Here is a 134,957-nt window from a genome sequence, read left to right on the forward strand (position 1 = left end):
AGCACCTGGGCCGCCCCGTCTGGGGCATGTAGGAATAAAGTGCTTTAAACCTTGGCGTCGTGAACACAGCGCCGCGGTGCCCCGGGGGGGGGGGGCAGGTAGCGGTGGACGCGGCCCCTAGCCACAGCACCCATGCGCAGAGCGGCCTCCCCCCTGCACCGCGCCGGCGGGGTCCTCCACAGCAGCCCTCACGGCAGGGGTCTCGCCGTGGCTTTAATGTGCCTTTCCCTGGGGACGGAGCCCGGCGCACACGTCCACGTCCCCTGCCGCGGTAAGCGCTGGCCTGGGGGACACGTAACTTGAGGCAGCTGTCAAAACCCCAGGGCTGGGGCGCTTTTCCGGCGGTTCCAGTCTGGAGAGTCCCAGACGGGGTCCTGCACCCTAGACGGGATCCTGCACCTGAGACGGGAACCCCACCCTGCACCCGAGACGGAGAACCCGTCCTGCTCCCCAGCCGGGGCCCTGCCCTGCCCACCCCGACCCATCGCCAGGACACCGTCTTCCTGCGCGGGGCTGAGGGAGGAGGAGCCTCGCAGTCGCCACCTGCTGGGAAGAAGGAGCAAGTGCAGGCAGCTCTCCCTAGGTATTTTTTTTTTTTCTTAATATTCTTTTGTTCTTTCCTCTTTTTAAAAAATCTATTCTTCCCGTACATTTTTATTAGTAGTATAATTGTTTTTTCATTATTTTTTATTTTTATAGGTATTTTATTGATACCTTATTTTCTATTTCTTATTTCACATATTATTCTTTATTATTCCATTCCATTTATTTTTATTATTTTTTTCCCTTCAATTTTCTCTCCCTTTGTGGGCACCAGTCTGACTTCATTCCCAGGACATTCTGGGGTGTCGCCTTTTGATTTAGGGGCCTACGAATGTTGAGGTACATTTTGTTGTCGTTCTTGTTTTTCTGTTTCATTTATTTATTACATTCTTATTTTATTTTATCATTATCTCCTTTTTTCTTCTTTTTTTCATTTCTTTTCTTTCTTCCTTTTTTTTTGGTGCAAGGGCTGGGAGTTGAGCTTGGGTCTCCCACATGGCAGCCAGTCACTTTGCAACTGGAATACTTGTGCATCGCAGCCCAGCTTCTAATACACACTCAAGTTGAATTGTATCCCCTACATGAGATCCAGAGGATAACTGACAAACCAAGTGCAAAAGGAAACCTTCAGTAAAAACAAAACTTTAAAAGAGTGAAGGAAACCAACTTGCAAAATAACCATATCAAGAAAATCAAATATCCTGAACACAACAGAAAATCACAAAGCACATGAAGATCCAAGCAGAAGTGGCCCAGCCAAATGACCAAATCAAAATTCCAAAGAGGACACAGAATATGGAACATCTACCCAAGAATCTTTATAAAGAAATAAAGTCTATCAGGAAGACATTAGAAGAGCGTAAAGAAGAATTTGGAAGGTTAAATAGAAAAAATGGCAGCTCTCAAATGAATGAAAGCTACAGTAGACCAAATTAGAGTTATACTTGAGACACACATAGCAGATTCAAAGAAACAGAGGGAAAAATAATTGAGCTAGAAGACAGAACAATTGAACTACGGTGCACGGAAGAACAAATGGCAAGAAAGATGGAGAAAATGCAACTGGATCTTAGGGAAACGAAGGACAACAAGAGGTGCACAAATATAAGAATCATTGGTGTCCCAGAAGGAGAAGAGAAGAGAAAAGGGTTGGGAAAGTTAGTTGAAGATATAATTGGGGGAAACTTCCCAACCCTTATAAAAGACAAAAATATGCAAGTCAAAGCGTCCCAATGAACACCAAAAAGAATAAATCCAAACAGGCCGACTCCAAGACATACTATTCAAACTTTCAGTGTTGAAGAGAAACAGAAAGTCCTGAAAGCAGCAAGAGAAGCGCGATCTAGTACATGCAAGGAAAATACATAGGACTGACTTTAAACTACTCAACAGGCACCATGGAAGCAAGAGGCAGTGGGAGGATGTATTTATGATCCTGTACAAGAAAGGCTTTCAGCCAAGAATTCTTTATCCAGCTAAGTTATCCTTCCAAATTGAGGGAGAGGTTAAAATCTTCAAAGACAAGGAAAGGTTGAGAGCACTAGTCAACATGATGCAAGCCCTACAGGAAATACTAAAGGGAGTCTTGTCAGCTGGGAAAAAAAAAAAAAGGAGAGGGAGGTCTGGAGGAGGGCACAGAATTGAAAAATATGAGTAACGGTGATTTAGGAAAAAAGAGAGAGAAGGTAAATAATATATATTTCTGACAAAAACTAAAGGACAAGATGGTACAGACAAAAATTGCTTTTATGGTCATTACTTTGAATGTTAACGGACTAAACTACCAATTAAAAGATGCAGATTGGTAGAATGGATTAAAAAACATAATCCATCATATGCTGTTTCCAAGAGATGTGGCTTAGACTCACAGACACAGTTAGATTGAAAGTGAAAAGGAGGGAAAAAGATCCTCTGTACCGTAACCAAAAGAAAGCAGGAGTAGCTATACTAATACCAGACAAAACAGACATTAAATGTAGAGACAAAGAAGGACACTACATATTACAAAAGGGACAATTCACCAAGAAGAAATAACCATGCACGTGCACGCTCCCAATCAAGGAGCTCCAAAGTACGTGAGGTACACATTGGAAAAACTGAAGGGAGCTACAGACATAGCAACAGTAATAGCGGGAGATGTCAATACACCACTCTCAGCTACAGATAGAACAACACACAGAGGATCAACAAGGAAATAGAAAACCTAAACAACAGGATAAATGAATTAGATTTGATAGACACATATAGATCATTACACCTTGTGGTAGTTAGATTCAGGTGTCAACTTGGCCAGGTGAAGGCACCTAGTTCTGTTGCTGTGGACATGAGTCAATGGTACGTGAACCTCATCTGTTGCTAATTACATCTGCAGTCGGCTAGAAGGCATGCCTGCTGCAATGACTGACGTTTGATTTAATTGGCTGGTGCTTAAATGAGAGAGCTCAACGTAGCACAGCCCAAGCAGCTCAGCACAGCTCATCTCAGCTCAGGTCTTTGGAGATGCAGAAAGGAATCACCCTGGGGAAAGTTGTTGGAACCCAGAGGTCTGGAGAGAAGACCGGCAGAGACCATCCTGTGCCTTCCCACGTATGAAAGAACCTCAGTTGAAAGTTAGCTGCCTTTCCTCTGAAGAACTAACGAAATAAATCCCCTTTTATTAAAATCCAATCCATCTCTGGTGTGTGGCATTCCGGCAGCTAGCAAACTAGAACACACCCCAAAACACCAGCATATACATTCTTCTCTAGCACACATGGAATGTTCTCCAAGATAGATCGTATACTGGGACACAAACTGAGTCTTCATAGATTTAATAAGATCGAAATTATCCGAAGCACTTTCTCTTATCTCTGATCACAACAAAATAAAGTTGGAAATTAATAATCACCAAAGAGCCAGAGCTTTCACAAATATATGGAAATTAAACAACACACTCTTAAATAATCACTGGATCAAGGAAGAAATTGCTAGAGAATTTGGTAAATATCTGGAGACAAATGATAATAAGAATACAATATATCAAAACTTATGGGATGGGCGGGCCAAGGTGGCTCAGTAGGCAGAGTTCTCGCCTGGGTTTCATTCCCAGTGCCTGCCCATGCAAAAAAAAAAAAAAAAAAAAATTATGTGATGTGGCAAAGGCAGTGCTGAGCAAGAAATTTAATACCCTAAATACCTATATTAAAAAACAAGAATGAGCAAAACTAAAGGATTTAACTGCTCACCTGGAGAATTTAGAGAAAGAACAGCAAACTAGCCCAAAGCAAATAAAAGAAGAGAAGTAATAGACTAAAGCAGAAATAAACAACTGGAGAACAACAAAGTAATAGAAAGAATCAACAAAACTAACAGTTGGTTCTTTGAGAAAATCAATAAAATTGATGGTCCCCTAGCCAGACTAATGACGATAAAAAGAGAGAGGACAAAAACAAAATCAGAAATGATAGGGAGATCGTTATCACAGATCATAAAGAAATTTTTAAAATCATAAGAGAATATTATTAACAACATAGGCCAACAAACTAGACAACTTAGAAGAAATGGACAAATTCCTAGAAACACAGAAATTACTGATTCGAGAAGAAATAGGAAATCTCAACAAACCAATTACAAGTAAAGACATTCAGTCTGTCATTAAAAATCTTCCCACAAAGAAAAGCCCAGGATCAGATGGCTTCACAAGGGAATTTTATCAAAAATTCCAAAAATAACGAACACCAATCATGCTTAAACTCTTCCAAAAATTTTGAGGAAAAAGGAACGCTACCTAGATTATTTTATTAGGCTAACATCACTCTAATATCAAAATCAGATAAAGATGATACAAGAAAAGAAAGCTACAGACCAATCTCTGTGATGAACCATAGATGCAAAAATTCTTAACGAAATAGTAGCAGATCAAATCCAATGCTACATTAAAAGAATTATACATCATGGCCAAGTGGGATTCATACCAGGAATGCATGGGTGGTGCAACATAAGAAAATGAATCAACATAATACAGCACTTTAACAAATTGAAAGGGAAAAACCACATGATCAAATCAATCGATGCTGAAAAAGTATTCGACAAAATCCAGTGTTTTTTCCTGATAAAAACACTTCAGAAGTTAGGAATGAAAGGAAATTTTCTCAATATCATAAAGGGCATATATGCAAAACCCATAGCCAGCATCATACTTAATGGTGAGAAATTGAAAGCATTCCTCTTGAGAGTGGGGACGAGACAAGGATGCCATTTTCACCACAATTATTGAACATTGTATTAGAAGTACTAGCTGGAGTGATTAGACAGGAGAAAGAAATAAAAGGCATCCAAATAAAAAAGGAAGATGTAAAAATCAGTAATGTTTCTATACACAAGCAATGACCTATCTGAGGTGACAACTAAGGAAAAAATTCCATTCAGAATAGTAACCAGAAGAATTCGGTATCTAGGAATAATCCTGATTAGGTATCTAAGAAGGTCAAGGACTTACACACAGAAAGTTACAAAAAATAAATAAAATGCTGAAAGAAATAAAAAATAACCTAAATAGATGGAAAGATATTCCATGCTCATGGATAGGAAAGTTGAATATCGTCAATATGTCAATTCTACCCAAACTGATCTACAGATTCAATGCAATATCAATAAAAATCCCAGCAACCTACTTTGAAGACTTGGGAAAACTGTTTATCAAATTTATGTGGAAGGGAGGGGTGCAAAGATAGTTCAGTGATAGAATTCTCACCTGCCATGAGGGAGACTCAGGTTCAATTCCCAGCCCATGCACTTCAAATAAAAAAAATTCAGCAAATGGTGCTACAATAATGGGAGAGTCACATGGAAAAAGAATGAAATGTGACCACCATCATATAGCATGCAAAAAAAAATTTTATATGGAAGGAAAGGAGACCTCAAATAGCTAAAGATATCCTAAAAAAGAAGAGTGAACTGGGAGGTCTACAACTTCCTGACTTTAAAGCTTACTATAAAGCCACAGTGGTCAGAACAGCATGGTACTGGCACAAAGACAGAAGGACTGACCAGTGGAATAGAATCGAGAATGCAGAGATTGACCACCAAATTTATGGACATTTGGTCTTCAATAAGGCTCCCAAATCCAGTGAACTAGGATAGAATAGTCTTCAATAACTGGGCATGGGAGAACTGGATTTCAATAGCCAAAAGAATGAAAGAGGACCCGTACCTTACACCTTATACAAAAATTAATTCAAAGTGGATCAAAGACCTAAATGTAAGACCCAGTACCATAAAACTTCTCAAAACAAATCTTCAAGATCTAGTTATATGAGGCAGCTTCTTAAACTTTACACCTAAAGCACAAGCTATGAAAGAAAAAAACAGAGAAAAAATAGCTTCTTAAGATCAAGAGCGTCTGTGCCTCAAGGGACTTTGTTAAAAAGGTGAAGAGGCGGCCAACTCAATGGGAGAAAATATTTAGAAACCACATATCAGATAAAAGCTTGATATCCTATTTACATAAAAAATTGTACAGCTCAGCAACAAAAGAACAAACAACCCAATTATAAAATGGGCAGAGGAAATGAATACCACCTTTCTGAAGAGCCAATACAGATGGTGAAAAGCACATAGAGCTGCTCATCTTCATTGGCCATAAAGGAGATGCAAATTCAGATGACAATGAGCTATCACCTCACACCTATAAGAACAGTTGCTAATAAACAAACAGGGAACTGTAAATGTTGGAGAAGATGTGGAAAAACTGGAACACTGGTTCACTACTGGTGGGAATGTATAATGGTGCAGCCACTATGGAAATCAGTTTGGTGATTCCTCAGAAAACTGAATATTGAGTTGCCCTATGACCCAGCAATACCAATACTCGGTATATACCCAGAAGAGTTAAGGGCAGTGACACAGACATTTGCACACTGATGTTCACAGCAGCACTATTCACAATTGCCAAGACATGGAAACAATCCAGGTGCCCATCAAAAGACAAGTGGATAAACAAAATGTGGTACATACATACGATGGAATATTTTATGCACCATTTAGACAAAACGATGTCCCGAAACATATGACAACATTGGATGAACGTTGAAGACATAATGCTGAGTGAAATAAGTCAGACACAAAAGGACAGATACTGTATGATCCCGTTATTATGGCTGTGATTAAACCGCCATGTTTTGGAGCAGCTAGAAGGAAAAATCTGCAATGAGGGCATGGGAGCCCATGACAAACCCTGGGACCTGTTCTGTAGCTGCTTGTTGAAGTGTATATATATGTTGTTGTCCTTTTTCTTTTTCTTTGTATATATACATATACGTATATTTTATATTTTACAACTTTTTTCTTCTTTGTATATATATTTTACAACTAAAAATGGTTTAATAAACTATAGGCAGTTACAGTAATATTAGATAAAATAAATTCTTGAAATAAAAAATTTGAAAAATATTTAGTAATATAGCTTACTACTAAAGGAAAGTTGATATTTGTAATAACCTTTTTTTTTTTGGATGGGCAGGCACTGGGAATCGAGTCCAGGTCTCTGGCATGGCAGGCGAGAACTCTGCCACTGTGCCACCCGCCCGCCCTTATAGTAACGTTTTACTTGATATTTTGAGAATGCACAAAGTTTTGCTAGTTAATCAAGTGGCATTTAAGACACTGTTTAATATTTAGAATTCAGGTATCTGATATCTGTATTTATAGATCTTTTTCCTTCCTTGCTTTAATTTTAAATTGGTTTCTGAAACATATTGTACAAACAGGCTTTATGATGATTGCTTGGATTTTTTTTTAAGTTGCCTATGGATAAGCTAAATAAGGTATCCATTTTTTGTGGTTAAGATTTCCATATGCTTATTGTTAAAACATTTGTATCTTCATATTTTCCTGAAATCAGGAAAATATTTAGTAACATAGGTCATTACTATAGCAAAGCATATATTTTTAAGAGCTTTCTACTTGATATTTTGAGAACATTCACAGTTTTGACAGCTGATTGAGTGGAATCTAAGTTAGTGTTTAATATTTAGAATTTAAGAACTTCGCTATTTAAATTAGTAGATTTTTTTCCTTGTTGCCTCAATTTTAAATTGGTTTATGAAACTACAAACACTGGCTTTACAACGATTATATGGATACTTTCTTTAAATATGCCTACGGTTAAGCTAAGATTTAATTTAAGATGTTTTCTTAAATTAAAAAAATATTTATTTTTAAATAAAAAAACAAATTTAGAAAGGGGGTAGCTCCCCCCTCCCCCTCCCCAAGACCTCTGGTTCCTTCCAGAGGTGACAGACGCCCTCGTGCACAAGATGGGACTTGTGACCGGCCGGTCCCCCTACTGAACGCCGGGGCCAGCGGCCATGCTGTGCTGCCTGGGGCAAGGGACGGCTGGCTGCAGGACACACAGTGACGTGCTCAGGGCTGTAAGGAAACTGTCCTAGGGAAGAGGGGACATTTGGACGTGTAAACAGGGGAATTCCTAGGACTGCACACTGGACACATGCGGGGCAGCAGGCAGGGAGGCCTTCGGCTTTGGTGGTCGCTGATCTGGAAACTCACCGCATGGCTATGCCTGAAGGACAGCACATGGGCAGGTCAGCCTACAAAGACGGAAAAGGCATTTTCTTTTTTCCTTCTTCTTTTTTTTAACTCAGCTCCTGATATTCGAGGAGAGCTGTGTCATAACACTCGCTGGATACAAGTTAAGGAGCGAATGCCACAGTCTAAATGTCAGCCACAGCACACACCAAAACATCCAGGTTTCAACAAAAGGTTTCAAAGCACACAAAGACTCAGGAAGTGACGGCACAGGCAAAGGAGAAAGTTAAAGCATTAGAAGCCATGGATGAAGAGGGCCAGGCCTGGGACAGTCCAGACAAAGACCTCAAAAAAATGGTCCTACTGAGAGAGTTCAGATACAGCCGAGAGGCTACTCTGGGGGTTGCTCTTATGAAAGCTTCAGGTAGACCTTGCTACCTGTCATAACCTGCCAACCCCCAACCAGGGCCATTCCAGCCAATCCTAAAGAACACCTAGGGCAATATATAAGATTCCACAAGGGCTCCAGGCACTAGAGTAACTTTCCAGAAACCTACAAACTCCAGATGGGTCCCTGGTCCAGATAAGCCCTGAAACCTAGAGGGCCCAGCCTCTCCAGAACATCAGATAGTCCCATCTTCCTACCCCATATTAGTGGCAGACACTTCCAACATGAAAAAGTTAGAATGGCCATAACCCCTATAACCCTAAAGAGAGGGATGGAAAGATCAAAGGGGAAGGTGGAATTATACAGAGAAGATAGGATTTAACAAATGAATATGAATGCTGAATCATTAAATTGATATCTCTTTTAGTCTCCAGCATTTTAGAGCAGCTAGAAGTAAAAACCTAAAATTGTGGAATTGTAACCCATACCAAACTCTGAAATCTATTCTACAACTAATTGTTGTTCTGTGCTTTGAAGTTTGTTGCTTTTTTGATATATGTTATTTTTCATACACAAAAAAAGAAAAAAAGTTGATTGTGATGATAAAAATATATTTAAGCCCTCTAGCCTCCTATGTTCTGGAGCAGCTAGAAGGAAAAATATGAGAGGATCTAATGGTAGCCCATGACAAACTCTGGAATCTGTCCTGAAACCACTTGCTGAAGAGTGCTTTGAAAACTATTGCTTTGCTATTACTTTGCTTTGTATATATGTTCTATTATACAATAAAAAAAGTTTTTTAAAAAGTTGAAAAAAAATGGTCCTAAATATTCTCAAAGAGCTATAGGAAAACATGAACAAAGAACTAAAGGAATCAGGAAAGTGATGGGTGAACAAGAAGGGAACAGCAGCAAACGGGGAAATTGTGAAACAGAACCAACCAGAGCTGAAGGCCACGGTAACAGAAATGAAACGCAGATTGGAGCTGGTGACAGAATCAGTGCCGAGACGAGACCAGTGAAATCGCAGCCTGAGGAGCAGAAGGCAGGATGAGGAAGGGAACGGAGCCTGCCCACGCCGTCCAGCGCATCGGAACGCACACTGTGGGAGTTCTGGGAGAAGAGAGAAAATCCAGAACACAATGGCAGAACACTTCCCAAAGTTAATGGAAGACGTACATATACACATCCAGGATGCTCAAAGGAACTCCAAACAGGATAAACCCAAACAGACCCACACGGCAGTATATACTCAGATTGTCAAATGCCAAAGATAAATAATATTCTTTATCTCTTTATAGAGAGAGGGTGTTCAATAAAATCAAATGCAGATTTCTCACCAAAAACCATGGAGGCAAGATGGCAGTGGGATGACATACTTCAAGTGCTGAAAGCAAAAAATTGCCAACCAAGAACTCTATATCTGACAAAACCATCTTTCAAAAATGAGGGAAAGATGACGCTATTCCGAGATAAACAAAAGCAGAGGGAGTTTGTCACCACTAGACCTGCCCTACAACAGATGCTAAAGGGAGTGCTGCAGACTGAAGGGAAAGAAAGCTGGACAATAGACTGAAACTGCAGGAAGAAATAAAGAGCTCCAATAACTGTAATGATGTGGGGTACTGTAAATGCTAGTGCAATTGGACCTTTGGTTTCTAACTCTACTTTTTACTTCCTACAGGATCTGGAAGGCAGTTGCAAAGCCAAGCCCTTAACCTTGAGGCTTGCTCTTGTGAAGCTTATGTAGGTAGCGGAGAAGCTTAGCCTACCTATTGGTATGCCTAAGAGCTACTTCTGGAGGACCTCTGCTGTTGCTCAGATGTGGCCTCAGTCTCTCTAAGCCCAACTCTGCAAGTGAAATCACTGCCCTCCCCCCTACATGGGACATGACATCCAGGGGTGAAAGTCTCCCTGGTGACATGGGAGAGGACTTCCAGGGATGAGCCTGGCCCTGGCACCATGGGATCAACAGTGCCATCCTGACCAAAAGGGGGAAAAGAAATATAATAATAAAAAAAAAAGTATCAGTGGCTGAGCGAATTCAATCAGAATCAAGAGGCTACACTGGTGGTCACTCTTACCCATGCTTCAGCTAGACATTGCTACTTATCATGGTTTGCCAAACCCCAACCAAAATCATTCCTGCCAACCCTAAAAAACAGCTAAGGCTTTATCTGAGATGCTGCAAAAGTTCCAGGCACTAAGACTACTTTCCAGAAACCTACAACTTCCGGATAGGTTCCTAGGCCAGATAAGTCCTGAAACCCAGAGGGCCCAGCCTCTCCATAACATCAGCCAGTTCCATCCCCCAACCCTATATTATCGACAGCCCCATCCAACATGGAAAAGTTCGAGTGGGCATAGCCCAAATATCCCTAAAGATTGGGGGAAAGATCAAAGGTGATGGTGGAGTTATACAGAAAAGGTAGGGTTTAACAAATAAGTATGATTGCTGAATTATTATACTGATATTTCTTTTAGTCTCCCGTGTCTTGGAGCAGCTAAAAGTAAGAACCTAAAATTGTGGAACTGTTACCTGTAACAAACTCTGAAATCTGTCCTACAACTAATTGTTGCCGTATGCTTTGAAATTCGTTGCTTTTTTTTTTATGCATGCATGCATGTTATTTTCACAATTAAAAAATAGTGAAAAATATGATGACAAATCCGTGGTTTGGGATTCATAAGGTATAAACTGTAATGTGTGACAGGAACCACACAGAGGTGGGGGTGGGGGCACGGGTCAGTAGCTCATCAATGCGTATTTATGCTACTGAAGTTAAGCTGGTAGCAAAGCAAATGAGACTTTACAGATTTAGGCTGTTAAATTTAAGCCCCACAGCAACTAAGACCAAAGCGTCAGAGACCATGCAAGCTCTTAGAGCCAGAAATTAGAGGACAGGGTCCAGGGGCAGGGGGAATGAGGGTTAATGCAAAATGGGTGTGGGGCTTCTGGATGGGAGATGGGAAGGTTCTAGAACTGGACGGTGGGGAGGGCACCACCAGGTCGCGGACAGGGTTAGTTAGTCCCACTGGACAGAACGCGCAGGAGTGGCTGAGGTGGGACGGTGTCTACTATATATGTGTTCCCACAATTAAAAAAAGAACTAAAGAGCCAGCACCACTAAATGCAACCCGTGGTCTGGGATGGCATCCAGCAAAGGAGGAGAAAAGGCTCGCAAGGACAGCACTGGGACCGTATGAAACAACTGGAATATAGACCGTAAACTTCACACCAATGTTGAATTGCTTTAACTTGATAACTGCAGTTAGGTGTTAAATGAGCTAGCGCCTTGTTCTCAGGAAACATGGAAGCATCCAGTGTTCAAGGAGTGACGCATACAACCTACCACAACCATTCAGAAATCAAATGCCAGACGGAGGGTGGATAAAGGGAATGAGAGGGCAAACGTGGCAAAAACTTAAAATTGGCGGATCTGGTGGGGGAACCGTGGGTATGTTGGTGTTCTCTGCGGGGGGTAGGGGTTGTATTATTTTTGTAACTGTCCTGAAAGTTTGAAAATCAAAAAAACACAAGCAACCCATTTTTAAATAGCAAAGATTTATGAAGCACTTCACAAAAAAAAAGCTATTCCAAAGGTCCTGAAGGACATGGAAACTCGCCCTGTGACATCATTCTTCAGGAAAATGAAAACCAAAACCACAGTGAAACACCGCCACAGTCACAGCAGGGGTAACGTTAAGAACAGGCAATACCAAGTGTCGTCGGGAACACGGCACACGTGGACCTCCTGGGGCACTGAGCAGGCGGAGCAAAACGGTAGCACCAGCTGGAAAACTGTGTGGTCAAATCTCCCGAAGCCACACCCATCCCTTCCGCATCCACAGCTCTTCCGCTTCTAAGGACAGACCGGGAGAATCCAAACAGAAGCTCAGCGCAAGCAAGGCTTGAACTAGAGGGTTCCATCAGTTTCGCTCAAAGGGGCCCCTAACTGGAAGCAACCCGAGGCCCGTGGGCGGTGAAGGGGACTTGTGCGGCGGGACGTGCGTGTCCATCTGACCAGGCGGCCAAAGGGAATAAGTCTGGAGGTGCAACCCCGCGGGGCCGGCAGGACTTCACCCGCGGGGCAGGAGGCAGGCGGGCGCGTTCCGCGCCGGGCCATTCCACGTGGGAAGTTCTAGAATAGGCTGACGTGACCGGCCAGCGGGGGGAGGCCGAACCCCGAACCCCAGCCCCTGGCGAGGAAGGCCGCGCCCTCCGCACCCCCAAAACGTTCCGCAGTTCCGTCCGGGCGGCGGTCAAAGGGCGCGGCACAGGCGTAAACCTTGAGGACCCCGCGCGCCCCGTGCGCCGACTGGGCTGCCCTCCGCGGTCCCCTAAAGCGCCGTCACCGCGGCCCTGCAGGTTCCTTCCCCGCAGGAGGGAGCACGCAGCCGAGGCGCCCAGGGGCAGGGCGCGGACCGCCGGGGCAGGAGGCCGGGGCGCGGCAGGCGGAGAGGTGGGGCGGACGGGGGCGGGCCTGGCGGGTGGGAGGGACGCGTAGACCCCGCCGCTCCGGGGTGGGCCGGCGGCCGCGCAGGGTCATCAGAGCGCGTGTGGGCGACACGGCCGGCGCCCGCTTGCAGTTCCCCAACCCCGCGAGCCCCCGAACCCCCAGCTCCGGCAGCGACATGCTGCTCCGGCCCCGGCGGCCGCCCCCTCTAGCGGCCCCCGCCCTGCGGTCCCCGGCCAGCCCGGAGCCGGAGCCGGAGCTGCGGCCCGCGGGAGGCGCCCCGGGAACTCCCCCTGGAGGGCCCAATGGGCCTGCCTCGCCAGGCGCGTTGGCGGCGCCCGTGTCCCCCGGCTCGGCGCAGCGCGCGCCCTGGAGCGCCCGGGAGACGGAGCTGCTGCTGGACACGTTGCTGCAGCCGGCCGTGTGGCGCGCGCTTCTGCTCGACCGCCGCCAGGCCCTGCCCACCTACCGCCGCGTGTCGGCCGCGCTGGCCCGCCAGCAGGTGCGGCGCACGCCCGCGCAGTGCCGTCGCCGCTACAAGTTTCTCAAGGACAAGCTGCGCGACGCGCACGGACAGCCCCCGGGGCCCTTCGACGCGCAAATCCGGGAGCTCATGCGGCTGCTGGGCGACCACGGGCGCCGGCGGGGCCGCCGCCGCTCCCCGGGACCCGGCCGCCCCCAGCGCGGCCGCCGCCCGGCCCCCCAGCCCAACCCCATCCCGGACGAGCCAGGTAGGCGAGGCGGGGAGGACGGTGAGGCGGGGGGACAAGGGGCGGGCTGTCGCGACCCGACCGGACCACCGTGCCCGCCATCCCCAGGCGCTTCGCCGCTGCAGACCGACCACGACCCCGACGCGGAACCCACCTGGACGCTCCGGTTCAGCCCGTCGCCGCCGAGGCCTGCGGGCACCGCCCACGCCCCTGGCTCCCCGCCGCCGCCGGCCCCCGCCGCGGCCGCCGGGCCCACCGGCACTGCCGCTTGGGGAGACGCGGAGCCGCCGCCAGGCCGCCCCGAGGCGCCCACGCCCCCGCAGGTCGCGCCCTCGTCGCTGAGCGACTCCCTTCTGGAAGCCCTGGGACACCTAGGCGACGTCACGGCCATCCTGGGTCCACTGCGCGACCAGCTGCTGACGCTGAACCAGCACATAGAGCAGCTGCGCGGCTCCTTCGACCAGACCGTGACCCTGGCGGTCGGCTTCCTTGTGGGCAGCGCGGCCAGCGAGCGAGGCCTGCTGGGCCCCCGGCAGTGAGGCCCAGAGCCCGAGCCCCCACCCCGCCACCCCCGCCTTGCCCCTGCTCCCTGTTTTCTGCAGCTCTTTCCTATCCAAAATAGGGTTCAATAAAAAAGGTAGTTTTTCCCCACTTTGGCTGAATGCTTCTAAGTCCTGTGGCTGGGTGAGACCCACCCGCTGGAGGTGGTCTTGAGCCTGGGTTTCCTGTTGCTATCAGGTCAAGGCTAAAAAGCTTCCACGACCCAGGGAAGGCAGGAGGGGTCCCTGGCTGCACGTGCCTGGAGCAGGCTGGGCTCTGCTGACTGCGCCCCTGGGGTGCACACACATGGAGCCTCAGTGCTGAGATCCACTGGGGGATGCTGGCCAACCTCCAAGGGGTGGGGCTGTGGTGTCTGGGGCCTGAAGTTGGGGGTTCTTACTAGGTGCTAGCGTCCCCAGGCCCTGCACGCTGTAGCCCGGTCAGCCCCAGACCAGCATGGGCAGACAAGTGTCGCCGGCGCTATGGGAACCATGCTGAACAGCTGTGGCCGTGGCAGAGCCAGCTTCGGGCTGGGACCACCGCCCCACCCCCACCCCGGCCTGGCCTGCCCAGTCTGCCCAGAGGAGGGCAGCACCTCTGATGCCGTCCAGGGCAGAGGCTCCCAGAGACGTACCTGAACCTCGTTCAGACTAGAGGCGCTTGGCTGAGCTCGGCCTGGACCGGCCTGGCTCTTCGGGGTGCCTGGACACGCCAGGGGACGAGCTAGCAGCACAACACCGTGAGCCCCTGCCCGGGTTCCCAGGGAGAGGCCAGGGGAGATGCGGCCAGGCCCAGGCTCACAGAACCCAGCAGCACTAGGGGTGCCCAGGGGTGGGGTGGGAGGGGCATTTCTGGTAACTGTGGCCTCCGGGTGGAGATAAAGCTGCCGCCTGCGAATCTCCATGACAATGCAGGCTTGCGCAGCGCTGGAGGTCCTATTTTACAAATTAGAGGGGCCATTCAGAGGCGAAAGAGAAGTGCCCCAGGCCTAGCAGCTCATTGCTGGCCGAGTGGCCCAGCCCACCTCCTGCTGCTGCCCGGAAGCGCCCAGCCCCCGAGGCTGCGCGAGTGGGGGTGGAACCGCAGCCCCCTCCCCACACCCCCCTCCCCACACCCTCCTGTGAAGGAATGGTGCTCTTGGGACTCACGACCAGCCGGGGCCCACAGGCGGGACCAGGGGTGTGGCCTACAGCAGGTTCTGGGGGGTTGGGTCTGAGTCAGCACAATGGCCCTGTGGTAGCAGGTCAGTGGGTCAGATTGGCCCGGGGACCGGGGGTCCCAGGCAGACTGGCTCCCACCATGCCCTTGTCCCCGCAGGGGTCTGTGCAGCAAGCCCAGGCTCCCATGTCCACACTCAGGCAGATGCCAGCACCCCAAGGTGGGGACGATGTCCAGGGTGTACACCTGCAGGCCGCCCCGGCCCTGGACCCCAGTCCTGGCTGGATTGTCCCACCCCCCGTTGCCAGCTGCATGGGCCCAGGCTCAGGGCTGGTGTCTGCAGCCTCTGTAGGGCTCACTGGGCTCCAGTCACCAGCTCCTCACCCTGGCCCTGGCCTGCCCTGGTCTACCGGCCATGCCCCTGTGCCCGTGGCCTGGCCCCTGGGTGCGCCCGGCAGGAGATGCCCGGGCAAGCTTTCTGAGAGCTGCAGGGCTGCGTGTTTCGAGGCTGACGATTTGGGCCCACCAAGGACACCTCACCTGCCGTGACTGCCCGTGTCACGTCTGGACTCTCTCCGGCCACCTTGAAGCCCCTTTTTCTTTGGGAGTGGGTGGTTCAGTCACTCCCGGGGGTTGGCCAGTGACCTTTCTGTTATTTAATTTCGCCATTGTGTGTCAGAACCAAGCACTTGTATCTCAGCTCTAGGGCTCGTTTTTTAATGGTCATTAAACTGCTGGGCAGCTCCTGAGGCCCAATCCCTGCCTCTGACCCTGCTGCAACCTCTGTGGGGTGGCAGTTTCCTGCCTGTATCTCTGGGGTGGAGGGGTCCTGAGCTGGCCCTGGGTGGCTTTTGGGTCGAGGACTGTCCCTGGAATTTTGGGACCCTGCTCTCCCTGGGGCTTGGCCACGGGCCAGTGGTTTGTCCTTGAGGCCTCCTGGGCCCTCTGCTCGGGCAGGTGTCCCTGCCACGCTCCCAGGAGCCCCTGGAACAAAGGGAGGTTTGGAAGCGCCTTTTCCTGACCCCGTGTGGGCGAGGTGCCTGACGGTCCCCAGGTTTGGGAACCCGTCTTGCTGGGTTTCATCGGGTGACTCTCCTGGTGATGGAACTTGATAGTCTCTATACTTCTCCGTGTGGTTCTGGGGTGTGCTGGGGTCCTACTGGGACGTGGATCTGCCCTGATGTGGGCTTTACACGTGGGCCACATTTGGTAGCCGTGTGTCCACTCAGGGCTGCACGGTCGGGCCACTGACAGCCTGCCACTGCGGGGCCCTTTCTGTAAGTGACGGTCCTTAGGCTCGTCTTGCCCACATGTCCCCTGCCGACGTTGCCCCCTGCTCCTCTGTGCTGTGAGCAGGGAGCGGTGCCTACCCCTGCCAGCTCAGACCCCAGAGGCTCATCCCGCCATGGGCAGGGTCCTTGTTCAGAACTGAGCCAGGCCGCCCCCAGGCTCACAAGTGGATGCTCATAATCAGGGGACTGGGGGTGATTGTGGGTGCGTGAGCCCCTCCCGGCACCTTGGCCTGGACCTGGGTCTGAGTCCTGGCCGTGGGGGCTAGGAGGGAGGGAGACCCCACCCAGGCTGAGCTGATGCAGGGCTGGGGGCAGGGTCAGTGCTGGGTCCCTGGAGGGAGTTTGGGTGTTGTGTGTGACGAGGACGGGGCAGGGTGGACATGTCCAGCTGGTCTACTCAGGGACCAAGGTGATCTAGTCATGCCGTCCCCCACACAGCCCGCCAGGAGGCGCACTGGGCAGTCTCTGGGGCTGCCCACCCCCAAATCCACACAGTGCCCCGGCGAGGAAATGGTGAAGCAAGTGGGCAAAGGGCTGCAGAGCCCCCGGAGAGGAGCCGTGAAGCAGCCCAGTGAAGCAGCCCTGGGGTCGGAGCACTTAGAGATCAGCTGATGGCGCTGGGGTGGGCTGGGCGCCCACAGCAGAGGCAGGGTGGGGGTCGGGCTATAGGGGAGGGGCCGAAGCCGGAGGCACCTCACAGAGCGGGGTGGGGGCTGGGGGTGCAGAGGGCAAGCGCTGAGGGGCTGTGGGCCGGGGCAGAAACAGAAAACGAACCGGATTAGAAATGAAGAAAACTAGAGCTGGGTTTCAGGAACATGGTATGTGCTGATTGCTTACACTTTACACGTTAATGGTTTTGAACCCCAAATGCATTCATTTCCAACAGCTATTTAGCTTTCCTGCGCCCGTTTGCCAGTCGCTGGGCTGGGTGGTGTGGCTTACCTCTGCCCCGTCGGTGTCCGGCTCTGAGCGGGGTCCCAGGGCCGGCTGAGGCCGCTCTCCTCACGGGAGCAGCCCCGGACTTGCTCCGAGTGAGCCCGACCCCCTTTCCCGAGGCGCCAGGAGGGGCTCACCGTGAGTCTCTCACCAGGTCAGGAGAGGCAGGGCCAGCCCCTCCCCCGGAGCCCCCGGCCCTTTCTCGCGGAGGCCCGTCGGAAGTCCTCCCCAGCCTCCCTCCTGCAGGCCCCGCGGGCGGGGGACCCGGTCGGCCGAGGGACGCCCCCATCCCCGTCCTGCCCCGCCCCGAGGGACGGTCCCGGGAGGGCGCCCGCCCGGGCCCCTCCCCGCCCAGGCCCCCGGGTTGGAAGGCGGGGTCAGTCCTGTTCCTCCCGGGCGCCCCCGCCGGGCGGGGGGAGGGGCGCAGAGGCGGCGGGTTGGGGGCGGGGGGCGGGGGGCGGGGAGGAAATTGGCGCCGGCGCCCCCGGGACGCCCGGGCTACAGAGCCCGAACCGGACTGCGGACACCCGCGGGGAGCGGGGTGGGGGCCGGGAGCAAGTTTGCGTCCGCAGGTGGGCCGGGCCCCGAAGGTCAGGGGAGCCCCGAAGGTCAGGGGAGCCCCGAAGGTCAGGGGAGCCCCGAAGGTCAGGGAAGCCCCGCAGCATGTGTCCATTCCCGGCCGGGGCCGTCTCAAGGAGAGACCGGCGCGGCCTGGCCAATGTGGTAGGGGGAGAGGTCGCTGCGGGGGGCAGGAACCGAGCTCACCTGGCCGCCTGCGCCACCGCCACCTCGCCGTCACGGCCCCAGCCCAGAGTGCGCGCGTGAAGCGGTTGGGGTCGTGTGCTCCGGAGGCCCCTTAGAGAGGCTCGGACCCCAGCCACGGCCCGCACCCTCCTCGGCGCCTCGGGAGCGCCCCCCCACCCCTTGTCCGAGGAAACGCCCATCTCCCGCTGACGGTTGGAGTACAGCCGCGGGACCCCGGGCGCTTGTCGGCCCGAAACTGAAGCCCCTAGCCCTCAGGCGTGCCGGACGCTGTCCCCCGCGGCTCCACCTGACCCTGGCGCCCCAGCGGAACCGGGAGGCCAGCTTCAGCTCCCAGCGGCCGGGCGAGGGGGAGGGGATGAAAGGATACCACCGCGGGCGTGGAGTCCCGATTAGCCCCTGCCCCGCCCTGCCCCAGACATCTTGGAGCCTTGGGAGGTGTGAGCGGCCCCCTTTGTGCCTCTGAATTGAAGGCAATTAGGTGCTACTTATCTGGGGGATTCGCAGCCTTCCCTGCAAGCCTGCACTCCCACCTGCCCCCACCCCCACCCATCCTCCGGAGCTTATAAGTGCCCCAGTCGGCCCGGCTCCCTCCGTCCACCCCAACCTGGCCGTCTGGTCATGCCGCCTTCCTCCCTCATGCCCGGGAGCCGCAGGCTGCCCTCCAGCTTCTGCTCGGTGGACTGGCTCTCTCGGAGCAGCTGCTTGGGACCCACCCACCCCTCCAAGCCCCCTGAGGTCTCCTGGGGGGGTCTTGCTGCCCCTGCTCGGGGGCCTAACACTGAGGAGGCCCTGCAGACTGCGGGCAGCGCCGGGCTCAAGGCCCTGGATCCGCGTGGGATGCCTGCAGCTGGTGGGTCTCGCTGGCGGGGCCGCGTGGGTGGGGCGGGCAAGGGTGGGCGGCGGCCGGGACAGCCGAGTCTTGCACGGCCTTAGAGCTGACTTCCCGCATGCTTGCCCTGGACTAGAGCCCGGGGGCCCTCGCCTGCCATCCCCGCAGGCCGCCCTTTCCCCCCCACTGCCTCGACGGTGCTGGGCCCCGTTTCCAGAGGGTCATCTGATGAGTTTCCACCCCGTGCGCGTGATGGGGGATAACCGGAGGGCGGGACCCGCCGCAGCAGTCGTTTCAGAGCTCAGAGAAACTCCCAGGCCCCTGGTGACCTGGCGGGGCAGGCTCCTTCCGCCACCCTGGAGCCTTGCTGAGTCTTTGTTAAAGCCTTGCCAGGCCGCCGGACAAGCCTGGAAATGCAGGTTCTTTGCATTTCCGTCCTGTGCCTTCCTCCTGCCGGTTCAGCCACTGGGAGGTAGATGGCAGCTTCACCTTTATCTGAGCCTTTGTCAACTGCCGACGGGACTTTCTCACTGTTTGCCTTTTTGGCCCTTTGTGCACTTAATCTACTGCTTTTAAGTGTAAAGTCCTACTTGGTGATGAGAGCACCTGTAAATTTTCACTAAAAAGAATCTTACAATTCACCCAAATTAATGTCATACTTCAATGAGGTGAAATTCTAAACTTATTGTCCCCAACTACTAACACCCCCCCCACCAGAAAAAAACCCAGCAATTATCGGCATCAGAACCCTTCAGGAAGGCTGGTACTTCTCCCTGTCTCTCACCACCCCCCCACTCTGAAAACCGTATCTGTTCTGCTTGTCTGCTTTAAGCTTCCAAATTGCCCTTAAGACTTCCCAAAACAACCTGTTTTCATTTTGATCAGATTTACATTAAACGCTGGCCACGTGCAAATCCTCGCCATGTCGTCTCCCTCCCTGGGAATTGCGGTGGCTGCAAGGTTTAGTGCCCTGCCCCATCTCCTAGTTTCAGAAATTAGAAAACAGGCTTGCCGAATGCATGCCGGGGCAGGACAGTGACTCACGGGGACCTTGGCGGCGGCTTCCTGGCTTGACTCAGGCTGCTTACCTCTACGGACGAGTCCTCCCCACCTGGACTCTCTGGGTCCTCCAGGCCCTGGACAGCCGCCGCCCCACACCCCACTGCCACCGGAGTTGCAGCTTCTTGAAGGGGCCCAGTGAGCTGGGGAGGCACAGGCTCTGCTTCGTGGCCAGTGCAGTGCTGACCACTGCTGCCCCCCACTGTCCCCTCTCCCCCAGTGCTCTACCTGGAGCGCCCCGCCATCCTTGAGTGGGGGGGTGTGCAGCAGGCTCTGGGATAACAGGATGTGGCCGGCAAAAGGGAGGATGCAAAGCTGCCTCTGCTCTGTGCGCCAGGGCCACCCTGAAAACCTTTCCTCGGCATGTCAACTCTGCAGCCAAGGGCGTGTCCCAGGTGGGTGGGGGGCGTTTTTAGCCGAGTGGACTGGTCCCCCTCCTCCAGGCCTGGGCAAGGAGCCGGACCCTGGGCGGGCGCCCCGCATCCGCACAGCCTTCACGGCGGCACAGGTCAGCACCTTGGAGAGTTCCTTCCAGCACCGCCAGTACCTGGGCCCCCAAGAGCGGAAGAAGCTGGCAAAGGAGATGCACCTTTCCGAGGTGCAGGTGAGTCAGACCCCTTGGCGCCATGTGGGGCGCGGTGGGAGGCTGTTCTTACCCCTGGTTTGAACTTGCTTTCCCTGCAGATAAAAACTTGGTTTCAGAATCGCAGAATGAAACACAAACGCCAAATGCAGGACTCGCAGCTGAATGTCCCCTTCTCTGGACCCCTCTACGCACGCCTGGCTCTTGGCCCACCACTGTCTGCCCTGGACAGTGGCATGCAGCTGCTGTACCCCGGGGGATCCCCGCCGGGGCCCCAGCCTCTGGTGCTGCCTCCTGGCCTCTGGGGTTCCTGCCATGTGGACCAGGCCTCCCTGGCCCCCAGCTGGGTCTCCTGCAGCCGGCAGCCTCCAGGACCCTGCTTCCCAGGGCCCAAGGTGCACACGCTGGCGCCTTCCTTTCCCAGGGCTCCCTGGCGCCCGGCCACCCTCTGGGAGCCCAGCAATGCCTTCTGAGGAATTGTGGCAGCCCCTGAGCTGCAGTTGGATGGGTGGGCAGGCGCCCACCATTCCCATGTGGCCCCATCGCCACATCCTGCCTTGTGGGTGCGTTTTGTGACAACCCACAGGTGTGACCTCTAACCCAACCTGCCTGGAGAGTCCAGAGAGTATTTCAGCTGAAGAGGTTTTCGAGCTGTCCCTTCACTGAAATCCCTGAAAGGGTTGACTTAAGGACTAATTGGGGGTCGGTAACCGGAGTCAAAGGCCAGAAATGGACTTGATAAAAGGCAGTTTATTCAGTAGAAAGTATGGAAAGAAAGCAATTTTCCAACTGAAAAAAATAAAGGCGGATCCTTTCTTGCACTGTATGCTTGCAGGCTGTATGTGTGCAAATGAAAACCAGGAAAGTATGACAAGGAAACAAGGTGTTCTGTTGTCCCTCCCCACTGGAGACCAAGGAGGGACACAGCACGGAGAGGGGCGGCGCCCCTACGTTGAGGAATTGAGCCTGTGTAGCCCCTTCCCCTGACCAGGAGAGGGCCTGGCAGTCCTGGGCAATAAGAGCACCACCACCACCCCCAGTCACCCTGCAGCAGGCCCACCTGACAGAGGGGAGCTCGCCGCAGGACGGCCAGAAGGGCTGTGAGGATGGTGGCAGTGCCCAGAGGCACGGCCAGTGCGCAGCGCACGGCGGTGTGGCTGCTCAGGCCTGGTGCAGACTTCCTGGAGGGACCCCGAAAGTGAGCTCAGCCTGGTCCACATGCTTCCCCCAGGGAAGCCGGCTAAGGAGCACGGGTGAGTGTCCAAAAAACCAAATGTGCACAGTGTCCACGTCAGTGGAAGTAGCACACAGCAGGCCCCTTCCCGGCGTGCAAGGCTGCGGACCCTCTGTGTACAACCCCCAGGTACCCCCATGAGAGTAAAAGCGATGCTTTAAGAAGCATCGGGGAAACCCAGCCGCATGGCTGCCAAGATGCATCTGCTGGTTGCTTGTGTCTGGATGGTTGGAAGTGTGTCCAGTGAGCGTGGGTTTTGTAATAAAGTTTAATGCCCCTTGCTCTTGCTGGTATGTCAGCAGGTGATTTAAGTAGGGCCTCTGGGATGCCCGGTTGACCGTGGGGTCTTTGCATATTTGGTGAGGACAGAGTGGGGTGGGGGCTCGCCTGTGAGCTCCGCCCACCCGAGGGTGGCAGGTTGGATCTGCCTTCTGTCGCGGACTTCAGTTCCCGCCTGGTCCCCGGCGACAGGAGAGCCACAGAACCTTTGCCCCTCCACTGCTCCTCCCCTGGATTGTGGTGTTTTAAGGTCCAGTGCAACTCAGGCAGGGGCCCTGGGCCTGGGCAGCTGGCAGTCCCCAGAGGCAGGAGCTGGGTCTAGATGTGAAATGAGGCCAGCCTGAGCCTGGGGTCCTGGGTGGGCTGGGCAGGTCGGGGAGGGCCCCTTCAGGCCCTCTGCCCAGGTGAGCCTCAGCTTGGGAGGCTCAAGGGGGGATTGGGTTCCTGCACACAGGCCCCTCCTCCCCGGGGGTCGCCTGTTTAAATGTCTTCTGCACTGTTCCTTGTCCCCTGTGATTTCAAGAGCCAGTTCACTCCCAGCCGGCCCACGACCCTCAGGCCCCAGGGAGGGAGCAGCCTTGTAGGCTTCTGAACTGTTTGCTCAGGCCATGTCTGGCCACACTGCCTGGGACTCACCTGCTGCAGTTGGCCAGAGGACAAGGCCTGGGGATGCCCCCAGGGTGGCCCTGCAGTCCAGGGCTGATGGAGGGACCCCAAGCTGCAGGTGAGAGCTCAGGGCAGAACACAGAAAAATGCACCTTGTCCCGCAGAGGCCTGGGCCAGGAGCTGGCTGCAGGTGGCCAGTTCCCGGGCGGACGCCACCCCTGTGGGTCCCAGCCTCACCCTGCTTGCACCCCTGGTCCCCGCAGCTTGCCCTCAAGGGCTGTTCTGAGTCAGCTTCAGCTCTGGGGGCTTTCTAGAGCATTGAGGGGCTTGTCCACTTGTCAATGGGTGGGACCTTCAAGGCCTCTGAAGGCCACATGCCCCTTTACTCCTCCACCCCAGGGGCCTCCCAGACCCCGTGGGGCCCGCCCCACTTCCCCTGTTTCCTTGGCCGGCTCCCCCAGCTGAAGCTCCGCATTGGTGGCCTCAGGCCTGAGTCCTCTGCCCCCCAGGTAACGTCCACACCGTCAGCGCCCAGAGGCAGAGCAGGCTGCTCCCAAGAGCCCTCCCCCGAGCCTCCCCCTCTGTGGGCCCAGCCACCTTGCCCTTCTCCAGCCAGGGGGACTTGAAGAAGGAAGGGCCTGGGGGAGCAGAGGCCAGGAGACGGGGGCAGGCGCTACACTGGGAATGCAGAGAGGCCAGCCGAGGGGCCAGTGAGGCTGCAGCGGGGTGGGGGGCACGGGCCGGCCGAGGGGCCAGCACCCCAAGGGCTCCAGCTTTCCCTCTGCCTCTGAGCCGGATGTGACACGGCCGCTGTCATGCTGGCTGCTGGGTTGTGGAGGGGGAAGGGGCAGGAGGGGAAGAGGCAAGGCAGCAGCTGAGGACTGTTCGAGGCTCCATATTTTTGACCCAATTCCCCAGCGTGGCCAAGGAGGGATTTTGTTATTTGCATCCGTGGGTTACTTTACAGAAGACGGCTGCTTTTATGATGACGTGAAGCCATTTACTCAGGATGTCTTGTGGGAACCGGATTTGTTTCAGCACACCCTGTTTGGGTTTCGGGGCTCCCCATGTTTCACGTCCCATCCGTGGCGCTGCTACCCAGGACCCTGAGCAGATCCCGGGGCTGCTGTGTCCCCTTTCCCCGTTGATGATGAAGCCGAGCGACTCACAGCACGTGTGTGTGTGTCAGGTCGGTGTGTTGTGTGCATGTGTGGGGTTCTGCATGTTACTGCATGCGTGTGTCAGGTGGCTTGTGTGCCGGGGGGGGGGGGTTGGGGTTTGTGTTGTGTCCCCCTTCCAGCTCTGGGCCCATCTGTCTTGGGCCCCCCGCTCACCCCGGCCCCCATGTCCCTCTACGATGTCCATCCGTAGCCAGCCCCAGGCCAGCAAGGACCCCCACCGGGCTCCAGGGTGCACCTCAGGGCCCCTGTTCCCTCTGCTGTCCAACCCTGCTTGACCCAGTCCTGGGCTTTGACCCTCCTGGTGACCACTTGCCCAGTACGTGTGTCAGGGTCTGGTTGAGCCTTGAGACCTCAGTATGAATTTACAGAAATGGGGGCTTCCACAGGCCACCACGGGGTCTCCCCAAACGCGGGTCTGCCCTGGACCTGAGTGCGCACCTAGGGGGCCGGTCCGTCTGCGCGTCCCCAGCTCAGGCAGGAGCGAGCGCAGCGGGGCCGGACATGGGTGGGGTGTGCGGCGGGGAAGGAGGCGGGCTCTCGGCCCCCCAGCGCTCCGCCTGCCCCTCCCGGCAGCCTCTGGAGGTGACTCTGAGAAGCCGCGGGATGGGGGCAGGCTGGAGGCCGACGCGGGGAAAGGGGGCGGGAGCAGGGGGGCGGGGCCCGGGGTGGGTCCGACGGGCCTTCCCGGTTCCAGCCTCGCTTCCGGGTCGGGAGCTCCGGACGTCCCCACCCGCTCATCAGCAAGCCAGAAGGTGGGGAGGTGGGCTTCCCGAGGACCGCCCCCAGACCCCATCTGTGACCGCCAACCCTTGGGGGAGCGACTAGGGCTGCACTCTAGGCTTGCGCTTACCGTCAGGATTTCACCGCATTGGAAAAGCTTAAAAGACATGAGCTTTATTGACATTTCTGATCACAAAGTCGGCATAATTGCAGAATGTAATGAAGGTGCTGAGAATAAACACCGCCACGACCGGCCCCAGACCGCCGTTCGAGGTCTCCATGTGTGCACGCTGCCCAGCGCGCGCGCAAGACGCCACGTTCTGTGCACACTCGGCTTTGTGGCCTGTGAAGGTTCCCGAAGAAAGTCAGGACAGCCGCGCCTGCGCCCACGCCCCACCCCACCACACCCACCCACCCCACCACACCCACCCACCCCACCACACCCACCCACCCCACCACACCCACCCACCCCACCACACCCACCCACCCCACCACACCCACCCACCCCACCCCCCTCCCCCCCCCCCCGTGCCTAGCCTCCACACAACCTCCACCCCCAGACTCCTTCCCCGCCTGCAGCCCCTCCCCCGCCCACACCCGGTCCCTGCCCGTATCCCCCGCCCCGCTCGCAGCCCCTCCCCACCCGCACATCTCTCCCCACCTGCAGCCCCTCCCCCGCCCACACCCCCGTCCCCGTCCGCACTCCCACACCTGCGACCCTCCCCACCCGCAGCCCCTCCCCCGCCCGCACTCCGAGCCCCACCCACACCCCCTCTGCCCCGTGGGTCCACCAGAGTGGACCTCAGACCCAAGAGTCAGGAGACTTCTCAGCCCCCGGTCCGCCCCCTCCATCACCCATCAGCCCCTCCCCCTCCCCGTTAAACCCGTCACGGACCCGTGGTGTCAGCCAGCCCCACCCCCGCGGGTGCAAAGGTCAGGGCCGGGAGGGCCCCGGGGCCCCTTGTCCGCAGACGCGCAGACGGGTGGCCACTCGCTTGTCCGCAGGGTGCGGCCCATTCGGGCAGCGAGGCCCACCGACGGGAGGCGGTCAGCGCGGGACGGAGCCCCCGCCGCCCCATCTTCCCATGCCCTATACCTCTTCAGGCCAGACCCTCAAAGAAGTATATGCATAGGAAAAAGGAACGACGGGCCGGGTCGGCGCCATCCTGGCTTGCCTGGCGAGGCTGCGGGTTCCGGGCCGTTCTCCGGTCGGAGGGGAGCGCGGCGGCCCCGGCCCTGCCCGGTTCTGCTCACCCTGCCGGGAGGCCCCGTGGCCAGGCAGCCCGAGCTCTGCCGGCTGCCACCCGCGCGCCGCTTTTATGCGCCGCCGAGACCTTGGCAGGGCCCGGGCGCAGCTGCTGTCCGAGTGCCGCGGGTCTGCCAGTGCCAAGGCCCGCGCCACCCCCGCACCTGCGAGGTCGTAGCACAAAGGCCCGCTCAGAGCCGGGTGGGGGCGGCGGGCCGGGCCGGGCTCGGGACCCTGGACGCGGCCACCCTGGCCCGCTGCCCTCCGCAGCACTTATCTCCCCGCGGCTGCTGCTTGCGTCAGGCCCGGGAAGGGTTGGCTCCCCCCCACCCCCACCTTCCCAGCCCGGGCCGCGGACCGCCGCTCTCTCAGCGCCCTGCGGGTGCCAGGGTCCTCCACTGCCCTGGACCCAGGGGTGGGGGCATGTCAGGGTGTACTGGGGCCCAGGAGGCCCCGGGGTGTCAGGGAGAAAGTGGAGGACTCAGTGTTGGGGTGCGGGAGGGGAAGAGGGTGCCTGAGGGCCTCTCGAACCTCATGCACACGTACACACCAGCACATGCACGCACACACAGCACATGCACACACACGGCACACACGCACACGCACGCACACATGGCACATACACACCACACATGGCACATGCACACACACCACAATGCATGCACACACACCGCACATGCACGCACACATGGCACATGCACACACGGCACATGCACACACACAGTACATGCACACACACAGCACATGCACACACACGGCACATGCACATAGACACCACTCATCTGAGCTCGGGTGCCAGCTGCCCGCACAGGGGCTGTGTGACCAAGGCCCAGAGACCCCTGCCCATGGGGAGGCCACGAGGAGGGGCTCTGCACCTGCAGGGGTGCCGTCCGGAGGAGGGGGCTGTGGCCTCAAGCAGCCCCAGCACCCCGTGCCCTCTGCCTGTGGGGCCCTCTTCGCCCGCCCCTGTACACCAGATCCTGGGCGGCCCCTGCCATCTCCTCCCCACCCGCAGGGGGTGCGTAGGGCCGAGGGGGCTCTCAGCCAGGGTCACCTCTGTCCACTGAGGAGGCCACACGCCAAGTGCACAGAAATTCCACTCCCCTGGGCAGGGCAGGGAGGCAGAGGCTAGAGGCTGACCCAGGACCCCCTTGAGGGAGATCCCCCAGCGCCTAGCACTGCTGCCCCTCCTGGGGTCTGAGCTGGTTAAAGCCACACAATCCCCACGGCGCACCCCTGCCCTCCCTTGGCCCTGGAGCCTCTCTTTCCTGAGAGACCCCATGGAGCAGCATTGTCCTTCTGTCTGTCCCTCGTAGCAGTCCTGGGGAAGCCCTCACCCCGCCTTTGTGGGAGAGCTGCTGAGGGCTCAGGGCTGGGCACCCCACAACCTGCGGAGCTGCAGGCACTGGGCGGGTGCTGGTGGGCCCTCAGGAGGTGAGGAGGGCCCCCACCGCGGGCGCACCCTGAGCTCTGCCGGCCTGGCCTTGGACCTCAGAACCTCTGGCAGCCTGCATAGGCCCAGAGGCGGTCAGTCCTGGGGGCTGCAGGGCAGTGGGGGCATCGCGCGGCTAGGAGCTGACCTGCATGCCCTGGCCATCCAGCTCGCACAGGCTCCCTGGCCTCACGTGGGGATTAGCAGGTCAGTGGGGGGTTCCGGGGCCCATCGGCTCCCCTGGTGGGGTGGGGTACCACACACAGCTTGGGCCACCCCCCACCCCCTGAGGCCTTTGGATCTGAGAATCTGGAACAGTCCAGGGAAGGGTCCATGGGGACACAGGGTGGGGGGAGGGAGCTTGCTCTGGGTCAAAGCCCCAGTTTTCCAGGTCCCCAGAACCCAGAAGCAGAGAGAGCCCCAGACTCTGCCGCCCAGGAGCTGGGCCCTGAGACCCATGCAGACCCTCACCCACCCCACCCCTGGCAGCTCTGACCTGCCAGCTCCCAAACGTCCTTCCCTGGGGGACCCCTAGGGGCAGAGCTGGGGACCCTCACCCCATGTGCGGCGGCAGCAGGACCCCTACCTTGTGAAGTCCCTGGCCTCACCCGGCCTGTCCGAGACCCCTGCGGGCGGAGAGCTGGCCAGGCAGCCTCTGCTGGGCAGGGCTGTGGGGTCAGAGGCCGGGACACCCCTAGCAGGCCCTCTGTCCATGGGGAAGGCAGGGTGTATGCAAGGGGGAAACTGAGGTCCGAGACGGAAGGAGAACCTCTTGTCTGCCCTCCTGCTCTCAGGGGGCCCTGGGCACCCCCAGAAGTGCCCGTGTTCACCCTTCCGGGCACCGTCCTCCGGGAGCACCGCCTTGAGATCGTGCTCAGAGCCCCGGGCCCCTTCCCATCTGGAGCCCCGACTCAAGTCGGGATCCCCCCACCCCGCAACCTTGGGCCCAGCAGGAAGGAGGCGGAGGAGGGGCCGAAAGACAGGGAAGGGAAGGGTGCCTGGGCTGTCCCTCTGGGTGTTTTGCTCCGTTTTCTGGAACTTTCTGGCATCGCCAGCACTTTTGAAATTCACCACTGCTCCTGGTGCCTCCTGGAGCGCCCCCCCCCCGGGGCCCAGCCCCCCATTCTAACCCCTGTAGACCCCTCCTCAAAGCCTCCCACCTACATCTGCAGCCAGCAGAGGGTCTTGCCCCCCCAGGGCCATGGGCAGTGGGGCCCTGCTCGGGGGTGGGGGTCACCCAGCCTAGCTCTTCACTTGCCCTTGGGGTCACTGCCCTTCATGGGTTGGGATTTGTGAGGGAAGGGCAGGATGAGCACAGGGGAGGGGGCTGTCAGACTCCCTGCGGCCACCCCAATGCCACCTGTGCGGGACCTTGCACACAGCCTGGTCCCTTCTGCCCAGGGGACCCCCAGCCGGACCATCCCCGCAACCAGGCAGCCAGGTGCCTGCAGAAGGGGTGTGGGGTGAGGGGGCGTGAGCTGAGAGGAGCCTGCAGGGCACAGACCCTGCCTGAGGGTGCCCCATTTTCACACAGGGGGGCCAGGGGTGGGGCCACGGGGTCCCCACTACCCGCTGTCCCTATATGTCCCAGGGCCACTGGGTGGCCTTGCCCAGGGACCTTCCAGGCTGCCCAGCACTTAGGAACAGGGACCCTGCCCTCCTGCCAGTGCTGGGCCGGACACTGTCCAGTCCCCTCTCACCTCAGCAGGGGCCCAAGGCGTGGTCAAGCCGAACCTGGGCACCGTGGGCCCGAGGCAGCCCCAGAGCTGCTGACACGCCAGGCCCTGCCTGCCCTGCGCCCACAGGACCGTGAGTGACCTTGTCGGCCTGGACGTGCTTGGCACCCGGCCGTGGGGAGATAAGAGTGGCCTTCGGGCTCTCGCTCACTCTGTTCCTGGGGGGGCTTCTCCCTCCTCTCCACCCCTGGGGGGCCCGCAGTTGTCTGCTCGGGCGCCGATCTTGCTAAGGAAAGCGGCCCCTCCTCTGCGGGTGCACGGGGGCCTCCACGGGGCCCAGCCTGGGCTGCAGCCTGCAAACGCCTGGACCCCAGGCGGGTCGTTCCGGCTCATGAGTGGGTCGTGGCCACATTGGCCAAAACCCCGTGAGACCTGTGCAGTCCACAGACTGAACTTCACCTGTAAAAGTAAAATAGAAATAAAACGAGGCACAGCATACGGGCCCTGCTCCCCACAAGGGGCTGAAGGTCAAACGGCAAGATTTGAACTGTGGAGGAATAGCCGATAATTTCCCAGGATGGCCCATACCCGCTCAGGACACACTTGAGCTGGAAAGTCAGTCTCTGGGACTGCACTTCCTGGTCAGGTGGCGTCCCCTCAGCTGACCCTGGTGGCTGCGGCGTGGGGCAGGCGAGTGGCCGGGCCCAGCGGGACTGGGGACGGAGGGGCGGCCAGTGCCACACTCGCAGCAGCTCCTCCAGTCCTGCTGCCCTGCGGGTCACCCTGCGGCCCGACCCTGGTGATAGCCACGCCATGGCCTGTGGCAAAATGGACCTGCCGGGGTCCGGGGCTGGAGGACTGTGATGAGGGGTGGGCAGCCATGGGGTCCGCCTGGGCAGTCCCCACCCGGGCAGGGGGAGGGAGGTGAAGGGTTAACCATGGGCCTAGGAGGCCTCGCGCCCCCCTCTCTGCGGCCCCCTCCCTCCCACCCCTCCTGCACCTGCTTCCTGCACCCCCCTCCCTGCGTCAGGCCTTTCAAGGCTGGTCTGCACAGCCCCCCCACCGAGATAACCGTCTCCTCGATACTTTCTTTCACTCCCGCCCATGTCCTCCCTGCCCTGGGAATCTCAGCTTCCCAAGGCCGCTGGCCACATGCTTCCCTGCCTGCTCCCTTGGCATTTCCAGGCCCCTCTGGCCCTGCCCGTGGTCTGAGGGGAGCCTCCAAACAGCGTCCCCCAGGCCAGGCCCCCACCTCTCACACCCACATACACATATGCAAACACATGTGTGTGCACACACGCAGCCGGCCCCTCCCAGCCCCTCCCGGCCGTCCGGACACGGGCTGAGCCGGACGCAGCACTGCCATCCCTGAGCCACGGGCCAGGGTCTCCCTGCGGGCAGCGGGCAGGACCCTCCCCTTCAGGCCACGGCCTGTGGCCCCCGTCCTGCGTGGGAGGGGTGTGTGGACTTGGTGCCCACGGCCCGGAGGTCGGTTAGGGGGTGGGGGGCAGAAAGGAGCCTCCTGAGACCAGCCACCCCGTGTCCATCAGCACCGGCCTGGACTGCAGCCCCTGGGTCCACCCGGCGTTTCTCTGCAGGGGAAACTGAAGCCCAGGGGAGAGTGAGCCAAGGCACAGGGACAAGGGTGGCCAGAGTCAGAGGTGGCGTCCCCCCTCCCCAGGCCCACCCAAGGCAGACTCTCTCCCAGCTGGGCGCACACCTGGGACGTGGGGTGATAGAGGCCCTAGGGGGCAGCGGGGTCCTGAGACCTGTGGGGCCCTCCAAGCCCAGCCGCTCTGAGTGCCCATGCTGACCGCCCCCTACCACCGAGGCCCCATGTGGTTGGGACGCCCGAGCCGTCGCTGGGGCTGATGCCCAGCGGGGATGTCTCTGGCCATGTCCTTGCTGCCGGCTGAGGCTGAGTCAGCAGCACTGCCCGAGGAGAAGCAGGGGTGGCCTGGGGAGCACGGCTAGAGGAAGGAGCGCCTGGAACTCCCATCCTGCTTCCCGGGCACGGCGGGCCCAGGTGGTCTGAGGGGCTCCACAAGAAGAGGGAGCACGCCCCCACCACGTACTGAGTCTGAAGACCCCGAGCTGAGCCAGTCTTGGGGCCTGGGAGTGAGCCCCGGGGGGCCTCCAGGTCAGGGGGAAGCTGGACAAGAGGCCAGAGAGGAGGCCATGGTGGGGGCACGTCCAGGACAAACTGCCCACGAGTGGCGGCCACCAGGCATGACCAAGGGGTGGGAGCAAAGCCTTAGGGCCCCCTGACCACCAGAGGACGGCCCTCCCATTGGCCTCACACCCCGGGGATGGGGGAGGGGTGGGGCTGGACATGGCGCCGGGGGGACCAGCTGCCATGGAGGGAAGTGTGGAGGATGGAGAGGACGAGGAAGGGAGGACGGCTGCCAGGCACTGGTCTCCAAGCTCCTCCGATGCCCCGTTTCTCCTGGACAGAGCCCGGGGCCGAGAGAGGCCACCTGTCCCCAGGGTTCCCAGCTCCTGCAGGGCACTTCTCAGTGTCCATGGCGCAGTCTTATGGCTGAAAGCAGGTTTCAGAAACAAGCCGGAAAAGCAATGTGATTCTGTGCCCACAGATACATACAGAGCCGTAAAGAATGATTTTCATTTTTTTCTCAATTCTAAAACGTTATTACAGAAAACTTTGAACAAGAGAGAAAAGAAATCCGCCACCGCTGACCAAGCCGCAGTGCGGCCCCTGGCAGCCCCACCCGTTCTCTCAGCGCATCGGGGGACAGCAGTGCCGTCCTTGGCGCCCCTCAGTGTTTGGGGTGCGTGCCACGAGCACCCACAGACCTGGGGTCTGGGCTGGAGTTTCCTGTCCACAGCCGTGAGGACAGCCCTCAGCCCCCGTCCAGCTGCCAGGCACCTGAGCCCCAGAGCAGCTGGGGACCCCTGCCCTTCCCTGCCCTCAGGAGGACGCCTCCCATGCTTTCCAAGAGTGGCCTAAAGGTGCGGACTCAGACACCCCAAAATTCTGTGTCCCCCATTGCAGCCCACACTGGGCCTTAGAGGGTGCCCCAACTCCCCATGTGGCCCCCACTGTCCTTTCTCAGCTGACCTCCACAATGGCATGGCACAGTCACCCGCCAGAGGCCACCATTCAAGGTCCCTGGAGGGGAGGTGTGACCCCGCTGCTTAAAGCTGTGCCCCCCAAGGCAAAATGGGCGGTGCCCAGCTGGACGGCTGGAGGTGGCAGGGTCGGTGGCATCCCCAGGCCACTGGGCAAGGACTGCTCTGCCTCACCAAGTGTGGGGCAGGGCCCAGCTGGGAGATGTTGCAGGGGGCAGGTCTGTGTCGGGGCCGGCAGCAGAGCCGGGGGTGCAGGGGCCCAGCTCTGAGGGGAAGCGGCTGCTCTGAGCTGGGCCCCCACCCCTGGGTGCTCCCCGGACCTCTCACCCCAGCCCCCCCGGCTGGGACCCCTCCTTGTGCAGCATCTGTGGTTTGATGAATGACTGGTTTGTCACTTAAACCTTTCTTTGATTTGAAGAAACATTTTTTAAGTGAAATGCTAAAGTAATTTTTATGAAAGCACAGGACAATGAGTTTCTAATCTCCAGATCACACATTATTACACCTTTTGAACCTCCTAGGTATTTTCCTCCTTAAAAGTGTTTTTAAAAATCACAAATAGTCAACACCACGTGGGAGGAGAAATGCCCACGAGCGCTCTGCCCCCTCCCCAGGAAAGCAGCAGCACCTGAGTGGGCAGTTGGCGGGTCCCCCCAGGGCCTTTGCATCTGCTTCTCCAGCTGACACCAGCCCCTCCTGTCTGGCTGACTTCACTCATCGGTCACCTCTCGGGGCTTTCCTGGCCCTCCCAAAACGGCTCTCTTCCCAGGTCCATCTAACCCCTCGTACCCCCTGCTCCCCCTCCTCCCTCCCCTCGTACTCCCCATCTCCCTTCCCTCTCTCGCCCACTGGAGGCGCAGCAGCTCGGCAGCTGCGGGCCTTGGGCGCCCAGGGTGGGGCGGGGCGGGGCGGAATTGTGGGCGGCTGAGGGACCCTGGCGGGCTCGCTCCAACCGTCTGCGTCTGAAGGATTTTGGCGTTGGGAGCCTGGGCAGCCCCGCGGACAGCCAGGGACCTCGGCCTGGAGTCAGGGACAAGACGTGGGTGATGCCCCAGGCCGCCTGGCCCGCGCGCGTTGGGAACACGCGGCCGCCAGGAGGGGCAGCCCTAGCGACGCGCTCCCTCCTTCCACTCGGGGCACCCCTGCGCCCTGGGCTGTGGTGTTCATGGGTGCGCCACGAGCCCTTTTGGGGTGCAGGGAGGGAAAGGAGCGGGGGACCGGGCTGGAGGACGGGAGCGACCTGAGTGGGCTGAGGCAGGGCTACAGGCGCCGGGCGGGGAAGGAGCCCGCGGAGGGGCCGGGTGGGGGCAGCCCTTTGCTTTTCCTTCCTGACGCCGTCTCGGTTGCTTCTTCCTACCCTGCAGGGCTCAGACGGGAGGCGGCGCAGCCGCCGCAAAGCCTAATGCGAGGAGTGGCGCAAGCCGACGGGCGGCCGTGGAAGGAGCGGCGCAGGGGCGGACAGACGGGGGGGCCCCGAGCTCAGAGGGCTGCAGAAGCTGCCCCCGCCGCCTACTATTTTGTTCTTTGGCGGGGCGGAGGGTCCTTGATAATGTAGGGAAAATAATTTAGTCAAGAAAGAAGAAACACCTTTTTCCTGCATTTTGGTGGAGAGCGCCTGCTCTGCTTCCAATCTCAGCTTGCTTCTTACGGTAGGGACAGGTCATCTGCGTTAGCGTCCCTATGATGCATGCATCACAGAGAAGGGTGAGTGTGGAAATGCTTGGGGAGTTTCAGAGAACAGAGAAACAGGGAAAATGGGGAAACAGCCACCCACAGCGTGCAGTGCAGTCCCCACACCAGACGGTCGCCTGACCAATGCGTGCGGCCCTGACCGTGTGACAGGACACCTTTCTGCGTCAATAAAAATGTAAAACACCTGGAATTTTTATTTTAGAATAAATTTCTTTTTAATCGTGGAACGGCACAACAGTGATCCCTAAGCTAAACCATGGACTACACATTTTTTGAAAAAACAAAAACCCACAAAGTGGCTGGTGGACACCAAGGGGACCCCGACTGCAAAGCAGCCCCCTCCGTGGCAAAATCCCCAGGTGAGGTGGGAGGCAGGCCTGGCCCTGCACTCTCTTAAAGGCGACCCCTGGCCAGGGCGAGGTTCAGAAAGGGGGCGATAGACAGGGCGCCCCGTGGCCTCTGCTCCCAGGCTGGCTGGAGGAGAGAGGTGGCCCCCAAGAGCTGGTCCCGAGAACCCAAGAGCCCCGGGGGGCCGGTCCACAGGTCCCTGGCAAGTCCCCGTCCCTGGGCGTCCCCTGGGCTGGCTGAGGTTGGGGCGCAGAGCTGAGACCCTCCTCCACTGCCCCTGGCTGCAGGACATGAGGCCCCACAGGGAGTCTGGCCGTGCCCTCTCGCATCTCCCTGCACCACCGACCCTAACCCTTAGGTGTGAGGAGGGACCCAGGAGGGTGGGCAGCCAGCTCGGGGCTCTTCCTGCCCCCGAGCCCCAGTGTATCCTCACCCCCATTGTCTACAGACACTGCCCTCACCCCTGTGCCTGTACAGGTGGCCCCACCCCCCAGGCCTGGCAAACTTTGCCCCCATGCCTGGTGCCAGCTTAGCTGCACTGCTGCCTCCTCTGAGGCTGTCTCCCTGGAGTGGGGGCGAGGGGGAGGCCCTCAAGCCCACCCTATCCTGGTGCCCTGCCTGTCCTGCTGCTGCCCCACTGACCCCTTCAGTCCCTCTGGCCCAACATGGACCTCGCTGCAGGCCAGACACTGGGGGGCGGGAGGGGTGGCCCAACCTCAGGACAGGAAGTCTGCAACCGGGGCTCCAGCACCTCCAGAGGCATGAACCCAGAGGTTCCCCAACCCAGAGGCTCCCTCTGCTGCTCTCCAAACCGCAGCGGCCACTTCCCCATGCGGAGGGGGGACATGAGTCAGCCTCGGAGCAGTTTCTTAGAACTGTTGCTTCAGCAGGGTATTTCCTTGAACAATCGTGTTTGCGGCCACTGAAATGACCGCTTCCCTCCTGATTCTTGGAGGGGGTGGGACCCAGACCCGTGGTGCAAACACGTCAGCCTTGGCATGGTGGGAGTGGCAGCTCCTGCACGGGTCACTGGACTCGCAGCCCCCCAAGACCCGTTCAGTGGGACCCAGCTCTGCCGATGCTCTGGTGACCCCCAGGGGCCGGGGCCGGGTCAGGGGCTCTGCACTGAGAGGCCGGGCACCCCCGTCAGGGGCTCTGCACTGGCTGCACCCATCCAACCAGGGCAGGGCGAGGGGGGTTATGGGGAGCCCACGACCCTGTGCTGCCCAGCCCCCTGGCCACCTCTCCACAGAAAAGGAGCTGGAAGCCTGAGATTTGCCCCCACCACGTGATTCATATGTCATCAGGCTTGTCAGCAAGGAGGCCCCCCCAGCTGTGCAGCCACTCAGCCCCCACTGCCCATTCCTGTCCCTGCACTGATGCCCCCCGCCCCACCCCTCCACCAGGGATGGCGGCGTCCACGTCGTGTGCCCCACAGCGCTGGCTCAGGATGTGGAATCGGCCGAAAGGCCACGGTGAGGGATCACTGCGCTGCACTCAGGGGCAGGGGGCTCCAGCCTCGTCTGGTCTGCCTGGCCCAGCGCTGCGGTCTGGGGGTGAAGATCAAGGTGGGGGGAGACAAGCAGCCCCTCACCCCCCAGCACATGCACTGAGCTGGGGAGGGGCTTGCCAGGCACGGCACCCAGGGTCTCAGCCTCCCCAGGGGGTGGTATGGAGCATGCGGGAATGGCCTTGCTGGGGAGGTCAGGGCCGTCCAGGCCCCGTCACAGCCCTGCAGGCTGGTCCCCACCCCATGCCAGCATCTACCACGGACAGCAGCGCCTGGCAGGGGCGGGGGGTCTTCCCCCCAGGGTGAGGCTGAGCCGAGGGCACCTTCGGCTGGCACCTGCCCTGAATGGACCCATGGGACTGTCCCTCCTGCAGAGCACCTCCTGTTTCACCTGCGCAGGTGACACCCCGAGCTGTGGCTGCCCCAGCCTCCTTCCCGTCCCCCAGCGGCAGGTCCATGCCCATTCTTGAGGTCACCCTGTGGGAACTCACCACTGGCCTGTGCCGCCCCCTCCCCCAAGACTCCTGCCAGCCTCCCACCCTCCCCACGTCCCCCACCCCGAGCTGGGCCCCAGCAGGGAGAGGGCTCTGGCCTGGGTCGGGAGGTGGGTCCCTGCAGTCCAGGGAGAGCTCAGTCCCAGCGTCAACCTCACCCTGCTCCAGCCCAGCTCCTTCACTGTCCACCACACTGGACCCTCACTGAGTCCAAAGGTGGGGACTGCAGCCCTCTGTCCATCCTCCCACAGCCTCTTCCTCCACACCCCGCAGCCTCCCAGCATTGCCACCTCCACTGGACACAGATCCGAGGGCCGGTGCCTCTGAGCCCCAGCCCAGCGGCCACGGCCTAGTCCAACAAGGAACTGGCACGTGGCATGTGTGTGTGAGCGCGTGGCACGTGTGAGTGCGTGGCAAGTGTGCATGTGTGTGGCTGGGCCCCTGGAGCCTGCGGAGCCTGCAGCGGGGCCGGCCCTGCCCCAGGTGCTGCACAGCTGGGAAGTTAGGGAGGAGGGAGGCCCCACTCCTCACACCAGCCTCGGCTGCCTGCAGCTGAGCTCCCCACCACCCCAGCTGTCTAAGGCAGGCCTGGGCAAACCGCAGATGGCCGCTGGGAAGGGTGTGGCAGGGGTGCCCTCTGACATCAGGAAGGAAGCTTAGGGTGCAGCTCCCCCACTTTTCTTCTCTCGTGGTCACAGCCACACCCCCTGCCCATTCCTCAGTCCATCCCAGCCTTCTGGACAAGGCCCTGGGAATGGGGCCTCAGGCCAGTCCTTGGAAAGTCACTGCCCAGCCCCGAAGGGCTGAGGTGGGGAAGGAGCTGGGCTTCCTGAGATCCTAAGGAAGTGGGGCTCAGGGTCCCCCTAACCTGGGCTGCGGGGCGGGGATGGTGGGGGCGGGGTCTGAGCCAGGGGCCCGGCTGCTTGTTCAGCAGCTGCCATGACCGATCTGTGACTCAGCGGGGGACGTGGGACTGAGCAATGCTCCGGGGGCGGCCTAGTCACCCTGCCCGAGGTCTGCAGCGCTTCCAGCCACCCCCCACCCCCCACCCCCGCTGAGGCCACACAATGGTGCCGGCCCGCTCCCAGCGTCCCCACTCTGGAAGGAGGGGGTGGCCGTCAGGCCGCAGAGGGGAGGGGGAAGCCGCTGCCCGCAGCCTGGCACCTCCCCTCCAGCATCAGAGGCCACAACCTCCCGGCGCGTTCCCGCAGAATTTCCCGCCCCCCCCCCACCCCCGCGCTGCAGCACGACAGACCCAGAGCGCAGGACCAGGCCCTTTACTGGTCCCCGGGAGTCCAGGAGGAGCTGGGAAGGGGCAGCCGTCTCCTGAGGGCCCTTCGCTGTCACCGGGGCGTGGCCCCCTGCCGCTTCAGCGCCGAGATCCTCACGTCCTTGAGCCTCACCAGGTGCTCCAGCCTCGCCAGAACCTTCAGAAACACGGCCAGCAGCACCCAGAGCACCGGGGCACCCCCAACCCCTGCACTGCCAGGGACGCCCCGGATGGGCCACCCCGCCTGGACTCATCTGCCAAGAGAAAGCCTTGCCCCGCCCCTGGCCGGCCACTCGCGGCACACGCTGTGCCCAGCTCTGCCCCAAAGTCTCAGGACGTGGCCCCCAGCACTTCTGGGCACTGACAGCTTGCACGAGGACGGGAGTGTGGCTGCACAAACGGCCCTCGGCTGTCACCACCGCAATGGATCGCTGGTTCCCTCTGATGCCACGTGCTCACCCGTGGACGAGGGCCATGCGTGAGCACTGGGAGGCGGCCTCTCAGACGCGGCAGCACCCTTCTCCTTACTGCTTCCTGCGCCGCCCCCATCCCCGTGCACTGCTGTGGGGTCTAAGGGCACAGCCTGTGTTCCTGCAAGGGGTGGAGACACCCAGGACCACGCGGTGGTCAAACCAGGCCGGCGTGGGGGAGGGGCCTGGGGTCTGGAGCACCAGAACCCCTGGCAGGCGCACCAAGGGCAGGGCCTGGGGGGTGGCAGAGGCCCGAGAACCAGGCAGCTCAAAGGACCCCCACATTGAATGGGACAAGGTGCCCAGGGCCTGCAGGTGCCCCCACTTCCCACCTGTAACCCCAATTCCTGGCAGCCCCCATGGGCACGGGGCCCTGATTGGGGCTGGGGAGCCCTGGGGCCACAAGCAAAGCTGTTCTCTCTGCTTCTGGGTGTGGCTGGAAGTTTCCATAATTAAACGATATTTCAAATAACTGAACGTGGCCACGGCGCCACAGGAGCCACCTGAGCTCAACGAGCGCAGCCACCCTTCCCTGAGCCTGCACCTGCTCAGGGCTTCGGGCTGGGTGGTGAGGGGTGCCCCGCTGGCCTACCTTGACAGTCTCCTGCAGCACAGCCAGCACCTGCTCCTGGCCCCCCAGCCGCTGGTCCAGGTGCTCCGAGGGCCCCCCGGTCATGTCCTGGCTGAAAGCCAAACGCGCGGCCTTCAACCCAGCTGCCCTCCGGCCGGGGGACAAGGAGCCGGCACGGGGACGGGTGGCAGGAGGACGGGTTCGCAGGGCGGACTGACCCACCGCAAGGGCAGCTGCCCGTCTCCTCCGGGGCCCCCTGGTGTGGAAAGGTCTTCCTGCTGTCGCGTCCTAAGGGGCTCAGTGGGTCTACAGGACAGACGGACGCTGTCAGCGCATGAGCAGACTTGCTTGGCATCAGCGTGGAGAGGGGCTCGGGGCAGGGTGGGGGGCCTCGGGCTCCTGACCTCCCTGCAGGGCAACACAGCCTGCTCGGCCACCGCACAGCCCGACCCCCACCCACCTCGGGGCCCCTTGGAGGCTCAGGCCCTACCCACGTAGTGGGTCCAGGCCACCCATGGCCCAGCGGCACCTGAGGGTCCTGGGTCCTGTGGGTGGTAGAGTTGAGCCCTGAGACGCCAGTGGCTGGAGCGGGGCGCCCCGGCTAATAGGTGTGCAGGTGTGGCTGTGTCGGGCTGCATCACCACTGGTTTCCGCTCCAGTCCGATGTGCACGCACCCGTGCGGCTGTGGTGAGCGGGTTCCTGCCGGGGACCCGGTCCTGTACCTTCTCTCTCAGCGCCCACAGGATGGGCTCCACGGCCCCAGGCACGCTGGCCACCACCCTGCCGATATCTGCCTCGGAGATGCCAAGACGCAACTTGTGAAGGACCTTCCTGTGAGGGCCGGGGGCAGGGGTGTAAGCCTTAGCAGGAGCCTTGCAACCCTGGGGCCGGCGAGTGGGGGGCAGGGCCCGGTCACTCTTCACGGATGCCCCTGGCTCCCAGCACAGTATCCAGGTTTCCTGCTGGGGCCGGGTCCTTCTCCCCGCAGTGGCCGGAGCAGCACTGACCATGCAGAGACCCTGCAGCAGGCCAGGGGTCACAACGTGCTGGATGCACTGTGCCTCCGGGAAGACGTGTCCTTACTGGACCTGAGCCCTTCTCCTCCAGCCCTGCCCCAAGAGCCGACCCCACTCACTGCCCTCTGAGCTGCATGTCCCAGGGACATGCCTCTAAGGGCCTGTAAGCCGCAGGAGGACAGGGGCAGAGCCTCAACACCGCCCCCTGCAGCTCAGCCCCTCCGGCTCCACCTCCTCCCCTCAGACCTCACAGGCTGGTTGGCCACCCCTGCCTGCCCACTGCAGGTCTCAGGGCACCATGGGGTCTCCACTGCCGCAAGTCCAGGCCGCCCGCCCCTTCGGGCTTCCCCACCTCAGGGCCTGCCTTGGCCCCCCGACAGGCATCCACCGGCCCAAGCCCTGCCATGGTGCTCAGCCCAGCACACATCACACCCAGACGCTTGGGTTATGCATTGTTATTTCTGTCTTCCCGCCGGACTCAGTTTGGAAGCAGGGACTTACTCACGCCAAGTCTGCCCAGAGTATGGCCTGGCACCCAAATCGTTACCTGTCGACGGAGGGAGGTGAGAAGGTGTAAGGCTCCCAGTGGGGGCACCAGGTGTGGCCAGCATAGACTGGACAATGGTCAGCAGGTTTCCCAAGGATGAGGCTTTCCTCCTGGTGGGGAGCCCCCAGGAGCCCCGAGATGGAGGTGAGAAAGGGTGGCTGGGAACTCCGGAGGCGGGAGTGGCCTGAGCCAGGCCGGGGTGGGGTGCTGCCTGGCCTCGCCTGTTGAGGGTGTTCCAGTTGGCCAGCTTCTGGTCAGTGTTGCTTGAGGAGACATAGTTATGTAGGTCCACGAGCTGGGGGTGGAAATGCTTCACAATCTCTGCTAGCATCACTTTGGGCCACAAGGGGAGGGGACAGGCTAGGTGAGCTTGGCTGCAGGCCAGAATGCAGCTATTTCCCAGAGCCCCTTGAGGCGGACAAGGGCAGAAAAAGAGGAGGCAGGAGAGAGGCCGGGCTAGGCCCAGCCAGGGAACAAACCAAGGCCTCAGGGCGAGAAATCGCAGGTTGCAGTGCAGGGGTGAGGGCGGCCGGGGTCTGGGGAGCTGCTGGAGGGAATCCAGGGTCTGTGACACAACCCCCAGGGCCCCACCAGGGGAGAGTCGCCCTAAGGGCAGGCTACAGCAAGCCGAGTGGGTTCTCCAGCTGCTCTTCCACTAGCTTTTGAACAGAGGCTGGGGGATTCCACAACCGCCCTGAAATCCTTGCCCTCTTACTAATTAGGAGGAAGGCACAAACAAGGAAAGGCCATGAAAAATTAATAAGACACCTGGCAGTAGACATACAGATGCTAACCAGTGGCCTCAGGCAGGAGAGGCCGCTGCAGTAAGGTGGCTGCTGGCCGGGTGTCTGCCTTCCTAACCGCCTCCTGCTGTCATTGACCAGTGAAGACCACGGCTCCTGCTCTGGTGTCCGCACCCTGCACGGAAGCCGGACCCGCCTGGCCTGTTTGTCCCCCATCCCGGGCTGCTCACTCCACCATGCGGTTGCTTGCCGTGGGGGGAGCAGGGCCTGGGCCACCCGGGGCTTCTCGAGCAGAGAGGGCCAGGCTGTGGAGCCGCGCTGCCGGCCTTGACCCTCCCTGGATGGCCACCCCATGTCCCCATCCGTTTGCTCGCCTCCCAGGAGCCCAGCCCCGAGGTCGTCTGCATCTCCCGCGGCGGCCCGGCTAACGCGCCTCACCGCTGTCGCTAAAGTCCCGGGCCAGGTGGCGTTTGGGGCGGCTGAGCGGGAGCCCGTCCAGCCAGGCGTAGAGGCCGCGGGGCTCGGCCGGGCGGCGCCGAGCATGGCCCTCCGGCCCGGTGGACGCATGGGTGCCGGGAGACGGGACCGGAAGGGGCGAGGCTACGGGCTCGTAGTTGACTTGTTGCCGGGAGACAGGACCGGAAGGGGCGGGGCGTCCGCGGTGCGGACCTCCCGCCTGCGCTCGTCCAGTCCCGCCCCAGTCGCGCGGCTCTGCGGCAGCCCTGCCCCGCCCCAGGCCCGAGGCCGTTGGCCCAGCTGGAGGAGGGCCTGGGTGGGCCCCCGGGGAGAAAGGAGGGAACGGACAGGTAGAGGTCACGGATTTACAGTGCACGTTTCTTTCTAACATGCATTGGACCCCTACTCTTTTTTTTTCTTTTTGACGAACAACTTCATTTCGCTCATGATTCTGTGAGTCAGGAATTTGGGAAGGTCTCAGCAGGGCAGTTCTCAATCGGGGTTTCTCACTGGACTCTTCTAAAAACAGCTGAGTTCCACGTTGTCTGTGATGTGCCCTTCCCACTGATTTAATAAAAGTCTCATCATTTGGACCTTGTCAATCATTGAATTATAAAATACAATTTTTCCATTATTCAAACATAAATCTCATGGGGATACAGGCTTCGAAAATTAGGCACTTGGTGTCAGGAGGTAGAAGCCATCCGTTCACTGACATCCTCTTCTGGAGGTTAGATACCGGCGGACCTGGCAGGGGAGAGTGGGGGTGGGCTGGGAGGGTCGCTGGCCCTGGCTGTTTCTGTGGATTTGTACATGCAGGGCAAGCAGCAGCCAGCGGCCTGGCACAGGGCAGGGTTGCCCCCCCCACCCCCAAGCAGGCTGAGGATGGCCGGGGGCCTCTGCTAACCCCCCAAGCAGACGACGGCCCCTCCTGGAGGCCACAGGCACGGTGGGCTGGACGTCACCACACTGCTGAGAGCCGGGCTGCAGTGGGCGCTGCAGGGCCCATGGGGAGTGGCAGGCCAAGCTAGCCGGGCAGCTGGACAGTGCAGCGCCTGGAGGGGGCTCAGCCTGCAGGGCACAGGAGCGGCGGGTGCGGGGGACTCACTGTGGCAGGGCAGGCGCAGCCCCTCCAGCACTAGGCTTCCCAGGGGGCACCGGGGGTGCGAAGGTGGGCTTGATGACCTGGGAGGGGCAGGCACGGCTGAGGACGGAGCCCTTAGCCCAGCCCCCTTGTCCTTCCTGCAGCTGCCTTCTAGAGCCTTCTGGTGGAGCTCCCAAGGTTCCTGTCCCAGACTGGCCTGCAGCCATGGCTGAGCTCCACTACAGAAACACCCATCCCTGGAATAAGGCCCTCCATTGCTGGCCCCCACTGCCCCAACCTGCTTCACAGCTTCTCACCCTCTCACAGCACCTGAGGAAAGCTCTTAAATTGCCAGACTTTGGGTTCTTTTGAAGGTTAAACTACTAAAATTTTCATTTCCTTACCTTTCAGCTTTCCCCCCCAAAAAGGCCGGGACTGGAATGAAGGAAGAAAGCAGACCACAGAAGGTTGGGGGAGGACCCCAAGCCGCAGGGAGGGATGGGGTGAGTGGGAGGCATACAGTTCAGCAGAGACTCCCCAAGACCTAGCTACTCACACTCCTTTCTAAAACCCCTAACCCTCCGAGCCCAAAGGGAAGAGCTGCGACAAGGCTGGCAGCACCTGGGCGGCCTGCAACCCACGTGCCGCCTGGGCATCCCCTACCTGCTTGTGCTTCGACTCCGGGAAAGGCTTGGTGTGCGGCATGGGTGCACACTGATGCTGAGAGGAGAGGGCCATCAGGATGCGAGCCCAGGCCCAGCCCTCCGTGCACAGCCTGGCCCCTCTCCCGGCCTGTGGACCAGCTCCCCAGCTCCCTGGGTGGGGCTGACCCCCTGGCATGGCCCCCTCCCTGGCCCTGGCTCCACTCACCTGCTTCAGCACCTGCTGGGTGTAGACGGGGACCGAGAGGGGCGGGCTGGACATGGAGGCCGGGGGCTGTGGGGGAAGGTGGGGTGAGCCTGCACTCCAAGGGTCAGGGCAGGGCTGCCTCAGGGATGTCCCTTGCCTCCCTAGCACCCCCAGCTCTAGAGTCTGGGGCCCCTGCCCCTTCCACCAAGGAGTCAGAGAGCCCACCTCATGTGTGGGTGGGGTGCCTGCCCCAGCTCACAGCCCCTGGTGCAGCCTGCGCCTCGGAACTCCACACCCACATGTGCCAGACCAGGGGCCACAGCGCCCAAGGCCACACTCCAGCCTAGGACCTCAGTGGCCCAGGGCTGTCCTGGGCTCTCTTCTCATAGCCCCAGCCAGGGCTGGGGAGCAGCTGGTGCTTACAGCAGGGGGTGGCCGCTTAGGGGTCACTGAGGAGGCCGTGGGTCTGGAGGGTCTGCTGGAGGGGGTGGATCCTGGTACGCTGCGCCCCACCTCATGGAACAGGGGGTTGGAGAGCCCCATGTGGGTCTTGGGAGCCACGTTCCTGCGTGAGAGTCACAGACATCGTGAGTGGCACCTCAGGTCCAAGGGGTTGGGGTCCCCTCCCATGTCCTCCTACCCTGCTACATCTGCCCAGGGCCCATCCCAGCTCCTGCCACCCCTGGTGCAGGCCGTGGGGCAGTGCAGGCCTTTGGGTACAGGTGGGTGGATGCAGGCTTTGAGGGTGCGGGCAGAGGGGGCACAGGCTCTCAGGGAGCAGACAGTGGGGCATAGACTCTTAGAGAGCAAGCAGTGGGACTACAGGCAACAGAGGTGCAGGTTCTTAGGGAGCAGGAAATTGGGCTACAGGCGGTGGAGGTGCAAGCTCTTGGGGAGCAGGATATGGGGGTGCAGGCAGTGGAGGTGCAGGCTCTTGGGGAGCAGGCTCTCGGGTGCAGGATATGGGGGTGTGGGCCCCAGGCTGCAGTCAGGCTCTCTGTCTCTCCCTCGAGGACAGCAGAGGGGTGCCTGGCAGGCAGAAGTGCTCGTGGCCCCCAGGCTGCACTGCCTGGCAAGGCGTCCTCACCTCTTGTGCAGGCGGCTCCGGGCCCAGCGATGGGCCACGACACCGACCAGGATGAGCAGCCCGGCCGCCACGAACATCACGGCCACCAACACGCCCACCGGCAGGCGTCCGGGCGCTGTCGGGACACACGGACACACTCAGCAGGGTGAGAGATGCAGCCGGGGGCACCTGGGGTTGTAGTGCCTGCTTGGGGGCCGTGGGGGCTCTCTCCCCCGAGTGCTTGTTCCGGGCGCCTTTGGCTGGGGCAGGCCCCTCCCCAGGCCCCTGCTGGCTGTGCCCCCTGCCGATCCGCCCCCCAACCCCCGCAGCCAGACTGTACCCCTGGCTGAGCGCCGGTCTGGGAATGCCTGGCACATGTACCTGAGAGGCCAGCACCGTGCCCCGGGTGGAAGGGGCCACCCTGGGGCAAGCAGGGCTGGAGGAAGAGGCCCTGGGGTGCCCCGCTGTCCTGGGGCTCCTGGCCCAAGGCCCCCATCGCTAAGGACAGCTTCTGGGCATGGACCCCGCCTGAGCTCCGAGGCTGCCCCCCTCCCCCCACTGAGGACATCTGGCAGGGCCCACCTGTCTGCACGTTGGCTAGCAGCTCGGCACAGCTGGGTGGGGCCCAGCCCTGGTGGCAGTGGCACTGGCTCTTGTGGCTGCACACCTGTGGGGGGGGGACATCAGGGGGGCCCGGGCCCTCAAACCCCTCCTGCCATGGTGCCAAGTGGGTGCTGGCTCTCCCCGCACTGTAGGCCCCCGAGGCCGCGAGGCGACACCTGCCGCAGCTAGCACGGTCACCCTGCCCGGGGCACGAGGGGCTTTGCTGTGACGCAGACAGGATGGGAGGCTCCTGGTCCAGGGCTGTCTGAGAGTACCCTCTGCTCCCCGTCCCTGGGCATGGTCCGCCCAGGACTCCTGGACACAGCTGGCTGGGACGAGGAAGGAGGACTTCCAGGAAGGCCCTTCCTCCTGGGGACTGCTCTCGGGTAATCTGGCTGCCTCTGCCTCTTGCTAGGGCAGGACATGGGCCCAAGGGGAGAGGGGACCCTCGTCTCAGGACAACATGCTCAGAGCTTCTGACCGGCCCCAGGTTCCTGCCAGTCCCCTGGGAACACAGCGGCGTGTGTGTGTGTGTGTGTGTGTGTGTGCACGAGTGGGAGGGGTGTGCCTGTGAGCTGAGAGCTGCCCCGCCCCAACAAGGCAGGTTGGCGGGGGTGCTGGGGGGTTGCTGCCCAAAACCCCCACCAGTTCCAGGACCACCGGGCATGGTCCCCACATGACAGCCAAGCTCCCTGCTGCCTGTGGCCTGAGGTGGCCCACAGGGGTTGGGCCTCCAGCCCCCCTGGCACTAGGGTAGGTGGGCGCCACCTCCGAACCCAACGTACCCCGTGGCCGCTGCACTTGGCCGAGCAGTTCTGGAATCGGTAGACGCTGAGGTCCTCGCAGCGGCCCCTCCAGCAGACCTGGGGCGTGGGGGGTGGGGGTGGGCGCCTTAGGCAGCCTTTGTGGGGCCTGGGGGTGCTGTGCTGAGGGGTGCAAGGCGTGCAGGAAGTGCGCCTGTGGCTGGGCCCCACCCTGGCCCCTCATCTAGGCGCCGCCCCTGGGCCTCACCCAGGTGCACCCCTGGGCCCCATGGGCCCCAGCAGCGGGCACACCTTGTCCTCCCCGCAGCGGGTGCCGTCCAGCACCGACTCGTAGGCAGAGCTGTCCTCGGTGAGAAGGGCGCTGCAGGAGCCCAGGTGCGAGGGGAAGCCGCAGGAGCTCCGGTCCGGAGGCTTATGCCCCCCATCGCAGTACAGGATCCCGCACTTGTTGGGCCTGTGCACAGAGGGACACGGCGGGCTGTGGCGCTGCAGGCGCTGCCCGGGCCGCAGGAGGGGCCCAGCCCCCCACAAGGGCCTAGTGCCCAAGGCGGACAGACCTGAGGGCAGCCCCCGGCAGCTGGCCCATGATGCTGCAGCCCAGGGAGAGGCTGAACGTGAAGCAGGTCTCGGCGGCGCCCTGCGCACCTGGGGGCAGGCGGGGAGCAGGTCAGCGTGCTCGCGGCCGGGTCAGAGTGTGCCCACGGCCAGCTGAGATGGTACTCATGGAGGGGTCAGAGGGTGCCAGGCCAGAGAGTGCCTGGGTTAGTGGGTGCCCAGGCTGGAGGGTGCCAGGAACGGGCCCAGAAGGGAGGGTGCCAAGCAAGAGTGTGCCAGGAGGCTGCCAGGAGCATGCCCAGGCGGGAGAGTGGTGGATGGCACCTCACCTGGACCCCACAGCTCACGGCAGCGCTGGGCCAGCGTGGGGCAGTGCCCGTTGTAGCAGTAGCCCCCGGAGCAGGGCTCGCCGTTCTCGCGGAAGACGTCCTCGGGGCAGGCTGACCCCTGGCCGTCGCAGTACTCCTCCAGGTCACAGGTGTCCTTGGCAGGGCGGCACAGCTCACCGGCCGGCCTCACCTGCCCGGGAGCAAGGGGCTCAGCGCAGCCCCGGCACATGCCCACTGCTGCAGGACCCACCCACTGGTCTTGGGGAACAGGGCTCGTGGCGCAGGAGGCGGGCGCCACTGTGCGGGGTCCAGGGCTCACCTTGCAGCCATGGCAACAGGTGCCGTGGGCACATTCGGCCCCCTCGGCCAAGCGGCAGGAGGTGGCGTTGCAGCAGGGGTTCCGGCATGCCTGGGGGCATGGGGGCAGTAAGGGTCGTGGGCTGTGCTGCCAGGACCCCGCCCCAATGGTTGGCCCAGTCTGCCTGGTGGCCCCACCCCAGGAGGCCTTGGAGCTTCCAGCAACGCTGAGAGAAGGCCATCATCCGCTTGGTAAACTGAGGCTGACCTCTGCGGCTGCTGCAGCCCCTGCGGTGCCCCGTTTAGGTGCCCGGCCGGGTAGGCTGAGTAGTGGGTCATGGAGATGGCTTAGGGGTTCCGACCTGCCTCCTTGACCCCAGATCAGCCCCCAGGGAGCCGGGAGCATGGCTGAAATGGTGGAGGGGAGGGCCAGCGGTTCCGAGAGGGGGTGGGAGGCGCACCTGGGGCAAGCCACAGTCACACTGCTCCCCGCGCTCCAAGAACATGTTCCCGCACACAGGGCCGCCCACCAGGCGTTCGGGGTCGGGCGTGTTCTCCAGGCAGCTGGCCTGGGGCTTCTCCACGAACACCTCCAGATCTGCGGTGCTGCACTGGCTGAACAGCTGGGGAACCTCATGGCTGGGTAAGGGGAGGGGTTGTCCTTAGTGCAGGGATGGGGGGGGTAAGTCAGGGCAGGTGTGTGGGGGGAGCACAGTGGGGTGTATGGGGAGCACGGCGGGGGTGTATGGGGAGCACAGCAGAGGGTGTGGGGAGCATGCTATGGGTGTATGGAGCATGGCGGGGTGTGTGTGTGGAGCATGGCGGGGTGTGTGTGGGAAGCACAGCAGGATGCGTGTGAAACACGGCATGGGTTGTGGAGCACGGGAGGTGTGTGGGGATCATGGTGAGGGGGGGTGTGGGGAGCATGGTGGGGCAGGGAAAGGGTGGACCGGGGCTCACCCGAGGCTGCTGGCCATGACACAGCCACCCTGGTGCCCGGGCACAGAGCAGTAGCAGCCAGGGATGTTGTCGTCGTGGTCCAGGCCCAGGTTGTGGCCCATCTCGTGCGCCAGGGTGGACGCCACGCCCACAGGGCTCTCCCTGTGGTCCTGCAGGAGGGACTGTCACTATGGCCTGTGGCAGGACCCAGGGCCCGCCCCATCCCCCACCACGTTGCGTGCAGCCCTCCCACGCACACAGTGTCCTGGGGGCCCGTCTCTGAGCCCCATGCTGCCCACTCGGTCCGGCACCCACCACCCACCAGGGCCCCCAGCAGCGCCGTCCAACCTGGTTCACGGCCCCCGAGCCGCGGGAGCACATGGAGGCCACCTTGGCCAGCCCCACGGTGCTGCCAGCAAAATCGACGCCCCTAGGGAAGCAACACGGTGTGTAGACCAGGTGGCCCTCAGAGCACCCCCCGCCCCCGCCTCCCTGCAAATGCCCCTCCAGTCCTGCCTCCCACCCCCCAGGGGATCCCCACTCACGTGATGAGCTGTACATTGTCATGGTGCCGGTCGGCCAGGTTCCTTGCCCGCCAGTCCAGGAAGCTGTCCAGCGTGACCTCGGGCTGCTCGCTGATGGTGCACTTGTCGCCGTCATTCCACATCTCCAGGCCCACGAGCACCACGCGGAAGTTCAAGGCCTGGTACAGCTGCGGGACAGCCCCGGGGCCGGCGGGGCATGCGGCCTGAGCACCGAGGGGGCTGCAGGCTCGGGACGCGGCTCCCCACCCACTCCGGGACAGGCCTGGCACCTGCAAGGCCCTGGCTGGCCCCCGGGCACCCCCTCATGTGCACCCCCAGCGCAGGACGCGGCCTACCTTGTCCACGTGGTTCATCACCTCCAACACCCGTCTGCGCATGGCAATGCGGCTCCCCACCCGCTCGCACTGCAGGAGAGACCCTCAGCCTCGGCCACGGCCCCCTGCCCACTCACACGGTGGGAGAGACCCTCAGCCTCGGCCATGGCCCCCAGCCCCCTGTCCCGCTCGCATAGTGGGAGAGACCCTCAGCCTCGGCCACGGCCCCTGCCCGCTCGCATGGTGGAAGAGACGCTCAGCCTTGGCCATGGCCCCCTGCCTCCTGCCCCCTGCCCGCTCGCACAGTGGGAGAGACCCTCAGCCTCGGCCATGGCCCCCGGCCCCCTGTCCCGCTCGCACAGTGGGAGAGACCCTCAGCCTCGCCCACAGCCCCCGGCCCCCTCCCCGCTGGCCCCTGCTGCCCCCTCACCTCTGCCCTGTCTGTGACCACATACACCTCCACGTAGCGGGTCTCTCGCGGCCGGCTCTGGAAGTGGCAACCGTAAGGTGCTAGCCCCAGCTTGCCTAGGCCTGCCTGGCCCTGCTTGGTCACCACCCTCTGGCCAGGTCAGGGAGGTGCCCCTCGGGACCTGCTTGGCCTGGGGCAGATCACTGGGGGACCCGTGCAGGCTAAGGAGGCACGCAGCTGCCGCGCGAGACCCCAGGACACAGGGATGGCTCAGGGTAGCAAGATGGAAGGGGCAGACAGCAGGACAGGGGCCTCACCCGGGGCCGAGGCCTGAAGGCAGCAGCGATCCGAGGCCCCAGGGCACTGTCCAGGCTGGCGATGCTGACCCCACACGTCCCCGCCTCCTGCTGCAAGTGCTCCGCCCGGTAGAGGGCATGCCCAGCCCCTTCTCCACCCCCGGCCAGGGGCTCAATCAGGTGCACGGCCGAGCCGACTTGGAAGAGGCCCCTAAGCAGAGAGGCTACGAGTGAGCCCAACCCCCCTCGCCCGAGAGATGCAGCCGGGCAGGACCGTGGCACCCAGGGCCTGATGGGCAAAGTGGGGACCATGGTGGGTTCTCCCTCCCGGCCATGGCAGGGCTGCTGAGTTCAGACACTAGCCCCCAACAGACTCCTGCCCTCTTGCCCAGCTGCGCCTCGGCCCCTTGGCCTCTGCCTCTGCAGAATGACAGGAGCACTGGAGGCCCCTCACCCTGGGCTCAGCCTGGGCCTGGGCACCCACCTGAGGCCGTTGCAGGTGCTGAGGCTAGCAGCGGAGAGTGGGTGGCCTTCCACGTGGCCCTGGTACAGGCAGTGGTCCTGTGGGAGAGAGGAGGGTCAGGGCCCCGCAGGCCCTCCCTGTTCCCCCACCCTGCATGCCCGTACCTGCTCCTGCAGCTGCTCTGTGACCTCGGAGCCATTGGCAGCTGTGTAGGTCTCGGCATAGCGCGAGCCCAGCAGGTCCCTGGAAGAGAGCTGGCTAGCAGCCTGCAGCCTGACCGCAGCCCGGGCCAAGTCCTCGGCAAGGGGGAGAGGCTGGGCCAGGGCACCAGGACATGATGCGCTGGGATGGGGTGCCAGGTGGGGGTGCTGCTGGAGTGCCAGCAGGTTGTCTGGGGCGCAGGTAGAGTCCTGCGCTGAAGGCTCGGCCAGGTAGACCCAAGGCCCTGCTCACCGGTTTTTCCGCAGGTGCAGAGTCAGGTTGGACCCCTCTACCTCCAGCTGGTAGCTCACACTCTCTGGGTACAGGGCCTGGGCAGGGAGATGGGGGCAGAGCCCGGGGTCAGGGTCACCTGCCTGAGGCTATGTCCACCTCAAGCTACCCGAGGCCAGTGTGTGATGTGCAGGCTGGGCTGGAGGGGAGCAGTGAGACGTGTCCTGGGGCAGGCTCGGGAACCTCACCCAGAGCCACTGGCCTCTTCAGCCTCAGTTTCCCCATCTGTGCAGTGACTATCTATAGTGTGCTCGAGACTGCTGACCACTAGGGCCAGTACTGACCTGCCTACTGAGCATGGCTAGATTTCTGAGCAAGGGCAGCAGGCAGCTCTTCACTGGACACCGAGGTCGGGACAGGGGCATGGCCACCCTTCCTCAAAACACACACATGTGCATACACTGCAGGTGTGCCACACTCGCCCTCTTGCCCACGGGCTCCAGGGTTTGCCCTGGGGCAGCCGCCAGGTCTCTCTTGTTCCCCAGCCCGGGAAATCCCAGTTGGTGTGTCACACCAATGCACACCCGTGGTGAGCCAACCCTGGGGACAAAGAGGAATTCGGCAGATCTCCTGGAGCCAAGAGGAACTGGGGAGGGGCCTTGGGGCCACTGCTCCCCTCCCCCTTCGGTGTCCAGCCTGGACTGGCAGGGTCCTGATGGACAGACAGCCTATGGCCCCAGATCAGGACCCAGGGAGGGCTGCCACCCTGACTAGGGCAGGCCTGTGCCCTCCCTAGGAGCTCAGCAGGAGGAAGGAAGAAGAGGGGGGCAGGGGGAGGGGGAAGGGGGAGGGGCTGAGAGAGGCGGTGGAGCCGCACACAGGGACAGACAGGCTTGAGCAGGCGTGAAGCCCCCCAGGGGTCTGCTGAGTCCTGCCCCTCCCAGAACCACGGGGAGTCACACGGGTGCTTGGCCCAGGCCCCTCAGCCCCCGAGTCTGGACCCCCACAAGGGCCCACAAGCCCAAGGCACAGCTGGACTCACCGAGCTCGAGGGCAGCGCTCTGCGCGGCCTGGGTCCTGGCAGGCGCTGGGGCCACACCACCTCGTACCGCTGCTCGTGGGACAGGGGAGGCCTGAAGGCCAGCGCTGCGGGAACCCAGCGTCAGCCAGGACCTCCCTTCTGCCCAACAGACCCCCAGGGCGCCCCCTCCCTCCAGGCTCCTCTCCACCGGCCATCCCAGCTCCACGACCTGGGACGGGGTGGAGGCCCCCAGTGTGGCCGTGAGCCCCAGACCTGCAGCTCGGGCCAGGAAGACCGAGACCTGGGCCCCGGCTGCCGACCCAGCCTTTCCTGGAGGCCACAGGTTGCCCCACCCCTCGCCCAGGGGCCACTGCCCAACACCACCTTTTTCACCTCCAGGCACAGGGTGGGGGCAGAAAGGATCCCCCAGTGGCCACTGCCCGCCTTATCCAGTCAGGGGGCAGGGTCTGGTCCCCAAGGGGACAGCTCAGAGCTGGGGCCGGTGGCTTTGGGGCTCCCCCCACTGGAGTTCTTTCTTCCTCTTTTAGAGCGTGAGTGACATCTCAGCTCACCACGATGCAAACCCCAGAAACCTGAGGCGGCGGGAGGGGCCGCCAGCCCCAGGTAGTCCCAGTTCCCCCTTCCCACCAACGGCTCGCCCTCCCCAGGACCCGCAGACCTAGGGGATCCTCGGTGAGTGGGCAACCCCCCAGGGTGCAGGCAGATTCGGAAGAGCAGGGCGGCTGCCCCCCACCCCACCCCCAGCCTGAAACCCGTGCCTGGAGGCGCCCAACCCCAGGGCGAGGTGCCCAGAAAACGCCCGGGAACTGGCTTTCTCTTACGCAGTCCTTGTGAGGGTCCATCCACCCCGCCGCCCCAGCCCTGGCCTCGCTGAATTACCCAGGGTGCCTGGGTCCTCGCGAGCCCCCTCCCTGTGCCGCGCCTCGGACAGCGGCTCCCCAGATGGCACTCACCCTGCAGCCAGAGCGCGCCGGGCAGCCAGAACACCAGGGCACGCATGGCAGGCGGCCAGGACTGGGCGGACCAGTCCTGGCAGGGACCAGGATGGAGGGTGGCCGATGTCTTGCAACTGCGGTTCTGACAGGCCACTTCTGGGCCCCGCGTCCACCCCCCCATTGCCACACCCCCTCCCTGGCGCCCCGCCCCGCAGCCAATGAGTCCCATGGCAGCCACAAGGGCGGGGCGATTGGGGCACGGGGTGGGGATGTAGCCTGCATGACTGTGCCCCTCGGCTGCCCCACTGCCCTGTCCCCAACCTCGAGTGCTGCTTGCTGGGCCTACCTGCCCAGCTGACCTGTGCCTCCCTGGAGCCTCCCGCCTGCAGCCCCCTCCCCAGCTGGCCCTAGTCCCAGGCCCAGGCCCAGCACCAGGGGCAGGGGCTCGGGCTCCTGTGGGGAGTGCTCCTCCCCTGCAGGACTGCACGGCCCTGGACCATCACTGTGTCCAGCATGTGGCTGCAGTGTCGCCAACGCAGGCCAAGTGAACGAGGCAGGAATGGGCCAGCCCGGCCTCTAGGACCCTGCAGCAGCTTTTCCCCGTTTGTGCAGGTGAAAAACCGAGGCCCTGAAGTTACCCCCAGAGCACAGCGAGTCCTCGATGGGGCCCCCTCCTACTCATCCCAGCCCTGACCCAGCTGCCCTGGAGGGGCTGTCCCCCAGGTCCCTGGCCCTTCCACAGGCCTCACCAACCCACCTGCTGGGGCACTTTGCAGCCCAGGGAGGCGCCTCATCAGAGCGGGAAAGGCCTGCCAAGTCTGAGCCTTCCAGATGGAGGGTCCAAGCACAGGGAGGGGGCACACCCATCCAGTGGGCTGGTAAACACCCAGAAGGCCACAGGAGGGCCAGGGGTCCAAGAGGGGGTGGAGGGGCTGCAGTGGGCTGGGGGCTGGGGGCTGTGCACTGAGGCTGGCAGGAGCACAGCAGGAAGGGAGGAGGCAGCATGAAGGGCACGGCCTTTTTGAAGTCTCCCCACGGCAAGGTCCTCCCTTTCTCAGATGAAGAGTCAGGGTTCCGAGCACAGTCGTGGGACATGGGAGGCAGACTGGCCTGAGCTCAGGAGACCTTGGTCTGAGCTGGTAGGAAGTGATGGACAGCGTGGATGATGGAGGGGACACCTGAGAAGGGGAAGACGTGGCCCAGGAAGGAAGTTGTGAAAGGCTCCTTCCGGCATGGCCAGAGGAGTGGAGGACAGCCTGCCCAAGTTACGGATGTGTGACTGGGCCTGGCCCTTGGGGTGGGGGTGGGGGTCCAGTGCAGCTGATGGCCAACCCTGTACTGAGGGGGCACAGACCCTGCCCTTCCCAAGGGCTGGTGTGGAGATCACACTGATGGACGCAGTCTCTTCCCACAGAGGGGCTGGCGCCCCCACACCAGGACCAGCTAGAGCCTGCAGCCATGCTGCTTTGACCTTGCCAGCCTGTGGTGCCTGTACCATGTTTGCTGCTGCAGTCCAGACACGTGGGGGCAGTGTCGGCGGGCTGGCAAACAACCCACATCCTCGCCAGACCCAGCCAGACCCAGCCGGGCCCAGGAGCATCAGGCCTCGGCACCTACTGCCAGGACACAGGGAGAGCCCTCCAGCCTGATTCGCCTCCGGTATAAGGACGAAAGACACAGCAGGAAGGACAGCCAACCAGACAGGCTAGCTCCAGAGCAGCTGCCCACCAGCCTGCTGCTGCCTCCACTCAGCACTCCCATGTGCCTGTGTGCCTGTCCAGGAGACAGAGGCAGAGAAAGAGCCAAGCCAGGGTGGGGAGGGGGCAGGTGGCAGGGTATGCTGGGCCCCCAAGCCAGAGATTCAAGTGCATGGCAAGCAGTGAGGCTGGGAGCTTGGACTTCATCCTGGGAGACTGGGTGGCCAAGGGCTGGAGCTGGGGCACCCATGTGCTCTACGAGGACTACTGACCCCTCGTCTCCCTTGAAGGCATCAGAGGGAGGGGAAGGTGGGAGGCACTGGCTGGGATCCCAAGGAGCCTCCACTTCAGCCACAAGCCCCGGCCTGTGCCCCAGCCAGAGGAAGATGTGGGAGCCGGGTCTCAGCAGGCTCAGGCCTCAGGCTGGTGCTAGTGTCTGTAGGTGACTTTGTTCCATGACACCACGTAAACCCAAAACCCTCCCAGTGACTTTGCTCCTCTTCGCTGCGCTGCAGATTATGAGAGCTGAGATGACATATCCTCCAGACGCAGAACCAGAGGGAAAACCCACAGCGGCGAATGCGTCATCCACGGCAAGCTGGGCAGCTGGTGGAAAGGAGCTGCATGGACGGGTGACAGGGCCACCCAGTCAGAAGGCTGTGCACGGAGCCCCACACCAAGCACCTCTACCTGACCCCCACTTCCTTAGCCATGCAGGCCTCCGCCCACTGCCCAGAGCCCTAGACCCAGGGTCACAGGCTTTCTGGGCCTCTGAACAAAGCTGGGGATCCCAAGCTGGGGGCCGACTGGCAAGTGCCCTCCTCCCAGGCACAGGGTTCATACAGGACCGACGGCAACCTGGGTGAGCAGGTAAGTGTTTATGCACAGGTCACAATGCACTTGCCACGGACTAGGAGAGGAGACAGCCTCTGGCTCAGGGCAGAGTGCCCACCCCCCACCTCAGCCCAGGCAGCTTCCTCACCTCCCTGCACCTAGAGCTGGAGTTTAATGCAGACTGTGGAAATGGTGCATGTGGACTTCAGCAGGAAAGGGCAGGCTTAGCTGCCCAGAGCCAGGGACATCAACAGCTTGTCCCCTAGTGAGCTGGGGGTGTGGGTACAGAGGGCAAATGACCGCCTGAGGGAGCAAAGTCCCATGGACCCAGGTCACACCAGGAAATGGCCCAGCCACCATCAGCTCCCATGGGCTGGGTGAGTGTTGCAGGATGGGGCCCAGCCTTGGCCCAAGGGAGGCCAGGTAGGGGGGGCAGTGGGCTACTGGGCCCAGGATGCACCCTGGGACTCCAGAGGCAGAGGGGGAGGAGGCTGGCCAGTCTCCCGAGGTGTGAAGACACCTGTTCACACCTGGCCGAGGAAGGTGGCCTTGAAGGGAAACCCCTGCACCAGGCTGGCCAACCTCACCCCTCTGCCAGGTGTGGCCACTCCCACACTCGCCACCTGCCTCACCACCACCTGGTCCGAACAGCGCTCCCACAGCGCACTACCCCAAGCCATACCAGAACCATCCAGAGGAGGCCACGTGGGCACGGAGCACTATCTGCATGAGCCCCTGGTCTACCTGGGCAGGGCCGAGTATCAGGCTGGGGTGCCAGGAGGACACCTTCACTCTTCTCTTGCTCAGGTCCTCAAACACCACGTGTTTCCACGTGCTTTTTGCTCGAGGCCAAAACCCCAAAATAAAGTTAAGTGCTTAAAGCAGTCCCACGAGCCCCATGGAGACACCCACGAGCCAAAAAGGCGAGCCGGGAGAAGAGGACAGCAGAACTGCATTTAATGGGAGCACTGCACACACTTGCTTTGGGGTCGATGAAACCTGAACTTGTACACTGGGACCCTCCCAGGCGGCCTTCCTATATCGTGGACACCCTGCGTCTGGGCAGAGGACGTGAGGGGCAGTCACGGGCTCACTGTGCAGGGACGGCGATTCTGGGCACTGGCGCTGGTGGGGTGGCCTTCTGGTTCCTCTCTGCCGACAGGCGCTCCAGGCGCTCTGTGTAGAAGCCGTTGAAATCCAGCCTGTGGGGAAAGAGGAAGCCCAGAGCTCTCCCTGGGGAAGGCAGAAGCAGCCTCTGTGGCAGAGGAGGGCACGGTTCAACTGTGCCACCTGCTGTGGCGTGAGCGTGGGGCAGACCCTTCCCGCCCCACGATGGGGGGGTGCAGGCAGCAGGCAGCCCAGGGCCCTCCCTGCAAGGTCAGATGCAGCCCCCACGTGGAGCCTTAGCTACTCTCAGTGACGCTGAGGTAGGAACTTAAACAAGCAACAGGGAACAGAGTTGAAGCCCCAAGCCTGCAAAAACTTGCATGCCGTGCAGCTCGGCACTGTCACTCCTGAGCTGAGCACAGGGGCTGGCAGCTGAGACACCCCAACTCACCAAGGCACTGCCCTCCACAGGACAGCAATGGCCCCACTCAGAGCAAGGCCCACGACCCCAGCCGGCGTGCTGGTGTCTGGGGAGACAGTGCCCTGTCCCCTATGGTCCCTCCAGCCCAGCAGCACACAGAGAAGTGCAGAGGAGAATGCACTGTGGCCCCACCAGCACAGCCTCACTTCCTGGCTATACATACCCCAGCCCCGTTAAGCCCCAGGGACCCTGGCATCAGGGTTCCAACGCCAGTCAGTCAGGGCCCACGCTTCCTGACCCCCCCCCCCCGGCCACTATTTCACCCTGAGGAGCCCCACAATTGTCCCCTCTGTTTCCCACTGCTCAGCTGAGCAGGGCCTCCAGTGGGAGCCCCCCTTCCAAATGAAATGGGGAACACAGGCAGCCCTTCAGGTCCAGCCGTCAGCCTCTGGCTGCCCTGGCAGGGGGTACTGCTGTGCACCACCCTCAATACTAGCTGCCTCCCCTACTGACCCTGACATCCCAGGGATACGCCCCTGGCTGACGTTCACCCAGTCAGACCAGCCGAGCCTGCCACTGGGGTCCCTTCACAGGATGGTCAGGCTCCAGGGCTGGGGCCAACTCTCAATGGGCTTCCTAAGGCTGACGGGGCAGTCAGGGAAGGATGTGGGATTCTTGGAAGTGAGAGTGCCGTGCCATCCAAGGGTGGAGGTGAAAATGGGGGGAGAGCACAGCCCAGGGTTGGGAGGGGCCCTGTGAGGCAGGGCCAGGTGGTGGGACTGCCTGGGCCTGCAGTCACTCAGGCAGTAGGGCAATGCCATGGGGGCAGTCTTGCTTTGGCGCTGGCCCTACCTGGAAATGACACTGGCCACGGCGTGCTCGCAGTCACTGGTGCTGTACATGCTGAGGCGGGCCAGGAGGTCGAGCAGGTGTGCCGAGAAATTCTTATCAAACTTGCTGATGGTCGCCTCGAAGCCCGAGGCCAGCTGGGGGGCATCCATGTGCTCAGCCAGGCACTGAAAAGGAACCCGCCAGCCTTGGAGAACCCCTTGGCCAAGTCCCAGCCCTCCTTACCACACTGTTCTGCACAAGCTTCTGTTTCCTTTCTCGTCCTTTTGTTTTGTTTTGTTAATATAGCCTAATTCCACAACAGGTTCCTGAAATTTTCCGGTGATATAAGGTGAGAAGTTAGGGCATGGTAAAAAATGCATGAGGGTCTGTGCAACGAGGGCCTGCTGCCCACACACAGGGGCCAGAAATTTCTCCAGGTCCCACTTGAAAAAGTAGAGGCGAGAGCTGACCCCACACCTTGGCTGTTTGCCTCTCTGCCACGCTTCCTCCTGGGTGCCTCTCAGCATGGGGATGGCACATGCCCTGAGTCCACATGCTCCTGAGCGCACTCAGTGCCCTACAGTTCCATCCCCACAGCCGGCTCCAGGTGGGAATGAGGGCAGGGCCTGTGCTTAGGCGTGCCTGTCCTCAGGCCAGTCAGAGCCAGAGCCACTGACCATCCCAACCCAGGACAGGCTGTGATGCTGACAGCGCCCGCCTCAGCCCCAGGTGGCTGCAGCCATCCCAGAGGGGACAGGGCTGGGATGGGACCCACGGTCTCACATCCGCCACCGGAAAGGGGACGCCCCCATGGCTTGGATTGGAAATTAAGGTCACAGGGAAGAAGGCTCTCCAGCCACCTCCTGCACACCTTCTTGGCAAGTTTCTTCTTGGCACTCTCCTCAGCCCGCTCGGCCTCCGTGGGCGGCCCTAGCATGGTCCCGTGCTCCAGTGCCAGGCGGCCCAGCTCACCATCCAATTTCATGCTCTGGGTAAATCTCTGCAGTAGGGTGGGTCATGAAAAAATGCTGTTGGAGGCCTGGTCCACACCTCAAGAACTGCAAACCACCTGGCATGGCCCTTACAAAGGAGGACTTCTCAACTCGCGTCTGCCCATGGCCTTGCCCCTGTGGGGGAACCTAGAGCGGCTCTAAGCACCTGGAATCTGGCTCACTTGCCCCACCCTACCCTAACCTGCACCCTGTCACCCCCTTCTGCCTCCAGCCCTCTGCCTGTGAGCACCCCTCCTCCCAGGTCTGCTCCGCTAACCCCAGCTGACCCTACGGGAACCTCTTTTTGGCATCCTTTGACACGTTTTCTATATCACGGTTCTAGAGAACTGTTTATGACAGGTGCCAAATAGATACTTCATTGAATTGAATAATTTACGTTCTGAGAAAAGAAGATCACAAGGCCTTCAGAAAACAATTTGGACACAAACAGGACCAGGCCAGGATGGAAACCCTGGGGGGCAGGAGCTGGCGGCTGACTGGGTTGGCCCCAGCCGCACCCATCAGCGGAGGCAGGGAGACAGAGGTGCCTTGGCCACTTCAACCAGCAGCCCGTCCCACCGCACCTGCATGCAGTTGGTGAACATGACGCACACGGACATGAGCTTGGAGAAGACCTTCAGCAGCTCGGGGTTGGTCAGCATGCAGTCCTTGAGGCAGTTGTCCAGGAAGCTTGTGTGGTGGCCCAGGACGTCGTCAATGTTGGAGGCCTGCAGAGGGACACGCTGAGGCTCGGCCCATGGTGGCCCAGCGGCTTCTCTCGAGACCGCGTCAGCTGGGGCAAACTTTACGCCCACGTGCATTTCTATGGCTTTCTATGCTCCTCTGGTTTCGAGTTCTTTAAATGCCCCTGTGGCCTTTGCGGGGAAACCTCAAAATACCATTAAAAGAAAATAATACTGGACACACCATGAAAGCTCTGAGCTTTTGGTTCTTAAAGAGAAAAAGCAGGAAGGAAATGTGGTTGTGCTTAACACTTTCTGCTTCCAGAATCTGGCCTACAGGGGTCTGAAGGGAGCTGGACTGTACAGCAGACAGTACCAGTATAGGGTGACAGCTTGATTCTGTCGCAGCGTGGCAGGAAGCAGTCTGCCCACTCTCTGCCCACATGCATACAGCTTTGATTTCCAGTCCTCACCAAGATGTGGAGTGACCCCCACCCCCGGGCTGGTCCTGTGAGAGCCCCCACTTGCAGAGCCTCGGGCAGAGCTCGCAGCCCTTGTCTCCCTCACATCGAAGCTGTACTTTGCTCTGAGGAACCCTGTGTTGTCAGACCCGGCCTGGGTGGGGTGGAGTCTTTTGTACACTGAGACATCACACCACCACTCACGGATTTCAGATTCTTCTCCAGAATGTGCCAGGTGGGCTCCATCACCTCAAACATCATGTAGTACTGAATGTTCTGAACAAAATTAAGCATCCGCTGCCGAAGAGTGAAGGCACCAGCAAACCTGACGAGCCACAAAAGACAGTTACAAGGGCGGGCGCCACATTTTGATACCACCTCCTCTCAGCATACCAGATGCTGGCGAGAAAACAAAGTGACGGTTAACACACGGGCACACTCAGGGCTGTGCCGACAAGCAGGGGCTCTGCAGGGCCGAGGAACAGCAACCCCCACTCTCGCCTTCCGCCTCCCCATAGCTCTGCAGGGGAGCGACTGGCTAGACCAACCACAGAGGCCTGACACCAGGAATTACACCACAGCTGTGCAGCCCACGTTTTATGCCTTCTTCCAAATAATTCTTTAAAAATTTAGGCAGTCCACTTCATCTTCAAACAATACTTTATGCCACAGACTGACATGCAAAGTGGTACACCGTGCAAGCACCATACAATCACTGTGCAAGCATCGTGCCACCCTCCCACCCAAGCTCCCAAGGGAAGGCCTGCCTGTGCCTCCCATCCAGGCAGGGTTTGCATCTGTAGACCGGGGCTGGTGGCCAGAGAGCACATGCTGCCCTGTCCAAACAGGGCTGCCAAGAGAGCAGGTGGCAGAGCCGAGTCCCTCATGTACTGTCTGAACCCTGACCAGGGGCAGATTTAAGAGCTACGGATAGGGTACATGGGTGGTTCAATGGAATAATGCTCGCCTGACATGCGAGAGATCCTGGTTTGACTCCTGAACCAAGCACCCCCCCTAAAAAAAACTACAAATGTATGACAGTAACCATTTCTCAATGGGCGAGAAGTAAAACCCCCCTACTTCAAGGAAAACCACATACCACTTTGCAGAGTGCAGAGAGTACTGCTTGGCAGTTTTGTTGCTGATCCAAACATTGCACAGCTGCCGCTCCACATGCTTACAGTAGAACATGTGCCTGAAGAGCATTTGGTAGCGTGTCAAGGCTTTCCTAAGAGAAGGGAACACAATGTTGAACCGGTTCTGGCAGGCCCTGAGTGTGCGGGCTCTGTCAGCTCAGACGAGGCCATGTTGTCCTATGATCAACAAATGTTTCTGTGCCCTGGACACCCAGGTGGTCCACTCAGTACCCACTGTGCTTGCAGAGACATGGAGCGTCCCTGAATTCTCTGTAGGAAGAGGCTCGTGCAATTCCTTTCTTTCTAACAAAGCTGAGAAACACACATGCAGAGTCACGTGCAGCTCTGGCTGAGCCTCACCTGTTGATAATAAGTGACAGGGGCCACTTGACCACGTAGTCAAAGGAGAAGGCCTCCAGGCCACTAAGCGTGAGCTCTGTGGGGTCCGTGTGGACCATCGCCTTTTCCTGCTTGGTCTCGATGGCCAGGACACGCAGGAGCTGAGTGATCAGGTCATGGGGCATCAGGTCAATCTGGGGGATGATGAAATAGAGCAAATTTTGAGAGAAAAGGGCCAAAAAGTCAAGTTCAGGCCCCCATCCTGCCCCAACTAAGGGTCAGAAGATGGAACAAATAGAGTGCTAATATAAGTTTCTCTAAGTACTGATTTCTCAATATTGGAGGCTGGTTTAAAAAAAACAAATATATACTGATAAATTCTAATTGAAAAATCAAACCACTTTCCATTAAAGTATAAAAGAGCATGGATAAACTTTTAAAAAATTCTACTATTGTGAAGACATTTTAAAGAATGGCATAAAGCAAAAATCACAAAGTAAAAGACCAGATAAATTTAAATCTCTAAAAGAGCCTCAACTTTCAGCCACCAAGATGGCGGCATAAGATGCTCCAGGGTGCCGTCCCCACTTAACCCCAGAACACAGAGCAAAAACTGGCAAAGCTGCCCTCCTCCAAACTCTGAAAACAGTTAAAAGATCACAGAAACCGCCAAAGTGCCAAAGCAAGAAAAACATAGCTTGAAAACAGTAGCCCCTGCCCCAAGGCCCTGTGGGGAGGTGAGTGGGACCTCATCAGAAGCACATCCCTGAGCACCGAAGGACACCATCACCAAAGTAGAAAGACAACCTACGGGGTGGGAGGACATACTCAGAATCCACATATCGGATGAGGATTCAATATCCAGCATATATAAAGAAATCCTTCAGCTCAACATCAAAAAGACAAACAACCCAATTAAGAAAATGGACACAAGACTTGAACAGACACTTCTACAGAGAAGACATGCACACACGAACAGATGCTCAACACCACTAGCCACTAGGGAAATACAAATAAATACCAAAGAGAGATACCACCTCACAGGAGTCTAATGACTATTGTTAGCAAAATGGAAAACAGCCAGTGCTGGCAAGGATGTGGAGAAATGGGAGTGCTCGTCCACTGCTGGTGGGAACGAAGGTGAGCTGCTGTGGAGGACAGTCGGGGAGCTCCTTAAGGAGGCCGAGCACAGAACTACCACGTGGCCTGGCCACGCTGCATGAGGTGCACACCCGCAGGAAGGGCCAACAGGGCCTGGAGCAGCCGCTACACCTGCTTGCTGCCCGGCCCACCCCTACACAGGCTCCTGAGAGCCCAGGCCAGCTGGCTCAGAGAACCCCAGGGCCCTGCTCTGGCTCAGCTGCCACAAAGCTCGGGAGTCATGGTGTCCAGCCACTCCTGGAAGCCCCTGCCCTGCCTCCGTGCCGATGGCTCGGCATCTGTCTGGGGCGGGGGGAGCACCTACCTTCAGATCGTCCTTGAAGGGGTCTGTGTTGGCGGTGCTCATCCGCAGGGCCAGTTCCAGCAGGGCCTCCAGGCGGGTGGGCGTGATGTCGTCCACTGGCTTCCTCAGCTCCCCCTCGGTGAGGTCCATGAAGTGCACGAAGAAGTCACCCTGGTCCATCAGGAAGTAGCGCTTGATGGACCTGGGCCCAAGCGGGCAGGGGGAGAGAGCTCAGGGCAGGATCACACATGGCCCGGCGCTCTGGGCTTGCAGGAAGCAGTGACCGCTGCTGGGTGACCAGCTCCTCCAGAATGGCTGAGACACACGGTCACGGCACAAGGCAACGCGGTGTTTACAGGCGAGTAGGGGAGGAAGCTAGCAGCTCACTTAGAAGAGCTGCAAATAAAGGTGCTTAGGCAGGGTATGTCGGGAGGCGCTGCTGCGGGGAAAGAGGGGGAGAGCAGGACGGCGGCTCCGGGCAGAGGGCAGGGCTGGGGGCAGACATGGCCCTCCCAGGCTTCCCTTCAAGTGGCTGCTGCTCCACCAAAGCAGACCCAATAACGGCAATGCACAGGTATGCGAGTTCCAAGTCTGGCTGCTATCTGGCAGCTTTCCCGCGGTTAGAAAGACAAAGCAGAACTGCTACAAGCAATTTCTCAGTCTTGATGGCCCCTTCCATGGATGTATATAGTTATCCCTTTCACATCACGACCACCCTCTGTGGTGTCGACGTGCCACAGGCCGGCCTAAGAAACGAAATGGGACCTGAGGGGAGTTTTGCGGAGCCATGGGCAATGCGTGAAGGCCACAGAGATGCTCCCCAGGGTAAGATGTGCCCGCAGGGGGTCAAAGGGCACTTCTTAGAATGTCTTTTACTACATGTGTAGGATGCTCACTGTTATTCTCCTCAGATTTCCTTCCTTTAAAAAATTTTTCATTTTTTAAAATCTCTTTTTCATACAGTATTTTTACTTAACATTGACCAACATAAAGCCTAGGACCAAATCTTTACCCCAAGTCTTACAGTAAGTTACTGTAAAGTGAAAAAGAAAACATTCAGACTTCTCTGGTACAAGGCTGGGGGACTAAAAATTTCACGTGGACTTTCCAGATCACCAGTTGCCGTGCCCCTAACTGGTGTGGAAGGGATAAGTATACACCGGGTTGGGATTAGTCAGCAGCTCGCCGTTGGTGGACGGGCAGAAGCCCATGTCCTCCAGACGCACCTGAGGTGGGCCAGCAGCTCCTTCTCCCCCAAGAGGAAGTCCAGGAGCACGCGGCTGGCGTAGCTGAAGGCCTGCTCGATCTGCTCCACGTATGCCCGCTCCTGCAGGGTGTAGGTGACCTCCTTGGCCACCGGGCAGGTGACATCATGGCCGCACTCTCGGACTACATTTAGATACTTTCCTAAAAAAAGATGGAGGAGCAGCAGATTAGAAAGTTTATAATATTTTATTATATTAATAAACACCAGGCCTGAAACCTCAGTATCTTAATACTAAAACTAGCTAATGGGTTAGAAACGGAACAGGTTGTCCAGGAACAGTTGTAGAAAGTCACTCCACCCACAGTAGGAAACTACACCTGTCCCTTCTAAGACAGGAGACAGGAGACTGCAGTGACTGGGTGCTGCCTTATTTCCGACTCTTATCAAGAGCACAGACTCCATCTCAGAAAAAAAACCCTTCTGAGAACTGATGACCAAACCATTGCCCAGTGCTTTCCAAAGTGCCACACTCCTGGCAACGCTAACCTGGAGACACACCCAGCCTGTGTGTGGCTCTAAGTCCTGACCATGTAATGGGGACAAAAACAGAAACACCGCTTGTCCAGGAAGGCAGGTGTCCATAACTCTTTTCCTGTAGTAGTAATGAGGGAGAGCAGTACCTGAGAGACAAGCTTCCAGGGCCAGGGAACAAATGGCGACCATTTGAGCTCCCAGGCATCCCATGGAGCCTGCACAGAACCCACGGTCAACGACTCTCGCTGCGGACGCTGGATCCTAAGGCCCACCTGAGACCCCCACGAGCCAAGCTCTGGCAGGAGAGGCAGTCACAGAGCAGGGACAGAATGGGCTCATCTGTACTGGGAAGGCGGGACCAGGCAGGTGAAGTGGCCATGTGGACAAGACTTTCCTGGGCCAGAGGCTGAGGGCAGCCACATGCCTGCAGCCCCTACATGGCCATGCTGTAGCTGCCCACTGATGTGCAGTGGCCAGCACCTGCTCTGGACTCAGTACCTGGACACCAGCCAGAGCAGTCACCATAATCCTGCCTTCTCATCCACTCCTGGCATTTCTGACTCCCAGATGTGTCAACGGGTTGAAATAAAAGAACCTCAGTGTGGCAGAGTCAAAGAAGCACCATCCGGCCAAGGCCAAGCAGGTGCGGGAGCTACCTGTGCTGAGGATCTTGCCCGCCATCTTTTGCAGAAAGGCCGGGATGTGCTGCTGGACGACCGTGTACCGCTGGTCCCAGTACTTGTCGTTGTAATCCTCCTGGATTTTCTCCTTCCGCAGCTCGTGCTCCTCCACCATGAACTCACTGCGCAACCACAAAAAGCGCCTCAGGTCCCAGCCTGCTGGATGTGCCTCCTGATGGTCTGCAGTGCCAGTGCATTTCCAAATGGCTAAGAGTGGAGGCAGGAAGGAGGCCTGCTGCTCATCTCAGCAGAGTGAGTGGAGAGCATAGGAAGCTCGTTCTCACGAGCTCCAGGAAGGGCAAGAGGAGCTGCACTGGCACTCCCCATCAATGGGGAGTGACGGGGGTCTACAGACTTGAGCACAGGGCATCTAACTTGGGCTCCAAGAGAACGCAGGTCCGTACAGCTGGATGGGAAAGTAACTCATTTTTATTTTCATCCATCCACTACTGTATCTGAGCATTTCCTTGACTGTCAATGCAGGCGACAAACCCCCGTCGCCAACAGAGACTGTATTTTTGTACCACATTTCAGGTGCTGCAAAGAGCTCAGACAGCTCTTTGTACCTGTAAAGCAGGTACATGCAGGCATTCCTTATTAGGTCGGTCAGACTAGATGCCGTTGTTCAACTCATTAGTAGAGAGGCATACTTCTATATCACAAATGTGTTTTTTAAGGGTTTTCTTGACAAGGACATCTCAATAGAAAAGAATACCCTGTGATCTGATGTCTCCTACTTACACACTTGGGGGTTAAAAATCCCAACTGGAGCCTTTTTCAACTTCCTTCCCACAGGAGCAGCAGGGACCAGCTGGCTGCGAGGCCTCCCAGTACCTACCTGTAGGGGTCATTGATCACCCCTCGATAGATCCACCGCTCCAGAATCTCAAAGTAGGGTACACTGGCTGCCTGGGTCAGGTAGAGACACAGCTCCTGTGCCTGGCTGTCCCCCGTGAAGTTGAAGCTCCGGTCATGGAGAAGGCTGAGGGTCGAGCCCCCAAGGCACTCCCCTTTATCCACTGACGTGGCTGTAGGGAAGGAGGGACCCACTCAGGCCCAGCCACACTGAACAAACGTGAAGATAAACATCTCAGGTAATCCCAGACTTCCTGCCTGGGGACAAGGTGCTCCTTCCGTGAGAAGGAGAACAACCTGTTAAAACTTGCAGGTGAAAGTCCTCACACCTTTTGAACGTGGACTCTGACCTCCTATGCAAGTTAGCAGGAGCCAGGCCCTTCTCAGCCCCCCAGACTGCTCTCAGGAGGCCTGCCGGGGCGTTACCGAGGGAGGCCAGGATGTCCAAGGTGCGCATGGTGGGCTGGACGTAGAACCACAGCTTCTGCAGGGATAGCAGGCCCTGTCGCTGCAGCTGCTCCAGCTGTGTGATGAGGATGAGGTACTCCTTCACGAGCGTCCTCATGGCGGCCGCCAGGGCGTGGTTGACCTGCCCATACTCGAAGGACGACTTTTCCTCGATGAACCTACAGGGAAGGAAACACACACAAAACCTCCCTTGAAAAGGTGATAGCTTCATTTCAAATGAAAAGTCAAACGTTCTAATTCCAACCCCACACAGGAAGCCTGCGGCTTGCAAGGCCCTCATTCCTAGACGGACTACTGCCCCTAGAGGGCCATGTCGGGATGCCAGGACGCTGACACGCAGGCCCCGTGTGATGCTCCAGTCTCCAAAATCGTGTCCAGACTGAAGCCAGGTCCAGACTCAAAAGAGGGACTTTCTGGGAAAGAGAACATGACTGGCCTTTGTCATTGTCAAGAGGCTGCAGCTGAGTCATCTGAGAAGGGCCCGGTCAGCATGGATTCCCACCTGGTCACTGTGGAGTAGCTGGCAGCCACTGGGAGAATCCGGGTCACCAGCTCCTTGACAGACAGGTCCAGGTTGGGGTCCACAAGGAAGGTCCGGCTCTGCCTTCCGGTGAGGGGCTGGGCGGTGATGTACCTGCCATCCACTCCCACCAGCACATACAGCAGGTCCTCCACGACAGCAGCCTCCTGGGAGGCCAAGGGCAGTGAGCCTGGGTGGGAAGGCACAGCCAGTGAGCCAATAGCCGGATGCATCACTGCCCACAGCTATGGCCCTCCCTGACCTGCCTCCTGATGGGCTCTGTGCTAAATCATGTTCGTACTCGCTTCCCTCAGCTCTGTGCCCCAGCACTGACAGACATACCGCAGGCAGACACCTGCCCTGCTGGCTACCGCAGAGCACTGAGCATCGAGACCAAACTAACCACCCCACCGGGGAAGGCATACAGGGTGCAGAACCACGGCCGACAGTGAGTCATGGGGAACGTGGACAGTCCTCCAGGTTACGCTAAGCAAAGCCTCCTGAGAGAAGGTGAATGTTTGACCCTTACAAGGGTGAAACCGAGACTCGAACCCCACCTTAAGTTATACTTAGTCTCCTTATTTAAAAGGATATCATTTTAAATTAAAAAAACCTCAGCAATTCCCCTCACACTCAAAGGCAGGCAATGGCTGCAGGACATACAGTCAGCTTCCTCTGCCCACCAGGGGACCCCCAGACAGTGTGGGCCACTGAAGGACGCCCCCATCCTGCATGGCGGAAGGGCTGCATTTGGGGCACCACCTAGCCAAGTTTTGCGTAACGCCTCCTGAAAGGAGATTGCAGTTGTGACATCATCCACAATCCAGCACCTGCTATCTCTGCAGCGAGGGGTGCCTGGAGCTCACCACTCCAGCACCAGGCAGCCCAGGGGTGGTGCCACGGCTACTGGAAGATCCCAAAGGCACGCGGCTGGTGCCGGGAGTGTGGTCACCACAGGGTGCAGGCCCTATGCAGAGCTGAGTGATGCCTGGGCACAGCCATTAGGTAAATGCGCGAATCCCAATTTAGATCCCATTTCTGAACGTCAAGTTCCATTTTATTTCCATTACTCCAGGAGCTTTCTTGAAATGGCAAGTGTTCGCTTTGTACGGTCCGACCTGCGGGACGCTTTTCCAGCTGCTGCCTTTGTCTCGACCCCTGCGTCAGTCGGCCTCCACTCTGCCTCCGTCCGTGTTCCCCTGTGCCAGTAGAGCTGCTGGCCTGCTTGCTTCCTGGGAACTCTTCCTGTGTCATGGGAGCAGATGTTGGGGAGCCACTGCCCCTCCTCCAGCCTTGGTATCTTCATCCCGCACAGCTGGCACCGTTCCCCAGCTGCTCCTTGAGTACAGCCTACTGGTCACCATTTCACTCAAACCACCTGTTTGCTGAGCTGCTGCCCTGTGCCAGGTGTGCAGGGACAGACAGGGTGACAGTTACACACTGAAAGGTGTCAGCAGGAGGGGGTGCACTCTCACCTGCCACATGGGACACCCAGATTCGATTTCTGGCCCATGCACTTCCCAAAAAAACAAAAGCAAAGCAAACAAAAATTCAACAAATGCTGCTGCGGTAACAGGATACTCAAATGGAAAAAGAATGAAATGTGACCCTGGCCATACAGCATACCAAAAAAAAAATAAAGAGTGTCAGAAGGAAAAGTGAGGGGATGACGAGGGCTTGTGGGCCTGCCCTCACACTGGGCTCTCATGGCATTGGGAGTTAGGAAATGCTCTAAGAAGAGTGAATACACATGCCAGTGCTGAGGTGGGAGAGGAAGGTCTTGCCCAAGGAAGCAGAAGTCGCTGGCTTCCCACAAGTGGGACTAGAGGTGGTAAGACCTGAGGAGGCTGTCTCACAGATCTGCCGGGTCCCTGCAGCTTGCCCAGGTAAGGGGTAGGTGGGGCTGTTAGTGGAGGAGCCTCTTTAGCCCGTCCTTAAATTGCTCAGGCCACTACACGTGGGAGGAAGGAGACTGGTCGTTTTGTGTCCCCAGCATGGTGCCGCCAGCTGCGATTCAAGTTAAATGGAAATGTGACTGGTGGCACATAAGGAACAGCACAGATCCAGAACCTTCTCTTCCCTGAAGAATGTTCTGTGGGAAGCTTCTGTAAGGCTGGGGCAAGCAGAGATGTATAGACTGGGCAGGGGCCAGAGGGGAAGAATCCAGGGAAGGTCCTGGCCTGTGGCTCAAGAAACCGGGTAGACAGCACCTGATCCCATCAGGGAGACGAGAAGGCCCCTGGAGGAGCACTCAGGAGTCCCCTGTGAATACGGTCAGTGGACAGAGGCATGCTAGAGACAGACCCGGGACCACATGGAGGGTGATCAGACTTTAGAGCAGCATGATCCTCTAGGCAGAGAAAGTGCACTGGAAGGCGGTCCAGGGCTAAACTCTGAGGAGCTTAGGTGGAGGGAGGGGAGAACAATGGCGACAGAAAAGAAACGACCAGAAAGGAACAAAATCGCACAGAACAAACATTACGGAGGCCGGCGGTGGCCAACTGCAAGGAGAGACTGGCGTAGAGTTGCCGCTGTAACTATGCGCCCAACAGGCCTGGGACAGTTGGGTGCCGGCAACCTGGGTAGAAGTTTCTCCAGGAGGCTCCAGAGGAGCAAGGGTGGGTGTTGTGGAGGTACACGAGAGGCAGGCTTGATGCTGACAACAGCTTGGAAGAGTGCCTCAGGCATGCGGGCACCTGTCTCCACTATCCCCAGCCAATCATCTTGTGGTGCCATCACATCTATTCAGTAAATCTTTCTTCTCTTGTACAACCCCTTCCCTACATGAGGAAAAGCAAACTCTCCCTCAGTTGCATCACGGCCTGGGTTCCCGGCGAGAGGGTGGGCTGCAGCCCCTGCTCCAGGCCCGTGGGAACGGAAACATTTTGAGGCTGATCGTGGGTGGCCCAGGGAGTGACTCGGAGAGCTCGGTCACCAGGTCTCACGTGGGTCCAGAATCCTTCTTCTTTATTTATGGCTCCAATTAATGCAATTCTCTGGCCACAGCATATGCAACACTGCAGGCAGTGTCCACACCCAAGGAATTAAACTTTCTCTAGCAACTCTCTGGTTTCTGCCAAATGCTCTGTAGTGTCTCACTCAGCTGCATCCGCTGGTCAGCCAGAGAAGCACCCACACCCAGAAGCCCCTGTACCGTGAATGCCTCAACGCCCAGTGCCCACAAAGGGCCTCCTGCCACTTCACTTCTCAGGCATTCCATGCAGCAGTAGCTCCATTTAGGCTCAATGAGCGTTTTTCACTCCTATAGGAATTTTAAGTGGTTTTACTATGAAAATATACCAGGCAACATTGGTTTTACCCATAGCTTTCCATTAACCTGTAACAGGGTTTTGTGTGTGCAGGGAGAGAATACAGTTGCTCCATTTCACTACACAGTATAAGCACATTTTCCAATGATTTGGGTAAAGGTAAGGACTGACCTATCTGTACTATACATCAAACCAAGTCAGCTTTATGTTAAACTGCATCACTGCTTCCTTCTGAATTTGGGCTACCATGGATGAGGGCAACAGATGGTGAACATACTGTATCCTTAACATAGGAAATATCATTTTTCAATCTAAGAAAACAGTTACGAATTGTGAAAATAGTCCTTGGTTTTTTCCAAATCCCCAAAGGCCTCTCCTACAAGACGCATAAAGCACTGCGCTGTCTTGCTTGCAACTTGTTCACAAGATGCAGCTTCAACAGCTCTGAGAGACAGGGCACACAGGACAAGCTGCTACGCAAGAAGCTGTGCCCCCGGGAACATTGATGATCACAGGTCAGCACAGCCAAGTTTCCGGGCACACACTCTCGTGAAAGGCTCAGGCACGAGCGGTCAGAGAAGGCTGAAGGTCTGGGTGAGCCACTGCTAGCTGATAAATGGGCCATCGTGCCAGGCCTCACAATGCTAGAAAAGGTGGCAGCATGAGCCAAGGATGCTAGATGCCACCAGGTGTCATTCCACGTCTCTGGGATCAGCCCTCGTCTGAGAACGTGAACAAGGCACCGCCCTCCTGTGAGGAAGTGAATTCAGCCAGCTGTGGGAGCCAAACACGGTACCTACCTATAGGCAGGGCTGTGTCTGCAGTTGCACTGGGGCAGATCAGGAAGTCCCCAACCAGGGCAGGCCTCTCGTACACCCATGCTGGGAAAATGGGCAGTTGCTGGCCCAAATGGTTTTTCTTCTGCTTGTCTCTAAGCATCTTTCTTGTAAGTTCTAGAGACTAGTAAGGATGTTTTCAAAACAGAAACAAAAGGCATGCTTTTAGCACAAATACTTAGAATTTGTATATCTTTGGCTTAGAGAGTTGATTGTGCAACACAGAAGAGGGTTCAACAAAAACATGTAGACACAAAATGCGCATGTGCCTATCACAAGGCTAGGTGCTAAGGATGGGGTGGGGGGCTGACAGGAAAACACAAACACTAGCAGCACTGGGGCTGCGGCAGGTCAGCAATGTGGGTGAACAATCTCGCCAAAGAGAGAAGCATTTCATCAAGGCCTGGTTCTCAAAAACATGCTTTGAAAAATCTCAATCATTTTTGAAAAGCAGCAACTAGATCTAGGCATGTCCCATGGCCTGGAGCTAAGAGGAAGCCTTGGTAACAGCTGTGACCCCTCGCCCTGGCCACACCAGCGTGTTCTCGGGGCTGAGGAACAATCTAGAAGGCAACACCAAGGACAGCCTCTCTGGGGCCTGTGGCCGTTCTGGTGTGTGACTGGCTGTCCACTGACTTGGTCGGTGCAAGGGCATAGGGTGCTGCTCAGTCTCTCTCTCAGCCTAGAAAGGAGCCTCAGTTTCCACACCTGTCAAATGGGGGTAGAGACCCTATGGACCCATTGATCAGGCGACGGTGGCACGAGATGATGTACATCGGGGGCTCAGCATGGTGCTTAGCACATGGGAAATGTTGGCAAGTGCCGCTGTTACTGTCGTTACAGGGTCACCACCGTGAGGCCCAGCAAGTAACTCACAAGACAAGACATAAGCACTGAAGGACACAAAGGCAAGCATCTGGCAGCCATGGAAAGTAAGACCTGGAGATGAGTTACCTCCAAGAAGCAGTGCAGAAAAAGTAGTAAATACGGGAGAAAGAAAGAAATCTAGATAAAATTATCCAGAAAGTATACTCTTGAAAAAGAATCGTTTAAAAAACTTGAATGTGGCTAAAATGATTAATTTCAGGTTGTATATCGTACCAGAAAAGACTCTACAACACAAAGCGTGAGCCCGAACCACCTCCTGGAGTGGACAGGCCAATAAACACGTTCCATTGACTGTAACTAGGTACCATGCTAATTCAAAATGCTAATAACAGGGAAGACTGTGTGTGTGTGTGCCCGCATGCACGTGCCGGTTTGAAAGGATTCATGTACCCTAGAAAAGCCATGTTTCAATCCTAAGCAATCTTGTGAAACCAACAGTTTTTTCTAATCCCTATTCAGTACCACAGGTTGGAAACTTGGTTATCTTGATTATCTCCATGGAAATGTGGCTCAGTCAAGTATGGCTGTTAGACGTGATTAGACAGAAATGTGATTCCACCCATTCTATGTGGGTCTTCATCAGTTTACTGGAATTCTATAAAAGAGGAGAATCTGAGAGGGCAGAGAATGATGAGACCCATGAGGAGAACCTGCGCAGCCAAAAACCTTAGGAGACAAAGAAGGAAAATGACCCCGGAGGAGATTCATGAAAGAGAAAGCTGCAGACTTCACTATGTGCCCCTCCAGCCCAGACAGAAACCCTGAATGTCACTGGCCTTCCTGAAACAAGGTATCTTTCCCTGGATGCCTTAGATTGGACATGCTTATAGACTTGCTTTAATTAGATTTTCACAGCCTTAGAACTGTAAACTAGTAACTTGGTAAATTCCACTTTTTAAAACCCATACCACTTCTGGTATATTGCATTCCAGCAGTTAGTAAACTAGAACGTGGGGTATATGGGAACTCTGTACTTTCCACATGATTCTTCTGTAAACCTACAACTGCTCTAATTAAAAACACTCTTAATTAACAGAGGAAAGTGTGCTCACAGACTGAGATTTCCACAGTGCTGAGCACCAGCGAGGCTGACTTCCCTGGGCGAGTGAGAAATTTTACCACCATTTGTGGCCCAGATTCTTGATTAAAACAAACAGCAACCACATAAAGGCAGGTCACGATCCAGAGTTAAATCTCAATCTCTCTAAATTCAGATTCATCTTTAATACAGGTCAAGGAGGAGTGTCCCATGGGCCTGAGCAGGTGCTGCCATGAGAACAGGTGCACCTACAAGTGTGTGCCCCAAGGGGATACGGTACCTGCTGCAGAGTGGAGCCCGTGGCCACGCTGCCAAGCTGCTTCCTCAGCTCCTCGAGCTCCTGCACAGAGATCTTGGAGGCCGCGGCTGGGACACTGAAGTGGGTGGTGGCATTGGCGGCAGTGCTGGTGGCGAGCTCAGCTCTTTCTTTTGCATTCTGCTGCAAATACTGAAGAGTCTAAAAAGCAAAACCATTCACTACACTGGGTTGGCACATTCATGCAATTTGCAGGTCAAAGCAAACCCATAAAATCACCCATGGGAAATGAGGGGAAGGGGCTTCCGAGTGACCCTGTGCTTCAGCCCCATCTCCACCAGCATCATGCATGACATGAGCTGTGTTCTTAAAGACCCACAGGAGAAAGACCCTACAACCTTGATGGTCAGTTCCCAAACTCGACCCCCACAGCACAGCACTGTCTTTCTGCTTTGCCCACTTCTCTTCCTCTGGTTTGTTCCTTTATTTTCTTAATGTGAAAGTAATGTATGTAATCTATAAAATACTCAAAAAACACAGTGTGATCATTGATGAAAAATAAAAATCTTCCTCCTCCCTATGCCCTCAAGGTAACTACTGTCTCTATTCCTCTGTTACCTCTACGTCTGACTGGCATGGCTCAGAGGAGGAATTAAGGATAAACAGAAGTGTGGGAAACGGGTGGAAGATGGTCACCATCAAAACCAACACCTTATCTTGGCTGAGCAAATCTCATGCGCTTAAACAAATCAGAACAGCGCTTATGATACAGGCTCTCTTAGGAACACCTTCCAAAGACTAAGCATGTTCTTTGCCAACACAGTTCTCCACAGGCAGTGTGCAAATGCTGAACTCCAGTGCTGAGAAGTTACCTCCTTGTCTTCTGTGAGCTTTGATAGCAGATACACCAGTGGGTCCAGGCTCCTTGTGTTTTTAGACTTCAGCTCATCATATTTCTTCAGAAAATCTTCTGGAGTGCGAGAAAATTCTGCTATTTTAACCTCAAAAGCACAAACATGAGAGACTTAATGACAATAATTAAGCACTTAAAAAATACCTGTAAGACTAAGTATCACCCGACTATTTTGTTTAGCTTACCCGTATTTCCTTTAGTTTCTCCCACATTTCTTCCTAGTAGTTTGTGCATTCACTTCATACCCTGGGCTCTATTCCCTGTGTCATCTACTGTGATGCTCAGCTCGGGGACTGCTTTACTCACTGACTTCTACATCTCCCCCTCTAATATAGTAGATATAAACATGGGTGTTTCTGAACTTTCCATTCTGTTCATTCTAATTACCTCTGTGCTATTAGAAACCACTTAAATATCGGAAGCATCATAACATTTTATAAAATGGATTTCAAACAGACTCTTTTCCTAAAGATCTACAATTTAGGATTATACATTTGGGCAAACAAAGAATACCTCAGTGGATTCTGATGTGGCTAATGCCAAGAGCTTCCTTTTATCCATGGGAACAACGTCCCCCTCTTGGGTAACAAGAAAGTGGTGGCTAACTGTGAATTCTGAGGTCAGTGGACAGCTGGGTTCAAAGCCCAGCTCTCTCTGAAAGCTGTTGACACTGGAGTGAGTGACAGGAGCTGCTAAGGAGACTTGACAATATACTGATTATCACAAGGTTCAGCAGTTCAGCACAACCCGTGGCACTGCAGCGCTGGGCGAGCACCGTTTGCCTCCAACACCAGCTCTGCCTCGGCTGCCTGGTCAGGAAGTCAAGCTCCAGCGGCAGCACTCACCTTGGCGCTGTGCGCGGAGACGGTGGTTGTCACGTATGGGGTCCTGTTCTTCTGCAGCAGGTCAATGTAGACCTCAGCTCCTTCCCCTCCGCGGACGCGCAGCAAGCTGAGCAGCTCGTTGACATCGTGGTGAATCCGGAATTCACTCATAGCTTTAGCTCTGAGACACCGACATCACAATGTGTTCTAAAGATAAGCCGTTCGTTAAGCTAAAACCCCATGAACAAAATATGTAAACTTAAGTAGTTTGGCCTAGCTCAGGCCTCTGTCCAAATCATCACGTGCACGGAGCAGCCCTGCACAGGCCTACCCTGCAGCTATCAACACAGCGGCCTTCCCTCCAAACCCTCTGGCCACCTGGGTCTCCTTGGGGCGCAAGTCCCCTGCTGCTCCATCTGCCACCTGTCCCTCCGAGTTTGTGTATGTGGCTTATAGTTTTTGACTGTGAGCATACCTTTAGTGGGACACTTCCTGGGAATACAAACCAGTCTCCCTGGGCCAGTTCAGCTCCAAGGGCCATCTCTTGGCTCAGAGAGTCAGCACCATGAGGACTGAGTGAAGAAGGCCCCCAGCCTAGGGTTCTTGCTTCTCCTGGGGGATTCCATCTGCATGTGGCCCTGGGCTGACAGTGATGCTCCCCTGGGCCATCAGACTGCAGTTCCCTAGTTTCCGCTGTAGGGACCCAAGGGCCCAGGCTCTGAGGGGAATCCTGGATTTCCGCACAAACCAAAGGCATTGCCACTTGTCCCCTCACAAAGATTAGGCCAGCCCAGCCCATAGGCCACACCTAGTTCTGAATCTCTGAATTGGTCTCTGCAGCTCCACCCACACCCAAGTCCTCTATTCTGACACCTCGGAACGTTCCCTTTGCTTGCTTTCAAGCTTGGCTGTGTATGAAAACACTTTCGGTTAGATTTCTTTGTATTTTCTAAGCACAGGAGCCAGGTGGGGCTCTGCCTCAGCTCAGTTTGTCCTGTTGGCTAAGGTCTGACCATTAGATACCGAACCCTCTAACCCTCTGGGACTGAAACCATAAACGCTACCCTATCAAGTGGAGAGCAGCAGACTGTACAGGGACCTCCGTTCTCCCTCAATGGCCAGTCCAATTAGCCATTACTATCAAATTTTTAAAAACATTTGCATCACTCCAGAAAAAGCAATAAAAAGAAAAAACTCATGCATACCATACACCTTCCCCTCCTTTTCATTGACCACTAGTGTTTCCATCTACCCAATTTATTTTACTCTTTGTTCCCCCTATTATTTATTTATTTTTTTATCCATATTTTTTACTCATCTGTTCATACACTGGATATAATCAGCATCAGAGGCAAGATTTTCACCACCACATGGTCATATCATAAACCTTCTATCTTTATACAACTGTCTTTAAGAATTTAGTCTACTGGAACACAAAGTGCAAGGATTCTTAACTTGGGCTTCACAAACAACCCAAGACCCTCAGACACCAGAAGCACTGTCATTTGACTGAACTTTGCAAGAGGGCCTTCCTCAAAGGGCTCTGCAACCAACAAGGTAAGGAACCATGGGGGCCGAGAGCTCCAGCGGAGACAAACCAAGAGCAGAAGACTCAGTACACACTCCCAAGATACGCAAATTTACTCATGAATATTAATTTGGAACGCTACAATAAAGCCAGACCTTCTTGTCTGCTGGAAAGCTTTCTCAGCATAGAAATACCAGTGGTCAGGGCCAGAGCATCTCCAAAAACGAATGAGGAAAAATAAACATGAACATGTCAGTTCCCAGGGCACAGATGTTTCAGTCAGGAGGCACTTGTGTTAAAGTAAGAAAGCATGCCACGCAGATCTGACCTCTGACCTGGCCACCTCCTACCTGTCAAACAGACTGTGAACAAGGCATGGGTCCTCCCTCTAACCCTGAGGGACACATCTGAAAAGGGGAAACAGACCCTACCCATAGTTGTTGCAGTTCTTATGACCCACTGAAGCGCCCCACACAGACGTCCTGGGGCTATTATCATTAGCAAAGTAGGAACACACGTTGCTGCTTTTTCTACAGAGCCAACCACCAGGAAACTTTAATTCCGTTATCTAGAAAGTGAACGGTTCCACAAAAGGAAAATGGGATCTGAATTACTTACTGACAGGGCCCTAAGCCATCGTTAGCCTTGTTGTCAGTCACAAAGGGCTCAAGCACACAGGGCACTGCAAACCACAAGGCAGACAGAAACGACCACCCAGACCTTTTCTCCCGACAGCAGTGCAGACTCTGATGGCAACCAATTTTACCCACATTTTATGAGGCTTCTAGAGGCTAGCGGGTTCATCTGTAGTTTTGGAGTGAGGACCATTTTGTTAATGCAAGATGGCAAGAACACTTGCTTGCAAGTGAAAGAGAATAATCAGGTAAAGAGCACTACTTCTGAAAAAGATCCTTCAAGTGAAAACTGATTAAGAAGTTTTCTTCCAGAAGTTTTGCCTTTGCAGTAAGAACACAGTGTGGTCTCCTAGGTCACACATGCTAACACTAGGGGGGCCTGCTGTTCTTCCTGGATCTGGGGAGCAATTCCCGCCAGACGGCAGGTCTCAGACTCCGGCGGCACCAACCCTAGGGAGGATGTAAGAGCAGATTTCGGTCATCAGTGAAAGCGTGCTCCTGCCAATTTGTGCCCAGGAGGCAGGGATGCTGAACATCAGAGCAGTCTCACAAAAAATACCATCAGTGTCTCCACTGAAAAGTACAACTTTAAAGCGCACCCAATGCTGGCAGCTTACTTGATCTTCTCATGTTCTTGAATTCGTAACCCCCTTAGGTATCCCAATTGAAGATACACGAACCTTCCGGCTTCATGACTCTCCAAACACTGAGTGTGAAGAGTATGAATGCTGAGGATGCAATTTCACATTTTCACCATGCAGGGGTTGGGCACACACTCCTAATGAACATTTGATTAAAACACGGGGAAATGAATATAATTACTAAATCATTACATTGATATTTCTTTTAGTCTTCAGTATCTTAGAGCAGTTAGAAACAAAAACCTAAAATTATAGAGTTGGAACCCATACCAAACTCTGAAATCTGTTCTACAACTAATTGTTGCGATGTGCTTTGAAATTTATTACTTTTTTGTATACCTATTATTCTTCACAAAAAAAGAAAAAAAAAGTAGACTGTGATGAAAAAAAAGCATGTGAATTCCGCCCCACAGACACCCCCACAAAAACACACAGGGGAAGCTAATTGCAACACCTGGCTTGAAAAACATTTTACAAATAATGTCATCAGTCCTAAAGCTTTTACAGAGACAGAAAAAAGGATCCTCAACATAACAGATGAGACAAGGAGACTGCGCTGGTATGAAAGGATGTATGGACCCTAGAAAAGCCATGTTTTAATCAAAATCCCAATTGGTAATGGCAGAATAATCCCTATTCAATACTGTATGTTTGAAACCGTAATCATATCATCTCCCTGGAGATGTGATTTAATCAAGAGTGGTTGTTACACTGGATTAGGTGATGACACGTCTCCACCCATTTGGGTGAGTCTTGATAAGTTTCTGGAGTCTTATAAAAGTGGAAACATTTTGGAGAATAAAAGGGGCTTGAGAGAGAGCAGAGAAAAACGACATAGCCATGATAAGCACAGAGCTCACAAGCCTTTGGAGATGAAGAAGGAAAACGCCTCCTAGGGAGCTTCCTGAAACAGGAAGCCAGGAGAGAAAGTAGCAGATGACACCTTGCTCGCCATGTGCCCTTCCAGCCAAGAGAGAAACTGTGAATGTGTTCACCATGTGCCTTTCCACATGAGAGAGAAACCCTGAACTTCATCAGCCTTCTTGAACCAAGGTATCTTCTCCTGGATGCCTTCGATTGGCCATTTCTATAGACTTGTTTTAATTGGGACATTTTCTCAGCCTTAGAACTGTAAACTAGCAACTTATTAAATTTCCCATTTTAAAAACCATTCTGATTCTGGTATATTGCATTCCGGCAGCGAGCAAACTAGAGATGAAAAACGAAGACAGCGTCCATAACAGAATCTTTTTTAGGCCTAAAATTGACTGGGGGGAGATTTGGCACAAAACTTTTGGTCCTAATTAAAAATTTTTTTTAACTTTTTTATTGTATAGTATAACATATATACAAAGCAAAGAAATAAAAAAGCAATGGTTTTCAAAGCACTCTTCAATAATTGGTTACAGGACAGATTCCAGAGTTTGTCATGGGCTACCATAACGTCCTCTCAGATTTTTCCTTCTAGCTGCTCCAGAATGCAGGAGGGTAGAGGGCTTAAATACTTTATCACAATCAACTTTTTTCCCACTTCTTTTTTGTGAACAATAACATATATACAAAAAAGCTATAAATTTCAAAGCACAGGACCACAATTAGTAGAACATATGTCAGAGCTTGACATGGGTTACAATTTCATAATTTTAGGTTTTTACTTCTAGCTGCTCTAAGATACTGGAGACTAGTACAATTTAATGATTCAGCATTTATATTCATGTGTTAATTGGTAAGTCCCATCTTCTCTGTATAATTCCACCATCACCTTTGATCTTTCTGTCCCTCTCCTTGTGGTGTTTGGGCTATGGACAATTCTAAATTTTTGATATTGGAAGGGTCTGTCACTAATATGGGGTAGGGAGATGGAACTATCTGATGTTCTGGAGAGGCTGGGCCCTCTAGGTTTCAGGACCTATCTGGTCCAAGGGCCCATCTGGAGGTTGTTGGTTCCTGGAAAGTTACTATAGTGCCTGGAACTCTTGTGGAATCTTATATATTGCCCTAGGTGTTCTTTAGGATTGGCTGGAATGGCCCTGGTTGGGGGTTGGCAGGTTATGACAGGTAGCAAGGTCTACCTGAAGCTTGCATAACAGCAACCTCCTGAGTAGTCTGTTGGCTCTATTTGAACTCTCGCTGCCACTGATCTTAGTTAAATTTCTTTCCCCACTTTGGTCAGGATGGAATTGTTGATCCCACAGTGCCAAGGCTGGACTCATCCCTGGGAGTCCTCTCCCATGCCTCCAGGGAGACTTTCACCTCTGGATATCATGTTCCATGTAGGGGGGGAGGGCAATGATCTCACTTGCAGAGTTGGGCTTAGAGAGAGGCCACATCTGAGCAACACCAGAGGTCCTCCAGGGGTGACTCTTAGGCATACCTATAGGTAGGCTAAACTTCTCCACTACCTACCTAAACTTCATGAGAGTCAGCCTCATGATCAAGGGCTTGGCCTATTGACTTGGGTGTCCCTAAAGTTTGACACAGTATCAGGGGATTCCCTGATGGTTAGGTTAATAGTTCCATATATTTTCTCCCATCCCTCAGAGGACTTTGCCAATACTTTTCTTTTTCACATTTAACATCCCCTCATCTTTATTCTATAGTTTTCACATGTGCTACATCTATGTGCATTGTAAACCCTACAATTCAACGTTATAATTTTTACTTTAAACAGTTTAATACATCTTAAAGAAATTTTTAAAAAATGTAGTTTGTATTTACCTGCAAATTTAACACTTCCCTTTACTCTATCCTATACCTCTGCTCTTCCATTGATTTCATTTTCATTCAGCCTAAAGAACTTCCAGTGCCACTTCTCATTGTGCAGGTCTACTGATAACAAATTCTTTTACCTGAAAATTGCTTCATATCATCTTTTTTTTCCCCTCAGTTCTTGTTCCACTGACTCCCGGCCTGCCTGGTTAATTACCATGGTTTTATACACACACATAATATTTCCCATAGACTTACACTGTTTTTTGAGGTGCCAATACTTTTTGATACTTAATATACTCTAGGGTGTTTCCAGGCATTACAATAATCTATACAGAATCAAAGAATCTCTTTCTTATTCTGTGCTTCCTGCGTTTCAATTGTTCAAATGAGCTATACAGATAGGTCCTAATTAAATTTTAATTAATAAATCTTATGCCATTTTTATTAGTTATATTTTTGTGTTAATTTCTTGAAGAAATAACACCCCCTTTTCCTCCCTATGACATTTATAAGCTCTGCTCAAGGATGAGACATGTTTGGGGGTGGGGAGCTCAAGTCCCATTCAGCAGCCCCTTCCCTCCCCGTCCGGTCTGCGCCCCCGCACTTCTCTTAGGCATCAGGTATCGCCATCTTAACAGGTAACTGCCGAACCAGTCAACACCTCTCTCCTGCTCCGCGGCACGCTGCGGGCAGGCGGGGACCACACGGCTCTCTCACCCGCGCACCCGAGCACCGGCACAGCGACCGGCCCCTCACGGCGCCGAGGGGGCGGCGGGGACTGAAAGGCCGAGATGCAGGTTCCCAGGGGGCTTCAGACCAAGGCAACGGGAACGCACTTAAGGGCTTTAAGCAAAGGATGGCGGCCCCAAACGCGAGCTTTCCAAAGACCACCGGCTCCAGTCCGGTTACTGGTCTGCAGGAGACGAGACTGCGGCGGAGGCCCGCGCAGGGGTCGGCCACGGGGGCGCGCGGCCCTCGGGAGGGAACCTGCGCGGTGGGCGCTGACGGGCGGCCCGAGGTCTGGGGGCCCTCCGAGGACCTCGCTTTGGGGCCTGGGTCGGGGGCGGTAGGGGGGCGCCTCGCGTCATGCGGCCGCGGAGGAAGCCAGCCTGGTCCCTGCGCCAGCGCCCGCGAAGGACCCGGGACTCACCACAGAGCCGGCACCGCAGCCGCCGCAGCCCGCGCGAACGCCGGAAGGGGCGAAACGTCACGTCCGGCCCCGCCCCGCCCGGGTCCCGTACGGTGGCCGGCAGGGGCGGGCGGCGGCGCCCTGGGCGATGCAGCTGCCTCCCGCGCTCCGCGCTCGCCTGGCCGGGGGCCCCGTGGCGGCCGAGCCGCTGCCCGTCGTGAGGGACCCCGCGGCGGCGACGGCGCCCTTCCGCTTCGCGGCGCGCCTGGTGCGCTTCCCGCGGGAGCACGAGTTCTTCGAGGTGCGCAGTAGAGGGTGGGACGGAGGGAGCGTGAGTGTGTGTGCGTACTCGCGCGTGGGGCTGTTGGGGTGGGGCGGGGCTTACGGGTGGGCGGGGCCTGGGCGGCGGGGGCGGAGCGCCGGCCCTGACCACGGGCGCGTGTCTCCTGCAGGACGGGGACGTGCAGCGGCACCTGTACCTCCAGGACGTGCTTACACAGGTGGCCGAGGAGCCCGAGAGGTGCAGGTGAGCGGTCCCAGCGCCCCACGCCCTCCTGCCCTGCTCCAGGTGCTGGCCCTGACCCCGCACGCACCCCTCATCCCTATTCTCGACCCCTCTGAGGCCCCGAGGCCCTGCTGGCACGAGCAGGACAGTCCCAGTCCAGGCTACCCCTGCCAGCCCCTGACCCGGCCGGGCACTGCCACCCTTACCTTTTAACCCTCCTGGCACCAGCCATGCCAGCTGCCCTGATCTCTCCCAGCTTTGCCTTGACCGCTTCTCTGCCGTTCAGTTAGCTTATGTGACATTTATTCATAGAATTAGGATTTGGGATTGTGAAAGGAACAGTGGGAGAAAACTTGTCTACAGACAGCCTAGTTCCCGTTCTTGGCAGGGTGGAGTTAGGCATCCCTGCGAAGCCTGTTTTCCTCGCTCAGGGTGCCTGAGTTCACCTGCCAGGTGGCAGGCTGCTGCCAGGTGTTTGAAACCTTGAAGGACTATGAGCACCACTACCACACGCGGCACAGACACGCCTGCTCCCTCTGCAAACGGGCATTCCCCTCTGCACACCTGCTGGACACCCACGTCCTGGAGTGGCACGATGCGCTTTTCCAGATCCTGTCTGAGAGGCAGGACATGGTGAGTGGCCCCCAGCACCCACTGAGAGGTCACCTCCGGCCCGCCCAAGGGTGGGTGCTAGGGCTGCATTGGTGGCAGACAGTCCTGGGTGAGGCTGCTGGGTCTGAGTCCCCTGGAGGTCAGCGTGCCCCTCCCAGCCTCCAGGACATTGGGGCAAGACCAGAGGGACCCCTTCCTGCCCTTGGTGCCCATGCCGCGTGTCCCTCTAGAGCTGGGCGCTCTGGGTGCGCGGAGGCACCTGCGGCGTGGTGATGGCGGGTGGCCCTTTCCTGTTTCAGTACCAGTGCCTGGTGGAAGGCTGCACGGAGAAGTTCAGGACCAGCTCGGCCCGGAAGGACCACATGGTGCGGCTCCACCTGTACCCTGCGGACTTCCGGTTCGACACGCCAAGGACAAGCAGAGGGTGTGTGGCGCTCTGGGCGAGTGTGCTGCTATGGCCGTCCTTCGGTCACCTTCAGTGGGTTCTCGCTAAGTGTCCGTGTGTCATTTAGCCAGATCCTTGGCAGGGCTGTTTTACGTGCAGCCCTGCTCCTGAAAGGGAGGGCGGGCAGGTGGGCAGCAGGCTGTCCAGGCTCCACTTTGGGAGGTGGGAGAGGAGAAGAGCATTGGGCATGGATTGGGGTTCCCATTGTGGGAGCTGGTCCCCCAGAAATTGGTCATTGGTTGGCAGACGTCCACACTACAGAGATCTAGCCTCTGAGCCCGTTCCTCTCGCCTGGGGCCTTCCTGTGTGTCCCATCCAGAGTGTGGGGTCAGGCTTGTTTACAGTTGACGCCCTCCTGTGAAATTGGGGCAGAGCTTCCAGGAATATCTACCAGCTTTGTGTTATGGTCCTTCTAGCCTGTTTTTCAAGTGAACCTTGATGATAACCAAAATTTGCATTGATTCGAGTTTTTTCAGAGTACTCTATTTTCTCTAAATGGGACCTTGCTGTTGAAGACAGAATAGCTGTGGGAACTATTGCAGTGTGGGAGGCTCTGTAAGGCTTTGTGCTACAGTGACTCCTTTCTCTGGGGTGACTTTAAAGAAAAAATCTCTACATTGCCTTACGGAGGAGCTTGTGGGTGGTATTGGGGGCACTCCAAATACTTTATAGCCTCCCGTTATTTTTAGTAAATTTCTCACTAGTTGTCATGAGCAGATGCTTGACTTGATACGTATTTATCTCATCACCCCTAAAAATACAGTTTTTAAGAAACAGAGTGGCTGTCATACTTGAGTTTATACAATAGTTGTGTTTACTGTGTCATGTTCACTTTTGGCCTCTAACGGTTCTCTTTTCCTGCTGACCTGAGATGTTCCCTAGAAGATTAGACTGTTTCCCTCTGTGAGCAAACACTTTCGCGAGGAGTCGTGCTCCTGGCAAGGCAGTTGGGGGCTGGGGGCATAGCGCAGGGCACCACCCTCACGGCGTCTCCTCCGCAGCCGGGCCCCACCTGGGCCACGCATCCCCCTGACGGCCGGAGCCCTGGGCGGCAGTGGCGAGCAGTCGGAAGGGGACGCCATGGAAGTCTCTGCAGACGAGCAGGTGGCCATGCCCCCGGGGGCCCCTGTGGAGACGCGGACGCACAGCCGCAGGTCAGTGGCAGGCAGCTTCAGGGCTCCACGTGGGGAGTCGGGGTTTGGCCCTGAGCTGGGGCATTCACCGGCCGACTCTCCAGGTGAGGGTGTTGCTTCGCTGGAGTTGAAAGCTTCAGTATTCCCATTTCCTGAATAATTTAATTTTTTATTTTTGTGTCGTCTGTTTTTGGAACCCCTTGAAGCCCAGGAATGCAAAGCGTGTCTACCTTTTCATCATTGCCCAAACTGAAGTACAAAAAGGGCAGTACCTAATCGGTCAATTCTAGCTGGTGAGGCTACCTGCCTAGTATTAACCATGCTTTTCTTGGGCTAAAATTGCTTTAATTTCTATTTTGGGGGGAAATATGGAAAAATCACCAGAGATTCTAAACTGCCAGGAGAGGGATTGTGTGTCCCTCAGCTGCCTTCTGCAGTGCCTGGACGTCAGCCTGTGAGTCCTATTGCCGTGGGCAGTGTGTCTGAGTGCTGTGGGCAGCGTGTCTGAACCCCAGCTCCGGCCGGCTGGCTCTGCACAGTGGGCAACCTCGGCCCCGGGGGGTCCCCCCACCAGAAGTGGGTGTGAGGCGGGCCGGGAAGCACTGCCCAGGGCTTGGGTAGCAGAAAGCTGGAGATAAGGGAGCCGGCACCCACTGTCCCAGTGCAAGAGGGTGGTCAGCACTGGGGAGAAAAGCTCGGGACCAGGGCCAGGGGCTGTTGGCCGGCAGAGAAGCCACTTCACGCCCTTCTCTCCGCTCCAGGGTACCTTCTACCATATGTTTTGGTCAAGGCGCATCACGAGGATTTAAAAGCTCCAAGAGATGAGACCAACACCTGTGATGGATTCAGAGAGAGGCGAGCGCAACCGAGGCCTGAGCAGGGGTGCGTCCACCAGGAGTGGGCGGCTTCTCGCGTCCCCCGACAGCTCTGGTGCGGGACGTGGGCCTTGGCCGCCCTCCATGTCCCGGTCATTTGGTGCAGGTGTCAGTGTCCGTCACGCAGACTGGAACGCCAGCCTGGCACGCCCGCTTTCCATCCCTGCTGGAGGCAACGGGAGCCCATGCACTGCCCCTGGCCTGGGCGGCAGAAGAACTGTGTTTTCAGATAAATGTAAGATAAATGATTTCCACCGGTGGTCTCTGGTTCCGTTTCTGTATTTTTTAACTAAACAGGGACGCAGCCGTTATTACCCATGCCTGTTTCCCTTTCTGTGTCGGGTTTCATCAAGGGCACATAGCCTCAGGTCTCTCGGGGGCGGCTGGCCGGGTACCATGCACACTCCGCTTGCGGCCCTGAAGCTCGTGGCTTCGGAGGAGGTGCTCTGTCTGCAGTCCCGTCCGCTGCGCAGTGGCTGTTCGCAGGGGCCTAGGCACTGGGCATGCAACAGGGAGCGTAGCCTCCTGGGGGAGGCAGTGGCAGGGGAGGAATCAGTGGGTAGGGACTGGGCGGGGGTGGTGGTGCAGGGAGGATGTTTGAACCGATCTTAAGGGCAGGAAGGGGACAGGGCAAAGGAGCGGGAGGTTCACAAGTACCTGTCCCAATCCAGGGCCCAGGCAGGCACAGTGAATCCTCATCTCACGTCTCTCCATGGACACGTGGGCAGAGGAGTGCAGAGCCTGCAGCAGAAGAGCCAGTGGGGAAGTTGGGGCAGGCAGGTGGAGCAGGGGGTGCTGAGGCAGCGTGACACTGGAGAACACCCTGCATCAGCCCTGTTTTCATCAAGTCAAGAGGTCTGAGGACCAGACCTGCAAAAGTGGGGACCCTCCAGGGTGTACCCCTTCCAGAGGCCCCGTCCCCGCCAGGCACCGAGCCGGGGGCATGTCAGCTGGCTAGTCCAGCCCCAAGGGTCCCACCCCCTCCCCATCCCACCTGCACAGCCCTCTCGCTCTCTCTCTCTCTTTCCCTCTCTCTCTCTCTCTCGGGGCTCAGGGTTTAGCCTGAGGCAGTGGGGTGTCCTCTGGCTCTGGATACCACAGCTGCAGCCCCAGCCCCTCCTGAGCCAGGCCCAGAGCTCGGGGTCCCTGGGGCAGTGGGCAGTGGAGCGGATGGCCATCTGGGTCTGGGGAGCACTGTGCCAGCAGCTCAAGGTGCTGAAGACTAAAGGTCCGTCAGCAGACGCTCAAGCAAAAGAAACTAACATGAGAAGTGCAGGTCTTGCCTGGTGACAGAAGGCTGGACGCACATGCTACTGTGTGGAAGGTGGCCTGGATTGGCAGAGGGCCGCCAGGCAGCTGGTCCTGGGGCAGACTGGAAAGGGCCGATTTGTGGGGCCTGCACTCCTTCCAGCTCACCCCGATGGCCAGGCCCGCTGGTCCTGACCTCTGTCCCTCCTGCATCCCTCCTGGAGGCTGAGGGATACAACTCTGAGCCCATGTGCACATCGGCACGTGCTGCTAAGTTTCCTGTCTATAGTGTTTGTTGTCATGTTAGACGGCGTTTCATAGCTCAGCTGTACTGAGCTTCATCCCTGCCTCTTCTGAGTCTATTTCTTTTCCTGCAGAAACGTGAATGTAAAAGTTCTGCATGAAGAATGCTGTTGGTACAAAACTAAACAAATGAAGGTGAGCCTCGGAGTCCATTTGCCAGGGCCTTTGCCAGCCTCTGGGGAGAAGCTCACCTTTCTGCTTCAAGGCCAGGTGTGGTCCTGGGAAGACCTGGCATCAGGAGCGCTTACCAAGGGAAGCAGGAATTTACCTGTGAGGAGAGCCAGGGAGGAGGCGGCAGGCCTGGCCCAGCAAGTAGAGACCGTATTTCAGGGCGTGAGGTTGCCACTCATCTGTTCAGCGTGGGAAGACGTCCTCGGATTTAGGTGAAATGTCAGCGTTTTAGGACGGGGAGCCCAGAGCCCATGTGGGGCCCACGTGTCCCAGCCGGTCCCCTCAGCCGCGGGTCTGAGCTCCTCCAGTTGTTGCTCGCCTTGTCAGGTCTGAGATTAATCAGTGCCTTTCCCTCCTTGTGGACGGTTGGGGCCCTGGGCACTGAGACCCCACCTCTGAGCAGGTGTGCAGTGGAGCCTACGGTGTTTGCATCCTGCTCGCCTCGGGACCCTGCCCGGCAGTCTGCAGGGTTGCCCCGAGACCCCACTTCCTTCGCTGCACCTTCTCCTACCCTTCAGACCCTCCATTGGGAAAACTGTCTTTCTGCCTTGATGTTTTTGGAATTTCTTTGATGAGGATCGCTTGGTAACAAAATGTGCTCTATATTTGTGTGCCACTTTGAAAAGATTGATGCATCCCAGAAAAGCCATGTTTTCATCCTAATCCCATTCTGCAAAAGCAGCTGTTTCTTCTAATCCCTATTCAGTGCTGTATGTTGGAAACTAGTCAGATCATCTCCATGGAGATGTGACTCACTCAAGAGTGGGTGTTAAACTGAATTAGGTGGAAATGTGTCTCCACCCATTCCAGGTGGGTCTTGATTACTTTACTGGAATCTTATAAAAAAGGGAACATTTTGAAGAAAGTGGGAGATTCAGAGAGAGCAGAGATGACAGAATGCTGCAGAACGACATAGCCTCAAGAAGCCAAGTCCACGAGCCAGCGACCTTTGGAGATGAAGAAGGAAAAAGCCTCCCGAGGAGCCTCATGAAACCGGACGCCAGGAGAAGAAGCTAGCAGATGACACCGTGTTTGCTACGTGCCCTTCCAGATGAGAGAGAAACCCTGACCCTGTTCGCCATGTGCCTTCTCACTAAAGAGAGGACCCCTGAACTTCATCGGTCTTCTTGAACCAAGGTATCTTTCCCTGGATGCCTTTGACTGGACATTTCTATAGATTTGTTTCAACTGGGACATTTTCTCAGCCTTAGAACTGTAAACTAGCAACTTATTAAATTCCCCCTTTTAAAAGCCATTCTGTTTCTAGTATATTGCGTTCCGACAGCGAGCAAACCAGAACAGTTTGTTTCCCTGGAAAGTCTTTATGTTCTTGTCCTGAAAGCTGTCCTTGCCAGGACTGTAACTCCTGGTGGGCATTTTGCACGTCGAGCGCACCACGCTGCTCCTTCCTGCTGTCGTGGCTACCGTGGGACTCGGTTGTCACCCAGCTGCTGTTGTCGGGAAGGTGCTTGGTCTTTGCCCTCTGGCTGCCTTTGAGACCCGCTCTTCGTCTCCAGTGCCCAGGCCCACCAGGATGTGTGCGCGTGGCGAGACCTCTGTCCTGTGCTATGTGTTCATTATGGCATTTGAACCTGGGGTTTTATCACTATGAATATTTATTACTTTTGCCTCACCCTCTTTTCTTTCTCTCCTGAAACTCCATTTGGATGCATGTTAGACTTTCTCACGCTGTCCTCTGTTTCTGACAGCTCTTTTGTATTTTCTCTCACCTGTCTTTGCTACATTTTGGATAATTTCTTCAGATCAACTTTTCAGTTCACTAATTCTCTCATAATATGTATTAAATATTGTATTAATCACATTTGGTTTTAATTTCAATAATTATGGCTGTTAATTCTTTAAATTCCATGTTTTCCTAACTTGCTAGATCTTTTATTTTTGTTCATCTTATTTTCAGTCCATTCTTTCAATTTTAGAATGTATTGAACATACTTTGTATTCCGTGATTGACAGAAGCAACCTCTAAGTTGTCTGTGGATATGGTCTGCTGTCATCGTCTCTGTGACTCACTCCTGCTGCCATGATTCCTGATGAATTTCATGGCTTTTGACTGAGAGTTTATACGTCTCAGATCCTTACCCCTGGGATTAGTTTGAATCCTTCTAGAAAGAATTAGCCTTTGTTTCTGCCATTGGACTGGGTCCACTGCCAATCTAGGACCACTTTTAGATCAATTCTTCTTGAGTTTTGGGTTTCACTTGGCCCTGTTCTGACCATGAAAATGGTAAATTTTGGTGGCAGAGCCAGTTGTGGTTAGAAGGCCCCTAGACATTCCCTGGCTCTCACTGCCATGCAGTTTTCCTTTCAGTTTCTGGGAGATGATGGTAACAAGAGAATTTCATGCAGTCAAGAATTTAAAATAAAGTAAAATAAGTCACGTTCTCCACAGATGCCCCTTTTGGGTTACTTTTAGGCAGTCCTTAGCAAGGCAGAACATCCGAGTGTTAGAAACAGATTGCTCACCTCACTATAGCAAGAGAAACAGGGGCAAAAGTGCAGAGATGTTCTTTCTCCTGCCACAGTTGGCAGAAACCTGCTGAGGGCACAGGCAGCTTCCTTGTCGGGTATCGAGTGGCCCAGGCCCCAGGAAGGGGAAGGTGGCAGGATCTAGCAAAAGTACTTCTGCATTTACCCTTCGACCCAGCAATCCTACTTCGAGGAAATTTTCCCTAGCATACATTAGCACAAGTTCAAAAAGGTCTACTCACAAGGCAGTTTACTGCAGTATAAATTTTATTAATAAAGGACTGACAACAACTCAAAGAACCTAAGTAGTGTTGAGAACTGAAGTTTTTGGCATGGGAGAGAGAAGACAAAGAGTTAAGATAAAGCAGGCAGTATCAGTCACTGCAAACTCATAATGTACATTGCATATCTGTTAAACCAAGAGATCCATCTGCTGGAACGTCTGCATGTTGTTCCCCCCAGAAAACGAGGAAATTACTACAGAGTAATGAGGCTGCACTCCGCACCGGCTTGGGTGAGGCCTCGCTGGCGAAGGTGGGACAACTCTCGCATCAGCGAGAACAACAGCCCTGTGTGCAAAAACACGTCACTTCTTGTGTCACCTTTGGCGGATACCAGGGACCTACTCACCATTTTAAAAACTGGTGCCTGGAGGAGAAATGAAAAATTTGTTCTGCCTTTCCTTCAGGACTATATTCTGTATGTCAGAATAACAGAATTGTGGGCATCAGTGTCTCTCACCCCAGAAGACAGCGGCCTGCACAGGGTATCCTGGACACAGGGTTGCCATGGGCATGAGGGGTCCTGCAGAGACGTCCAGGCTAAGCCGCAGCGCCTTAGCCTGGGACTCCTAAAAAGTTGTGCAGGTGGCTGACCATAAGGGCCATGACCCTAAGGGAGCAGAGTGGGGGTGGGGCGAGGGAAAGAGGCCGCCCCTCAGGGCCTCCACGTCCCAGTGGGAGTGGGAGCCTCAGAATCCCAGCTCTGCAGCTGCAGTGAGGAGGCACGAGAGGTGAGTGGCCCAAGAAGAGGCTGTCAGGTCACCTGTGAGCAGATGGCTCCTGCAGCAGCAGCTGGAGTCACGGGGACGGGGTGTGCAGAGAGGTCAGGGGGGTGGGAGAGGACACAAGGGTGGGGGGGCCAAGGGGACACCCAAAACCTAAGATTCACACGTGCCAACTACAACGCATGGACGTGTTGTGATCCAGATTCAAATGAACAAACTGGAAAAAGTTAAGAAAACTAAACCGCAAAACCATGACACAATCTGAGAAATTTGAATGTTGTTGGATATTCAAATATTGAGGAATTGTTAATATTTTATGATAATCATATTGTGGTTATGTTTATTTAAAATAATTTTTAAAAATACATTCTGCAATATTGGGGAAGGATGATGTCTGTTATTTGCTTCTGAATAATCCAGGGCAGTTTGGAGTTTTGATGAAACCAGATCAGGCCTAAGGTTATACTGCTGGAGTTGGGGGGGCAGGCAGGTCATCGCTCTCCCCCATGTGTGTATATTGTACATGTGTGCATGCGTCAGTGTCACATGTTAACATGTACGTGAACACTGAGGTAATACGCATGTACATACGTGCTTTTCTTTGCATGTGCTGGCATTTTCCATAGGAGAAGGGGAATAAAGTAGAGGCAGGTGGGTGGCTGGGACAGGCCCCAGGAGCCCCGGCTCTGGGCTGAAGGAAGGTCCAGTACGTCACCAGGACAGCCTCTGGGGACACAGAGTGATGAAAACCTCAGTTCAGCCAAACCAAACCATGTGCCCAGAGTGCCTGAAGGACAGGTGGAAACAGCCTCTCTGTCTTCCAGGGTGTGCTGGTTTGAAACTTCAGTACCCCAGAAAAGCCACGCTCTTCTAATCCAGTCTTATGGGTGCAGACCAGTTGTTGGTGGGACCTTTCGATTAGGTTATTTCCATGAAAATGTGACTATCCCATTCATGGTGGGTCTTAGTCCACTTACTGGAGTCCTTTAAGAGGGAGACATTTTGAAGAAAGCAGATGCTTGGAGCGCCAACACAGGTACAGATATTTGGAGTTGCTAAGCTAAGAGATGAAACCCACGCAAAGTCCATCCTGGAGAAGTGAAGTGAGGTCCCGCAGGTGCTGAGACCTGCAATCAGAAGCTGAGGGCAATGAACCAGGGGCAAGGACCAGCAGACCCAGCCATGGGCCCTCCCAGCTGACAGCGTTTCAGATGCCGGCGGCCTTTCCTCTGAGTCCAGCTATCTTTCTCTGGATGCCTTACTTTGGACGTTTTTACGGTTTGAGACCTGTACATGTGTAAACCAACAAACCTCCTTTGTAAAAGCCAATCCATATCTAGTCCGTTGCATTCCGGGAGCATTAGCAAACAAAACCACAGGGTACAGTACTAGGCAGGGCAAGGTAAGTATTCCCAGTAGAATCGCTGACCGATCCAGAGGTGCTGTACCTGGAGGGGCAGAGCCACCTCTCCACTTGTCTGTCCGACTGGAGAGGTCACCGGAAGCTTCCGACGCCTTGGTGCACAGGCAGCCTGTCCCCTGCAAACTAAGCTGGCCCAGGCTAGAGACGGGGGCTGAGAAGCAGCCGTGCTTCCTGCACGCTGGGGATGCATGCTTTCAGCCACATGGTTGGGTTGCTTTTTACAGACGTAACAGCATTTCAAGGCATTGTCCACACAGAATCTCACCACTCCCCATGCCTCCGGTAACTGCTGTTGGTCTTTCGTTCTCCCACCAGACTTGAAGATACTGAATGTATCTCCACTAGTTTTCTGCCAGCTTTAATGCCAATGTTCTGTTGTACCTAAGTTTTAAACAGTTATGTAGTCAAATCCATTCTCTATTTTCTTTTTTATTTCTTTCCTCTTATTTGTTTAAAGGCCACCCCTGCTCCACCCCATGCTAGGTTTATTCTAGGAATTTGAGGTTGGTGTAGCATCGGGAAATCTTTTACTATAATTAGCAGACTAAAGAGAAAACCACTTGACCATCTCAGTATACTTAGAAAAAGCATTTGATAAAAGATAACATTCATTCATGATAAAATTCCTTAGCAACTAATCTCAGAAAGTAATCTGGGAAAACTGTCTAGAAAAACCCACTGAATATATCACATTTAATGATGGAATGTTAAGTCTTTCCTTTAACAACAGGAATACAATGAACAATTAATTGTACAGATAACATATTATGTTTATAAACATGTTATTCATAGCATAAAAGATGAACAAAATTGCTAGAAACACAAATTGCCAAAACTGACTCAAGTAGAAATAGAAAATCCGAACAGGCCTCTTACAAAATAAAGAGATTGAATCAGTAAAGCTTGTTTAAGTTCATAATAATAAACATAATTTTTTTCATTTCCTTTTTTATATTTATTTTTTAATTTTTATTAATAAAACCAATCAACATACAATATGAACATTCTTTTTTCATCACATAGTTGTATATTCATCATCATGATGAATGAATATATAGAGCGATTTGCATTTTTCAGGAAAAGAAATACAAAGAAAACAGAAAAAGTTCATGCATAACATACCCCTTACCCCTCCCATTCATTGATCACTAGCATTTCAATCTACTAAATTTATTTGACATTTTAAACATATATTTTTTTGACCTAGGGATACCACCTCTAGTAATTCACCTTGAAGATAAATCTGCAGCAATAAAAAAATTCATATGTATCAGCTTATTCATTTCAGCAAGGTTTATATCGCGAATATTGGAAGTGACCTAGATGCCTGCCCACTGGAGAGAGGCTGAGTGAGACTGTGACACAGCCGGGCGCTCTGCAGCTGTGAGCAGAGACAGGGGAGCCTCTGTGAGATGGTGTGAAGGGTGAGGAAGAGCAGAAATGAGAAAATACACAAGCACCACTTGTTTTTGCAAAAACATACGCAGGAAGGTTAGAAGGATTTCTTTCAGGAGAGGGAGGTGGGAAGCTTTTCTGAGATGTCTTTTGTGAAGTTGTGCCTTTCGGAAACACTTTAATATTTTAAAAAGTAGTTATAAAATCAACAAAAATGGGGAGGGGACGTGTGATGGCAGGTTCTGGTGTCAGGTTGGCCAGGTGATGAGGCCCAGGTGTCTGGTCAGGCAAGCGCTGGCCTGGCCGTGCTGCAGGATGTCTGTGGCTGGTTGAGAACCCGGAAGGCGGAGTGTTAAATCATGAGTCAGAGGACTGCACCTGTGGCTGGTCACATCTGCAATCCCACGATGAGATAATCCAATCATTCGAAGACTTTTAAGGAAGAAGAGAGACTGTCACTGCTTCTTCAGCCAGCGAGCCCCTCCTCGGGAGTTCGTCCAGATGCTCCATCGGAGCCGCCAGCCTGCCCTGTGGATTTTGGACTCTTCCATTCCCATGGCTGCGTGAGACCCTTCATAAATCTCATATTTACAGATCTCTCCTCGGTCCTCTTTCTCCAGAGAACACTGACTACACACCTTGATACCAGGAGTGGTTGTTGAGAAATTAAAAATGGCTTTTACAATTAGTTTTCTGCTCTGAATAGACTCAGAGGCACTAAGGACTCTATTTCCAGTAATCAAGGTGACACTGGCAAAAGAGATCGTCAAAACAGCACCATTAGATTCTGTCCTCCTTTTTGCCTGTTGGTTGCAGTAGGCACTTCTTGAGGATAAGAAAAACTAGACTGAAAAATGAAAAAGCTCATGTTGATAAAGTGACCCAAAATGTATTCCTCGTAAAGAATTGTAACTTTGTTGTGGTCACTGGACATAAACCCAGGAGTTGGATGGTAGAGATGTGAGTACCAGAGAAGCTCCGGGGGACGGAATTGAGGGTTCTGCCTCAGTGGGTTCATGAGGACGAAGTTCATATGTTTTTAATTCTCACTCATCACAGGATAAACTTAAATCTGAGTCATAAAAAAAATCATTTTTTCAATAAAGTTAGAAGATGTAATTTTTTAAGTATAATATTTTCACTTCTGAAGTACCTTTTCTCCTTCTACCTCCACTCCCCAGTATTAACTGCTATTAATGAGATTTTGTGTGCATTCTTTTCATAAAAATATGCATGTAGCTTTTTGAAGGACCATAATTTTATTTCCCCTTTTAACACTCTCTTGAGCTCCTTGTTCTAATTTGGTTATATAACTTTAACATCTCTTGGTAAAATAGATGCAAATTGATTGATTATACATTCTTCTTTATATTTGCTACAGATTTTCTCTGCAACGAACATGCTTCTATGTACATCACTTTGAATTTGTCCCAACTTTACTGGAATAATTCCTGTGAATTGAAACTGCTGAGGCAAAGGATATGCAAAATTTGCATTTTGAGTGAAAATTTAGAATTCCTTCTTAATATAAAGCATTTCTCATCAATTCTCTTTACCAGTGTTTATGAGTGAGAGTTTCTTATCTCCTACAACCATACAAATGTTATGTATCAGTATTTTTAATCTTTGACAATGTATTATTACAAAGAATGTCAAGCTTGAGCATCACATCATTAATAGCCAATTGTATTTCACTTTCTTCTATATTCTCATTTATCTTGCAATGTTTTCATTTGTCTTGAAGTAATAGTTATTTTGTTACTGATTTCTAAGGGCTCATTTACAATCAATGATGTTTGTCTTTTGATTTTCATTCATGGAACACGAAATACCATGTGTTATTATTTTTTTACTATTAATTCTTTCCATTTTATTTTTGCTTGTACAGAAGTTAAGTATTCATATATAATCATTTTGTGTTGCATGGCTTTCGCGTTTTGTCTACTTAAAAACATTTACATCAGCCGCATACATATGTTTGCATGGATTATATGAGGCAAGACTCTCGGTGAGAATGTTGTTGTTTTTTTTTTTTAAGTTTTTTTTTTTTAATACATGGGCAGGCACCGGGAATTGAACCCGGGTCCTCGGGCTTGGCAGGCAAGCATTCTTACCTGCTGAGCCACCGTGGCCCACCCAGTGAGAATGTTTTTGATGCCTTCACAAACATTAAGAGGTATAATGAAGCTGGCAGGCTGTTTTTAGATCTTCTGGATGCAGCGATGAGGGACAGGGATGAGCTGAAGGTCTGCACCTTAAGTGCCACATGAGTGGTGTAAAAGTCTCCGTGTGTGTGCAACGAGCAGTCTCACCACCCTCCCCCTCTCTACGTGGGACATGACTCCCAGGGGTGTGGACCTTCCTGGCAATGTGGGACAGAGATCTTGGAATGAGCTGAGAGTCAGCATCAAGGGATTGAGAAAAACCCTAGAATGAGCTGAGATTTAGCATAAAGTTGGGCGTGCACAGCAGCACTCTATTGTAAAATGTAAATGGTATATACGAGATACGGCCAGAGCAGATCCTGAAGGCACAAGTAAGTTACAAGAGGAAGTGGCCCAAATGCCCATGGTTTCCACTCCTGCCTCATTACCTTCTCTTCCCCAGACCAGAACTATGGCCTCTTGGGGAACTCCTTATAGTGAACTGACTGAGGAAGAGAAAACTCGGGCCTGGTGTACAGATGGTTCAGCATGATATGCAGGTACCATCTGGAAGGGGACAGCTGCAGCACTACAACCCCTTTCTGGGGTGTCCCTGAAGGACAGTGGTGAGGGGAAATCCTCCCAGTGGGCAGAACTTTGAACAGTGCACCTGCTTGTACATTTTGCCTAGGAGAACTGTCCAGAGATGCATTTGTATACTGACTCATGGGCTGTTGCTAATGGTTTGGCTGGATGGTCAGGGACCTGGAAAGACCATGATTGGAAAATTAATGACAAAGAGGTCTGGGGAAGAGGTATGTGATAGACCTTTCTTAACGGGCAAAAAACCATGAAGATATTTGTGTCCCATGTGAATGCACACCAGAGGGTGACTTCAGCAGAGGAAGGTTTTAGTAATTATGTAGATAAGATGACCTGTTCTGTGGATACCAGTCAGACTCTTTCCCCAGCAACTCCAGTCATTGCCCAGTGGGCTCATGAACAAAGTGGTCATGGTGGTAGGGATGGAGGTTATGCATGGGCTCAGTAACATGGACTTTCACTCACCAAGGCTGACTCGGCTACAGCCACTGCCCAATCTGCCAGCAGCAGAGACCCACACTCAGCCCCTGATATGGCACCATTCCTTGAGGTGACCAGCCGGCTACATGGTGGCAGGTTAATTACATTGGACCACTCCCCTCATGGAAGGAGAAGTGATTTGTTCTAACTGGAATAAACACATACTCCAGATATGGGCTTTTATTCCCTGCACATACCTCTACAAAAACTACCATCCATGGACTTTTAAATGCTTTATCCACTGCCATAGTATCCCACCCAGCATTGCTTCTGATCAAGGAACCCACTTCACAGCAAATGAAGTGCGGGAATAGGCACATGCTCATGGAATTCTTTGGTCTTCACCATGTTCCCCACCATCCAGAGGCAGCTGGATTGATAGAATAGTGGAATGACCTCTTGAAAACTCAATTATGGTGCAACTAAGTGGCAATACTTTGCAGGGCTGAGGCGATGTTCTCCAGGAGAACATCAGCATCCACTCTATGATGCTGTTTCTCCCATAGCCAGGATCCATGGGTCCAGGAACCAAGGGGTGGAAATGGGAGTGGCACCACTCACTATCACCCCTAGTGAAACACTAGGAAAATTTTTGCTTCCTGTCCCTGCAACCTTAAGCTCTGCTGGTCTACAGGTCTTAGTTCCAAAAGAGGAGTGCTTCCACCAGGAGAAACAACAATCATTCCAGTGAACTGGAATCTAAGACTGCCACCTGGCCACTTTAGGTTACTCATTCCCCTGAATCAACAGGCAAGGAAGGGGATCACTGAACTGGCTTGGGTGATTGATCCTAACTATCAAGGTGAAATCGGACTGCAACTACACAATGGAGGTAAGGAAGAATCTTGAATATGGGAGATTCCCTAGGTCATCTCTTAGTACTAAGTACCCTCTGATTACAGTCAATGGAAAACTGCAACAACCCAATCCAGGCAGGACTATCAATGGCTCAGAAATTTCAGGAATGAAGGTTTGGGTCATCCCACCTGGCAAAGAACCATGGCCAGCTGAAGTGCTTGCTGAGGGTAAAGGGGACATGGAATGGGCAATGGAAGAAGGTAGTGATAAATATGAACTACGACCACATGATCAGTTACAGAAACAAGGACTGTGATTGTGTGAATATTTCCTCTGTTTTGAGTATGTTTACATTTGTACATAAAACAATTTTCTTCTTTTCCTCTTATCATGACATAAGTTATATTGTTCATGTCATAGTATTTAAGTCATAGACTACAAAGTTTAAGAGCGAATGTTCCTAAGAACTTGCAGCCTATTTTGGAGAGATGTAGCATGTTTCCGGTTGTGTGCAGGACAGTTGAGTACTGTTAGGGGAAACCTATGTCTGCTATTGTGTTTCCATTTGGAAAGTAGGTGTACTTCAAGGTGACGTGTATAGCTGCCAAGTTGACAAGGGCTGGACTGTGATTGTTTGGTGCTGGGGTCAATTTGGCCAAGTGATGATGCCCAGTTGTCTGGTCACGCTGGTTGAAAAAGCAGAAGGCTAGTGTATTAAATCATCAGTTAGATTATTGCATCTGTGGCTGTTTACATCTGAGATCAACTAAGGTGGCTCCCATAATGAGATAATCTAACCAGTTAAAGGCTTTTAAGGGAGAAGAGATACTCTTTCACTGCTTCTTCAGCCAGTGAGCCTCTTCTGTGGAGTTCATCCAGTCCCTTCATCAGAGCTGCAAGCTTAACAGCCTGCCCTATGGTTTGGACTCTTTGGTCCCCATTGTTGTATGAGACACCTTTATAAATCTCATAGTTACAGATCTTTCCTGTTGGTTGTTACTCCAGAGAACCCTGACTAACACAGGACTCTATTATGGAGTGTGAGGGAAATACATGACTCTAAGTGTATCTTAAGTGAATAACCTAACAACACTGATGTGGAAAAAAAGAATTAGCCCAAATAATGTTTGACTCTAGATCCTCAGATTAAACACAAAAAGAACTGTAAACAAACATCAAACTTTTGCTTTAGGTTTGTTTTTGTCATGGGATGGTTACCAATTCTGGAGCTAGCTTGCTGTAAGACTGAGCACATAAATAACTGTACTGAGGAAAATAGGATCCAGGCTTCTCCCTGTTGAAGGGAGTTATGAGCCTGGAAAACTAGAACTGCTGCTGCTGTTTTGGATTGAATTGGGAGTGTCATTATGAAGTTACAAAGACTTTACAGAGTGGAGGAAGAGATGTAGGTATGTGTGTGCAGGTGTGTGTGCATATTAAGGGGTGTGTGTGCATGTGTTAAGGAGTGCATGTGTGTTGGTATGTGTGTGTGTGGTTCCCCCTAAGCCCATGCACTGAGAAGGTTCCAAGGCACTGAGCACCCCTCGAGCACAGATCTTGGTCTCTAAGCCCCACTCCCCAGGGATTTTCCTGCAGGCCCTGCCAAGTCTTTCAGGGGTTGACGCCTGGCCTGGCAGGGAAGAGCAGTGGGGCTGGGGCATCTCCTGTAGGAAGTTTGGAGGAGCTCAGAGGACGCTGGGGCAGGTCAGAGGAACAACTCCACCAGTCAAGGAGGGAACAATTCAAACCTCAGAGTACCCATGTCAGCAGATTTTCATCTGAAACTGGAACCCATGAGTCGCCGATGTAACTGGACAGACAGACAGGGAAGCCAGTGGTAAACCTGGAGGAGTGACATGTTGGGAGTTGCTCCTTCACAGCGGCAGGGTTGGTTCAGACAAGAGTCATCCCTAGACACTGGAACAAGGGGTGCTTGGGGAGCACTGAAGTGCCCCTCAGTACTGGCCACAAAGAAGTGATTGATGGTTCAGGGGAGAAAGCCCGTCTCGGCCCATGTGACCCAGGGCCCAGCTGGCAGTGCCACAAGGAGCCCTGGCACCTCCACAAGCCAGAGTCCAGAGCAAGGGCCACTCTGCAGGACACCTGCCTAAATGATGAGGGACACCAAGGTCTCAGAGAACAAGGGTAGGCTCGGCCTCTCCAAGCTACAGAGACGAGAGGGCGACAGCCACACGCTGTGCCCAATGCAGGACCAATTTCCCACCCTGTCCACCAAGGCCGAGGCTGAGTCCCCTGCCAAGGCCCCCCTCGCACCCACTTCCTGGGCACAGCCATACAGTTTCAGGGCAGGCGCACCCAGGGTGGGGAGCTGCCCAGCCCCCTCTCCTGCTGGGCCTTGGGGCCCCACCCAGGGTCCTGAGAAGCCCAGGCTGTGTCCCCACCCAGTCCCAGGGTCAGCTCTAATGGGAAGCAGTTGCCCTGATGGCCCTGGCTTGGGCCACTCTCCCTGGGTCTCTGCCCTGCCAAAGAACTCAGCGCTGCCCTCAGGGCTTCTCACCTTGGACTCAGGTCCACAGGCAGCACCTGTTTCAGCCCGGCTTTTGGACTCACCCAGCTGGGTCCAGACCCGCTTTGAGCCCTGTGAGCCCCTCACAGCCGCCAGCCTTCAGTCCCAGGACTCCCCTCTAGGCAGCGAGCTGGGCTCACCCACACCGGGTGGGGCCTCTGGGTCCAGGTGGGGTGTCTGGACAGGGTGGTGCTGCTGGGTGGGGCACCAAAGCCACGGAGGGATGGTGTCCTTGGAATGGGGACGCGGGCAGCGTACGTGTGTGTGTGTGTGTGTGTGTGTGTGTGTAGGAGCACTTTCCAGGGGAGGTGAGCTCACACCCCAACACACCCCTCAGATGCCAGTGTGTGGCTGTGGGGTCTTCCCAGCACCCAGGAGCTGAGCGTACATCCCGGAGAAGAAGAGATGGCCCCCCTCAGGCCACCCACTAACCCCCTTTTCCTCTTGGGGGGCCTTGCACACACAGCCGCGCAGCGGGGGGGAGGGGGGCCCAGAGGGCAGGCATGGCCACGGGCGCGCAGGAGAAACAAGGCATGGCGCTGAGGGAATCTTTACTGGGGAGGGGGCGGGGCCCAAAGCAAGGGCGAACGCCGGGCAGCAGGTCGCGGGGTGTGGGTACAGGTCGCGGGGTGCGAGCACAGGTCGGGGGTGCGGGCTCAGCTATGAAGCCTGAGGAGGGCAGCGGGGGACAGGCGGCAGGGCCTGGAATGGGCTGCCCGCCTCTGGGGCCCCCCCATGGCTGGGGCAGATCACCCGCCCAGGGTTCGGGGGTGCAGGGCCAGCGCCCGGGGTGGGGAGGGGGTGGGGGGCCCAGGGGCCCAGCCAGGCGTCACTGGGGGGGCAGGGGCCGCGCGCTCCCCGCCACCTTCCTGACCTCCTTCTCGGCCTTGACCAGGAGCCCCCCAGGGGGCTCTGTGGCCGCCTCAGGCCCCGGGTGGGTGGGCGCCCTGGGCTCCGCCTTGGCAGCACGGTGGCTGTCGGCCCAGGCCGCGGGCATCTCCGTGCCGTACTTGCGGCCCAGCGGGTAGGCCCCGATGGCTGCCAGGATGCTGCGGTGGCGTGCGGGGTCCATCTCCGTGTAGTACATCTCCAGGGTCAGTGGCGTGCAGATCTTGTGCTGCGTGGAGGGCAGTGTGGGCGGTGAGGGGTGGGGGAGCAGCGCAGCCCCCTAGCCCCCGCCACAGTCCCTGCCACACCCGCTTGGCCTCCTGCACTCCTGCGGCACCGGGCCTTACCCGAAGCAGGAAGCCGTCGGGGCAGGTGAACTGGTCGTACCAGACGGCCTTGTACACGATGAGGACGCAGCCCAGAAGGGCCATGGCGAAGGCAATCGTCCTGGCCGTGGGCAGCTGCAGCCGTGGCGGGTGGAGAGCGCGTGGTTATGGGGTGGCCTCGGGGGTCTGCCCCCTGGTCTTTCCTGAGGGTCCACTCGAGTCAGCTCCGGCGACCCCGCCCCGCCAGGAAGCCACGCTGCCGCCGCCTGTGGGCACGTGTCCTGCAGCTGCCCCGCGACCGAGACCCCCGCGGCCCGAGGCCCCTGTGAGCCGCTGAGGGGCGCGGGCAGCCTGGGACCACCTCGGTTGGAACCATCGCCGAGACCACGCATGAGCGGAACAGGCGAGAGCCGGAGGGGTACAGAGCGCCCCCCGACTCTGCTAAAACAAGGTACACTCGTTGGGGGGTGGGGACCGGCTGGGGGCGCGCAAAGCCCACTCTTCTGACCGGGGCACCCCACAAGGGGAGGGGGCGTGAAGGGCTGGGCAGCGTTGAGGGAGGTGTGGGGGGGGAGACGGGGGCTGGGCAGGGCCCTTCTCCCCCCTTCTCCTACCCCAAAGGGTCTGGGTGGCCAGTCTTGGCCAGGGGTGATGGGGGGAGGTGCAGGCCTGTGGGGACGGGCTGCCCCTTAGGATGTCCGGGTTACAGGGGAAGGAGCAGGTTTTCCTACTTAAAAAATCACAGGCCTTATAAGAAATATAAAAAAAACATGTTTTTTTAAAGCACAGAGGCTCATTACAGAGTACCAGGTGGACACCCCCGCTGGACCCAGGCCCCGACAGAGAGCCAAGTGTCCCCACTGGGGCCCAGCAGGTGTCAGGGGTCAACCCCCCCCAGAGGGCTGAGTGACTGAGAAGCAGGCTCGGTGGGGACCATGCTAAAGGCCCACTGCCCAGCTAAGGGTGGAGCCACCAGGACTTCCCCTAGCGCCTCCCCCGTGGGCCCCAGCCCCGTCCCCCCACAGGACCCAGCGGGCTGGGGTGGGCTCACTCTGCGTCCCTCCTCCGGGTGGCTACAGGCCAGCCTTTGGGCCTCCAGCTCAGGCAGATTCTTCAGCTGCCCCGGGGACGACAGCTGGTACTCCGTCTGTGTCTTGATGACCACCTGTGGAAAGAGGTGGCCGTGGCCTTGGCAAGGACTCAGAAGGACCCTGGGGGAACCAGGAGCCACAACTAGGTCACTGTGGACCACCTGTCTTGTGGGTCTGGTGGTGAAAAGCTGAGGCTACAGGCAGTTGGCCAGTGGCCGTGCAGCCTTGGGGTTTAGCCAGACCCCTGACAGAACCCCAAACTCTGCTGTCCCCTTTAATTCTGCAGGTAGTGGGCTCTCCCCGCCAGGAGCTTCCCCTTTGGTGGAAGCGTTCTCTCTTCTCCTCTGGCTTCCAAAACCTTGTGGTCCCGACCTCATGGGGGCATGGGCAGATGCAGTCTCTGTGCTCTGCAAGGACTGAGCCCCCCACAGTGTCCACCGGGAACTGGGGCCAGAGGTTCAGGCGCTGCTGCCAGAGCCCTCCCTGATCCCCTTTCCGAGGCAGGGGAGCTGGTAGCCAACTAGGGCCAGCCCAGCCCTGGCCCTTCTCCCACCCACTCTGCTGCCTGGAGAAAGGTACCACCGAGCCAATCTCGCCCCCGACACCCCACCCAGGGCAGCCCCACCTGGTCCGGAAATGGCGGCTGGAGCTGGCTGACATCCAGGGGGCTGATGAGTGGGACGCTGTCTGCAGCTGCCCCATCCTGGTCCCCAGGGTCCTTGCCCGGCTTCCCAGAGAAGCTGCAGCCCAGCTTCACCATGGCGACGGTGGCCTGTCCTGGGGCAGAGACAGAGGCAGGCACTGCCCCAGCTGCCCAGTGCCTTGCCCCTCCACCTGCCTTGGGACCAGAAGGCCCTCTCGTTCCCACCAGTCCTGTGCAGCCGCCCACCCCTCCCCAGGGGAAACCGTGAGTCCAGCCAAGGGTGCCTGACCCCTCCCCTCCCAAGAGGTGACTGCCAGTGGACAGCAGGGGAATCTCCACCTGCCAACCCACTGAGAGGAAATTCTAGGGGTGCTTTTCAGGTGGAAGGAAAACGATTCCAGATAGATGCCTGGAGAACTCACAAATAAAAATACACCCAGCTAAACTTGAATTTCAGACCAACACCAAGTACTTTTTCAGTGGAAGTACGTCCCACGATATACAACACGGGACTGTTTATCCTACGACAATAGTCGCTGCTGGTCTAGAATTCACATCTGACATCCTGTTTTATCTGGTAAGCCTACTGGAGATGCAGGAAGTAACAGAGCTCCAGGAGGGACATGTCAGGGAGCCACGTGCCACCCCATGGACGGAGTGCCAGCAACACAGGAAAGCTGAGCCTGGGGAGCTGACAGGCCCGCAGCTCCGCAAGGAGGTCCGAACGCCAGGAGAGGTGGAGAAGACGGGGCGCCCAGGTGGGCCCGCCCAGCACTGGGTACACCAAGGGCATGGTCTAACCTGTACCCTGACCACTAAGAACAAAGGACTCCCAAGCTGACAGGCGGAAAACAGAGAAAAGCAAAATATTAACAATCAGAATCAAGAAAAGAAAAGAGATTGAAGCTGTTGTTAAAACCTTCCCTCGAAGGAATCCGGAGCCTGCCACCTTCACCAGTGAACTGCACCAACCACGTAGGGAAGAAAGAGCAGCCCTGCTCGAGTATGTGGCCAACACGCCCTCAATCTCAACTGAGGACAAGGAACCACGAGGGTGTATCCCACACAGCAAGCACTGCAAAGATCCCAATGAACTACAAAGAGACAGAATCCAGAGATACATGAAAATAACACATCATGTCCAGATTACGTGGATTCTGGAAGTTAAGTTTGTTTAACATTTGAAAAACAATCAGTATATTTCATAGTAGCAGAATAAAGCAGGAAAATCATCGGACCAATTTTAATAGCTGAAAAAAATATTTGATTAGATTCGACATTCATTTACTTAAAAAGAAAAATCTATTAGCACCCAGGGGAAGAAGGAAGCATCTTTAATCTGATAAAAGTTGTCCACCACCAACAAAATAATCCCACAGCAAACCTTATTTAATGTGAATGGTGAAAGCCTTGCCTTTGAGATCAAGAAGGAGACAAAAATCCCCTTAATTTCTGTTACTGAATTTGCCAATGCTATAGGGCAAAAAAAAAAGAGAGAGAGAGATATAAGAGATATAATTAAAAAAAGAGAGAGATAAGATTATATGAAACTTTCAATATTACAAATGAAATGCCTTCAAAGGCAGAAAAGCTAAAACATTCTACAGCTAATTTATTAGAATTGCAGAGTACAGCACGTGTACTGGATTTAAGGTATTCAGAAATCAATTGCATTTCTACACATTATCCATTATTTAGAATTCTTATTTAGAAGCTAGAAATACTTTCTAAATGGATTCCATATAAATAGAAACAGAAATATCAAGGGCTCTGGAATGAGTCTAACAAGAGGGGAGCAGAACCTCTCTGCGGAAAACCAGGAAACATCACTGATTGAGACCACAGAAGATTTAAATCCCCCTAAATAAATAGGGAAAGTTATAGCCGTGGCTTTCAAAAATCTCCACGTGTAAACATGTTCATTTCTTCTCAGAATATATCTAGAGAGTCAATAAATTGCACTAAAAATCCCAACAGGATTTTTGTGGAATCTTGACAACCATGTGGCAGGTAGAGGGGCCATAGCCAAGACATCTCCAAAAGGGATCAACAGAGGCGGGCCTGCTCTCCCTGGGACGCGTGCACTGCCTCTCCGAGGAGGGAAGGGGTGTGGTGCCAGCACTGGGCCGGTGGACACGTCTGTTTGCAGACCCTGGGATAGTGGCAGAGGACGCTGCAGGGGGGTGAGGGAAGCAGGGAGCCCTACCCCTCCCTCATACCACTCAGGAAAATCACCTCCAGGTGGACTGTAAACCCAAGTGGGAAAAGCAAACAAGGAAGGTCCCGAAGATAAAACAGGAGAATATTTTCCTGCCCTCACAGGAGGGAAGATTTCATCCACAGAACAAATAAGTAGTAGCCATAAAAGAAAATATTAATGAAACGAGTACATAAAAATTAAGACTGTCTCTCATCTAAGCATAGCATTTAAACAAAGTGAAATGTAAACCAAGGCATTTGCAACCCACAACTGACAAATTACATCCACAATAAATAAAGCACTCTTCAAACCAGCAAAGAAAAAGACAGAGCAGACAATGGAAAAGAGACAACAGGAGACTCAGCCAGTGTATATGAAGGCCGTGCAGCCAGGCGGGCTGGGCTGTGGGTGCCTGCGCCCCGGGGAGCCCCGCGGCACCCCCCCCCCCCCCCCGAAGTGGCCCGTTGCTGTAGGCCTGTCTCTGCATGCTTGTTATATTCCTCAACCCAGCTGTTAAAACCACAAAAGCTACCCAAAGGAAGCAGGTTGGTGACGGAGGCGCCGGCCGTTCGGCTGCCCCTCCCCAGCACTGGACCCGGTTATGGGCCGTCCCTGGGAGGCGGTGCTGTTTGGCTGGACAGAGGGTCAGCTGCGTAGGGGCCTGTGCCGTCCGAGGCCCGTTCTGCGGGCGAAGGGGCTGCAGCGCTGACTCCAGGAACTGGCTTGTCCTTGCCTCTGAACTTGACGCCTCCCCCTGCACGCCGATGGGTGCCCCCAACACACACTGACCCCCAAACCACCTCTTCTGCCATGGTCCCACGGGAACCGCCCCCCCTCCCCCGGCGCAGAGACCTGTCACTCCCACACCGGGTCCGCCCGTCTGGCCGAGCTTCCCGACAGACGGACGCAGCGTGCAGCATGGCGCCGACGAAAGCCGGGCGGGGAGAGGGAGGCAGCTGCGCCGGGGCGCGAGAGGCGGCCGCCACCTCCGGGCGCTCGGGGAAGGTGGCCTTGGCGCCGCCCGACATCCGCGGAGGGTGCCCGCGTGCCCGGCCCAGGCGGGGGGCCGCCTACTCGATGCGGACGCCCCGTGCCAGCTCGCGCAGCTGCCCGCCCGCAAGCCTCCCGCCCCGTTGTCCTGGAGGCGCCTGAGACCCACGCGGCGCGGCGAAGGCCCGATTCCCAGCCAGGCCGTGGGGCGGGCGAGGGCGGCCAGGCTGACGTCAGGGCGCGGGGCTGGCGGCCTCCGGGGAGCAGGCGGGTGGGGTGCCGGGGCGCTGGGCACTGCTTAGACCCCCAGGGCGCGGCGGGGGCGGGGGCGGGCGCGACCCCCGCGGGCAGACGCTGCCCTCCGCAGACGCGTCGGAACGCCAGGCCCGGCCCCGGGCCCGCCTCCAGGCAGTTCACACGCTGACGCGGGCGTGACGTCACCGCAGCACCGCGAGTTTCCGTGGCAACGGATACCCGAACACGCAGGCAAGTCTACCTGGAGACTAGGACCCCTCGGCCCCCGCTGTCTGGTCCAGACCCCGCCTCCCAGGCAGGGTGCGGGGCGGAGCCGGCTGGGGGGGCTGCGGGCTCATTCCCGCGGCGCGCGTGTCCCCGGAGCTGAGGGGTCGTCCCAGCGCCTCTCGCCCCCTCCTCCACCCGCTCTGCATTGTCTCTTCCTGGCGCTGCCGCTCTCGGCCTCCCAGCGGGGGAGGGGCTGGAGGGAGGGGTCCTCGAGGCTGTGCTGACAGACAGGTGGACAGGTGGACAGCTGGACAGGGCGACAGACTCTAGCCCAACGCCCGCTCAGCTAGACGCGGGCGCGCCACGCCGCAGAGTCGCTTCCACGCTCGTCCACTGAGCTGCTGCGTCACGGCGAGAAGGTGTGCGCTACTGCACGCGAACGTGTGCTTGTGCCAGGCCCTGCGTGCGGGTGGAGGCCGTGCGGGCTTCTGACCCCCCCCCCAAGCCTGGCCCTGCCCAGCCCTCCCGAGGTGGCCCGCGCCTCGCCCCGCGCCCCCCGCCCTGTAGGGCCTCCGCGGGCTCGGCCGCGACAACCCACCTCACCCGCGAGCAGGGGGACCCTGGCTGAGGCGGGGGCGGGGAGCTGCTCCGAGCTTCGCAACAACCACGTCCCACGTCCAGGCCTGGGGCAGGATGGCAGGGAAATGCCCCGCCTGCTCGGGCCACCCCGCCTCCTCCTGCCGCCCCAGGTGTGTGCGGCGGCTCCTCTGAGTCCCATCTGCACCCCCAGACCCCCACCCCCGCTAGAGCTGAGCAGGACCCGGCCCTGGCACCCCACACCCCTCGGGGCGCCCAGCTCCCACTGGCCCTGCCAGACCTGCAGGGGGTGCTACGGTCCAGGGAGGGGGCAGCTAATGTCCTGCCAGTGCCACCCCCACCCTGCTGCCTGGGACGCTTTGCTTCCCAGGGAACCCCCACGGCGGGGCCATCTCTGGCCTGGCTGCCCTAGCAGCCACGGCATTAGCCGCAGACACCCCCACTCACACCCGTGCACACGCATCTCGCTCACACGTGCATACGCACACACCCTTCTCCCAGCCCCCGGCCCCCCAGGAGAAATGCGGGAATCGCTCACAGGCGGTTTCAACCGGCAGCTGCGCACGATGCGGTCGCTGGAGCCTGTGGATGAGGGACCAGAACGCGGTTCCAGACGCTTCTCCGCGGGCGGGGCGGGGGAGGGGCCGGGCCGAGACCGAGGCTGCGGTTGCCCGGGAGACGCCGGGGGAGGGGCGGGGCGGAGGCCGCAGCTCTCAGATGCCCCGCGGGCTGCGACCCCTCCCCACCACAGCCACTGCCCACCCCCACATGGCCCCCAGCACCAAACACGTACACACTCGCACACGTACACACATGCTCACCCACATTCAGCCCTCACACACCACACACCTTCACCCTTTCCTGTTCACCCACCCCCCAGCCTCAGCCACAAGCCCCTTTAATCCCCTGCTCACTGTGCAGACACACCTTGCACGCTCACACACCCAGGCACACAGTCCTCTTCTCCCAGACACACTGCACTCCCCCACCACTTGGGCCCTCAAGTGCAGGGCTGTTTAGCTCAGAGCCCCTCAGCTGGTGCCTCTCACAGCCTGGGACCCCAGGCCCAGCTGCAGGCTGCAGACACCCCAGAGCTCCGGTGCAGGTGCATTCCGGGAAGGGGGGGCCATCCTCAGCCCTTGCCCACCCACCAGGGCCCCCCAAACCCTGGTCATCTGGAAGCTGACCAGGCCCGGCTGCCTGGGGGCCTGACCCCATCCACCTGGACTCCCAGCTCCACTGGAGCCCCCAAGCAGCCTCTGGGGCCTTTGCAGGGTGTGCAGGGGTGAAGGGTGACACTCGGGGTCCAGGCTTCCCCAGGCTCCTGGGCAGGCACAGTCTCAAGTGTATGAGTGAGTGTGTGAATGTGTGTGAGCCAGTGTGAATGTGTGGTTGGGAGTGTGTGAGTGTGTGTGTGGATGAATGGGAGTTCATTCATCAAGAGGGTGTGTGTGGATGTGTGCATTTATGTGTGGGGGTATGCAAATGTGTCTGAGTGTTGCATGAGTGTGAGTGTGTGTATCAATGTGTGTGTGTGTTTGGGGAAGGTGGGTGATGGAGAGAGGGAAGGGACCTTGGACTTCATCTGTCCCTCATGCTGACCAGGTTCACTGGCCCTACCTGGAGCAGGGATGCTGGGGCTGGGGGCCATAGAGCCTCCCCGCCCTCCACACCAGCCCCCACTCCCACCCGGGGAGGGTGCAGGTGCTTCCTTTCCTGCTGCTGGAAGCAGATGCCGTGCAGTGCGTTGGCTTTGACCAGGAGGGTTTATTCACTTACAGACCTACAGCTCTGAGGCTGAGCAAAACGTGTGAACCCTGGCGTCGGCGATGTTTTCTTCCTCAAGCATCCTCAAGCTAGCTTGCCCGCGGGCCTCCCCGTCCTCTTCGGGTTCCAGTGCTTCAGCTTCCTGCTTCCTTGCTCTCCCTCTGACGTCACTCTCTTGTGAAGGACTACAGTAATAAAGTTAAGACCCACCCTGGGCCACCCTTACTCTAAGGTGCACGCACAAGGGTCCATACCTGCAGGAACAGATTTGCTTCCAGGACAGGCAGCCTCCAAACCAGCAGGTGGGGAGTGGGGGGTGGAGGCATCAGGCTGCCTGCTGCTTCCCTCCTGGACCCCACCGGACTGGTGACCCCTGCGCCCCTGAGCAGCCTCCACTCTGCGCAGGGCCCGAGTGTGGGGAGGAGTGCGTGCAGGCTGGAGGCCGCTTCCACACCATGGGCCTCTCCCGTCCTCTGGGCAGGGTCGTGGTCACCTAGCTGCGCATGTCCCACCCAGGACTGTGGCCTCAGCCCCACCAGCCACTGTCTTCCTCCTGCCCCCACCAGTGGGGTGGGGGGTGCCCCAGGTAGGGGCAAGGCCGCAGCGTCCTCTGCTCTGACCCGAGGTTCTCCGCTGGTCAAGGCCAGGGTCCTGGAGTGGCTCTTTCTAAGACTTTGTCCAGTCTTATGGCTGCTTTGGGAGGTGGGTTTGTCACACTTCTTACTCAGCATCATGACCTTTCCCTCTTTCTTTTTGCAAAATCAGCTCCAGGAGGAGCCCTGTGTCTCAGGAGGGCCGCGGGGCACAGGTCAGCAGGGCCCAGGAAGGCTGTGAGGGCAGGCGGAGCAGAGGGTGGGGGGAGGCCACGGGCTGCCCCCCCTGCCCCAGCTGCCCTCCCTGCCCTGGCAGCCCTCATCTCCCCCAGTGGCTCCACCTCCCCCCAGCTCCCGCAGCCCAAGCAGGCAGGCCTGTGGTTACAGCTTCATGGTGGTAAAAGGATGGGGGAGCAGGGCCTGGGAGGGCCCCTGTCGGGGGTGTGGCCGCCCAGGGAAGTGACTAGCCCAGTGCATGGTGGCTCCCCTTAACCGTAGCCCCTGGCCTCAGGGGCCTGGCCCTGCCCTGTCCAGACCTTTGTGGATGTCAAAGGCTCTCATCTCCAGGGAGATTCCAGAGACTCCAGCCCATGTCTCAGGTCCTGGCCTTGGCCGCGGCCCAAACCTGCCTGCGTCGTTAGAGAAGATACCGTGACGGGGCTGCACCCAGCATTTGGGGGTGCCAGGCTGGGGGACAGAGACTTAAAGAAGGGAATACGCTGTCCTGCAAAGTGCCCACACATTTTCATACTCTTGAATGGATCTGTTTACTGTCCCACCTTGACCCACCGCCCTCTGGACCTTGCTGTGAACTCGAGCAGAGCTGCCCCCCTGCACCCTCGCTGCCGTGAGCCCAGTCTGGCTGCCCAGCCCCGGGGGCTCAGCCAGTGCAGCGTTCCCCGCTCACCACTGCGTCCACACATGCAGGCATGCACCCTGCAGTGGCGCCTTGGAGCTTCACGGGGACACCCACCGCCTCTCCCGCAGGCCTGGCCTCAGCCCGTTCACCTCACGACACCTGGGACAGCGCCATAGCTGCTGGCCGCGATGTGGTGACTTCATGCACCCTGCAGCGGCGCCTTGGAGCTTCACGGGGACACCCACCGCCTCTCCCGCAGGCCTGGCCTCAGCCCGTTCACCTCACGACACCTGGGACAGCGCCATAGCTGCTGGCCGCGATGTGGTGACTTCTGCGCTGAGTTAGCCGGGGACATGTCCAGCTGCACTGTCCCGCCCATGGGCCTGGATTGAGACTGTATCCACCACGCTGCTGTGTGCGGGGCCACGTCCCTCTGCCAGGCCATAGGACAGCGCTGCTGGCCGCCCTGCTGGACATGTCCTGTGTCAACCTATCAGGGGACGGGAGAGCCACACGCCAGTTATGGGGACCCCCAGAGAAGTGGCACAGGCGTCCCCCAGGTGCCCCTCGGCTCTGCGGCTGGGAAAGGGGGCTTCTCTGGCCCGGGGACCCCTCTCTCGCCCCCCAGCCAGGCAGAGGCTGTGGGCTCTTTTGCCCCACGTGCTCAATAACCAATTTCTGAGACTCCGGGCTTTCAAAGGGCGAATGTGTTTATTTGCAGTGGCCCAGACCTGTCCCCCGAACCCTGACGGTAGTAGTAGAGAAGTGAAGGGCAGGGCCCAGGATCGCGAGCTGGTGGCCACAGTTGACATGATTAGAGGGACCTGGTTACCGGGCCTGCGCAGAGGGATGACACGCACGGTCACAGGCCCTGGGCGAGTCCTGGGCGGCAGGTGCTGCCCCGGCCCAGCCCTCAGGAGAGTGCAGATGCCCCGCGGGGAAGCAGTTCCTCTGCTCGTCTGCTTCCCTTTTCCCAGCTTTAGAGTTCAAGAAGTGCTGGGGGACTCGGAGCGGGATGAAGTCGCTTTCCTCTGTGGGAGTGACTGAGCCCTCGGGGACAGGAGCGGAGAGGGTGCCCATGTGACCGTGGAGAAGATGCCATTTCAGGTGGAGCTGGTGGCCGGTGCCTGACCAACAGCCCTGAGCTCCAGCCACTGAGCTCTGGCCCAGCGACACACCTGTCACCCCTTCTCCCAAGCACCTGAGTGATATCGAGACAAGCATGGCTTACCCTGCGCCCGAGAAGCACCTGCATGAATGCCTGTGGCAGGAGCTGCCTGGTGGGGGCGGGGGCGGGCTGCAGGTGTGTCCCCGCTCCGCCTGCAGCCGCAGAGCCTCGCCATCCAGTGGGTGTCGGCATCTGGAGGAGGAGGCCGAAGCTGACCGGGGCCCGTCTGGTGCTGTGTCCTCACCCCTGACCTCCAGTGGAACCAACAGGAGCTCGATGGCCAGTACCTGACTGCCATCGGCCGTTGCCAGGGCCTCTGGTCCCTATGCGCCCTGACGGCGAGCCCGTGCCACTGCTCAGGGGCGTCCTCTGGGAGGGGCAGGTCGCCGTCTTCCGACGCTAACAGGTGCCGGGGGACAACATCCACATGCCCCCCACCTGCCCTCCTACGGCACCTGCACGTGCCCCAGCACCCGGCCTCGAGGCCCCAGGCTCAGGGTTGGCAGGGGTGGTGTGGGCTCACCTGTTGGAGGAGGTGATGGAGAACCCAATGTCCTCACCTGTGTCCTCACCTGTGCCCCCACCTGTGCCCTCAGGGCTGGCAACCCCAAGCTGCTGCAGAAGGTCCAGGAAGGCTGCTGGACTCGAGCACTGTCAGGAGAAGAGATCCTGCAGGAATTCGGGAAGGAGTGGGGGGAGGGGTGCGTTTTTATCCCCAAGTGGAATTTTTTTTAATGTTTTTTTTTTAACATGAGCAGGCACTGGGGATCGAACCTGGATCTCTGGCATGGCAGGCGAGAACTCTGCCACTGAGCCACCATGGCTCACCCTTTAAATGTGTTTTGTGCTGGCTTATTCCTAGGTTTTGAATGAAGAATTGGGTTCATAAAAAAATAAAAAAAAAAAGAAAAGACAGTGGCAGAATTATGTGCAGGTGACGCGTAGGTTGAAGTCTAAGCTTCTGTGCAAGTCGGGCCCACTTCGGTCAGGTCCGTTGCTGTTATCAAGGCAGCTCTGGCCTTGGGGTGCTTAGCTCTGGGCTGACCCAGGACCCTGCATTTATAAACATTAGGGGCTGTCTTAGTGATGACAAGACTCTCCTGTCGAAACACTGGAAAGCTGGATGCAAATGAAGGTTGGTCACACGGTTTTCACAATCACAGGGCAGAAGACAAGGGCTACGCAATCCTTATCAGAGACCAAGGCAGCTGGGCTACAATTTAGGGATTTCAGGAATTTCCCTCTGTCCACTCTAATAACCAGAAAGCAAAAAGGAATATTAATATGATTCAGTAGTCAAAATCATCCTTTAAATCCTGATTTCTCGGTTGCAGAGTTTGTTGCATCTGCCTGGCCCATGTGGCTGGCCCGTCACCCTCCGTCCAGCTGCCCCCCTCGTCCCCCCCTGCACTAGCTCCAGCTACTCCCTCTGTGGGCTGTGTCTCATCACAAGTGAGCTCAGCTTGCCCCATGGAGCCTGCTCTCGCCCGCTGCTGTCCCACAGCCGCATCCTTATCTCCGCTGTGCCCTCGTGCCATCCCTTGCACTTTTGCCACTGGGTCCTGCTGGCCTGGGGCGGTCAGCACACAGGTTCTGTTCCCCAGCGGTGGGATCCCTGGAGTGGGTTTGAATTTGCAGATTTTGGAGTTGGCCAAGAAAAAGCTGTGGCCACTAGATGGCAGCAGCACATAAGGTATTACCCGGGGCGCCCCTTTGACAGTGCGCAGGTGTCCAGGTGTGCAGGAGCGCGGTGTGTGCATGTGCAGGTGGAAGATGTGCAGGAGTGCGGGTGTGCAGATGTCCAGGTGTGCGGGTGTGTGGGTGTGCAGGTGTGCAGGCGCATGGGTGTGCAGGAGCGCGGTGTGTGCATGTGCAGGTGGCAGATGTGCAGGAGCACGGGTGTTTAGGTGTGCAGATGTGCAGGAGCACGGGTGTGCAGATGTGCGGGTGTGCGGGTGTGCAGGTGTGCAGGAGTGCAGATGTGCGGATGTGCAGGTGTGCAGGTGAGCAGGTGTGTGGGGCAGGCCTGCGTGGGAAACCTTCCAGAGGGGAACCCGCAAGCTCCTGGAGGATGGGGTCGCCAGGGTGCTCCTGCCGGGCTGACGGTGCAGCCTGAGCCTCGCTGCTCCCCACAAGGTGGCTGTGCAAGGGCTCGTCTTGCCGGTGGCGGTAGGGGCTGCGCAGCTCAGCAGGGCAGGTCACTCCAAGGGTCCCTATGCTGCTGGGCGGCTCCTTTCAACGCCATGGATGTGTGTGTGCAAAGCTGGCGCCAGAGGGGATTTCCACCGGGTCCAGCTGTCCACGCAGGCCCTGGCTCACAGCTCCCCAACTTGGCAGGGCCCCAGGCGCAACCAACCTTGGACCCCCCACCTTCCCCCTCCCAGGGCCTCTCTGCGATGCCCATGGCTCGGTCCCCTCCAAAGCCCATGGGTTTCTGGTCAGCAGCTCCTGTCCACACCCACGGGGGCAGACAGGCCTGCAGGCAAGTGGTCATGGGACCTGGGCGATGTCAGCAGCGCCCCCGGAGCCGTCACTGTCGGGGTTTATGCTCAGTCGGTGGTGGTGGCCTGGGGTGGAGGAGCCTGCACAGCTCTAGGTGGGGTGGGGGGTGGCTCTAGTTTGCAGCTGCTGGGACATGATATACCAGAAACGGAATGGCTTTTAAAAGGGGGGAGTTTAATAAGTTGCTAGTTTACAGTTCTAAGGCTGAGAAAATGTCTCAATTAAAGCGAATCTATAAAAATGTCCAAATTAAGGCACCAACAAGAGATCACCTTCACCGAAGAAAGGCCGGTAAGGGTCAGGGTTCCTCTCAGCTGGAAGGGCGCATCTGCTAGCTTCCTCTCCAGGCTCCCCATTCCTGGGGCTTTCTCCTTCACCTCCAAAGGTCGCTGGCAGGTCGCTGGCTGAGTTCTCTCAGCCTCGTGGCTCTGCTCGGCTCAGCTGTCGTTTTCTTGTGGCTCTAAAAAAGGGACTTTCTCCAAAGTGTTTCCTCTTTTAAAGGATTACTGGGTGGGTCACTTCTCCATGGGAAAAATAAAAAAGCTCCCAGCCAGCAATATCGAATGAGGAATAAAGGACATGGCTTTTCTGGGGCCCATCACAGATTCAAACCAGCACAGGGGTGAGGGGTGGAGGATGGGAGTTGGGGGGTGAGGGTTGACGGTGGGGGTGGGGGAGGGGTGGGGGTTGAGAGGAGGGGGGTGGGGACACTGAGTGGTGAGGGTGGGGGGTCGGGGGTGAGGGGCGGGCATTGAAGGGTGGACGGTAGGTGTTGAGGGGTGAGGGTGGGGGATGACAGTGGGGTTGAGGGCTGGGGGGTGGGGTGAGGAGTGAGGGGTGGGCATTGAAGGGTGGGGGGTGAGGACCCTTCCCCATAAGGCTGTCCTCACTCAAGGCTACCCTCAGTTCTCACAAACTGACTCCAAAATTTCGGGGTACACCCCCTTCAACTTGACAACACATGAGAATGATGCACAGAACTCAAGAGAGCAGTATACTTACGGTTTTATTACAGCAAAAGCTATACAAGATCACTCCATATACAAAAATTAGCACAACACGGATCAAGCACGTAAACACAAGAACTAGACCGATGAGCCTCCCAGAAAAAATCCTAGGGTGGCGTCCTCAGCGCCTTGAGGTTGGCAAGAGGTACTTAGGCTCCTCCAGAAGCACAAGCAACAAAAGAAAAAGTAAATGAATTGGACTTCATCAAAATTCGAAACTTTTGTGTATCAAAGGACATTACCAGGAAAGTGAAAAGACGACCAACAGAATGGGAGAGAATATTTGGAATTGTGTGTGATGTTTTGGTTCATGGGTCAGCTCGGTGTCCATTTGTCTGGTCAAGCAAGCTCTGGTCTGCTTGCTACAGGGAGGGCGTTTTGTGGATTTGGATCATCAGTTGATTGCATCTACAGCTGATTGTATCTACAGTCAACACAGGAGGCTGCCTTAGCTGTTAGGGAATCTCCTCCGGTCAGCTGAAGGCCCTGAAGGGAGAACTCATAATTCCAGCAGTCAGAAGGAAGAATTCCTACATGTGCCTCCGCCAGCTGCTCCTGAGGAGCTCATCGGAAACCTTCATCCGAACTCTCGGACCGCAGCCTGCCCTGCAGGATTTGATCTGCCTGTCTCTACGGTCACATGCACTAATTCCTAGAATAAATCTCATAATATTTGAATCCCATTCTCTCCTGTCAGTTCTGTTTCTCTAGAGAACCCTGACTACACACCATATAAGACAAACAACCTGATTTAAAAATGGACAAAGGATTTGCATAGATATATCCCTGAATATATACAAATGGCCAACAGGCAGATGAGAAGACGCTCAGTATCACCCGCCCTTAGGGAAATGCACATCAAAACCATGCAGCAGGGCGGGCCGCGGTGGCTCAGCGGGCAAGAGTGCTTGCCTGCCATGCTGGAGGACCCCGGTTCGATTCCCGGCCCCAGCCCATGTAAAAAACAAACAAACAAACAAAATATAATAAAACAAGAAAATGTTTAAAGATGTTTCCCTTTCTTCCATCCTTCCTTCCTTCTCTCTGTCTTTCCTTCCCTTCCTCCCTCTCTCTTTAAAAAAAAAAAAAAAAAAAAAAAAAAAAAAAAACCATGCGGCAGCCCTGCAAGGATGGCTATACCAGTAAAAATGGAAAACAGGTGTGCTTGCTGGAGAGGCTGGAGGGAAGTGCCTGAAAATGCAGAGCTGTGCTCCAGTAGCCATGTTTCTTGAAGATGATTGTGTAATGATTAAGCTTTCACAATGGGACTGTGTGATTGTGAAAACCTTGTGTCTGATGCTTCTTTTATCTATGGTATGGACAGATGAGTAAAACATGTGGATTAAAAATAAATAAATAATGGGGGAATAAATGTTAAAATAAATTGAGTAGATTGAAATACTAGTGATTGATGAAAGAGAGTGGTAAGGGGTATAGAAAAAAATAGGGGGGACAAAGTTTCAATAGATTGGGTAGATGGAAATGCTAGCAGTCAGTGAGAGGGAGGGGTAAGGGGTATGGTGTGTATGAGTTTTTTCTTTTCTCTTTTTATTTCTGTTTCTGGAGTGATGCAAATGTTCTAAGAAATGATCATGGTGATGAATATACAACTGTGTGACGATATCGTGAGCCACTGAGTGTACACTATACACGGAATGTTTCTGTGCTAAGAATGTTCGTGTTTGTATGTTGTTTTAGTTTGTCAATTAAAAAATAAAAAAGGGAAACAACAAGTGCCGAGGACTGCAGAGAATGGAGCTGGGCTGCTGTGGAAGAAAGTCAGAAATCAGAAAGAAGAAATCACTTCTCGGTGTGTGCCCAAGAACTGGAAACCAACATGTGCACGCCCACGCCCCTGCGGCCTTGTTCACAGGCCCAAAAAGTGGAAGCAGCCCAAGGGTCCAGCAGCAGCAGATAAAGGAACCGTGGCCTCTGCTGGCAGCAGGCTACTCAGCCATGAGGAGGAAGGAAGTTCCACTGCACCAGGAGGAGCGCTGAAGACGTCGGGCTGAGCAAGAGAAGCCAGACACAAAAGGACGAATATCCTGTGATCTCACTGAGATGCACGAACTACAGCCATGCACAGGACAGGGGAGGGGGGGAGGAGGGGGAGGAGGGGGAGGGAGAGGAGGGAGAGGAGGAAAACGGGGGAGACCAGGCCCCCTGTGGCCTCCCCCCGGCCATCAGGGTCTGCCATCAAGGAGCCCCCCGTGCCGTGTCCAGCCTCTGTCCTGGGCTCTCCCCAGGCAGGCCCCCAGGCACTGTGACGGCAGAAGCCCCCTGCCCCATAAGGCCCACCCTCACAGAAGGTGGCCCAGGTGTGTGTATAACAGGACATTCCATGGCACGAAACCGCCCTGAGCAGGGGCAGGTGCCGGCCCAGCCCTTTACTGTTCACCTGGGGCTTCAGGGGCTTCTGAGGAGCAGGCGGGACAGTGCTGGGGGGGGCGGGTCCTGGGAGGGCAGCTGGGCAGGGTGACCCATCGGGGGTGGGGTGGGGTAGGTAGGGGTGGCGCTTGGCTCAGCTCAGCCCGGGGCGGGGCTTGGCCGGTGGCCTCATGTCAGGGCCATAAAAGCCCGAGTGCCTGGCGGGGAGCAGTCTCCACTTGTGCCAGGCGAGGCTGCAGCCATGAGGAGGTGAGCCCCAGACGGGCCTACCCGGGCTCCTGGGGGGAGGGGAGGGAGGAGGGGGAGGGAGGTAGAAGGGCCTCTGCCCAGCAGGGTCTGGGCAATGCTGTGTGTCGGCCCCTGAGGTCTGTGACCTGGGGACACCTTGGACAGAAGGCTAGAGGCGCCGGGGCAAAGGGCAAAGAACAACGGCCCGGGGCTGCCTGAAAGGAGGGGCAGGGACCCAGAACATACCTGGGAACTGGGGCTCAAGCATGGGGGACACCAGGGCCTGCTGGACCCCGGGGCCCGAGGGCCTGCTCTGGGATCACCTCCCCTGCCCCCCGCCTGCGCCTCTCCATGGGGAGCATTTGGCCCAGGCTGGTGCCGGACTCCGGGGTGGCTGGTCCATGGGGCAGACGCTGGAACCCCACCCCATGGCCCAGGCCCTCTGCCCTTTGACCTCCCAGGGAGTGCCTGGGTGGGGCCAGCTGCCCCCAGGCTGTGTCCTTCTGACCCCCACAGCTTCCTTCTGACCAGGCATCCTGCTCCTGACCCCCAGGCCCCTCCCTGGGGCTGAGCTGGACCTGGATCCAGACAGAGCAGGGACACTGCGGGGGGCTGGGGGCTCGGGCGTGCCCTACTGCGGACACCCGCTGCCCACTGGGCCGGGGGGTGATGGGAGGATAGCGCCCTGTACTTGCCCCTCTTTGTCCCACAGCCTCATCCTCTTCGCTGGCCTGGTGGCCGTGCTGCCCGGGGAGGTAGGCGCGGGCCCCCTGCCCCAGGTACGTGCGACCCCCAGGGGTCATGGGGCAGGACCACCTTCCTGCCCGCACGGGCCCAGGACAGGGAGGGCAGCCTGTGCGCCCCTCGAGGGACAGGAGAGCCAGGCCTGACCTGCTGGGCCTGAGTGGGTAGGGGGGCTGCCCCCATGGCGTGGCTGGGGTTGTACTGGTGGCGACCTGATCCCCAAACTCCACACAGGTCCCCGACTCCTAGTCCCCCATGTAAATGGATGTGGGGGGCTCAGGGGACAGCCCCCCCTTCACGGGGCTCCTTGGCCCACAGCAGCACGTCCCCTCCAGCCCTGGATGTGGGGGTGCAGCCAGCCCCACCCTTGCTGCAATCCTGGGAGTAAACACCTGCAGCTGGTCCCTGGGCCCCATGTCCCCAGCTGGTTGATCCCTGAGGGCCCAGCTCGGGGGAGGGGGTGGAAGCAGGACCCTGTGGACGGGCCCCGGACCTTCCTCTACCAGGATGGTGCCGCCCCCCACCTAGAAGCCTTCCCCGAGGCGGGCCTCGGGCTCCCCTCCCGCTCCCCCAGGACTCCCCCTGCCCCAGCCTCTGGCGCCCAGGGACCTCACAGCGCCCACCCCTGCCCTTGTCCTCCAGGTCTCTGTTCAGGTCCAAGCAGGCACTGAGGACATCCTGGGCCCCTTCCGGAGCCCCCGGCAGGGTCCTGAGCCGGACCGTGACGCCCAGTACCACCCCCAGCCTGCTGAGGCCGAGGTGGAGCCCCGGGTGCTGCTGAAGCTGCCGAGGGTCCAGGCACCCCGGGGGCCGGAGCAGGACCGCGACCCCATCTACCACCCCATGGGGGCTGGGCCCGACCATGGGGTCCCCGACGGACCCCCGCTCCGTCTGGCCCTGTAAGAAAAATAAATGGCTGAAGCAGGAGGGCTGCATGATCCCCAGGGTCACCCCGCCCCGCCCCACCAGCTGCCCAGGCTCCCTGAAGGCTCAGAGTCCCCACCATGCGCCACCCAGGTGGGCAGAGGGAGTGTGGCTGGTCACGGTGGGGGGGCAGGGGACAGATGGGGTGTCTCGGCATGGAGTGACCTGGACTGCATCCAGGGTGGTCCAGAGACAGAGGGGCCTGGGGATAGGACTGCGGACCCGTGTGGACAGGACTACCCCCGTCAGCCCTCCCACTAGCCCAGAGAGCACAGGTGTGCATGCACCTGGGGCTGACAGCCAGGTGGTGGGAGACCAGGAGCCACCAGGTGCCTTGCTGCCTTTGAGGCTGTGTTCAGGGCTGAGGACTGGCCCCAACCCGGCCCCCAGGAGGGGCAGAGAGGCTGGGCCTGGGTCTCTGCCTCCAGGACTCTCTCTAACCCTAACATCCCCTCCACCATGCCCACACGCCCACCGCCGTGCCCACACGCCCTCTGCTGTGCCCAACTCCCCCCACCAGCCCAGGCTGGGCAAAGTTTTTCTCATAACCAAGAAATTAAGAATAAGCAGGATGACTGAATCATATAGATACGTTTTTCACCTTTTTAGTATGTTGTAGACGAGCCGAAAAGAAAGGCCTGAGTGACTGAGGCCCCTGGGCTGTGACCTCTGCAGCGACGGTGTGGCAGCCCTCCGCTCGTGTGGGGACCGCGGGCCTGGCCTCCCCCCCTTGTCCTGTGTCCAACCATAGAGTCTCACCGTCACAGGACACCCCTCACACTTGCTGACACGTCAGCCTGGGAGGAACCCTCGCCGAGCCCCGTGACCCTGCCAGACGCGCACCTGTGCAGCTCAGGCTTCACCCTCCAGCCCACCTGCACCTGCCAGGGCGCGGCCGCTGGGTGCTGTGGCTAAGCGTGGAATCTGCGCGCGCTCAATCATCGGTCATCTCGGGCCATCCTACTCACTCCGAAACCTAACCCCTTTTCATTTAGTGCAGTGTGATGGAGGTGGTCACCCACTGTCAGTGGTTCTGTGTGCAGCCCCGTGGTCAATTCTAGAACATTTCCACTATTCCAGAAAAGAAAAGAAAAACCCAGATCTCCCTGCGTGCAGCCCCGCCCCTGGCCCTGTAGACCTGTGGCTGCACACGTGCCACTTCTAGCCCCTGGAATCGTGTCGTGTGTTAGTTCTAGTCACAACAGCACCTTTTACATTTGGAACCACCATGGGACGCGCGGTGCCAGGCACCCACGCTGCCACCTCCCACCTCGCCCCGGAAACACCCTGCCCCGTGGTGGTTCTGCAGTTCGGGGACCTTCACGCAGCAGTCAACGCGCTGCCTCCTGGGACCTGCGTCGGGCAGGGCCCGCATCTGGCCTCTTGACGAAGACTTGGGGTCAGCTGCCTGCGTGGTGGAGGGAGCTTCACAAGGAGGTGGGGGGCTGCCCCAAATGTCCTGCCTGGGCCCGGCCTGTGGTGTTGGGGTGCAGTGCCGTGGTGCCGGCACTGTCGGGGTGCAGCGCTGTGGGGCCCAGGCTCCTCCATTCCTGGTCACACCCAAGCCTAGTGAGGGTGTCGCGGGCAAGCACCCCTTTTTCTAGATTACGTACCTGCACAGGGCTGTCTCCTGCGTCCCCTCTGGCACCCCGAGTCCCCCTGGGGACTGACTTTGTCCACCTCCATCCATCCCGAGCAGAGGCTCTGGGCCCAGTTGCCTTGGGTGAGGCCCCCCCCGCCCCTCAGTTTCTTGCTCCCGCGACCTCTGGTCCCTGGGAGCCGGGGCAGGGGCTGAGCCGGGGTCTGGGGGGCGCCTGAGGCGGGGCTCAACCCCCCTGGTACGGCAGCCAAAGCCTTTTCTGCCTGCTGGTGAGATGTAAACATCCTTACCCCGGGCCTTCGGGAGGTGAGCCTAGAGGAGAAGGCCCAGCCCGGCCGCTGGGGACGAGGAGCAGCACGAGTGCCGCCTTCCCGAGGCTCCTCTCCTCTCGCTCCCTGGGGCCTGGGGACCCTGGCTGAGCCCGCGGGGTGGGGGACATCCCGCAGGTCCGACAGGATGAGGGCAGCGGCTGGCCAGGGGTCATGGGGGCACTCGCAGGCACCGCTCCCCAACAGCAGCCAGCTGGGAGATTCACAATGAATGGAACGAAAACATGGGGTCCAAAGCTCACCCAGCTCCAGGGGGTCCTGGGGGTGTTTTGAGGGGACCCGCCTCAGCCCAAGGCAGAGGACCTGGACGCTGTCTGAGTCGCCACAGGGGTAATGGCCACCTGCAGGGCTGACCACCCAGGGCCCTGGCCCTCGGGTCACTCCTGGGCTGAGCGCCCCACGGCGGTGGAGGCAGGTCACTGAAGGGCCTGCAGGGACCACCCAAAGCAGGAGCTGGGGTAGGTGGTGGGCGCAGAGCCTTGGGCCCCAGGCAGGATCCTGGTGGGGGGGAGCCTGGCACAGTGCCCACCTCTGGGTCCACCTGCTGGGCCCTGGCAGGGGGCAGGAGTCCTTTGGCTGTGGGCTGGGGTGGGGCAGTGGGTTCCACGTGCAGCCTGCCCCAGGGGAGGGCCTCGGCTCTTTCCACACTGGGGTGTGCAGGCTCCTTGCCCTGTCGATGGCCACCAGCTCCATGACAGCAGCCTGGTGGGGGGGGACAGGACGTCCACTGCCCACACCCACCCAGTGGTCCTGGGGTCTGCAGGCCTCACCCTTGAGGGGATGGCTCAGGGGTCCCCTGATGGGGGGCAGGAGCACAAGGGCCCCAGGGCAGACATGTGTCCCCTCCAAGGCCACCCTCAAGACAGCACCAGCAAGTGGATCTCTGAACCGGGCAAAGGGGAGACTGGGGCCAGGCAGTGTGGGGCCAAGCTCAATGGACTCTCCATGCGGTGCCCATGGGCAGCAGCCGCAGCACAGCTTCCAGGAGCTGGGCATACCCATGCCCGGGAAGGCAGTGCTGGAGACCAGAGGACAGAGCCCAGCCCCGGCGAGGGGGGTCTGCCCTGTGGCCATTGCCCCTGCCCGCCTGTGTCTCACCTGACAATGACCATCCTGGCTGATGAGAAGGACAGGGCCCCAGGAATTTGCTGGCTTAGGACAATAACTGGACCCTGCCCCGGCTGAGACGTGCCGCCCCTTGGTTGCAGCGTGCATGATCCTCAGACCGGCCAGCTCAACATGTACTGTTTTAAAGGAATGCTGCTGCCCAGAAGCTCCCCGAAGGAGGTTCTGTCACTTTGCATGAAAATACCACGCCGATGGCCATTGGTGAGGGGGCCGCTAGGACCATCTGTGGAAACCTGGGTTGGGGGGCCTTGGAAGGAGTGGGGCTGGTGTGTCATCAGGCCCAGAGGGTAAAACATCCACCTCGAGATGACTCCCAAGACCGAGAGGCCCACCCAGCCTGGCCTGAGGGGTTTTGGAATCGAGATGTGGGACCCACTTTCTGTCCAGCTTCCCCAGGGGACGCACGGCCCTCCTGTGCCCGAGGGGAGCTGTGCCCGCGGTGGCCTTTGGGGAGACTCTGTACTGAGGGCCGTCCTGAGGGGTTGAGGAGTGGGGCCGGAAGCAGGCACTGGTGTGTGGGAGAATGGCACCCAGGAAGGCCTCTTCAATCCTGAGGTGCGGCTGCCCCACTGACCACCGGAGTCCTTCATAAACGGGGAAATTCAGGCAGAGAGAGCGAGCGAGCCACAGAAGTGGCCGGAAGCTGGTGGAGCCTGGTGGGGAAGGCACCGAGGCTGGTCAGCAGCCGACCAGGGCTCCTGGCGCCATCCTGGGCTTCTCCTGGCGCCGAAACCCCGCGCCATGGCATCCGTCGGCCCCGCCTTGGCCCCCGGCCCTGCCGCAGCCCCTCTGCCTCGCGGTTTGGGGTTGCTCCAGCACACCTCCCTGCACAGGGCCCGGGAGCGCAGAAGCCCGTGGAAAGGGAGCAGGGCACCAGACCCTGCGCCCGGCCCTCAGTGAGCTCCGTCCCCTCCTTGCGCGCCTGGGGCCTCTTCCCCTGAGGCACCTGCTGGGGGAGGTGGGAGGGGGGGGCTCAGGTCGTCCGGCATCTCCAAGTCGGGCAAGCATGAGGCCGGACACCTAGTCCCCCAGGCTGAGGCCGGTGCCGCTGTCCTTGGGCCCGGGCACCAGCGGCCGGGCGGGCTGTGCTCCCTGGGCAGCAGGGCGGCCTCTGAAACCCACAGGGCCCCAGCCAACCCTGCACCCCTGCTTGCCCCTGGGGTTTGGAGCCGGTGGAGCTGCCACTCAGCTCTGCCTGAGGAGGGGTCTGCCCAGCCCACCCTTGCAGCTGCCCGCGGAGGGAGGGGGAGGACGCACCGCCCAGCGCAGGTGCCATCAGCCTGGGCCTCCTACCGCAGGGTGAAAGGTCACTGATGTGGCCCAGGGGTCCCGGCCTGGGGTCTGGGACCCACCTCCAGGCACTGCAGCTAGCTGACCAGGCGCTTTGCCCAGGCCCCGGGGCTCCTGCCACGGCCCTTGTGGTGAGAGTCAGGCTGCGGAGCCCGGCGGGTGGGGTTTGCGTGCTCAGGGAGGGGTGGGGGCCTCAGCTGCTCCCCCCAACCCCGGCTGCGCCTGGCCTGGGGGGGACGGAGCAGGAGGGAGCTGGCGCTGGGCTCCACCAGCCGCACTGGGGACGCAGGACGGGGAAGTCCGCGCCTCTTTGTGTCTGGGCGCCCCGGCAGGGGTCCCGGGCGCACGGCGCGGATGCCCCAGCCCTCCTCCCCGGGGTACGCAGGGAGCCCGGCGGGACACCAGCAGCCCGGAGGCAAGGGGGGAAGGGGTGCAGGGGCCTGCCCGCTCCCCCAGGGCCGCCCACGGGCCCCGGCAGTAAGGAGCAGGCGTCAGGGTGGCCCCACGCGGTAGTGGCCCCTGGGGTCGCGGCAGGGGCGGGGAGGCTGGGCCTGCGGGTGTGCAGGCGGGGAAGGGCCGCTCTGCCCGGGGGCGAGGGCCAAGGGCAGCCTCCCGGTGACTGCCGGGGAACGCCGAGGTCGCCTGCGCTGCCCGCACCATCCTCAGTTCCCGAAGGGTGGCCTCTGCGCTGGGATTCCCGCCCACCGCCCACCCCAGCTTCCGCTTCCCGCCCCGGGGCGCCCACCCATGTAGTGTCCATGGCCCCTCAGCGCAGGGCCAGAGCCGCTCCGTGTGTCGGCAGGCAGGATGCTCCCAGCACCACGTGTCGCCGAGGGCGGGGGCGGGGCCTGCGAGTGAGGGTCTGCCTCCCCCAACTCCCTGCCCGGCTGTCCCCACCCTCAAACACAGACGCCTAAGTCCCAGGACAGGGAGGCTCAGTCTGGCTCCTACGGATCCCTCCCCTGAGCAGAGGGAGCCCCTCCCTGACCACTGCCCCTTGCCCCCTGCCTGGGCTTTCCCGGGTGAGGGAGACGGGGCTACCAGGTTAACCCTTCAGAGGCAGGGACCCCCTGCTTTCCCTTCCTGGGGCGTGCCACCACCTTCCAGCACTCCTTGGGGGGGACGGCCCCACCCACAGGTGCCCCTCCCGGCTTCTGTGAGCCTGTGTCCTTGGCGAGGCGGGGTCTGGGCTCCCTCACAGGGCAGTCTTCCTACCTGCACCACCAAGAGGACGCCCGGAAGTGCACGGCCTGCTTCCTCCTGAGTCTTGCTGGACACTCACCCCGGGAACCCAGCCACCCAACCGGGAGGAGCTCAGGGACGGGGGCCCCTCCTGTGGGCCCCCAGCTGACAGCCCCCTGGGTGAGTGAGTGCCCCTGGGGAGCCAGGGCAGCCCTGGAGGCCTCGGCAGACGCCGCAGAGACCAGCAAGCCGGACCCTCACCCGCAAAAGCTGTGAGCAGTGCAGACGGTCGCTGCCTTAGGCCGCAATGTTTCGGCATCCTTTGTTATGTAGCAGTAGCTGACTCACACAGGTGGGCCGTTGGCCTTGCCCAGACGCCAGCGCCAAAGAGTGTGGAAGCAGTTTCTTCCCAGAGCCTCGGGATAAGAGCCCAGCTAGACTGATGGCTCCACCCCAGCTCTGCCACGCTCATCAGGAGGGTGCTGTTTCTAGCCTGTTTGGTTTGCAGTAATTTGTTATAGTAGTGATAGAAAATGAATGTGTCTGGCACAGATCCAAGCCTGCAACCCCCAAAATGCTGCCATGTTAGTTTTCATATCTCACAAATGAGTTCCAGTTGTCTTCCTCTTGCCAAACATACCTTTTAAGAAAAATTTGGGTTTACAGAAAAATCATGCAGAAAACACAGAAGTCCCATATATCTCCTTAGTTTCCCTATTGGCACTTTCTATTAATATGATGGTACCTTTATTGCAATATTATAATAATTATACCAAAAAAGTGAGTGTAGACCACAGTTTACAGTAGGTTTCACTGTGTTATACAGTCCTGGTTTGTCAAATTTTCACTCTAGCAACATACTCTAAAATTACTTCTTTTAAGCACAAATATATATAATTTTTGGTGTTAAATATATTCACGGTGTTGCACGACCATCACCACCTTTATTAGTTAGGGTTCTCTAGAGAAACAGAATCAGCAGGAGATAGCCATAGATATGAAACTTATAAAAGTGTCTCATGTAACCTTGGAATGTAAAATGCAAGGACAGGCCACAGCTAGCAAGTCTGACGAAGTTCCTCAACAAACTCTTGGGAGAGGCTGGCTTGGGAGAGGGACAACCGTGGGGATGGAAGAGTCCAAAATCCATAGGGCAGGCTGTGCAGCTGACGATTCTGATGGAGGGTCTGGAAGAACTCCACAGGACAGGCTCGCTGGCCAAAGCAGGAAGGGAGCCTGTCTCTTCTGAATCCTCCTTAAAAGGCTTCCAGTGATTAGATTAAGTATCGCTCACTGTAGAAGACACTCCCCTTGGCTTATCACAAATGGAATCAGCTGTGGATGCAGCCGATATGATTATGATTTAATTTATGAAATGTCCTCATCGCAACAGACAGGCCAGCACTTGCCCGACCAGACAACCGGGCACCACCTCCTGGCCAAGCTGACACATGAAACTGACCATGACACCATCCATTACAAAACTCTTATACCACCCCTGCACAGAAATTCTATCCCAATTACGCACTCCCCATTCCCTCCTCCCACCCTGGCTGCTAGTAACTTATATTCCAGCTTGTGAACCTATGAACGTGTTTATTCTAATCATATTGGTGAGATCATATATTTATCCCTTTGTCGGGCTTGTTTTTGCAGCATTCATCCTTGAGGTTTGCCACTGTGGTACCTTCCCGTGGCTGAGCAGACTCCGCTGTCTGTACAGACCCTGCTCCATTTGCCCCGTTACCCACTTGTGGACACGGGCTGCTCCGTCTTTTTCGCCTTTAAGCAGTTGTGACTGGCGCTGCTGTGGACGCTGGTGTGCAAATGTCTGTTCGAATCCCTGCTTTCAACTTTCTGGAGTATCTGCCAGGAAGTGAGATTGCCTGCTCCCGTGGTGTTCTGACTTTCTGAGGAATTGTCAGACTGTTTTCCAACAATGAATGCGTGCTGCTATTTCTTTAAAAAAGCTGCCCAGCAACCCTGTGGAGCCTGGCCTGCGGCCTTCGGCCCTGCCTTTGCCCTCTGCAAACCACTGCCCTGCTCAGGCTGGGGACCCCCACAGCTTCAGAGCCTACCACCCCAAGTCCGGCCCAGCCTCATGTGCGGCCCTCGCTGGCCCTCTGGGCTCTGGCCCCACCTGCCCTTGGGTCTTGCCTCATCTCTTCTGCCCAACTGCCAGCGTCGTGGGTGTCGAAAGCGACCTGCCAGGAGACGGTCTGATGCCTTCTCCAGGAGCCAGCCAAGTCCACTTCACTCCCAGCTAGATGCTGGGGGTGTGGCCACTGGTCCTACCACGACATGAAACACGTAGTGGCCTGCCAGCTGCCGGGAGGGGACGCCAGCACGGCCGGGGGAATGTGGAACCGGACACGCTGGCTGTGGCGAGGGGCACATGTGGCCCTGCTCAGCCTGGGCAGGGAGGAGCTGCCCTGGCTGTGTCCCAGGGGCCAGGTCAGAAACCCAGCCCTGGGCACCGTGGGGGCCAGGAGGGGTGTGGCCTGGGGGGGCTGACTGTGCAGGCAGCCCCAGGGGAGGGACCCATCCCTGTCACAAGCGCAATGCAGGGCTGAGATGGATGTGTGCGCCAGCAGGGATGCTGCCCCCAAACCATCTCCCCTGAACTTGGGGGCCACCAAAGCGCTCATTGCTAAAAATCCCGTTACGGAGGCCACTGACCGATGTACATGGAAATTAGGTAAATTTTTAAATTTTAAGGTTCCCTCCCTTGGATCCACCTTCCTCAGTGCATAGCTCTGCCTGTTTATTCTGGAGTCCGCTGTAGATGGTATGTCGTCCAGCACAGACGTGCTTACTCATTTAGCTTATATAAGCTAACCTTTCCCATTCACCCTTGGGAGACGCCCTTTCCACTTGGGTCAGTCTTGCACACTTCCCGCAGCTCTTTCTGAAATAAACATCAAACAGTCTGAAAAGAATGCCCTCTCCCCTGCCCCCGCCCCAAGCTCCACTCTATCAAAGCTCAGCCTTTGCTTTACTAAGTAAAGATGGCAGCGGCACTAGGCATGTCGGGAGGGACCCCTTTCTCAGGAGGGCTTTTCAAGAAGACAGATGCAATTTTCTTTCTCTCCAGCTTTCCGAGGAAATGGAACCCACCCTCTGGGATTGCAGGAGAGTGACACCTGGTCAGAAGCCGGTCTCTGTCCACTCGTGCTACTCACCTGCCCCCGACTCGGTAAAACCCTGTTAAGTAAAACGGAAACTCAGTACCGGCCCATCAGAACTTCCCCTGCTGGCTTCCCTGCTTGTCCTCCACTGTGGTCCTTAGCTGAAGGTTGAGCTTTTCTTGTAGCAGCTGTCAGTCATGGTGACCTAGATCTTTATTAAATAAGAGGAACTTCTGTTTCCTTCTCAAATTCTTTCTCATTTCTTGACGGCTGCTCTGGAGCAGAGCATTTCACACCACCCCAACCCCACCCTCCCTACAAAGGCCGGGAAGGCCGGGTGGAGGCTGCAGGAGGGTCAGTGGCTGGAAGGCCATGGGGGCTCCAAGGCAGTCAACAGGCTGGCTTTTCAGGCGTCCCGCCTCCGCTGAGGCGCAGGACATCAGTGTAGACCTGGCCTCCGCTGAGGCGCAGGACGTCGGTGTAGACCTGGCCTCTGCATAATGAAAAGCACCTGTTCAGCTCCAGAGACGATTAAAAGGAAAGGAGCCAGGTGAGCTGCACATGTCCGTGGGCACAGTCTGTGCAGGTGTGGACAGGCCACAAGTCGCAGGTACCTCATGTGTGGACAGCTGTGGGCAGGGTAACCCCTCCCCGGAACCAGGTGGAGATGTGAACGTTTCGACACAGCACGATGGGGCTCTGGTGGGGCTTTTTATTCAAAGGGTTGGGACACAGCCGCGGCGGCAGGTGAGGATGGTGTGAGGGCTCCCGCCCAGGGCAGACGGAAGCCGCTGGCACCTCCCAGACAGAAGGACTCACTGGCTTAACATTGGCAACAGGGAGTCCGCTCAGACCAGCTACTTGTCCCTGAAGTTGGCCTTTCTCTTTTCCACAAACGCGGTCATTCCTTCTCTGCGGTCCTCCTGGTTGGGTATAAACAGGTGGATGCTGAGTCCTTTCGCCTCTGTGCCCCACGCTTCCCCACCCATGGACCGGGGAGGGCTCTGCAGCAGGGTCACGGAGCAGTGGAGTCCTGGGCTGGCCTACGACCCCCCAGGCCTGGACAATCAGGGCCCTACCCGGGAATGAGCTTTTTAAGAAGCCCCAGGCCCCCGCCAGGCCTGTGAGTTGAGACCACACCCCAGGTTTCCCGTGCATCCAGGTGTGACCAGTCACGTGTGGGGAAGGTGCAGGCAGGAGCGGGGGCAGCTCCGCAGGCACACCCTCCCTATGTGCGTGCACATGTGTACACACACATGTGCACACACAGATACCCTCACTTCCTCCTCAAAAGCCCAAACCGTCTTAATCTTTCTATGAACACCCAGATACGACTTTCTAATAATAAAAAGGTGGATGACACGGATGAGAGGAACGACTTCCTTTACGTCACGAGCAGAACTCCTAGAAAGCTTCCTCTGAGTACCAGGACACGTCTGTGCACATGTTCTGGGAAAACATGTTGTCCTTTAAATAAAGGCGCTTGCTGGTCAAGGATGCAATTTCATAAGATCTTTTGTAGTTGGAAAGAACCCTGGGCATTGTTTACACAGTCTAGTTTTGGCTAAAACCAAGACACATGGATGGAACAAATCTGGCCCAGCCAGAGAGGAAGCTAGCTAACATTTCTGGCCAAAAAGAAATGGTATTTAATGATTAACTCTAAAAGGAAATTCCCAGTAACCCTTAAGATTGGAATATGCGATTCTGTAGCTTAATCTTATTTACTTACGGTGGCAAACGTTGAATAAAAGAGTACCTTCTCCAACTTATTTCCTTCTGTCAATGTCATTTCGAAAGCTGCAGAAGAAATCCAGGAGTGCTGGGCTGAGAGCTGCAAGCAGGCGGGACCCTTCTTCCCAGGGAAGGCAACGGCACCCCACCCTAATTCCACTGTGACCAGGAGCACTGGACCGACCCCCTCAATTCCCAATGCCCCGTCCCGTCCCTCTTACGGTTCTGCCCAGGCCGAGTCACCAGAGGGAACCCCGGGGGGCAGGTGTGGCCGTGGGGGAGAGAGTGGAGGGCAGGGGACCAAGGCAGCCCGTGATGGGCGGAGCCTGGAGCTGCGGCGAGGGATGGGAGCCAGGAGTGGGCCCAGGGGACCCACTGGCCCGGCCCGTGCAGTGAGTCAAGCCCGGGCGCCCGTTAAACTGCGGCGTCCAGCCCACCAGGAGGCTGGCAGGGCGTGAGGAGTGTAGCTGGGCTCAGTACTCAGTGGAGGGCGTTCAGTGCTGGGCGGCAGCCACTGAGTGGACATGGTCTGCAGTGCAGGAGGACGCTGTCGCCCGGGCTGGACAGCTCCTCTCGGCGACCCCACTGCTGCGTGGCCTCCCCAGGCTCTGGAGGAAGAGTGTGACCGGCATGCCGGGGCTCCACAGCGGCCACAGGACATGCTGGGCACCCATGGCTCATGTGGCCTGGGCCGGGAAAGCTCCATGCGTGGGACAACCATTGGCGACCCTGCACCTCAGGCCTACCTGCGTTCACGGCCTCCTTGGCCATCGCGGCCACAATTTTAGAATTCTTGGCGATTTTTTCTGCACACCGGATGGCTTCTTCCACCACGGTCTCGACAGGAAAAACTTTGCTCACCAGACCTAAAACAAAAACGGTGAAAAATGGAGACATGTGCTCGTCCCGTCAGGTGCTGCGTGCTGGGCTCCCAGAGCTGGGAGGGCTTCCAGGGTGCCAGCCTCCAGTGCCCGAGGCCACGCACAGATGGGAGCAGAGTGGCCAGCACGGGCCATGGAGGGCAGGGCAGCAAGCAGGGTCTGTGTGGGGCCCACTGAGCATGGGGCTCGTGGCTTCATCACGGCACACACGCGCATGGGCCGGGCGTGCCTCCAGGGCAGGGGCCCTTCGACCCCAGCCCCAGCACCCTTCCCGCCTCCCGGGGACCCCTCCCCAGACCGCACCTGCCTGCCGGGCGTCCTGTGCTGAGATGCGGTCGCCGGTGAGGACCATCTCCATGGCCAGCGACTTGCCCACAGCACGGGTGAGCCTCTGGGTGCCCCCGGAGCCTGCGGCGGGAGGGTGGTGAGGGGGATGCCCAGGCCCTATGCTGGCTGAGCCTCAGAGGATGGGCGCAGGATGCCGGGGCGGGCACAGGGAGTGGGGCAGACATCTCAGAGCCCGCCTCCTCGGGTGCCCGGTGCCCTCCCCCCACCCATTCGCCCGCCCTACAAACATACATCTCAGGGTCGAGCCACACGTGCCCACGGGATACCTGCAGGGCCCCAGCCGAGACCCCTCCCATACCTCCAGGTCCCCCACCCCAGCCCAGGGGCTCTGTGCTGGTGCTACTCCCCAGGGAGTCGGACTCAAATCTGGGGTCTCCAATCCCATGAGCCCAGGGGGTGGGCGGCCTCTGAGCCTGTGGCCGGCTCTCCCCTGAGCCCAGCACCCCCGGCTCGTCTAGGTCCCTGCACCCAAGGCCCTGGGCGCCCCTCCCCTCTTCACACACTCGCAGCCCCCAACATGACACTTCTCTGCGCTGCAGGCTCACCCACACAGCACCCCACTGGACACTGGAAGAGGTTCTGACCCCACCCCACCCTAGCCCATGATGACCCACAGGAGGACCCAGGTCTGACAGCTTGGGGCAGGGCCAACCCCGGCTGAGTCTCCTCCTTCTCCTCACCTCCACCCTCCCACACCCCACCGCAGCTCCTCCACCTTCCGCTCTTCCCTGGTGGCCCCAGGGCTGGCCTGGGAGGTGCCCTGGGCTCTGGCCCCCTTCAGACAAGGGTGCCACTGCCCACGCCTCCCGGGGTGCTGCAAGGGGACTGCATCCCTGCTCTGCTCAACGCAGGTGTGACCCGGGGTCCCTCTGGTCAATGACGTGTGATTGGGGCAGCAGCACTGGGCACTGGCCCGCGGCCACCATGCTCCCCCAGGCTCTGAGCAGGAGGCGTGGCTGCAGCCGTCAGCGCCAGCACTCTGGTGGCCTTGCTGCTTGGGTGGACCCAGCCACCCTGAGCTTTCTGGATGCCGGGCTGCAGTTGGAAGAGCCTCTAGGGCACATCCTGAGCTCTGTGCCATCCACTCAGGCCTCTGGCCACGGCCCCACACCATGCCCACAGGCTACATTTCCCTTACTGGCAGCAGCAGCCTGGAGCCCCTAAAGGTGGGCCGACTTTGTGAACACCTTACGCTTCCAGGCTAGTCCACACTCACTCACCTGGGATGGTTCCTAGTAAGATCTCCGGCTGAGCAAACTGGGCCTTCTCCCCAGCATAGATGATGTCACACATCATCGCCAGCTCACAGCCTCCACCCAGCTGCAAGACAAAGGGGCACACGGCTTGGCCCTAGGCCCCGCCAGGCCGCTGTCCACCCACACTTCCTGCTAAGCCAGAGCTGCGGGTACCGCCCGGGTGGGTGCCAAGGCAGAGGAAGTCGCGTCACTTGATGGGCAGCGCAGGTGCTGTGCCAGGGCCGCGGGCTCTGCCCGTATGGGGCTGCCAGCGCTGAGGCTCTGGGCCATGCAGTTGGCTGTGACCGCCCTGGTGGCCCCAAAGCCACCTGGAGAGTGCAGCCATTAAGTAGGGTGGCTGTGGTCCATAAAACTCCTTAGGACGATAGCCAGCTGGGCTCGTGGCCGTGCACTGCTGCAGGGAGGGACCTGGAGCTGCAGCAGCTCCCCACCCCCCAGCACTTGTGCACAGCGTCCTGGCTGCACGAGGCACAGGTGCAAACGAAGGCCAGGAATGTCTGGCTTGTTGGCATGGGCCAGAAAGGCCCGTCTGCTGCGCAGCTCTTGGCCAGGAGGGGGCTTCCTGCGGGAGTCACGAGGCCCGGTGAACAGTCACAGACGGACCCAAATGTCAGCGGCTAAAGAGCACTAAAAAGTCCCGTGAGACGTTTCTGCTCTTACGGTTCCTGCTCCTTGTTCCCTTGGTGGGAAAGGGGCATGCCGCCTAGGACCCATCCCCAGGCCTCGGGGGAGTAACGCGCTGCACAAAGGGGCCTGGCATACTCAGCCACCCGAGGGGCCTGGCACATTCTCACGCACTGCGTAGCCGTTGACAGCAGCTATCACGGGCTTCCTGACACGGGCCAGGCGGTCCCAGTGGGCCAGGAACTTGTCGGAGTAGCAGCTCTGGAAAGTCCGGTTCTGCATTTCCTTGATATCGGCTCCAGCTGGAAAGGAATGGAAAGAAGTTCCAGGTACCAGAGACTGAGACCCCACTGCTCAGTGGGCCAAATCAACAGGCTGCTGTGTGGGCCATGTGCAGCCATGAGGCTGCCCAGCCCAGCCCTCGGGTGGCCCTGAGGCCATGACCCCAGGTCATGGAGGCAGAAGGGACAGTGCATTGAGATATGTAGGGAGATGCAGAGGTGACAGGTCACAGTGGGGGTGGGCTCAGGGAAGGGGTGTGGAGCCCCCTGTATGCAGGACCTTGGGAGAAGCTATTAGTTAAGCTGTGCCCACACTTCAGCATGGCTGAAGCCCTATAAGAAAAGAAAAGAAACTGACACAGAAGGAGAAGCTACTGGGGCAGCTGGAAGAGAAAGGAGAAGATGCCACAGGTGAGGGACAGAAAAGACCAGCCGTCCCCAGAACGCAGTCTTCTGGGAGAAGGCAATGCCTTGCCGACCCCTCGATTTTGGCTTCTCCTACCACAAATCATGAGCCTGTCCGTTCCCAACTGAGTATGAGCCGACCTACTGCATGAGATTTGTTCTGGCAGCGAGAAACTGAAGCAGGGTCGACTCACTCGTCACTGCAGCCCTCAGCACCCAGTAGCTCCAGGCTATTTTGCAGTTGCCCAGGGGTCGGACCACAGGCGAATGTCAGATGCCTGCAGAGGCACCAGGCCAAGCTGCATGCGTGTGCACGTCGCATTAACAGCTGCACAAGCCCCAGGTCATGCCGCGGCCTGTGGCACTATCCAGGGGCGTGAGTCCACCCCTCGCACACCTGCCCTGGAATGGGCCTCTGCCACCTACACACCTGCGAATGCTTTGTCGCTGCCAGTGAGGACAATGGCCCCGATGGCTGGGTCATTTTCGAAGGTGTCCAGAGCGTGGTTGAGCTCCATGAACAGGCCGTTGCACAGCGCATTGAGGGCGCCGGGGCGGCTCAGCCGGATCAGGCCTACGGTGCCGTCCTTCCCCTTTCTTTCGGTGACGATGTACTCAAAGTTAGCACCTACAGTAGGAAGGACAAGGGCCATTGGCGCATGCGGTGACCATTTGGGGGCGGGCAGAGGGACCCTGCTAGGCCCTGGTGGCTTTGGCACCCAGCTGGAGGCCGCACAGTCAGGGGCAGTCTTGGAGCTGCTCCACCTTGGCACAGGTCTGAGCATTTCCTTCAGTTAAAGGAGGTGAAGGAGCAGGTGCTGCGTCCTCGGACACCCAGAAGCGATTCCTGCTTACCAGAGGTCAGGATGCAGGGAGAGGGGAGTCAAACAGAATGTGGGGGTGCCACAACACGAGGTGATAATTAACTGGCCACGTGGGGTGCGGCGGGACAGGATTCTCCCCAGCCCTGGCTGTGATCAAGACTCCACTGCACGGCAAAGTCAGGGAGGAGGGGCGCTGGCCGCGGAGGTGGGCGCCAGGAGCCAGCAGGAAAGCTGCCGTGGCAACAGGTGTCAGCACCAGCCCCAGGGCCCAGCAGAAGCCAAGGCAACCAGAGCGTGGAGGGCAGCGGTGGAGGGCGGGACACCCTGGAGGTAGGGGTGGCCAGGTCAGGGCGGGGGTGCAGCTCGGACATCCCTCGAGGTGCGGGTCAGCGGGGGGGCAGCTCGGACACCCCTCGAGGTGGGGGCCAGGCTGGACCCCGCCTCTGCGCTCACCCGCGGCGAAGGAGCGCGGTGCCGAGTAGCCGACCCAGGGCCGCAGCGGGCGGACGACGCGCAGCAGGGCACGCAGGGAAGCCATGGTGTGATGGGGCGAGGGGACGATGGGGCGACATCCCCGCCCCGGGCCATCCCAACGGAGCCGCCCCCCAGCCGCACCACTCAGCGCGCGCACCGCCCACAGGACAGATATCGCGAGACCACGGGAGGGCCCGCGAGCTCCGTCAGAAGGCGGAAGAGGCGGCCAAGAAAGGAGGCGAAGGGTCAGGAACGAGACTGGGGCGGAGCTAGAGGCCAGAAGGCGGGGCCATGGGCGGAAGGAGGGTCCGGACGCTGGGGGCGGGGCCACGGGCGGAAAGGGCGGCCCGGGCCCGAGGTCTGAGGAAGGTCCCGACGCTGGGGGCGGGGCCGGGGCGGAAGGAGGGTCCCGGAACTGAGGCGCGGTCCCGGGCGGAAGGAGCGTTCCGGACACTTCTACAACATGGATGAACTTGAAAACATTAAGCAAAAGAAGCCAGACACAAAAGGACCATGTATTGTATGATTGCATTTATATGAAATGTCTGGAAAAACAAGTCCAGAGAAACAAAGTGGATTGTGTTTGCCAGCGCTAGGGTGGAGGGGAGCAGGGATGACTGCTCAAGGGTGTGGGTTTCCGTTATGGAGGAGCGTGAAAACGTTCTAAAACTGATTGCGGTGATGGTTGCACAACTGGGTGAATATACTAAAAGCCACTGAATTGTACACTGTAAGTGGGTGAATTTTATGGTATGCAAATTATTTCTTGATAACA

At 57.3% G+C, this 134,957-nt stretch overlaps 8 protein-coding genes and 1 long non-coding RNA gene across 24 annotated transcripts; 3 read left to right on the forward strand and 6 right to left on the reverse strand.

Moving 5' to 3' along the window:
* Positions 1 to 13,028: 13,028 nt before the first annotated feature.
* On the forward strand, positions 13,029 to 14,263 carry UTF1 (undifferentiated embryonic cell transcription factor 1). Its single transcript, XM_077124444.1, has 2 exons — positions 13,029 to 13,642; positions 13,730 to 14,263. Exons 1-2 carry the CDS (start codon positions 13,090 to 13,092, stop codon positions 14,158 to 14,160), a joined length of 984 nt encoding a protein of 327 aa, XP_076980559.1. The 5' UTR covers positions 13,029 to 13,089; the 3' UTR covers positions 14,161 to 14,263.
* A 10,693-nt stretch (positions 14,264 to 24,956) lies between these two features.
* LOC143653317 (uncharacterized) lies at positions 24,957 to 26,081 on the reverse strand. Its single transcript, XR_013161251.1, has 2 exons — positions 25,699 to 26,081; positions 24,957 to 25,146 (listed from the first exon to the last, which is right to left on the reverse strand). It is a non-coding gene; the product is annotated as an uncharacterized LOC143653317 (long non-coding RNA).
* Positions 26,082 to 33,744: 7,663 nt separating this feature from the next.
* LOC143654470 (uncharacterized) lies at positions 33,745 to 41,839 on the reverse strand. Of its 5 annotated transcripts, XM_077126444.1 has the most exons (8): positions 41,348 to 41,839; positions 40,121 to 40,499; positions 39,132 to 39,434; positions 38,821 to 38,908; positions 38,624 to 38,714; positions 38,021 to 38,152; positions 37,547 to 37,718; positions 33,745 to 35,837 (listed from the first exon to the last, which is right to left on the reverse strand). In XM_077126444.1, the coding sequence occupies exons 1-8, from the start codon at positions 41,754 to 41,756 to the stop codon at positions 35,771 to 35,773; spliced, it is 1,641 nt and encodes a 546-aa protein (XP_076982559.1). In that variant the 5' UTR covers positions 41,757 to 41,839; the 3' UTR covers positions 33,745 to 35,770. The 5 variants fall into 5 exon arrangements, with proteins under 5 accessions (XP_076982559.1, XP_076982562.1, XP_076982560.1 ...); XM_077126447.1 differs by lacking the exons at positions 33,745 to 35,837; positions 38,021 to 38,152 and having other exon boundaries at positions 37,548 to 37,718; positions 39,132 to 39,147; positions 39,326 to 39,434; XM_077126448.1 differs by lacking the exons at positions 33,745 to 35,837; positions 37,547 to 37,718 and having other exon boundaries at positions 38,018 to 38,152; positions 39,132 to 39,147; positions 39,326 to 39,434.
* Positions 41,840 to 41,952: 113 nt separating this feature from the next.
* Positions 41,953 to 55,629, reverse strand: ADAM8 (ADAM metallopeptidase domain 8). 2 transcript variants are annotated; one of them, XM_077126443.1, is made up of 24 exons: positions 52,306 to 52,469; positions 51,353 to 51,456; positions 50,332 to 50,408; positions 50,043 to 50,121; positions 49,900 to 49,976; positions 49,437 to 49,626; positions 49,141 to 49,197; positions 48,732 to 48,800; positions 48,397 to 48,563; positions 48,200 to 48,281; positions 47,873 to 48,021; positions 47,374 to 47,551; positions 46,935 to 47,024; positions 46,616 to 46,805; positions 46,289 to 46,376; positions 46,023 to 46,185; positions 45,753 to 45,830; positions 44,947 to 45,031; positions 44,386 to 44,500; positions 43,722 to 43,863; positions 43,320 to 43,385; positions 43,113 to 43,169; positions 42,474 to 42,550; positions 41,953 to 42,112 (listed from the first exon to the last, which is right to left on the reverse strand). In XM_077126443.1, exons 1-24 carry the CDS (start codon positions 52,466 to 52,468, stop codon positions 42,097 to 42,099), a joined length of 2,559 nt encoding a protein of 852 aa, XP_076982558.1. In that variant the 5' UTR covers position 52,469; the 3' UTR covers positions 41,953 to 42,096. The 2 variants fall into 2 exon arrangements, with proteins under 2 accessions (XP_076982558.1, XP_076982557.1); XM_077126442.1 differs by lacking the exon at positions 51,353 to 51,456 and having other exon boundaries at positions 52,306 to 55,629.
* Positions 55,630 to 55,752: 123 nt separating this feature from the next.
* On the reverse strand, positions 55,753 to 81,279 carry TUBGCP2 (tubulin gamma complex component 2). 2 transcript variants are annotated; one of them, XM_077126440.1, is made up of 18 exons: positions 81,188 to 81,279; positions 74,543 to 74,728; positions 73,657 to 73,785; positions 72,809 to 72,985; positions 70,566 to 70,725; positions 66,479 to 66,686; positions 65,935 to 66,134; positions 65,492 to 65,681; positions 64,630 to 64,775; positions 63,459 to 63,639; positions 62,254 to 62,434; positions 60,810 to 60,982; positions 60,413 to 60,541; positions 59,518 to 59,638; positions 58,754 to 58,897; positions 58,049 to 58,177; positions 57,199 to 57,362; positions 55,753 to 56,020 (listed from the first exon to the last, which is right to left on the reverse strand). In XM_077126440.1, the coding sequence occupies exons 2-18, from the start codon at positions 74,690 to 74,692 to the stop codon at positions 55,909 to 55,911; spliced, it is 2,694 nt and encodes an 897-aa protein (XP_076982555.1). In that variant the 5' UTR covers positions 74,693 to 74,728; positions 81,188 to 81,279; the 3' UTR covers positions 55,753 to 55,908. The 2 variants fall into 2 exon arrangements, with proteins under 2 accessions (XP_076982555.1, XP_076982556.1); XM_077126441.1 differs by lacking the exon at positions 81,188 to 81,279 and adding an exon at positions 80,642 to 80,666.
* Positions 81,280 to 81,314: 35 nt separating this feature from the next.
* ZNF511 (zinc finger protein 511) lies at positions 81,315 to 88,280 on the forward strand. Of its 2 annotated transcripts, none has more exons than XR_013161818.1 (7): positions 81,315 to 81,467; positions 81,619 to 81,692; positions 82,103 to 82,304; positions 82,583 to 82,707; positions 83,730 to 83,882; positions 84,623 to 84,971; positions 86,362 to 88,280. XR_013161818.1 is itself a non-coding variant. In XM_077126449.1 (7 exons), the coding sequence occupies exons 1-6, from the start codon at positions 81,315 to 81,317 to the stop codon at positions 84,684 to 84,686; spliced, it is 771 nt and encodes a 256-aa protein (XP_076982564.1). In that variant the 3' UTR covers positions 84,687 to 84,716; positions 86,362 to 88,280. The 2 variants fall into 2 exon arrangements, 1 of the variants encoding a protein (XP_076982564.1); XM_077126449.1 differs by having other exon boundaries at positions 84,623 to 84,716.
* Positions 88,281 to 99,847: 11,567 nt separating this feature from the next.
* On the reverse strand, positions 99,848 to 107,159 carry CALY (calcyon neuron specific vesicular protein). Of its 9 annotated transcripts, XM_077126454.1 has the most exons (7): positions 106,520 to 106,619; positions 103,654 to 103,742; positions 103,189 to 103,363; positions 102,252 to 102,403; positions 101,587 to 101,700; positions 100,557 to 100,670; positions 99,848 to 100,438 (listed from the first exon to the last, which is right to left on the reverse strand). In XM_077126454.1, exons 4-7 carry the CDS (start codon positions 102,384 to 102,386, stop codon positions 100,151 to 100,153), a joined length of 651 nt encoding a protein of 216 aa, XP_076982569.1. In that variant the 5' UTR covers positions 102,387 to 102,403; positions 103,189 to 103,363; positions 103,654 to 103,742; positions 106,520 to 106,619; the 3' UTR covers positions 99,848 to 100,150. The 9 variants fall into 9 exon arrangements, with proteins under 9 accessions (XP_076982569.1, XP_076982567.1, XP_076982571.1 ...); XM_077126452.1 differs by lacking the exons at positions 103,189 to 103,363; positions 103,654 to 103,742; positions 106,520 to 106,619 and adding an exon at positions 107,057 to 107,159; XM_077126456.1 differs by lacking the exons at positions 103,189 to 103,363; positions 103,654 to 103,742; positions 106,520 to 106,619 and adding an exon at positions 107,057 to 107,153 and having other exon boundaries at positions 102,252 to 102,398.
* A 9,798-nt stretch (positions 107,160 to 116,957) lies between these two features.
* Positions 116,958 to 119,477, forward strand: PRAP1 (proline rich acidic protein 1). The gene is made up of 3 exons (XM_077124445.1): positions 116,958 to 117,051; positions 117,743 to 117,809; positions 118,417 to 119,477. The coding sequence occupies exons 1-3, from the start codon at positions 117,044 to 117,046 to the stop codon at positions 118,675 to 118,677; spliced, it is 336 nt and encodes a 111-aa protein (XP_076980560.1). The 5' UTR covers positions 116,958 to 117,043; the 3' UTR covers positions 118,678 to 119,477.
* Positions 119,478 to 128,052: 8,575 nt separating this feature from the next.
* ECHS1 (enoyl-CoA hydratase, short chain 1) lies at positions 128,053 to 134,331 on the reverse strand. The gene is made up of 8 exons (XM_077126459.1): positions 134,162 to 134,331; positions 133,315 to 133,512; positions 132,373 to 132,500; positions 131,539 to 131,638; positions 130,274 to 130,378; positions 129,836 to 129,955; positions 129,088 to 129,155; positions 128,053 to 128,278 (listed from the first exon to the last, which is right to left on the reverse strand). Exons 1-8 carry the CDS (start codon positions 134,244 to 134,246, stop codon positions 128,213 to 128,215), a joined length of 870 nt encoding a protein of 289 aa, XP_076982574.1. The 5' UTR covers positions 134,247 to 134,331; the 3' UTR covers positions 128,053 to 128,212.
* Positions 134,332 to 134,957: the final 626 nt, after the last annotated feature.

Source organism: Tamandua tetradactyla, chromosome 13 (assembly GCF_023851605.1).
Source record: "Tamandua tetradactyla isolate mTamTet1 chromosome 13, mTamTet1.pri, whole genome shotgun sequence".
Classification (NCBI taxonomy): Eukaryota; Metazoa; Chordata; class Mammalia; order Pilosa; family Myrmecophagidae; genus Tamandua; species Tamandua tetradactyla.

Excerpts from the sequence above, each read along its gene's own strand:
- UTF1 (XM_077124444.1), top strand. The coding sequence starts at position 13,090 with ATGCTGCTCCGGCCCCGGCGGCCGCCCCCTCTAGCGGCCCCCGCCCTG. Across the intron at positions 13,643-13,729 it reads CCCCATCCCGGACGAGCCAG|GCGCTTCGCCGCTGCAGACC; the intron begins GTAGGCGAGGCG and ends CGCCATCCCCAG.
- LOC143654470 (XM_077126444.1), bottom strand. The coding sequence starts at position 41,756 with ATGTTAGAAAGAAACGTGCACTGTAAATCCGTGACCTCTACCTGTCCG. Across the intron at positions 38,909-39,131 it reads ACAGGACCCAGGACCCTCAG|ACCCACTGAGCCCCTTAGGA; the intron begins GTGCCGCTGGGC and ends TCTGTCCTGTAG. Across the intron at positions 38,715-38,820 it reads GGCAGCTGCCCTTGCGGTGG|CCAGGACATGACCGGGGGGC; the intron begins GTCAGTCCGCCC and ends TTTGGCTTTCAG.
- ADAM8 (XM_077126443.1), bottom strand. The coding sequence starts at position 52,468 with ATGGGGGGGTGGACGCGGGGCCCAGAAGTGGCCTGTCAGAACCGCAGT. Across the intron at positions 49,198-49,436 it reads CCTTCAGGCCTCGGCCCCGG|AGCCGGCCGCGAGAGACCCG; the intron begins GTGAGGCCCCTG and ends TGCCACTTCCAG. Across the intron at positions 48,022-48,199 it reads GCTCGGGGGCCGTGAACCAG|GACCACAGGGAGAGCCCTGT; the intron begins GTTGGACGGCGC and ends TCCCTCCTGCAG.
- TUBGCP2 (XM_077126440.1), bottom strand. The coding sequence starts at position 74,692 with ATGAGTGAATTCCGGATTCACCACGATGTCAACGAGCTGCTCAGCTTG. Across the intron at positions 66,687-70,565 it reads AGACACAGCCCTGCCTATAG|GCTCACTGCCCTTGGCCTCC; the intron begins GTAGGTACCGTG and ends CTTCCCACCCAG. Across the intron at positions 66,135-66,478 it reads AGCTACTCCACAGTGACCAG|GTTCATCGAGGAAAAGTCGT; the intron begins GTGGGAATCCAT and ends CCTTCCCTGTAG.
- ZNF511 (XM_077126449.1), top strand. The coding sequence starts at position 81,315 with ATGCAGCTGCCTCCCGCGCTCCGCGCTCGCCTGGCCGGGGGCCCCGTG. Across the intron at positions 81,468-81,618 it reads GGGAGCACGAGTTCTTCGAG|GACGGGGACGTGCAGCGGCA; the intron begins GTGCGCAGTAGA and ends TGTCTCCTGCAG. Across the intron at positions 81,693-82,102 it reads GAGGAGCCCGAGAGGTGCAG|GGTGCCTGAGTTCACCTGCC; the intron begins GTGAGCGGTCCC and ends TTCCTCGCTCAG.
- CALY (XM_077126452.1), bottom strand. The coding sequence starts at position 102,386 with ATGGTGAAGCTGGGCTGCAGCTTCTCTGGGAAGCCGGGCAAGGACCCT. Across the intron at positions 101,701-102,251 it reads AGCCGCCATTTCCGGACCAG|GTGGTCATCAAGACACAGAC; the intron begins GTGGGGCTGCCC and ends CTCTTTCCACAG. Across the intron at positions 100,671-101,586 it reads ACCCGGAGGAGGGACGCAGA|CTGCCCACGGCCAGGACGAT; the intron begins GTGAGCCCACCC and ends CCACGGCTGCAG.
- PRAP1 (XM_077124445.1), top strand. Across the intron at positions 117,810-118,416 it reads GCGCGGGCCCCCTGCCCCAG|GTCTCTGTTCAGGTCCAAGC; the intron begins GTACGTGCGACC and ends CTTGTCCTCCAG.
- ECHS1 (XM_077126459.1), bottom strand. The coding sequence starts at position 134,246 with ATGGCTTCCCTGCGTGCCCTGCTGCGCGTCGTCCGCCCGCTGCGGCCC. Across the intron at positions 132,501-133,314 it reads CAGCGACAAAGCATTCGCAG|CTGGAGCCGATATCAAGGAA; the intron begins GTGTGTAGGTGG and ends ATTCCTTTCCAG. Across the intron at positions 130,379-131,538 it reads CTTACTAGGAACCATCCCAG|GCTCCGGGGGCACCCAGAGG; the intron begins GTGAGTGAGTGT and ends CTCCCGCCGCAG.